At 42.1% G+C, this 111392-nt stretch overlaps 5 protein-coding genes and 2 long non-coding RNA genes across 16 annotated transcripts; 1 reads left to right on the top strand and 6 right to left on the bottom strand.

Annotated features, from left to right (window-relative positions):
- Positions 1-5723: 5723 nt before the first annotated feature.
- LOC115177433 (uncharacterized) lies at positions 5724-9339 on the bottom strand. The gene is made up of 2 exons (XR_003872401.1): positions 9015-9339; positions 5724-8499 (listed from the first exon to the last, which is right to left on the bottom strand). It is a non-coding gene; the product is annotated as an uncharacterized LOC115177433 (long non-coding RNA).
- Positions 9340-9623: 284 nt separating this feature from the next.
- LOC115177428 (B-cell receptor CD22) lies at positions 9624-20171 on the bottom strand. Its single transcript, XM_029738177.1, has 13 exons — positions 19948-20171; positions 19773-19836; positions 19163-19513; positions 18564-18821; positions 18018-18287; positions 17221-17490; positions 15650-15919; positions 15023-15104; positions 14835-14883; positions 14625-14711; positions 14200-14324; positions 10384-10494; positions 9624-10185 (listed from the first exon to the last, which is right to left on the bottom strand). The coding sequence occupies exons 2-12, from the start codon at positions 19819-19821 to the stop codon at positions 10392-10394; spliced, it is 1914 nt and encodes a 637-aa protein (XP_029594037.1). The 5' UTR covers positions 19822-19836; positions 19948-20171; the 3' UTR covers positions 9624-10185; positions 10384-10391.
- A 5158-nt stretch (positions 20172-25329) lies between these two features.
- Positions 25330-30303, bottom strand: LOC115177431 (TYRO protein tyrosine kinase-binding protein). Its single transcript, XM_029738181.1, has 5 exons — positions 30032-30303; positions 27372-27392; positions 27058-27204; positions 26518-26582; positions 25330-26373 (listed from the first exon to the last, which is right to left on the bottom strand). The coding sequence occupies exons 1-5, from the start codon at positions 30075-30077 to the stop codon at positions 26317-26319; spliced, it is 336 nt and encodes a 111-aa protein (XP_029594041.1). The 5' UTR covers positions 30078-30303; the 3' UTR covers positions 25330-26316.
- Positions 30304-35567: 5264 nt separating this feature from the next.
- On the bottom strand, positions 35568-39818 carry hcst (hematopoietic cell signal transducer). The gene is made up of 5 exons (XM_029738182.1): positions 39731-39818; positions 38952-39026; positions 36491-36517; positions 36187-36318; positions 35568-35851 (listed from the first exon to the last, which is right to left on the bottom strand). The coding sequence occupies exons 2-5, from the start codon at positions 38998-39000 to the stop codon at positions 35808-35810; spliced, it is 252 nt and encodes an 83-aa protein (XP_029594042.1). The 5' UTR covers positions 39001-39026; positions 39731-39818; the 3' UTR covers positions 35568-35807.
- Positions 39819-45196: 5378 nt separating this feature from the next.
- LOC115177429 (NF-kappa-B inhibitor delta-like) lies at positions 45197-52246 on the top strand. 3 transcript variants are annotated; one of them, XM_029738179.1, is made up of 11 exons: positions 45197-45437; positions 48511-48672; positions 48808-49043; positions 49172-49389; positions 49573-49678; positions 49826-49972; positions 50085-50136; positions 50265-50431; positions 50728-50844; positions 51083-51247; positions 51433-52246. In XM_029738179.1, the coding sequence occupies exons 1-11, from the start codon at positions 45422-45424 to the stop codon at positions 51502-51504; spliced, it is 1458 nt and encodes a 485-aa protein (XP_029594039.1). In that variant the 5' UTR covers positions 45197-45421; the 3' UTR covers positions 51505-52246. The 3 variants fall into 3 exon arrangements, with proteins under 3 accessions (XP_029594039.1, XP_029594038.1, XP_029594040.1); XM_029738178.1 differs by having other exon boundaries at positions 48802-49043; XM_029738180.1 differs by lacking the exon at positions 45197-45437 and having other exon boundaries at positions 48633-48672; positions 48777-49043.
- Positions 52247-53598: 1352 nt separating this feature from the next.
- LOC115177427 (uncharacterized) lies at positions 53599-55770 on the bottom strand. Its single transcript, XR_003872399.1, has 2 exons — positions 54926-55770; positions 53599-54843 (listed from the first exon to the last, which is right to left on the bottom strand). It is a non-coding gene; the product is annotated as an uncharacterized LOC115177427 (long non-coding RNA).
- Positions 55771-60699: 4929 nt separating this feature from the next.
- LOC115176749 (FXYD domain-containing ion transport regulator 6) lies at positions 60700-98720 on the bottom strand. Of its 8 annotated transcripts, XM_029736999.1 has the most exons (11): positions 98576-98718; positions 98200-98474; positions 73081-73137; positions 72878-72904; positions 72020-72046; positions 70269-70289; positions 69749-69772; positions 69101-69175; positions 62722-62758; positions 61140-61180; positions 60700-61018 (listed from the first exon to the last, which is right to left on the bottom strand). In XM_029736999.1, exons 3-11 carry the CDS (start codon positions 73130-73132, stop codon positions 61008-61010), a joined length of 315 nt encoding a protein of 104 aa, XP_029592859.1. In that variant the 5' UTR covers positions 73133-73137; positions 98200-98474; positions 98576-98718; the 3' UTR covers positions 60700-61007. The 8 variants fall into 8 exon arrangements, with proteins under 8 accessions (XP_029592859.1, XP_029592860.1, XP_029592858.1 ...); XM_029737000.1 differs by lacking the exon at positions 98200-98474 and having other exon boundaries at positions 98576-98719; XM_029736998.1 differs by lacking the exon at positions 98576-98718 and having other exon boundaries at positions 98200-98504.
- Positions 98721-111392: the final 12672 nt, after the last annotated feature.

Below are 111392 nucleotides of genomic sequence, written 5' to 3'. Positions count from 1 at the left end.
ATGGAATGAAAGTCTGCACATGGTATTCCTCTCCCAAGTGCTTCAATTCGATCTGCACCTGCTTCAATGTGCTCTGAACATTAAGCACTTTCTTTCTCTTTTTTGTTTATTGTTGGCAGCAGGATGTGCCTAAAGCTCACACAGGCATCTTGTATTGGTATATGACGCATGATTCAATCCCTGCTGACTAACGTGTATTGGTCTTGTAAGTGCCTGTATACCCTTCAATACATTACACTAAAGGTGTATGTTCCCAAGACTTATATATAAAAGTCTTGAACTTGACTCAAATATATCTGTTCTGACACAAACCTGTCTTCTCTTATTGGAGTGTCTGTGCAGAATATGCACAGTGTTGCATCCTAATGAGTGATGAGGGGACAAAGAAACGGGACAGGAAGCCAAGTAACACAAACGCATACAACACTTTGCCCTTGAACTGAAGGTAATATGTTTAAAGATTTCCAAATGATTTTTCAATTGATTTGGTTGGTGATATTAGTTTGTCACACTCCTGTTTTTACTTTCATTTCCTCTGCAAATAAGTCCTTAAGTTTCTATTCCTTTAGTTACATTTTCAGTCAGAACGTTAAACCGAACCATGTGACAAGCCCTACTTTTGAATTGATAAACCCTGACCAACTTTCATTTCCTCCATTGTGTGGTCTATAACCCACATGTTTTTAAGATTCTGTTTCTCTCATTTATGTTTAGTATCATGAGCCTGTTTCACAACTTCTTGCAAAAAAATAGCAGGCTTTGTCTGTGTTGCTCCTATTTGTTATTGTTTGAATCAGGGAAAACGATCTGGATTCCAGTCAGAGGAACACCTGAGAAGAATGTTCCAAGTGTCAGAACATGTCACTATGTGTGTTATCCTAACAAACTCTGTAAAGGTCAGGTGAAATAAGATGGTAGTGCAGGTCTTTGTGGTTGAATCTGTGTTTGAAATTCACTGCTCGACTGAGAATTATCTGTAAGGTCCCTATGTCTGGGGTAAAGAGATGAGGTAGTCAATCAAAAGTCATGTTAAACACTTTTTAGACACAGTGAGTCCATGCAACTTATATAGTACCACAGTATGAGTCATAATACCCATAAAACGTAGTGGTCAAACAGGAAAATGGTTACAATCGTTTTTCCATAATACATTTTTCCCATAGGGGATTTTAGAAACACTTAAAATAAGGGCTGTGTTTCATGACGTTTTGATAACCATGTAAATCTCTATAGGACAAGGTGACTTTTATAAATATATTCGCCTGTGTTTACACCCCCCATATGAAATGCTAAATAGCGGCTATCATACAGAACTGCAAATGCCATGATTGTCACGGCTGTTTGAAGAAGCGGACCAAAATGCACCGTGTTCGTCGTTCCACATATTTATTAAACGTGAAACTGAATGCAATACACTTAAATACTTGAATATACAAAAACAACAAACCGTGACGCAGCGAGAAAACCACACTACTCAAAAGATAATAACCCACTAACAGGAAGAGAAAAACCCCTACTTAAATATGATCTCAAATCAGAGGCAATGAGGATCAGCTGCCTCCAATTAGAGATCAACCCCAAACAATCCCAACATAGAATTAGAAAAACTAGAACTTAAACATAGAAATAGAAAACATAGAACAACCCAAAACACCCCCTGTCACGCCCTGCCCTACTCTACTGTAGAAAATGACATCTTACTAGGGTCAGGACATGACAATGATGATCTAGGCTAGACTACAGAATCGAGGCAAATTAGCATTTTCAAATCTGAGAGTAAATAGAGCCAAATATATTGATAAAAGTCACCTTGTCCTGGAGAGTTTTACATGGTTATCAAAACATCATGTAAGCATACACGAAACAAAGCCCTTATTTTAACTGTTTCTAAAATCCCCTTTGGGAAAAATGTATGGTGGAAAGACAATTGGAACCATTTCCCTGTTTGACTGCTTGGTTTTATGGGTATTATGACACCTCCACAGTGGGGCTCTGTTATGTGACTTGTTAAGCAAATCTTTACTACTAAACTTATTTAGGCTTGCCATAACAAAGGGGTTGAATACTTATTTCAGCTATTCACTTAATTAAAAAAATGTCTAAAAACATTATTCCACTTTGACATGGGGTATTGTGTGTGACAAAAAAATCTACATTTAATCAATTGTCAGGTAAGGTAGAGGTGATATGATCCTTGACTAGTGTCAGAACAGAATTTACAAGATTATGTTAGACTGTTATTGCATCAAATGGTTGTTTTATGCAACAGAATAGTTTTTTTTAGAACACTCTCACCTGAGATTTAACACTGACAGTGTATTTACGATGGATTGGTGATAAGACAACATTCCATTCCATGATTAGTGTCTGTGTGCCTGTCTGTCGGTAACAGGGAGAACCAATCTCCAGTTTCTTTAAAGAAAGAATTTAGTATTCTAGGTTGCATTGGTTACCATGTAAACCTTGATGTCTGTTGCATGAGAGCAAAATAAAACTTTTGTATACATTTTCTCATCTGTGATTTGTCATGAACATCCAGGAGGATGGACTTTGCTATAAAATTCTGCGGCGTAGTCCTGTTGGTTGGGCTGTCAACAAATCACCTACGGGGGGGGGGGGTTGCTCGTTGTAATTAAATAATAAAGTTTACTTGTTTTGAGGAAATGTAAGTCTCTCCTTTTGATTACAATAATTACATGACACTAGTCTTTCAAAGCACTTCATGATGACGGAAGCGATATTCAGCTACCTTTGCTTTCTTGGGTACAGGAACAATGGTGGCCATCTTGAAGCATGTGGGGACAGCAGACTGGGATAGGGAGATAGAATATGTCCGTAAACACTCCAGCCAGTTGGTCTGTGCATGCTCTGAGGATGCAGCTAGGGATGTTGTCTGGGCCTGCCTTGCGAGGGTTAACACGTTAAAATGTCTTACTCATGTCGGCCACAGAGAAGGACACAGTCCTTGGTACCCGGCCATGTCAGTGGCACTGTGTTATCCTCAAAGCGGGCGAAAAATGTGTTTAGCTCATACAAATATTTATATATTCTTAATTCCATTCCTTTACTTCAGATTTGTGTGTATTGTGGTGAAATTATTAGATATTACCTGTTTAGATATTACTGCACTGTTGGAGCTAGAAACACAAACATTTCGCTACACCTGCAATAACATCTGCTAAACGTGTATGTGACCAATTAAAATTTGATTTGAATCTTACTGCCCCTCCTAATTCTAGTCTGTCTAATTAAAGCATTGAAGAAGTTAAGGTGGAATTCCCCAAAAAATATTATCGTTAGGCCCTTATCATTAATCAATATTTAGGATTTAAACCATTTGCATTTCTAAATCATTTATTGTGTGAGAAACACAGTTTTGGTGTTTTATTGCTGCTTTTTACATGCACTGAAACCCTCAATGTGTTTTCACAACACTTTTAAAAAACACCAGTATTATGTTTGAAAGGGGAAAGGGGGATACCTAGTCAGTTGTACAACTGAATGCATTCAACTGAAATGTGTCTCAATCAGAGAGGTGCGGGGGGCTGCCTCGATGTCATCGGCGCCCGGGGTACAGTGAAGAACCACTTTTTTTTTTTGGAGTACTTAATTTCTGTTTTAAAACACATTCCGTGCATTAAATCATTTACATTGGGTTTAAATCAAACACCCTCCAAACACCAGATCTCAGCTTAGGTGCATTACTTTGTGATTTCATTACACAATCATGGTGTTTTGAGACTTTCTATTTTTAGTGTAGCTGCTGCAGTGGTACATGTTTATAGCTCAACGAAAAGTAGCATATCATTAACTGAGGACCACACTGGAAAGAAGTGTTTTTCATCCTCTGGATTTTCTTGTTCTTAAGTAGTGTTTTTTTTAAACTGTACAATGTTTTTTTTTACCCAAAACAAAATCCATCAATTAGCTACGTACTGCTCTTTTTCTTCACTCTTGTCCAAATGCTCTATACATCATGGGTACTCCCACAACGACTCTCAGCATCAGCCCATATGTATCAGTGGAGAACGGAGGCACAAGATCAAAGTTTCCCACACACCTGGTGGAGCAGTGAATGGTTTGATGGCTGAATGACAGGGAACATCCGAACATCACACCTGCAGGACAGGTACAGGATGGCAACAACAACTGCCCGAGTTACACCAGGAACGCACAATCCCTCCATCAGTGCTCAGACTGTCCACAATAATCAAATTAAATCAAATGTATTTATAAGCCCTTCTTACATCAGCTGATATATCAAAGTGCTGTACAGAAACCCAGCCTAAAACCCCAAACAGCAAGCAATGCAGGTGTAGAAGCACGGTGGCTAGGAAAAACTCCCTAGAAAGGCCAAAACCTAGGAAGAAACCTGGAGAGGAACCAGGCTATGAGGGGTGGCCAGTCCTCTTCTGGCTGTGCCGGGTGGAGATTATAACAGAACATGGCCAAGATGTTCAAATGTTCATAAATGACCAGCATGGTCAAATAATAGTAATCACAGTGAACAGGTCAGGGTTCCATAGCAGCAGGCAGAACAGTTGAAACTGGAGCAGCAGCACGGCCAGGTGGACTGGGGACAACAAGGAGTCATCATGCCAGGTAGTCCTGAGGCATGGTCCTAGGGCTCAGGTCCTCCGAGAGAGAGAGAGAAAGAAAGAATTAGAAAGAGCATACCTAAATTCACACAGGACACCGGATAAGACAGGAGAAATACTCCAGATATAACAGACTGACCCTAGCCCCCCGACACATAAACTACTGCAGCATAAATACTGGAGGCTGAGACAGGAGGGGTCAGGAGACACTGTGGCCCCATCCGATGATACCCCCGGGCAATAGGCTGAGAGAGGCTGGACTGAGGGCTTGTAGGCCTGTTGTAAGGCAGGTCCTAACCAGACATCACCGGCAACAACATCGCCAATAGGCACAAACCCACTGTCGCTGGACCAGACAGGACTGGCAAAAAGTGCTCTTCACTGACAAGTCATGGTTTTGTCTCACCAGGGGTGATAGTCGGATTCGCGTTTATCGTCAAAGGAATGATCGTTACACCGAGGCCTGTACTCTGGGGCGGGATCGATTTGGAGGTGGAGGGTCCATCATGGTCTGGGGTGGTGTGTCACAGCATCTTTGGACTGAGCTTGATGTCATTGCAGGCAATCTTAACACTGTGTGTTACAGGGAAGACATCCTCTTCCCTCATGTGGTACCCTTCCTGCAGGCTCATCCTGACATGACCCTCAAGCATGACAAAGCCACCAGCCATACTGCTCGTTCTGTGCATGATTTTCTGCAAGACAGAAATGTTAGTGTTCTGCCATTGCCAGCGAAGAGCCCAGATCTCAATCCCATTGAGCACGTCTGGGACCTGTTGGATCGGCGGGTGAGGGCTAGGGCCATTCCCTCCAGAAATGTCTGGGAATTTGCAGGTGCCTTGGTGGAAGAGTGGGGTAAAATCTCACAGCAAGAACTGGCAAATTTGGTGCAGTCCATGAGGAGGATATGCACAGCAGTACTTAATGTAGCTGGTGACCACACCAGATACTGTTACTTTTTTGACCCCCCCCTTTGTTCAGGGACACATTATTACATTTCTGTTAGTAACATGTCTGTGGAACTTGTTCAGTTTATATCTCAGTTATTGAATCTTGTTATGTTCATACAAATATTTACACATGTTAAGTTTGCTGAAAATAAACGTAGTTGACAGTGAGAGGACATTTCTTTTTTTGCTGAGTTTAGTTAAAATGACAGGGAAAGGGCTTTGTTATCATTATGCAAATAGATGGGTCGGGGAAAAGGTGGAGATAAAGAATTGTATGTTTCTCTCTCTCTCTATTTATTTCTTCTATAGGGTGGAGCTACATAATCTATGTTTGATTGAAGACTTTTCATCTATTCCACAACCAGTGAAGGCCATCCATTCTGCAGAGATGTTTAATTTCCCCCTGCTTTGACAATGGCAAAAGTAATGTTCTGACAGCCTGAGTGACAGTTTAGCAGTTGAATTTTAAACACATTTCTCAATAGAAAATCCCAGACAGGCTAGGACTGCATCCCAAATGGCACCCTATTCCCTATATAGTGCACTACTTTAGACCAGCAATTGGGAATTGCAAAATGTTGATTTTGATGTGTGCTTGGGGTTATTGCCTTGCTGGAAGTTCCACTTGCGGCCAAGTTTCAGCTTCCTGATGTGACAGAAGGGGTACAAACCCTGAGTTTACCGCAGAAGAAACGTCTTACCATTAAACCAAGAGGAAATCCCCTCTTGGGCTGAGGCCAGACATTGACTTTGAAGTTGCAGGGGGGCTACTCCTTCATGTGACCATGAGCAACCATTCTTCGGCTCATGTCCGCTATACTGGCAGAGGCAAACACGTTTTTGGCTAAATACTGTACATTAGAAATGTGTTATAAACATTATGCTGACCATGCTATCATGAGACAGACTTCTTCTTCGAAGTAATTTGATATATTGTCTTGGTGTTTGAGTAAGAGGAAGGACTCTAATGATTCCTTATTTCTGCATGTTAGAAAGACATGTTTGACCTATGGTACGGCATAATTCTATATCAAATCAAACTTTATTCATAGAGCACAAGTTAATGCATTTGGAAGTTCTTAAAACCAAAAGTAAAATAATAAATACATATATAAAAATGACAAAGATATGATAGATGACCTAGACAAATTAAAATGGCAAAATTAAACTGAATAGGGCAAGAAAACAACAGTGAAACCAGAGAGACTGATGGAAGTAAAATAAATAAGGCAAATAAAATGCTACCAGGAAGATAAATTAGCACAATAAAATCACCCTAAGTAAAAGCACTACTGTCTCTGAGGAACTCAGAAAATCCTGGTCTCATAGACTAGACATAACATAGTAAACGTCAATCAAGTATACCAAATTAGTATGATATGTTACATTTTGTATGGTTACATAAGACAGAGATGGTTATGTCTTGGAAATTCTTTCACAGGGACACTCAAAGTCAATCTTAAATTAATCATTGTTTATTTGTCAGCGTGCTGGAGAGGTTCCAACCAACTCAAAACATCATAGTACACATGTCAATCAGGAGCTCTGCCTGGGCAGTCCCAGCAGTTGTCTTATATACGGCTATACGCAGACAAGTTATATTTGCATGATGTAGCATAATTAATCATTACTGTTTTGTGACAGACCAATACTGGTTCATAACACGTGACAGACAAATACCTCATGAGGCTTCATCTCTCTAAGCTGAGACCTTGAAACTGAGATATCTTTCAAAACAAGGTCTGGGCGTACTGCCAAATTTCAGCTACTGATAGGGAGGATTTGTACAGTCAACCACTTGCATGAACACATAAATTGGTTTATATAACAGCACATGAATTGAACACAGAAATTAGTTATAAGGAAAGCACAAACATTAAATGTCCATTACATTCCATCCTCATCACTTGTGTGACAATAATCATTACATTTTAATGTAAGCATTTAGATGTTAGCTTCTATATCAAAATATTCTTTACTCCTATTAAAGTAATGGAAATCAACACAGAAAAAAAACAGACACTTCATAATTTCAAACCCTTCATTCTAGGTTGTGCAATCCAATTAGTATGGTAATACTATAATGATAATAAAGGTTAGACTTCTATTAATGGGAGTGAGTATCAAAAATACACACACATACCAAGAGATCTGTAGATTCAGAGATGAATATATCTCTCAATGTTAACCACTGTTTCCATATTTCTTACCACAATAGGGTTGGATTGACCTATGTTTTTCACTAACTGTCCCTGGACATCAACCTAGTCAAAATATAAAACTCAGTTGTTTAACCTTCAAAAGGTTGGTGCTTGCTCATCAGCTCAGTGTTCCACATAATGTAAACAGGTTAAGGGTTTAGATGACCTTACCCTCAACTTGTTAAGGCACATGGAGCTATGGTGTTGTATCATTGAATGTCATTTTCCAATTACTCCCTCAAAAAACAGTTATCACACTTATCTACAACACTCATACGTACAGTACCGATTTGCCCTTTTTAAAGGTAGGAAAATGTAATATAGCATTCCTACGTGTGGCCTACCTTCAGATCAGTCACTTCTGTATTTTTGTTGATGTAAAGAGTGAGTTAATCTGTAATCTTAGATAATAATATATTATTATTATAATAATATATTATCTAAGATTACAGATTAATATACCTTTCCCTTGAGGTTAGTCATTTGATAAATATTTATTTCACCATCAAGGTAACAACAATAGCATTAGACCAGTATCAAATATCCCCTCTGATCAGTTCCTTGCTCATCTCTAATGAGCCATGTACAATATACAGTTTATATAATTAATTTATTCACAACTGAATACTGGCATCCACAGAATGATAGAGTATCAAACAAAAAATATATAATCTACTCACCTGGCAACTTGAGAGTAATCACACTGGTTGTTTCAAAGAGCCACATCGCATCAAACAGCAACACCAACAACTGCAACACCACAGGTTGAGGGAATTATACAGCATTAGACAGTAGCAAAGCCAATCATCAAACAGACTGGAGGAACCTTGCACCATCTCTACAGTGAAGCATGGTGGTGGCAGCATTAACATTGTTTTAATTTAAAGAAGGTGTAACTGTCTCTGTCAATCAGGGTTGGGGTCAATTCCATTTCAATTCAAGAATTACACTGAAATTCCAATTTCAATTATCTTCAAGGCTTTTCAATTAGGAACATTTGGAATTGGAATTGGTGTACTTTCTGAATATAGTGGAATTAAAATGGAATTGACCCCAACCCTGCTGTCAATAAGACAGCACAACTAGGATACACATTTACATAATCTAGTCATTCTGTTTTTTATCCTCACCAAACATAAAATAAACTTAACTATGCTTAAATTTCTTAATAGAAATCTCATTCTACATTAACATTGGTCAACATAAAAATCAACTGCATGAAAGGAAACACATGAAACTTTCTAGAAATAAACAGGATCACTCACCTATCTGCAGAACATGTCCACAGAATGAGACTGGTCAGCAAATGACCATGCAAATACCATGGACTGATGTGATAATAACAATTTCACAAGCAGAATGCAGAAGTTGAGACTGAAGGTTGACAGGGAAGGTCATCTAACTTTTCTATGTAAGCAGGGAATAGATTTGGCGATTTAGAGACATTCAATATGTTGACGAGATGATGATAATATTTCACACACGTACAAGTGTGTATTATCCATGTGTGAATTGAAATGTGTTTTTTGTATATCCCATCTCCCTCTGAGACACCATGGGTAAAACTGTACATGTTCTGGTGTAGACTCAGATGACCATATCATGGCCTCTTCTGTATTATTCATTAGATGAGTGAGTTACTCTGTAATTTCAGATGAGATACAGTCCTATCCTTTGAGGTTCATCATTTCAGAAACAATTTCACCATCAGGGTAACACAGCAATGACATTAGAACAATATAAAATATCCCCTCTGACCTCTGCAGTATTTCCGTGTTCATCTGTTATGAAAAGTAGTACATAGTTCATATCTCAATAATTAATCAATAACTCAGTACTGACATCCACACCATGATAGATCAGAATAAACCGGGTAAGTGTCTACCTGATAAATGTCTTTAATACATCTAGCAATTCTTTCTTCATTTAAAAATGTTTATTTGACAACAAGCTATTTCAACAAGCAATTTGGGACATACCAACCATACCCTAAACATAAGATATGATTAGTAACACATTTACACACATCCTCCATAAAACTAGCATGAGGGATGACGCATACCAAACTTCATTTTTAAAGTATGTTACATTTTAATGATATTTTATGGAGGAGATAGAGAGAACCCAGAGAGAAAATGGCCAAAATGACTTCCTTCTGAGGGTGAAAAAGATACATTTTTAGGATGATTCTGATATCGGAATATATCATTATCTGGCCACTACTAGAAAAACGTTAAATGCTAATAAATTAGTTATAATGCCACTTATAATGCCAAATGAATTACAATAACTACTTTAACTATTCCTAGTAAATTAGACTTTGTAGCGAATTAGATAAAATTGGCTTAGAATGAGCAGTCCAGCTCAGAAGCAGTTCAGGGGTAGATGGTAGAGATCCTTCTGGCGATGTCACTCATTTGGAGCTACAGTTCTCATCTGGGAGATATGCGAGAAAAAACAACAACAACGTTAATGGAGGTGTGTCACTGAATTCACATTTAGAATATGTTTGTCTCTATGGTCAAACTTGAACTTGTTGCAAAGTATTTCATTAGATTGTGAGGTGTATATAACTCTTGATGTTCATATATTAGCAGAGATAAATTAGTGACATCAAAAGATGTCCTACTATACCTGTACAACTACTGGTGTGGTCTGGCCAGGACAGTGTAAACAACATTGGCAGCATCCTTTGGCTCTTTATCGCCATCCAGTGGTACATTTGGAACTTGAATCTGGTCCAGACTGGGAAAGAAAAGAGGAAGGGACATACATTTGAAGTCGGAAGTTTACATACACTTATGTTGGAGTCATTAAAACTCATTTTTCAACCACTCCACAAATTTTTTGTTAACAAACTATAGTTTTGGCAAGTCAGTTAGGACATCTACTTTGTGCATGACACAAGTAATTTATCCATTAATTGTTTAGAGACAGATTATTTCACTTATAATTCACTGTATCACAATTTCAGTGGGTCAGAAGTTTACATAAACTAAGTTGACTGTGCCTTTAAACAGCTTTGAAAATTCCAGAAAATTATGTCTTGGCTTTATTTTTTTATTTTACCTTTATTTAACTAGGCAAGTCAGTTAAGAACAAATTCTTATTTTCAATGACGGCCTAGGAACAGTGGGTTAACTGCCTGGTTCAAGGGGAGAACGACAGATTTGTACCTTGTCAGCTTGGGGATTTGAACTTACAACCTTTCGTTTGCTAGCCCAACGCTCTAACATCTAGGCTATGCTGCCATGCAGAAGCTTCTGATAGGCTAATTGACATAATTAGAGTTATTTGGAGATGTACCTGTGGATGTATTTCAAGGCCTACCTTTAAACTCAGTGCCTCTTTGCTTGACATCATGGGAAAATCAAAAGAAATTAGCCAAGACCTCAGAAAACAAATTGTAGACCTCCACAAGTCTGGTTCCACGTTCATCTGTACAAACAATAATACGCAAGTATAAACACCATGGGACCACACAGCCGTCATACCGCTAAGGAAGGAGACACGTTCTGTCTCCTAGAGATGAAGGTACTTTGGTGCGAAAAGTGCAAATCAATCCCAGAACAACATCAAAGGACCTTGTGAAGATGCTGGAGGAAACAGGTACCAAAGTATCTATATCCACAGTAAAACGAGTCCTATATCGACATAACCTGAAAGGCCACTCAGCAAGGAAGAACCCACTGCTCCAAAACCGCCATTAAAAAAGACAGACTACGGATTGCAACTGCACATGGGGAAAAAGATCTTACTTTTTGGAGAAATGTCCTCTGGTCTGATGAAACAAAAATATAACTGTTTGGCCATAATGACCATCGTTATGTTTGGAGGAAAAAGGGGGAGGCTTTCAAGCTGAAGAACACCATCTAAACCGTGAAGCATGGGGGTGGTAGCATCATGTTGTGGAGGTGCTTTGCTGCAGGAGGGACTGGTGCCCTTCACAAAATTGATGGCATCATGAGGTAGGAAAAGTATATGGATATATTGAAGCAACATCTCAAGACATCAGTCAGGAAGTTAAAGCTTGGTTGCAAATGGGTCTTCCAAATGGACAATGACCCCAAGCATACTTCCAAAGTTGTGGCAAAATGGCTTAAGGACAACAAAGTCAATGTATTGGAGTGGCCATCACAAAGCCCTGACCTCAATCCTATAGGACATTTGTGGGCAGAACTGAAAAAGCTTGTGCGAGCAAGGATGCCTAAAAACCTGACTCAGTTACACCAGCTCTGTCAGGAGGAATGGGCCAAAATTCACCCAACTTATTGTGGGACGCTTGTGGAAGGCTACCCAAAACGTTTGACCCAAGTTAAACAATTTAAAGGCAATGCTACCAAATACTAATTGAGTGTATGTAAACTTCTGACCCACTGGGAATGTGATGAAAGAAATAAAACCTGAAATAAATCATTCTCTCTACTATTATTCTGACATTTCACATTCTGAAAATAAAGTGGTCATCCTTACTGACCTAAGACAGGGAATTTATACTCTGATTAAATGCCAGGAATTGTGAAAAACTGAGTTGAAATGTATTTGGCTTAGGTGTATGTAAACTTCTGACTTCAACTGTAGGTAATGCAATGTGCCGCTGGTCTGTACAGTGAGGGAAAAAACGATTTGATCCCCTGCTGATTTTGTACGTTTGCCCACTGACAAAGAAATGATCATTCTATAATTTTAATGGTAGGTTTATTTGAACAGTGAGAGACAGAATAACAAACAAAAAAATCCAGAAAAACGCATGTCAAAAATGTTATAAATTGATTTGCATTTTAATGAGGGAAATAAGTATTTGACCCCCTCTCAATCAGAAAGATTTCTGGCTCCCAGGTGTCTTTTATACAGGTAACGAGCTGAGATTAGGAGCACACTCTTAAAGGGAGTGCTCCTAATCTCAGTTTGTTACCTGTATAAAAGATACCTGTCCACAGAAGCAATCAATCAATCAGATTCCAAACTCTCCACCATAGCCAAGACCAAAGAGCTCTCCAAGGATGTCAAGGACAAGATTGTTGACCTACACAAGGCTGGAATGGGCTACAAGACATTCGCCAAGCAGCTTGGTGAGAAGGAGACAACAGTTGGTGCGATTATTCGCAAATGGAAGAAACACAAAAGAACTGTCAATCTCCCTCGGCCTGGGGCTCCATGCAAGATCTCACCTCGTAGAGTTGCAATGATCATGAGAACGGTGAGGAATCAGCCCAGAACTACACGGGAGGATCTTGTCAATGATCTCAAGGCAGCTGGGACCATAGTCACCACGAAAACAATTGGTAACACACTACGCCGTGAAGGACTGAAATCCTGCAGCGCCCGCAAGGTCCCCCTGCTCAAGAAAGCACATATACATGCCCGTCTGAAGTTTGCCAATGAACATCTGAATGATTCAGAGGACAACTGGGTGAAAGTGTTGTGTTCAGATGAGACCAATATGGAGCTATTTGGCATCAACTCAACTCGCCGTGTTTGGAGGAGGAGGAATGCTGCCTATGACCCCAAGAACACCATTACCACCGCCAAGCATGGAGGTGGAAACATTATGCTTTGGGGGTGTTTTTCTGCTAAGGGGACAGGACAACTTCACCGCATCAAAGGGATGATGGACGGGGCCATGTACAGTCAAATCTTGGGTGAGAATCTCCTTCCCTCAGCCAGGGCATTGAAAATGGGTCATGGATGGGTATTCCAGCATGACAATGACCCAAAACACACGGCCAAGGCAACAAAGGAGTGGCTGAAGAAGAAGCACATTAAGGTCCTGGAGTGGCCTAGCCAGTCTCCAGACCTTAATCCCATAGAAAATCTGTGGAGGGAGCAGAAGGTTTGAGTTGCCAAACGTCAGCCTCGAAACCTTAATAACTTGGAGAAGATCTGCAAAGAGGAGTTGGACAAAATCCCTCCTGAGATGTGTGCAAACCTGGTGGCCAACTACAAGAAACGTCTGACCTCTGTGATTGCCAACAAGGGTTTTGCCACCAAGTACTAAGTCATGTTTTGCAGAGCGGTCAAATACTTATTTCCCCCATTAAAATGCAAATCAATTTATAACATTTTTGACATTTTTTGTTGTTATTCTGTCTCTCACTGTTCAAATAAACCTACCATTAAAATTAGAGACTGATCATTTCTTTGTCAGTGGGCAAACGTACAAAATCAGCAGGGGATCAAATACTTTTTTCCCTCACTTAATGTCAGAAAGAGGAAGAAAGAAGGATAAGACAGAGAGGAGATGCATGAGGAGGAAGGGAGAGGGTAGGAGGAGAAAGAGGGAGGAGAGAGTATATAAGGGAGAGGAGAGAATGAGAAAGGTGAGTAGAAAGGGGAGAGAGGGGGAAGAAGAGAAAAGAGGAAGATCAAGGGGAGAGGGTGGGAGGAGAAAGAGGATGAGGACGATAAGGAAGGGGAGGAGGAAGTGAGAGATGGAGGATGGCTGGTCACCTGGGGATCCTGGAGTAATGCACAGTGATATAGTTGAGGATGCTGTCTGCCTCTGTGCAGGGTGGAGCATCCTTCAGGGGTACGATGGAGGGATGGGCACTCTCATACACCTCCTCTGGCTCCTCCTATCAAACACAGAGAAAATAGGGGGATTACCATGAGAGGATTGAAGAAGGGTTGATGTCACTTCAATAGAGAGAACCCAAACCTGGGTTTAAAATGTGGCCGAATTATGGGGTTGTAACTACCCCTGATGTATGTACATGGTAGGTTATTAAAGTGTAGGTACATATTGTTACCTTTGATCTTTCAAAAGAAGATGGGGATCTAATCATGAGGAACTCTAATGGCATGACCTGATTATTACAAGTGGACCATGGTGTCTCCATCTAGTGGTACAGATTGGGAGTTGTTGTTTAACCTACCGGGATGTCGGACATCTTGCCAGTCCTCAGCTGAAGGGTCTGCTGGACTGACTCGTAGAACAGGCTGTCAGCTGTCACCGATGGCCTCTGTTATTCCATATAAATACAACCAACGACAATTCTTTGTTCATTATTTTTCTATATATTATTTCATCACATAATGGCTAGGCTATATTGATCTCAATGCTTGGAGGAGGAAGAGTCAAGTACCTTCTTGTTTTCCTCTGGATATTCCATGTCTACTCTGTGCATGTTTTTGCTGTGAAGAAGGCAGATAGATACAACATATTAATTTCCACAATCAAATGAAGTGTCTAGTAACATTGATTCGGGCCAATGTTCCTGAGGTCCCCTGCCTTCCATAGACCATCATAGTGTCGAAAGGTGTAGTGCGTCACCTGATCATGATGGCCACAGTGAGAGTGATGAGACCAGCAGACACGCCCACAGCTGAGGCCAGGGCGATAACCTTCAGTCTGCCTGCCAATCAGAGAGCAACAACTGGTTCAGTCTGAGTAAATCTGACAGTAGTCACCATCATAGAGGGGAGAATGGGGATGTTTGGGTTAATGCCAGTGAGAGTGAAGGAGAGGAAAGAGATGGCCAAGAAGGATGAGAAGAAAATAGGGACAGAAAGATTGACAGACATAGACAGGAAGACAGACAGAGCAAAATATCCAGCTTTTGTCAGCTCCATTAATCAATTATCAAATCTCTAGACTTCTGTTATCTGATATCAAAGTTCAGCTCTTCTTCCCCTTTTAGAGTTAGTGAAAGTCATCCATATATGACTCACAGGTCAGAGAACTGAAAGCAGAAAGACTCTGGGATAGTGAGTGGGCAGACTGAGGGGCATACAGTGACAGATTTAGATAGGGTGTCTTGCCAAACATGTCTGTGAGACAGACATTACATTTACAGTAGTGATTAAATAAGAAACACACAGACAGAAGCCATCTGGGTCACTGAGTTCAGACTCCCCACCTCCTACTCTAACCTCCCTCCATCCTGCCCAGTCCACTGACCTCTGACCCTGACAGTGAGGACAGGCGAGCTGTGGACGCCGATACGGTTGCGTGCCTCGCAGTAGTACTGGCCGCTCTCCCCGGGGCTGACCTCAGCGAAGGTGTAGCTGGGGCCCGATCGCGTTACCCAGGCGTCAGCCGCATTGATCCTGAACCACGTGTAGTTGTCCACCGCCGGGTTGGCCTGGCTGCTGCAGGTCAGAGTCAGAGGACGGCCCGCGTCGATCACACTGGAGGGCTGCGCAAACACAGATGTGTTCTTAGGGGCATCTGGGGGAGAGGGGAGAAGAGGAGAGGTGTGTGTGTGTGTGGGGGGGGGGGGCATGCAGAGAGAGAGAGGGATTGGGGAGGGGATAAAAAAGATGCTGGCATGGAGGGGGCACAGACGGGGAGTGAAAGAGAGAAAGGATAATAGGATAGACAGACAGGCAGCCAAGGGCAGAGAGAGGGGTGAGAGAGAGAGGAGAAGAAGGGAACGGGGGAGTAGACCGACAGGCAGCCAAGGGCAAAGAGAGGAGAGAGAGAGAGAGAAGAGAAGGGGAAAAGGGGGGGGGAGTAGACCAACAGGGAGTCAAGGTGATGGAGGAGAGAAAGAGAGGGAGAGAAACAAGGAAAGTTAAACAAATATTTAGAGAGACATAGATTTTTGAGAAATGACAAAACAGAGGGGGCGAGAGGGATCGAGAGAGAGAGAAAGAGAGAGAGACACTGACAGAGACAGGTAGATTGATTGGTTCCTCCACAGGGCAGAAAGGAGTTTAGGTGTCATTTTGCAGACAGAGGAACCTGAGCAGCACACTGGATCCACACACACTCCTGCTCACCTTAACACACTCCTGAGGTTGGACATACACTGAGTGGACAAAACATGACATAGACTGACCAGGTGAATCCTATGATCCCTTATTGATGTCACCTGTTAAATCCACTTCAATCAGTGTAGATGAAGCAGTGGAGGCAGGTTAAAGAAGGATTTTTAAGGCTTGAGACAATTGATACATGGATTGTGTATGTGTGCCACTCAGAGGGTGAATGGTCAAGACAAAATATTTAAGTGCCTTTGAACAGGGTACGGTAGAAGGTGCCAGGCACCCAGTTTGGGTGTGTCAAGAACTGCAGCGCTGCTGGGTTATTCACGCTCAACAATTTCCCGTGTGTATCAAGCATGGTCCACCACCCAAAGGACATCCAGCCAACTTGACACAACAGTGGGAAGCACTGAAGTCAACATAGGCCAGCATCCCTATGGAATGGTTTTGACACCTTGTAGAGTCCATGGCCCGACAAATTGAGTCTGTTCTGAAGAAAGGTGTTCCTAATGTTTTGTACACTCAGTGTACACCATATCTCTCTCTTGGAATAGAAGAGCTTGCAAAATGACCACAGTATTTTCATCAATTTACAGTGTGTGGTCAGGAACCATTATCAGATTTCCTCTGACAGTTTCATAACATTATCAGCAACAGTGTTATATCTGCACAATCCAGACAACAATTCAGAACAGTGGACAGCCAGCCATTATTTGAACATTACTTGTACAGAAGACTATTGTACATTGTTGTTCTACTTACAGAGAATGGCGAGAGTGAAAACAGAGGAGCTCCCCTGTCCGTGTTGGTTCCAGGCCGTGCAGTAGTACTGTCCTCCGTTCTGTGAGCGGACGCTGGAGAAGGAGAGGTTCTGTGTTGACCCTTTGGCCCAGGTCTGACCCCCCATGATCTTGAACCAGGCATAGCGATCCACTGGGGGGTGGGCCTTGCTGCTGCAGGTCAAGTTGACAGAGTAGCCTTCCTTGATGTCTCCTGTTGGACTAACCAACACCTTGGTGCTCTTTGGAGAGTCTGGACAACAAAACAATACATTATTGTTACGATGTATTCACTTGGCAGAGTAGTAACATAAATTGCAGGTACGAAAAGTAGAGTTATGCAGTGACAATTTAAGAAGTCAAAATGCCCTTCTGGACATTGTGGAAAGTGTACTGTAACTTCCTGTTGTAGGCCTTGTGACAAATGATGTCCCCATAGTTGCCAAAATAAACATATTACCCAATCATGATTGACCCAGACTACCCTCACAGACAGTGTCATGAACTACTGGCAGTTTGGCACTTGGTCATGTGAAATGAATAGATGTTAAATCTTTACAAAAGTAATATACTTTTTCCCCTATAGAAGGCAATAACTTAATATGACTATATCAGACTCACTAGTTATACACTAATTGTTGTATTGACCATAGAACTAGAATTCCAATTCCATGGTATCAACTTCTTCCAAAACCGTACCGCAAGCAATGCGTGTCAAATACACCAAATACACACTGATAATCTATAGACATGTATAGATACCAACAGCCAGGCCCTTACATGTGACGTTGAGCAGGACAGGTTTGGACCTCTCTGTACCAAGTGGGTTGCGTGCCACACAGAAGTACTCTCCCCGGTCGGTGTGGGACACCCTCTTTAGGTGGAGCTGGGGTCTGAAGCTGTCTGGAATGCTGCCACTCTCCCTGTCCTTAAACCAGGCATAGCTCTCCACCGCCGGAGCCCCACTGCTGCTGCAGGTCATAGTCACAGACACCCCTTCCACTACCACACCCATGAGACTCACCTCAATCACTGTGGAACGAGGAGCATCTAGGGGATGTTGGGGAGAGCGAAGGAGAGAGAATTACTACACTGTTGGAGCTAGAAACACTAGCATTTTGCTATTCCCGCAATAACATCTGCTAAACATGTGTATCTGACCAATAAAATGGGATTTGATTTGAGAGGTGAAGATAATGGAAAGAAGAAAATGAAATAGGAAGATGGAGAGGGGAGAGAGAGAGACGGGGGATAGAAAGTAAATACTAACTGAAACCTATAAGGTCATGAAAATTCAAATGTCAATCACACATAAACACTACTCACGTCCCAGAGCCAAGGCCAGCGATGGAGACTGGACATTCTGTGGGGGGATTGGGCGACAGGTGTAGGTACCAGCGTGCTGGCTGTCAAAGTTGTAGATGGTCAGCCACTTCTCAGGTGATCCCAGGTTGATGCCGTTCCTGTAGAGAGCAAGACTCCTCCCTTCTGCAGCACAGCCTCTGGCCATACAGCCCAGGTACACTGTCTCTCCTGACCCAAACATGTTGTCTGTCCTCGCAGGATGGACCTGAACCTGAAGCTCTGGGAGCAACACAAACAGAGAGAATTCTGGAACAAAATGCAACGAATATAACTCTGCTTTATTTACCTAACATTATATTCCTCTGTGCTATGACATAAGGCGTTGATATAGCCTGAACAGCTGTGTGTATTAGAGACAGTTACTGTATGTGTATGTCCTGGAATAATTGTAGCTCGGAGAAGCATGTATCACAGTGAACATGGTAAATGTCAATGGAAATGCTCCACAACATGCTACAATGAATACATTTCAAGCACAGATTAACATGGGACTTATAGAGATGTAATCAAATGAACCAAAATTACAAAAGTTGTTTTGATATGCAGGATAGATGACTGACCTGTGACAAAGAGCGAGACGGTGTCCGGGGAGGTCCATCGTCCCTGTGGGTGGTCTGTCTCAAACCTAAAGTGGTACTGTCCAGCATCGCCAAGCTTCACGTTGGTGATCTGGATCCCACAGCTTTTATGGCTGCCTGTATACTTTGTCCTTCCTCTGTAAGACATGCTAACCAAGCTGGAGTCAGAGTGGTGGGCAAACTCCCTCCGGCCAGAGACCCTGAACCACATCACCCTCCTGACAGTGTGTCCTGATGGGTAGTCATACCAACAAGGGAGAGTGACAGTGGTCCCAGCCCAGACACAGATCTCTCTCCGGGTGAAGGACACAGTCCACTTGCTACCCCCAGAGCCTGGAAGAAACCACAAACAATACTGATGAAGCCAATAATGTGTGCAGGGTGTCCGTCCTCATGTGCTGCCTGCTGCTGACGGTCTGTCTCACAGATCAATACCATATAAATAACCTGTGCGCAATGCAAGGACACCTGGGTAACTTTAGAAGTATAAGCACAGAACAGAATGATTTTAGAACATAGGCTATAGGCTACCGAAGTGGCATTTAATAAAATACCGGTAACGAAGTTGTAATAAGTTGTGTTATGCAGTTACCTGGTAAAGCGGTGAGGATAGCGCTCAATGCAAACGCAGCTGTTAACATGTCTCCGCACAAGCCCTACAAAGTCAAATTCAACCAGAGAGTGAAAATTGATATGAGTGATCAGAAGGAATGAAAGCAACGACCAGCATTAACATCATCATGACCAAAAGATCACCGAAGACCCACCTCGCCAGGTGTCCTTGTCCTCTTTTCTCACAGAGTAGCCAGGAAAGTCAGTCGGCGCGCCGGGCAATCGGTGTCTTTTATTATGAGGACGCAGTTCGCGGAATTTGTTTGTGAGGCTGACCTAGAATAAGATAGAAGCGGAGGCGGGGACGGGTCAGTCTTGAGTCTCTAGCCATCACCTCTAACCATGTCGAATCATGCTCCTGCCGAGCTCTCCTCCACAACCCGCTTTAGCTCCGATTATGCAACCTGGACTCATGGGTAGACGTAACAAAGTAAACGAAAATCCGAGACACTCAAATTAGTAAATTACGTTTGGTATGGTATGTATTAATTTGTAGTTATCCATCATCTATTTCGTATGATATGTTATGAATTCCAATTTGTTGTGGCCAAAGTTAAACTCTAACATTAGCTAGGTGGCTAACATAAGCTAGGCTAGGGGTTAGGGTTAACTTGTTATGGATAGGGGGCAGTATTTTCACGGCCGGATAAAAAACATACCCGATTTAATCTGGTTATTACTCCTGCCCAGAAACTAGAATATGCATATAATTAGTAGCTTTGGATAGAAAACACTCCAAAGTTTCTAAAACTGTTTGAATGGTGTCTGTGAGTATAACAGAACTCAAATGGCAGGCCAAAACCTGAGAAGATTCTGTACAGGAAGTACCCTGTCTGACCATTTCTTGGCCTTCTTTGTCATCTCTATCCAAAACAAAGGATCTCTGCTGTAACGTGACATTTTCTAAGGCTCCCATAGGCTCTCAGAAGGTGCCAGAACGTTGAATGATGACTTTGCAGCCCATGACTGAAAAACAGTAGCGCATTTGGTAAGTGGTCGATCTGAGAACAATGAGACGGGCGCGCGTGCACGTGAAGAGTCCATTTTAGATTATCAGTCTTTGAACGAAAACAACGACTCCCGGTCGGAATATTATCGCTATTTTACGAGAAAAATCGCTTAAAAATGGATTTTAAACAGCATTTGACATGCATCGAAGTACGGTAATGGAATATTTTGAATTTTTTTGTCACGATACGCGTCCGCGCGTCACCCTTCGCTACCCTTCGGACAGTGTCTTGAACGCACGAACAAAACGCCGCTATTTGGATATAACTATGGATTATTTGGAACCAAACCAACATTTGTTGTTGAAGTAGAAGTCCTGGGAGTGCATTCTGACGAAGAACAGCAAAGGTAATCAAATTTTTTTTATAGTAAATCTGAGTTTGGTGAGTACCAAACTTGGTGGGTGTCAAAATAGCTAGCCCGTGATGGCGAGCTATCTACTCAGAATATTGCAAAATGTGCTTTCACCGAAAAGCTATTTTAAAATGGGACACCGCGATTGCATAAAGGAGTTCTGTATCTATAATTCTTAAAATAATTGTTATGTTTTTTGTGAACGTTTATCGTGAGTAATTTAGTAAATTCACCGGAAGTGTTCGGTGGGAATGCTAGTTCTGAACGTCACATGCTAATGTAAAAAGCTGGTTTTTGATATAAATATGAACTTGATTGAACAAAACATGCATGTATTGTATAACATAATGTCCTAGGAGTGTCATCTGATGAAGATCATCAAAGATTAGTGCTGCATTTAGCTGTGGTTTTGTTTTTTGTGACATTATATGCTAGCTTGAAAAATGGGTGTCTGATTATTTCTGGCTGGGTACTCTCCTGACATAATCTAATGTTTTGTTTTCGTTGTAAAGCCTTTTTGAAATCGGACAGTGTGGTTAGATAAAGGAGAGTCTTGTCTTTAAAATGCTGTAAAATAGTCATATGTTTGAAAAATTGAAGTTTTCGGATTTTCGAGGAGTTTGTATTTCGCGCCACGCCCATCATTGGATATTGGAGCAGGTGTTCTGCTAGTGGATTGTCTAGATGTAAGAGGTTTTAAGGTTAGGGGTGTAGTGCTGCCGGAGTGCAGAGGAGAGGTGCTCCCTCACTTTTTGCAATTTGAGAATACATGGACCTGGTAAAATTATTTATGGAAAATGTATTCTGATAAATTCTAAATACATTTGATTGAATTCCTAGTACAATTCCATGATAAACCAAATAGATATGTACAGTACCAGTCAAAAGTTTGGACACACCTATTCATTCAAGGGTTTTTCTTTATTTTTACTATTTTCAACATTATAGAATAATAGTGAAGAAATCAAAAATATGAAATAACACATATGGAATCATGTAGTAACTAAAAAAGAGTTAAACAAATCAAATATTTTTTTTATTTGAGATTCTTCAAAGTAGTCACCTTGCCTTGATGGCATTCTTGGCATTCTCTCAACCAGCTTCATGAGGTAGTCACCTGGAATGCATTTCAATTAATAACAGGTGTGCCTTGTGAAAAGTTTATTTGTGGAATTTCTTTCCTTCTTAATGTGTTTGATCCAATCAGTTGTGTTGTGACAAAGTAGGGGTGGTAAACAGAAGATAGCCCTATTTGGTAAAAGACCACGTCCATATTATGGCAAGAACAGCGCAAATAAGCAACGAGAAAGACAGTTCATCATTACTTTAAGACATGAAGGTCTGTCAATATGGAACATTTCAAAAACTTTGAAAGTTTCTTCAAGTGCAGTTGCAAGAACCATCAAGGGCTATGATGAAACTGGCTGTCACGAGGACCACCACAGGAAAGGAAGACCCCAAGTTACCTCTGCTGCAGTGGACAAGTTCATTAGAGTTACCAGCCTCAGATTGCAGCCCAAATAAATGCTTCACAGAGTTCAAGTAACAGACACATCTCAACATCAACTGTTCAGAGACAGTGTGAATCAGGCCTTCATGGTCGAATTGCTGCAAAGAACCACTACTAAAGGACACCAGTAAGAAGAAGAGACTTGCTTGGGCCAAAAAACACGAGCAATGGACATTAGACCGGTGGAAATCTGTCCTTAGGTGTGATGAGTCCAATTTTGAGATTTTTGGTTTCAACCACCAAGTCTTTGTGAGATACAGAGTAGGTGAACAGATGATCTCCGCATGTGTGGTTCCCATCGTGAAGCGTGGAGGAGGAGGTGTGATGGTGTGGGGGTGCTTTGCTGGTGACACTAGCAGTGATTTATTTAGAATTCAAGACACACTTAACCAGCATGGCGACCACAGCATTCTGCAGCAATACGGCATCCCATCTGGTATGCGCTTAGTGGGACTATACATTTTTTTTCAACAGGACAATGACTCAAAACACACCTCCAGGCTGTGTAAGGTCTATTTTACCAAGGAGAGGGATGGAGTTCTGCATCAGATGATTTGGCCTCCGCAACCACCCGACCTCAACCCAATTGAGATGGTTTGGGATGAGATGGACCATAGAGTGAAGGAAAAGCAGCCAACAAGTGCTCAGAATATGTGGGAACTCCTTCGAGACTGTTGGAAAAGGATTCCCCATAAAGCTGGTTGAGAGAATGCCAAGAGTGTTCAAAGCTGTCATCAAGGCAAAAGGTGGCTACTTTGAAGAATCTAAAATATAACATATATTTGATTTGTTTAACACTTTTTTGGTTACTACATGATTCCATATGTGTTAATTCATAGTGTTAATGTCTTCACTATTATTCTACAATGTAGAAAATAGTAAAAAAAGAACAACAGCATTTGAATAAGTACTGTAGGTGTGTCCAGACTTTTGACGGGTACTGTTTGACAGCATAGAGGTAGGTAAATGGTGGTTTCTTCCCTGTCTTCTCTCAGGTGTTGTCGATAATGATGACGAACAATAGTCTACGCGTACACACACGTGTGTCTGCCTCGATATTCAGAAAACTCCAAGGACCCCCTCTCGAACAGTGGAACCCAGAACAATATGTGACCACTGCTGTATGCATTTGTATTTGCATTAGGCTATAGCCTACAAATAACTATACCACATACAGTAGTCACAGGCCTATTAGGCTACAGGCCTACTGAATGATTATTGTTGTTTGTTCCTGAACTGGCCAAATGGCTGAGCTATCCTTCAGCTATCCTCCAGCACCACAAGTTGGTTAAACTTTATTAACATAATTGTGCGATCCTGGCGCTGTCCTTTCAACACCACGAAGGGTGCTACACTTGCTTAAATTCACATCTCATCAAAATCTGTTGCCTACGCCTAATGGTCATTTTCATCACTTATTATTCTTATTATTATTACAAATAGAAGATTATTACTTCTCAAGATGGTGCTTGTTTAGTAGTTAGATCAATGCTGAATCAATGTCTAGATCACATAATTATGAATTTGCATTTTACATAACAGAACAGAATATAATACTATAGCATAGTAGGCCTATATCGTTACTGTTACATCAAAAACACCACCTCATCTCTAATGAGATATTAGGATGGTTAGCTGAAGCTGAATAGTCCCCCAAAAATGATAATGTGTCAAAACTCAACAGAGTTCATCACTAGGTAGGATATATACTTTGAAACAAAATACAAGAAAGGCTAATAATTTGTTAGCACCATCTGCTCTAATTCACTTAGAAACAGTAATTCAAGAAGATATAAATGCATACTCCCATGAAACTGATTATGATCAATCAAATGATTGGCATGCAGAAGCAGTTTGGACGTTTCACCGGTAAAACATCATTCACGATTGAGGGTGATGATGGCCTATTTTGAAATTAGGTAGCCTAAGCCTGTTTGATGGTATTAAAAATATAACATGTTCTTTAAACAAAATGTGTGGGCATAGCCAGATGTTGCAATTGGAGGATGCATTTTATGCATATTCTAAAATGATAGGCTATTCCATTGGCTACATCTGTCAGTACAAACTTTGATTGATGAAAACATGTTATTTTTGTGCTCCCTCACCTAACAAAATAGCACTACACCACTGGTTAAGATTAGGGTTATTATTTAGGTTAAAGGGTTAAGATTAGGGTTAGGGGAAGGGTTAGCTAACATGTTAAATAGTTGAAAAGTAGCTAAAAGGTAGTAAGTAGTTGCAAAGTTTCTAATTAGCTAAAATGCTAAAGTTGCTAGACATTTGCGTTATACTTTTCTAGCCATACCAAACTTAACATACTAATTTCAGTGTCCCAGATTTTTGTTTACTATGTGGTGTCTAGTCTATGAGACCAGCCTGGTCTATTAATCTATTAAGTGAAACTTTACTCCCGTTCCAGTGACTGCTCAGTCAAATGTGGTAGCGAAATCAATTTCCCGCTGCTGACACGCGATCCATTGTTTACAACTCACCAACCCCACAGCAAGGGCAAAAAACTGTGGTGTCTTTGTTTTGATTAGATATGCTACTTGATTATACAACCTACCTCAATATGTCAGTGTTAGAAAGATGCAATTCATTCAAGATGTAAACACATCTGAAGTAGGTCTAAAAATGTGGGGAAAGGATTTTCATTCATCAAAACGTTTTGTTAATGTTTATTTTAGATATGGAGACATATTTTAGTTGTGAATAAAAACAATGAACAATGTATTTGATATGTAACCACCTAACCAATACAATAAACAGCACTGAGCTTCTAAATCTTAAAAAATATATATATTTTACATTTTTTGAGAAACACATCCTATTATGGTTGACACCTAACACCTAAGTCCACACTTCTTATGATTTTCAAAGAGGATGTAGAGACTTTTTCCCCCCACATTATTATGAATTGACCACAACCCTGGTGTTTATAGTGTGCAAGGGACTCCAGCTTATGACTAACAGGGAGCAGACAGAAAATCAACTTAAAATATCTCTGGGAAGTTTTTCATCCCAGTTGACTAATAGTTTTTCAGATCATATGACTAATATTAATAATAGGCAATATCAGTGGAGGCTGCTGAGGGGAGGACGGCTCATAATGATGGCTGGAAAGGAGCGAATGGAATGTCATCAAACCCATAGAAACCATGTGTTTGATACCATTCCACCTACCCGGCTTCAGCCTTTACCATGAGCCAGTCCTCCCCAATTAAGGTGCCACCAACATCCTGTGGGCAATATTAATGGGGCTTCCATGAACTGTTTCTGGCAATAGACAAATGATGAGCTTATGAAACATAGAATAAAATAACCCCATTAATATACAGAAATTACTTAATTAAGTCAAATAAAACAGATATATAATGAAATAAAATTGCATGTAAACATAGAAAACAACACTATAAAAGGTAGCCTATTAAACAAACATGAACAGGTCTATTTATGTGAAATATATACAATATATCTTGAATGTGTCTAATGCTATTCTATTAATTGTACAATTAGACAGACACACAAAAGTTGAAAGATAACAGTAAGGAGATGAGTATAAATATAAATCCAAGATGTGCAAAGTTCAGTCCTTGTCAGATTTAAGCACCAGGCAGCAAGATACATGCAGTCATCCAAAAAAGAAGTCTCATTTCTGAAACTGTCGGAGATCACTGTACACGTCTGACTGAATTCCATGCAGCTCCTACAACAGTAAAGGCAAAAATAAAACAATTCAACAGGGAATGAATCATAAATGGATCACATCAGACATAAACAGTTACTCCATACGAATGTATATTCTGTATGCTTTGAGGACTGTGCTCTACTATGGTTAGTGCCTCAGTACCTGGTAGGGAGACTCTGTGATTTCTACTGTCGTCCTTTTTGATGCTGTGAGTGTTTTCCCTTTACCTGAGGAGAGGTGGCAAACAGGAGGGATTAGGGATGGGTGGAGGACGCAAGCACACACACACAAACACAGTCACACTGTCACGACTTCCGCCGAAGTTGGTCCCTCTCCTTGTTCGGGTGGCGTTCGGCGGTCGAAGTCACCAACCTTCTAGCCATCGCTGATCCTCTTTTTATTTTCCTTTGGTTTTGTCTTGTCTTGTATCACACCTGGTTCCAATCCCATTCATTAGATGTGGTGTATTTAACCCTCTGTTACCCCTCATTGTCCTTGTCGGTGATTGTTTGTTTGTAAGCTATGTGCAAGATATGTTCTGGTGTGCGACGGGTTTTGTACCCACTTGTATTATTTTGTATATTTTGGTTTTCTGAGTTTTTGAGCACTTATTAAACTGCTCCGTTTTATACCAAGTTCGATCTCCTGCGCCTGACTTCCCTGCCACCAGCAAGCACCCTTACACACACACACACCCCTCACCCTCCAGTCTGGATTCCTGTTGACTCCTCTTCTTCCGGAAGGTAGCAAAACAGAACACGGCGAGAGCGATGAGGAGGGTCAGGATGATGTCACAGGCAATGATGCCCACCACGGCCCCCATATCTATCTGATAGCAGTGGCCACAGTCTGGAGAGAGAGAGCGTTCTGCTTATTGACCATAATCAAAACATGGTTTGTGGCACAAGAGTTTTGGGATATAGGAGGAGTTGAAATAGTAAAAAGAGTGGTTAAAGTTAAGCACCTGCTCTCAATTATTACAAAAATCGATAGTGGTATCAACAGCAGCCAAATACCTTGTTCTCCTTCGGCAGGACCTGAAAGAAAAGAGGGATCAAGAAAGAAAATAGCAATATAAGTGAAGGGAATGGTAATTCCCTTACAAAAGTGAACAGAACATGTACTGTATAATATCTATATAATATCTCTTGAATGACTCCAATGCAGGTGAAAACAAACTGTAATAAGGACATTTCTTCTTTTTGGGGACATTTCTTGTAAATTCACTCCCAAATTCACTCCCAATTCCCCCCAACTCGCACAAACAAACACTTAGACTCTTTTTCAACCATTTTTATTTGTTTAGTAAAATGAATTCTAACACTAGATATGTGTCCTTTAGAAAAGTTCTCCTATGTGTCCTTTAGAAAATATTTACTACTGACTTATTTACTTAACCTTTATTTTATCAGAGAGTCATACTTAAACCAAATGAGCCATGAATTACAGATTAGCCATGAATTACATAAATGACAGAAAATACACACATCAAAATATAAACACAAAACACAAGCAGAAAGAAAAACACAGTTATAAAAAACAAACACAATCAGTAATAAGGTCCTTAATCAACTTTCTGAATTGCCCTAGAGGCACCAGAACATCACATTTTAGTTTTAGTAATTATGTTTGGTACAGTGGGACTTTTTGTCAAAGAGCTTTATAAATGAAACCATAGCAATGTTTCAACCTACGTGACATCAAGAGGGCCAACCAGTAGAGAATGCCGTGATTTGTACAAAAATTGTTGCCAGTAATAAAGAGCAGTACACTATGATAAACTGCATCTAATGGCTTTAATGAAGTGGCAGCTGTGTTCGAAAAGTCGCCATAGTCTCGGACCGATAGCAACGTCAACTGAATAATCTGCTTTCTACTATTTAGCGAGAGGCAGGACATATTTCTATAGAAGAAGCCAATTTTTATTCTCAGCTTGTTAACTATACTGAACAAAAATGTATATGCAACATGTAAAGTGTTGGTCCCATGTTTCATGAGATGAAATAGAAGATCCCAAAAATGTTCCATAGGCACAGAAAAGCTTATTTTTCTCAAATTTGGTGCAGAAATTTGTTTACATCCCCGTGAGTGAGCATTTCTCCGATCCAAGATAATTGATCCACCTGACACGTGTGGCATATCAAGAAGCTGGTTAACAATATGATCATTACACAGGTACACCTTGTGCTGGAGATAATAAAAGGCCACTCTAAAGTGTACGGTTTTGTCACAGATGTCTAAAGTTTTGAGGGAGAATGCAATAAGCATGCTGACTGCAGGAATGTCCACCAGAGCTGTTTCCAGCTAATTGTATGTTAATTTCTCTACCATAAGCTGCCTCCAACATCATTTTATAGAATTGGCAGTACGTCCAACCGGCCTCAAAACAGAAGACCACGTGTAACCACACCAGCCCAGGACCTGCACATTTGGCTTCTTCACCAACGGGATCGTCTGAAACCAGACACCCGGACAGCTGATGAAACTGAGGAGTATTTTGGTCTGTAATAAAGCCCTTTTGTGGGGAAAACTAATTCTGATTGGCTGGGCCTGGCTCCCCAGTGGATGGACCCGGCTCAGAAGTGGGTGGGCTTATGCCCTCCCAGGCCCACCCATGGCTGAGTCCCTACCCAGGCAAGTGAAATCCATAGATTAGAGCCTAATGAATTTATTTCAGTTGACTGATTTCCTTATATGAACTAACTCAGTAAAATTGTCGAAATTGTTGCATGTTGCTTTTATATATTTGTTCAGTATAACTCATCAATATGCTTTTTAAAAGACTGGTTTTCATCTATCAGATGCCCAGCTATTTGTAAGCACGGACACGATCAATATGGAAACCATCTAAAGTACATTATGCTTAAATCATCAGACTTACTTTTATGCACTCCAGAGAACAACATATACTTAGTTTTACCTGCATTCGGTACTAATTTCAGGTCAATAAAGTTTTTATGTTATACAATGAAGGTAGACTCTAGTTCAGATAGAGTCTGGTCAACCATGGGGGCAGTAGCATACACAACAGTATCATCGGCATACAAGTGCAGGTTACAAGTTTTTTACAGACAAGTAGATATTGTTAACTGTAAAAAGTACAGGACCTGGAATCGACCCTTACGGGACACCTTTCATAATATCCAGGAAGCCTGATTTAACACCATCAGTAGATATACATTGAGTTCTGTCTGTCAAGTAATTGTTAAACTAGTTACATGCAGCCTGATCTAGGCCTCTGAATTAGCAGTGAGTGATCAACAATATCGAAAGCCTTTGACAGGTCAATGAAGAGGACAGCACAATGTTGACTTTTATCTATACACTTAACCACATCATTTACAACTAGGGATGCCTCTTTAAAGCCTCTGACTTCACAACCACAGTCCTGTTATTCCTATGATGCACATTATGTTGTGTAGAGAAACTCTATTATCAGTATGATCACAATTTAAAAACAGGTCAACTCAGTTACTTGAGAACATAACGGTTAAGGGTAACACTTGATCAGTAACATGTCAGGTAACTATTTACTAACCTTAAGCCTTATCCTAACCTTAAACATACCCCTTACCCTAACCCTTATTCTTAACCTAACCCTAACCGTAACCTTAGCATGCAGTTACTTATCAACAGATAGTTTGTTGATAATATGACCACATGTAGAGCCACTTACCAAACATTCCTTTCAGGGGAGCCACGATACAGAGGGCCTTGCCCATTTTCAGCCTGGTCCTAATAAGGAGACTAGAGGAGAGGAGAGGTCTAAGGTTCCGGGTCCTTGGTACTTTGTCCAAGGTAATCTGTCCCCAATGACTCTGTGGTAGAGCTAGCAAAACAGACAAGGTAATATGTAAACCGTAGGAGTGCTAGAGACAGTGGTCTGTGTGTCCTGTAACTGTGTGTCCGTGTGTGAGAGAGCGAAGGGGGTGCAGACTGACAAGGAAGCCAGTGAGTAAGTTTCTGTTTCTGCCCCTGTGATGTCATGTCCACATGAGTGTTGAACTCTACACACGTCAGCTCACACAGATTGATAACATGCATGTCGTTTTGAGAACACAAGACATTGTCAGTGGCTCAAATATTAAAAACCTTCCTCCCCCAATACAACTTTTTCACCCTCTTGACATAATTCTATTAATTTAGATTCATACTTAAAGCCGCAATCAGCAGTTGAAACATTAACAACGTGTGCTCCCTGCCCCTGTTTCAGGGAAACGCTGAGGGAGGTGGCTGGAGAAATGTAACCATTCTCAAATTCATAGACATTGCTATGGATGCAAGGACTGACCAGCCATGATATCAACATTATAGTTTTGACCATGTTGAGGCTATACAGTGTTCTATTAGTAGCCGCTACTGTTACTGTATTGTAATGTGTACCAATATTGTCTTCATACAAGGCTGGTATAGTTTGCCATTTCTGGGGGCCAGTGAGGCAGGCGTGTGTCTAAACCCATTTCTTAAAAATACAAACAGAACCTCACTTCCCTGAATGGTAGGTCAGGCCAATACCAGAGAAGTCAGGGAGTGTTTTTACTTCTGCCTTTTAGTGGTTAGACTCACACCAGCTCAGGAAATGACCTAGCCTATCAACATGAGGAGCCTCGACACACTATACAGTGAGGGAAAAAAGTATTTGATCCCCTGCTGATTTTGTACGTTTGCCCACTGATAAAGAAATGATCAGTCTATAATTTTAATGGTAGGTTTATTTGAACAGTGAGAGACAGAATAACAAGAAACAAATCCAGAAAAACACATGTCAAAAATGTTATAAAATGATTTGCATTTTAATGAGGGAAATAAGTATTTGACCCTTCTGCAAAACATGACTTAGTACTTGGTGGCAAAACCCTTATTGGCAATCACAGAGGCCAGACGTTTCTTGTAGTTGGCCACCAGGTTTGCACACATCTCAGGAGGGATTTTGTCCCACTCCTCTTTGCAGATCTTCTCCAAGTCATTAAGGTTTCGAGGCTGACGTTTGGCAACTCAAACCTTCAGCTCCCTCCAGAGATTTTCTATGGGATTAAGGTCTGGAGACTGGCTAGGCCACTCCAGGACCTTAATGTGCTTCTTGTTGAGCCACTCCTTTGTTGCCTTGGCCGTGTGTTTTGGGTCATTGTCATGCTGGAATACCCATCCAAGACCCATTTTCAATGCCCTGGCTGAGGGAAGGAGGTTCTCACCCAAGATTTGATTTGACGGTACATGGCCCCGTCCATCGTCCCTTTGATGCAGTGAAGTTGTCCTGTCCCCTTAGCAGAAAAACACCCCCCAAAGCATAATGTTTCCACCTCCATGTTTGACGGTGGGGATGGTATTCTTGGGGTCATAGGCAGCATTCCTCCTCCTCCAAACACGGCGAGTTGAGTTGATGCCAAAGAGCTCCATTTTGGTCTCATCTGACCACAACACTTTCACCCAGTTGTCCTCTGAATCATTCAGATGTTCATTGGCAAACTTCAGACGGGCATGTATATGTGCTTTCTTGAGTAGGGGGACCTTGCGGGCGCTGCAGGATTTCAGTCCTTCACGGCGTAGTGTGTTACCAATTGTTTTCTTGGTGACTATCGTCCCAGCTGCCTTGAGATCATTGACAATATCCTCCTGTGTAGTTCTGGGCTGATTCCTCACCGTTTTCATGATCATTGCAACTCCACGAGGTGAGATCTTGCATGGAGCCCCAGGCCGAGGGAGATTGACAGTTATTTTGTGTTTCTTCTATTTGCGAATAATCGCACCAACTGTTGTCACCTTCTCACCAAGCTGCTTGGCGATGGTCTTGTAGCCCATTCTAGCCTTGTGTAGGTCTATAATCTTGTCCCTGACATCCTTGGAGAGCTCTTTGGTCTTGGCTATGGTGGAGAGTTTGGAATCTGATTGATTGATTGCTTCTGTGGACAGGTGTCTTTTATACAGGTAACAAACTGAGATTAGGAGCACTCCCTTTAAGAGTGTGCTCCTAATCTCAGCTCGTTGCCTGTATAAAAGACACCTGGGAGCCAGAAATCTTTCTGATTGAGAGGGGGGTCAAATACTTATTTCCCTCATTAAAATGCAAATCAATTTATAACATTTTTGACATGCATTTTTCTGGATTTTTTGTTGTTCTTCTGTCTCTCACTGTTCAAATAAACCTACCATTAAAATTATAGACTGATCATTTCTTTGTCAGTGGGAAAACGTACAAAATCAGCAGGGGATCAAATACTTTTTTCCCTCACTGCACACCTCATACACTACTGTGATGGGTCAACTGAACACTGTGTGACCTTCACGTTTCGGATTTTATCAGTGAATCAATAACAGTTCAATTCAAAATGTAAAAAACAGAGACACATTTTAGACAAATATTGACATGCTTCATGGACATTTATTTGTCACCTTACAGTGTTATCTGACAGATCAAGAACACAGATCTCATCAGACAGTGTTGTCCTCTTCTGCTAATTGTGGATGAGGGATGTCAACTCTGCTATTTGTTTCTGACAAAGGCCTTGGTTGTTACCATGGCGCCCACACTAGACCTTTTCCGCTCAGCGTCCTGCAGATTGGCAGTTTTTTTCTTCTTTCTAACAGGACCTGTGGTTTTCTGTAGGCTGTGGTTACCAACACCTGAGAGCAGCTCTAGCCAAGCCTGATTCTCTCAACCACGAGTTCATCTGAAATGATAGTTTACCCTGTCGGCACAATAAACACCTCCCTACATTAGGGACATAAGGTAGCATATCTATAAAATATACATTGGTTGGAAATCAACAGTCAACTCAGAGTTCACATATCAGAGTGTACCACAGAGACAAACATCATACAATGTCATACCAGGGGTAGAGGGTTGACCATGGCACTTCACGTTCAAAGTGCTTTCATCTCAGAGTTGAGTAGGTAAACTAATATAGGCCTACACACTGGACATTCGTAAAAACAATTTTTATGGCACTGGTCGAAAAGGTTCTCAGGCAACAACATTGCTATTTTAGGGTGAGGGATGTAGGGAAATTCCATGTACACTCATTCACATACAGTGCCTTCGGAGAGTATTCAGACCCCTTTACTTTTTCCACATTTTGTTACGTTCCTTATTCTAAAATGGATTAAAAAAAAAAAATCTCAGCAATCTACACACACTAGTGCATAATGTCAAAGCGAAAACAGGTTTTTAATTTTTTTTTACCTTAATTTAATTTGGCAAGTCAGTTAAGAACAAATTCTTATTTACAATGACAGCTTACCCCGGCCAAACCCTAACCTGGACGACGCTGGGCCAATTGTACGCTACCCTATGGGACTCCCAATCACGGTCGGTTGTGATACAGCCTGGAATCGAACCAGGGTCTGTGGTGATGCCTCTAACTCTGAGATGCAGTGCCTTAGACCGCTGTAACACTCGGGAGCACCATTGATCATCCTTGACATGTTTCTACAACTTGATTGGAGTCAATCTGGGGTAAATTCAATTCATGATTCATGATTTGGAAAGGCACACACCTGTCAATATAAGGTCCCACAGTTGACAGTGCATGTCAGAGCAAAAACCAAGTCATAAGGTCAAAGGAATTGTCCGTAGAGCGCCGAGACAGATCTAGGGAAGGGTACCAAAACATGTCTGCAGCATTGAAGGTCCCCAAGAAGACAGTGGCCTCCATCATTCTTAAATGGAAGAAGTTTGGAATCACCAAGACTCTTCCTAGAGATGACAGCCTGGCCAAACTGAGCAATCAGGGGAGAAGGGCCTTGGTCAGGGAGGTTACCAAGAACCCCATGCTCACTAACAGAGCTCTAGAGTTCCTCTGTGGAGATGGGAGAACCTTCCAGAAGGACAACCATCTCTGAAGCACTCCACCAATCAGGCCTTTATGGTAGAGTGGCCAGACTGAAGCCACTCCTCAGTTAAAGGGACATGACAGCCCCCTTGGAGTTTGCCAAAAGGCACCTAAAGACTCTCAGAGAAAGAAGATTATCTGGTCTGATGAAACCAAGATTGAACTCTTTGGCCTGAATGCCAATAATCACGTATTGAGGAAACCTGGCACCATCCCTACGGTGAAGAATGGTGCTGGTAGCATCATGCTGTGAGGTTGTTTTTCAGTGGCAGGGACTGGAAGACTAGTCAGGATTGATGCAAAAAGGAACGGCGCAAAGTACAGAGAGAACCTTGATGAAAACCAGAGCGCTTAGGGTTCATCTTCCAACAGGACAACGACCCTAAGCACAAGTCTCTGAATGTCTTTGAGTGGCCCAGCCAGAGCCCAGATCTGAACCCGATCGAACATCTCTGGAGAGACCTGAGAATAGCTGTGCAGCAATGCTCTCCATCCAACCTGACAGAGCTTGAGAGGCTCTGCAGAGAGGAATGAGAGAAACTCCACAAATACAGGTGTGCCAAGCTTGTAGCGTCATACCCAAGAAGACTCGAGGCTGTAATCGCTGCCAAAGGTGCTTCATCAAAGTACTGAGTAAAGGGTCTGAATTCTTTTTTTTATGACAGCCCCCTTGGAGTTTGCAAACATTTCAAAAAATCTGTTTTTGCTTTGTCATTATGGGGTATTGTGTGTAAATTGATGAGTGTAAAAAACGATTTAATCAATTTTAGAATAAGGCTGTAACGTAACAAAATGTGGAAAAAGTCAAGGGATCTGAATACTTTCCGAATGCACTATATAACATGTTGCTTCTTCTCAAATCTATATTTATGATTAAAGTACAAAATCCCAGGTGCCTACTGCTGTTTCTACATGCTTAAGGTTTTTGAGTATATTGTTATAGAACTAAGCATTACATTTTGTGTTTGTTTATTTGATCACTTAATAACAAGCTACATATACAAAATGATTCACTTGATTAAGAATAATCAAGGACATTGTGTGAGAGAGAGAGAAAAAGTGTGTGTGTGTTTGTGTGTGTGTGTGTGTGTGTGTGTATGTGTGTGTGTGTGTGAGAGAGAGAGAGAGAGAGAGAGAGAGAGAGAGAGAGAAAGAGAGAGAGAGAGAGAGAGACACACATCAATAGACAGGACGCTGATCAGACAGATGGTTCAGAGATACAAAGTGTCTGAGAACCAAGCGTAGTGTGTGGGCCTCTTTGAAAGACATGGACATGGACAGGACAGATAGCCATCAAAAACCACACAGACATAATACTCTACACAGGCTTATCGTGGCTAGGAGCCTCCTGTACATCTCTGTACTAACTGGGTCAACACAAAGTTGTGCATGTGTTTCACCTTTTTATTTGAGTAAATCTTGAAATAAATCAAACTTTCAGTGTGATTTTTTACGTCTGAAGGTGTAGATTTGAGTTTTCACCAAGAGGTGGCAGTGAAAAAGCAGTTCATTGAGACACTTCAAATCAAATCACAAGAATGTATTGACAGATATGATGTAAAACAAGATTGTACAGTATATACAAATATGTCTAATTTGTATTCTGGTGCTGGCTGAGGATTCTCATGTTTTGCAGTTTGCCCTGACATTCATGTAGACTTTATCAGCTATAGAGAGAGAGAGAGAGAGAGAGCGAGACCATTAGAGCTCTCAAAAATGTTCTTACATACAAAAGTGATATTTAGTGATTTACAGTTTACAAGCACTAAATAAACAGTACATGTGTTACAGAGTCTATTGGGTTAACTTGAATAATATAGAGCTGTTCCTTGTTCCTTCTAATTCTAGAATGAGGATAAAAGGGAAGCAAGACAAGAAAAGGGGGAAGCTAAACTTTCATAAATATAATATTGCTCATAGTGGGCGGAGGGCAGTGGCCCTTGATCCAGTGGAAGCAGTTGGGAAAATTATGTTCATGAAAAAACCCTGCATGGCACTTTACCCCTCTCTTTTCGACGTCTGCGTCGGCTGGCACAGTGGTACGTGACAATGACAATGGCAATGGTCAGGATCATGTCTGCAACAATGATGCCAGCCATGGTGCCAGGCTCGATCCTGTAGCAGGATGGGTTATCTGGTAGAGGAGGGTGAATCATAGAGAAGATAAATGAGAGGGGACGGAGGACAAGAGTGGGATCTCAAAATAAGATTATTATTTTGGTCCCCATTGTGTGAAAAATCTGGAATTGGTGTCTCTCAGTTCTGATGTTATGTTTATTATGACATGTGTTTATCATGATACATACTTGTACCTGGGTCAGCCACAACTTTTTCTTGAGGAGAAAAATGAAAAAGATATCATTGTCAGTGTAATTCTATTATACACTTAGTGTACAAAACATTAAGAACACCTGCTCTTTACATGACAGACTGACCAGGTGAAACCTATGATCCCTTATTGATGTCACCAGGTAAATACATTTTAATCAGCGTAGATGAAGGGGAGGGCCTCCCACTCCTCTTTCTATTCTGGTTAGAGCCAGTTTGCGCTGTTCTGTGAAGGGAGTAGTTAGTACACAGCGTTGTACGAGATCTTCAGTTTCTTGGCAATTTCTCGCATGGAATAGCCTTAATTTCTCAGAACAAGAATAGACTGAAGAGTTCAGAAAAAAGTTATTTGTTTCTGGCCATTTTGAGCCTGTAATTGAACCCACAAATGCTGATTCTCCAGATACTCAACTAGTCTAAAGAAGGCCAGTTGTATTGATTCTTTAATCAGCACGACAGTTTTCAGCTGTGCTAAAATAATTCCAAAATGATTTTCTAATGATCAATTAGCCTTTTAAAATGATAAACTAGGATTAGCTAACATAACGTGCCATTGGAACACAGGAGTGATGGTTGCTGATAATGGGCCTCTGTACGCCGATGTAGATATTCCATAAAAAATGGACAGAAGAACTCTGCCATTAACAATGTCTACACTGTATTTCTGATCAATTTGATGTTATTTTAATGAACAAAAAATGTGCTTTTCTTTAAAAAATAAGGAATTTTCTAAGTGACCCCAAACTTATGAACGGTAGTGTATATATATCCTGATCCTGAACATTTCATTCAAAAATCATGGGCATTAATATGGAGTTGGTCCCCCCTCTGCTACTATAACAGCCTCCACTCTTCTGGTAAGGCTTTCCACTAGATGTTGGAACATTGTTGAGGGGACTTGCTTCCACTCAGCAACAAGAGCATTAGTGAGGTCGGGCACTTGCAGTCGGCATTCCAATTCATCCCAAAGGTGTTCAATGGAGTTGAGGTTAGGGCTCTGTGCAGGCCAGTCAAGTTCTTCCACACCGATCTCGACAAACCATTTTTGTATGGACCTCGCTTTGTGCATGCGGGCATTTTCATGCTAAAACAGGAAAGGACCGTCCCCCAAACTGTTGCCACAAAGTTGGAAAGTTGGAAGCACATCTAGAATGTCATTGCATGCTGTAGCATTAAGATATCCCTTCACTGGAACTAAGGGGCCAAGCCCAAACCATGAAAAACAGCCCCGGACCATTATTCCTCCTCCACCAAACTTTACAGTTGCCACTATATATTCGGGCAGGTAGTGCTTTCCTGGCATCTGCCAAACCTAGATTCATCCGTCGGACTGACAGATGGTGAATGCGTGATTTCTCACTCCAGAGAATGCACTTCCACTGCTCCAGAGTCCAATGGCGGCGAGCTTTACAACACTCCAGCTGACGCTTGGCATTGCCATGGTGATATTAGGCTTGTGTGTGACTGCTCAGCCATGGAAACCCATTTCATGAAGCTCTCGACGAACAGTTATTGTGCTGACGTTGCTTCCAGAGGCAGTTTGGAACTCGGTAGTTAGTGTTGCAACCAATGACAGACAATTTGTACGCACTACGCGCTTCAGCACTCCGGGGTCCCATTCTGTGAGCTTGTGTGGCCTACTACTTTGCGGCTGAGCCGTTGTTGCTCCTAGATGTTTCCACATCACAATAACTTGCAGTTGACACGGGCAGCTCTAGCAGGCCAGAAATTTCCCAAACTGAGTTTTTGGAAAGGTGGCATCCTATGACGGTGTCATGTTGAAAGTCACTGAGCTCTTCAGTACGAGCCATTCTACTGCTAATGTTTGTCTATGGAGATTGTATCCTGTGGACTTGATTTTATACACCTGTCAGCAAGTGTGGCTGAAATAGCTGAATCCACTAATTTGAAGGGCTGTCCACATACTATTGGCCATGTAATGTATCTCTCAGATATAGGACAGACACTCCAGACCAACTTCCTTTAGATTTTTTGGTGGGACTATCTCTTGTCCCCATCCCTGTGGAACTCTATTCGACACCTTGTTGAGTCCATGCCCCGACGAATTGAGAATGTTCTGAGGGCAACTGGGGGCAGTGCAACTCAATATTGGGAAGGTGTTCCTAATGTTTGAGTTACTCAGTGTATACTGTACAGATATAGCTTTAGTAAAAACAATGTTACCTATTTCACTAGAATGTCTGAGGGTGAGAAGCCTACATGTAGAACACCAATAGAGGCTGCAGTTTAGTTTCTGTTTACCCAAACTGCTTTGTGGTCTTTCTTTCCTGTGTGGGACCACCTTGTATGTGTGCAAGGGTGCAGTCAGAAGCGTGTGCACACACACACACACACACACACACACACACACACACACACACTAACATCAATTCAGATAGGGGTGTGAGTATAGGTGTGAAAGTTTATCACATCACTTACCACAGAGGCAAAAGAAGAGAACCATCAGCAATGCTGCGTTGTCTGACATTTTCTGTAATTACCACTGTACAATATCTACTTGAACAGAACAAAACGGTATTAACATCATTTGTGTCTGCATTTACGAACACAATACAATATCCCTATGGAGAAATTTAAAGTCACCACACAAGAAGACATCTGGTTTATTGAAGCATCAATGTTTACACCAACATTATATGAGATACATGGGTTTCACATGGGAACACAAACTACTCTGAATCGCTGGTTGTTGCATTGGTTCCCTTGCGTCCAACTTGTCTATAAACAGAAGGTATACGGTGCATACTATCTGCATTGACACTGTACACATCTGATTGCCATTTCAGTGGAACAGAAGTAGAACACTTTGACTCTAAACTTTTTTCCACAGAAAATGTACTTCGAAAAGGTCACCTACATAAGAATGAGTCACATATGGTTGTGGGCGTATTTGCAATTGTGAAGATAGGACTGGCTAATAAAAAGTTGAATATATAAAAATAAATAAGAGTCGGATATGCTACACAAACGCCAAATTATTTTTTTATAATGTATTTGAACAAAAGAATAAACATTCAATTCAAAAATCTGAATTTACAGATTTAAAATGTAACACATATTAATCAAATTATCTGATTTGAGACAAACATTTCAACATATGTTTTTTAGTGGAGTGCTATGGAAACAACACTCCAAGTAAAATAAAAAAAGTTAACCAGAATAAACAAAATAATACATTGTAAACATAATGATCTTACCTTAATGTAAACTTATCTACAGAACCTTCTACGATGATCAGTTACTGTCTTTTACTAGGGCTTGCTAGGAGTTTTCACTTTTCAATAAATGTTTCTCTGCTCCTCCTACTCCTACTCCTCCTCCCCTGTTTCCATTATATGTCTGATACATTACATTGCCTGTTTGTAGGCCTTTACAATTCTGAAAGTTATATTGTAGTTTTGTCAGCCTGCACATTTTGAAGTTGGTTTGATGTAAATAGTTTCAAAGCAAACAATAAGCATGCAAGAACACAGTATAATTCATGGTGAACCAAGCACACTAATTATAGGTATTCAGAGAAGAGTATAACTGCAGAAATCTATGACCCTTGTACTGCTATTTTTTTATAGCTCCACCCCTGCCTCACCTGAGCAAGAGAGATCCAAGTAAAATGTATTAAAGTACAGAACAGAATAGCACTGTGACAATCAGCTATTCACCATTCAACTAACTTACATTGTATGACTTATTCATGGACTTTGAAAATAATCAAGATTCCAAACAACAATTGAAGACGGGACAACACGGTCAATACTTTGATATGGTGAAATTGAATGTCTTTGATAATTCAATGTTTACACCCAACTTCTATGTTTTTTCATTTCAGGAGGAGGTTAAGCTTGCACTGAAGCCCTTACAGGAGAAGCAGAATGTCTTCAATGACATTAAACTGACCTGTGATCAAACAGCAGAGCACATTAAGGTAAGAATGCAGAGTGATCGCAGCCACATTTCCACCCTGTGGAATTATGGATGATAGACTGGTGACTGATGTTACTATCAGATACATTCTTGTTTGCTCTCTCCAGAGCCAGGCTCAGCACACAGAGAGGCAAATCAAGGAGGAGTTTGAGAAGCTTCCTATGTACCTACAAGAGGAAGAGGAGGTCAGGATAGTTGCACTAAGGGAGGAAGAGAAGCAGAAGAGTCAGAAGATGAAAGAGAAGATTGAGGAGATAAGCAGAGAGATATCATCACTGTCAGACACAAACAGAACCGTAGAAGAGGAGCTGGGGCCTAAAAGCATAACATTCCTACAGGTAAGGACCACTGTACTTTATAGAGAGCATTCTTCCCCAGGCATTTGTTTTAAGTAAGAAAGTGTTCTCAAAATACCTGGTATAATAACAGATTGATAAAAATGTATTTTGTTTCTCTGCAGCACTACAGTGCCACCTTGGAAAGGTAAGTGATCTGCCTCCAGTCTCTCTCTTCTCAGTGGTTCAGTATCCAACCCCACTGACTCCTGTCTGTTCTTCCAGAACCCAGTGCACACTGCCGGACCGTGAGAGGGTTTCAGGATGACTGATTGATGTGGCAAAGCACATGGGTAACCTGCAGTACAGAGTCTGGGAGAAGATGCAGGCAAGAATTCAATACAGTGAGTATTAGATACAATTGGGATAAAACGTTAACGCCACTAAAATGTTCCAACACAGAAAACAAGAAATATGCTTAGTGAATTAAATTTATGCTGAATAATGAGATTATGTCCCTACCTCAATTTTATTTCATTGTGGTATGTTTGTGTTGTCTCTGTTCAGTTCCAGTGACTAGACCCCAGCACTGCAAACTCACATCCAATCTTGTCTGATGATATACTGCAACTTCCTGACAACCCAGAGAGATTTGATGACTATACAATGGTCCTGGCCTCTGAGGGCTTTATCTCAGGAACACACGATGAGGTTAGGGACAGTACAGGACGGATCGTGGGTGTGATCACAGACTCTTGCTGGAGGAAGGGAGACTTCGGCATGTGTAGAGGATCCTGGGTTTGAAAGGATAGGTATGTAACGCGCCAATGGTGCCACGTGTTCACAGACTTGATTGCCTAACCGTGAGACAGAAACCCAAGAGGGTCAGAGTGCAGCTGGACTGGTACAGAGGAAAGCTGTCATTCTCTGACCCAGATAAACACACACACACTTTCACTGAGAGAGTCTTTCCATACATCAGGAACCACTGTATTCTCCCTCTTCTGAAGGTGTTACCAGTGAAGGTCTCTGTTACAGTGGATATGCTAATCCCTGATTCAGATTAGCATGTTGAATGAGTCAGTAACACTTACTGAGGCCCTTCACCTGCTGTAACACTCTCCAGTCAAACAATGATAACTCATCATTGTGTCCACCTTGTCTACAAACAGCAGGTATACATATCTGACTGACATTACAGTAGTGCAGAAATGGAGCAGCTTGATTGGAAACTTTTCCATTCAGACTATTTAGTGAAAAAGGTCACCTATAAAATAATCATTCACAGGAGGTTGTGGGTGTTCATTTAAAAAAAAAGTGTATTTCCATTGTGAACATAGGTAACTTTGTAACGATCGTCGAAAGGATTAGACCAAGGTGCAGTGTGGTGAGTGTTCATCTTTATTTTAAATCGGAACACAAACAAAATAATAAACAAATACAAACGACCGTCACGTCTTGCAGGCTAAATACGAGCAGTACAAAATCAAGATCCCACAAACACAGGTGGAAAAAGGCTGCCTAAGTATGGCTTCCAATCAGAGACAATGATAGACACCTGCTTCTGATTGGAAACCATGCCCGGGCAAAACATAGAAAATAACACATAGAATAACAACCCCACACCCTGACCTAACCACATAGAGAAACAAACCCTCTCTCTCAGGTCAGGGCATGACAAACTTGCTGATAGAAAGTTGTATATTCTTTAAAAAGTCTGAGTTGGGATAGGCTACACAGATGCCACCTTATTTCCAAACCATACAGTTCAAACCATCCAATGATACTTATCATGTGTCTTAATTAAGACTTCAATTCAATTCATGAAGTTAAAAAGACTCCATGGGCTGTCCTTGTCAAGACTGCTCCTCAGCCCTCCTAACACAGAGGAAAGTGGTTGTTGAGCTTGCATTACACTAGATGGGGGGAGTGTATCAAGTGTATCAAGTGTATCAAACAGACACTAGAGGGCATCCTAGCCTTTCCATGAGGACAAAGAAACACAATCAGCTGTATAAAAAATTATTAAATCCTATGTTGGAGGCTTTGTCCTGTCCTGAAAAGCTAACAAGAGCTGCTACGCTAAAGGGTCTGGGTTGAATTACCCTTTGATTTTGTCAGTCTAAGATAAATTGCCATTGAATTAAAGAATATATGCAGATTGTTCAAATAAATGACTGACTTAATTATTTTCCCCAATAAACTGAGTTCAAATGGACTTGATCTCAACCATGAATGAGAAATGTTAAACATGTCAATATAAACACATGAATCTGGCTTGTCTTATTTTAGCACTATGTCAATATAAACACATGAATCTGGCTTGTCTTATTTTAGCACTATGTCAATATAAACACATAGTGCTAAAATAAGACAAGCCAGATTCATGTCTTTCCTAGCATGCATGTAGACGCTTATCAGTTTGATAAGGAATAGTGGGTGTATGCTTTGATGCTGGATTCCCCTCCTCTCATTGGAGCAGCCAATGAGACTGTTCAGTTAGATTTCCTCCGCATGCAGATACCAACCGCTGCAGTGGAGAGGAGGAGGAACTAAAGGTTTCTAAATAATACAGTAGTCCGTGATGATGGCATATAGGAAGATTCCTACTACATCAAGGAAATCTCTTTCTTATTCTCCCTCTTCCCCCCCACCCACACACACACACACACTAGTTGCGACCCGTCATTCGGGGCAGGTGAGAGCCCCACCTGTTTTGAGCCCCACATTTTTAGCAAAACAATTACAAATTGAACAGTCTCATTGGCTGCTTTGGTCTCAAACCAATGAGAGTGCTTGCCTGTTTTGCATGTTATTTTGGCATTAACACGTCACATATCAGTTTGCAAACAATGTAGAGTATATATATATATATATATATATATATATATATATATATATATTTATATATATAGTTATCATTGAGTTAAGATAGCTGCATTCAAACATGATCTCTTTTTGGTTTTCTTGAGTAAGGCAGCTCCAAAATGCAGGTGTTTCAGCCTAGCTCAGTGCTTTCTGTGGTGGGGAAAGCCAGCAGAAAATACAGAGCGTTGCGCCAAGATTTGCTCAGTGTTCTGTCACTCACGGAGACACCACGTCACTGCCAAGTCTACGGGTAGTGCTAGAAAATTCTAGCCCAGCCAAGAAGCCTCAAGGTCATTGGCCACAGTCAAAATGACGTCAAATGACATTATACAGTATGTACAGTAGCTTTGATTGGACTGATCATGTCAACTCCTGAGTGGTGCAGTGGTCTAAGGCACTGTATCTCAGTGCTAGAGGTGTCATTACAGACACCCTGGTTCGAATCCAGACTGTATCACAATTGGCTGTGATAAGGAGAGCCCAATGGGAGGTGCACAATTGGCCCAGCGTCGTCCGGGTTTGGCTGGTGTAGGCTGTTGCTGTAATTAAGAATATATTTTAACTGACTTGTCTGGTTGGCCACGCAGTTGTGGGTGAACAGGGAATACAGGAGGGGACTGAGGGGCCCCAGTGTTAAGGATCAGTGTGGCAGACGTGTTGTTGCCTACTCTTACCACCTGGGGGCGGCCCGTCAGGAAGTCCAGGGTCCAGTTGCAGAGTGAGGTGTTATGTCCTAGAGTACTTTGCTTAGTGATGAGCTTCGTGGGTACTATGGTGTTGAATGCTGAGCTGTAGTCAATGAACAGCATTCTCACGTAGGTGTTCCTTTTGTCCAGGTGAGAAAGGGCGGTGTGGAGTTCGATTGAGATTGTGTCATCTGTGGATCTGTTGGGGCGGTATACAAATTGGAGTGGGTCTAGGGTGTCAGGGAGGATGCTGTTGATGTGAGCCATGACCAGCCTTTCAAAGCACTTCATGGCTTCCGACGCTTGTTGTCCCCTTATGTCATAGTTTGTACATCTCAATTGTCATTAGAAACCTAATTTTTAAGGTTTCAGCAAGTCAGACATATCAGCTATGTTTTTTTAAGGCAGTAAATGAGGCTGAATGAACTGTTTCGCTGCAAGACACCGCTGACACCGCTGACACTGCTGATAGCCAGGTGTAACAGTGGTTAGATGTTGGGACTGCTGTTGGGACAGCTTTATGTAGGCCGTTTGTGATCACAGTTTGTCACCGTTATACTGCAATTCATGTATTGTTTAGTGTTGTGTTATGTAGCGGCTTTACTGGCATGCATACCACTTTTTGCCCCACCAAGATTTACATGCTAAAATCACCACTGACACACACAAAACACATACAAACAAATTAGAAGGTAACCTGGTAGCCAAAATCATCCCCACACTTTGAATCAGAACATACATTGTTAATTCAGAAAATATTCTGGGAAGTTAGTTGTCTAACATAACAAATAGTATCTCTGTCTACACCCCCCCCCCCCCCCCCCCCCCCCCCACCTCTGAGCAAGTGGAGCGTTGCGCTGCGCTTTGATGTGGTGCTCTTGCGCACCCAATGTTCACAGACTATAGTGGGCGTGGTGTTGGAAATGGAGATGGCGTCACCGGCAACGTGTTATGTGTGTACATAGTAGCAAGATTACAACGAGCCTGTGACAGAAGAGACACACGAGTCAGATCATACAAGTCTGACACTTACAGCAGGACCAGGAACCGCTGCGAATTCAAACCCTGAAGAAGAGACATCAAATATTTTTGACCAAGAGGAGCTGACAAGGTGCTGCAAAGAAAAAGGGATTCTGACATGCACTGGCAGAAATGTGAGTGTTTATTATTTTGATGATGATTATGACATTGACTCGCAGGCTACTAATAAGCCTAGATACGAATATTGTGATCATATAGCGGATGTTGTGACATTGATAATCAAAAGCTATTTTTTTACATTCTCTTGTTGCTCAGTTTTGAACATCCATTCCTAATATCTAAGTTACATCATTATTTTGATTAGTAAGTGGCAAGTAGCCTACAGTCAGGACTAACATTCAATAAATGAGGGTTGTTATAAAGTGGGTAGGCCTATATCATATCATACAACTGAGTGCATCAAACTAATGTGAGATTATTAAAAACGTTAATATTAAGACGTTAAGTCAACATTTACAGGCAATGATGAAAACCATAGCCTACTTTTGCGTATTGAAAACAGACAGCGGGGAAACCCTCTCAACCCTCGCCCATGTTCGCTACATCTCAGTTCACCTTTTAATGGTGGGTGTGACGGGGGAATCCGGATAGGCTATTTCACACACGCAATAATGAACCTGATTTTGCGCAGAGTGCCACTGCCGGCGACGGGCATAGTGTAGCGTACTAGTCAATTCAATGCAACATATTAGTCTACACAGTGCCACAGTCATTGAGGACGTTCAATTCGTTTTCTCTGCTCGGCACCGTATCATATTGAGCCAGAAAACAGAAAGGTCGTCGGAATCCCCGCCGCCCACGCGCATGACTAAATGGCCAGGGGTTTCCGCGATTGAAATATTACATCGCAACAGCGTTCAGACAGGGTATCACAGGCAGCCCTGTCTCCTTGTCATGGATCGTTTAACTAACGTCCCAACTTTGACAACTGTAAAAATCAATATTTGAAGATGTTTAGTGCAATAGGCTGATGTAAAGAACTTTCTGCACTGATATAATTATGTGTCTGCCAAATGATGTACTGTAACTCGGTTCAAATGGACTTGTAGAGTACTACGTGCATTATAGAGCACTACATCACTATGTAGGTGATATTACAGACTACAGCTAGGACCTTTGTTGCCTGCTTGGTGACAAATAACATCTATTGAGGACAGTTCTCCCTCTCTGTGGGTGTTTTAAAAGAAAGACTGATTTTGGACATGGACAGTGGACTGCATTTAAGGGTTTATACCCGACTGTAGCCTATCCTGTATCTGTAGGGGGGTTATTCTATCCCCCAAGATGCACTACTAGTCAAATATTTGCATGAGATTATTTTTGGGGAGGCACACCTGCTGTCTACAGTATGCACCAGTGGCCAGAGCTGTCCTTCCGTGTGTAGATGCCCTTTCTTTCTCACCCCTGTGAGGCGTCCCCTCTATCAGTATGCATCCCTCCTACACTGTGGTGAAGGTTGAGAAATGACGTAGGGGGATTCACTGACGTAGGGGGATCCACTTTACAGTATCTGATAATGTATTGTATGAAGATGAACTCATAAAGTCTTGAGATGGTCACAACCCATTTTCAGTTTCATTTTACCAATATGTCATAGTTTGGCAAATTGATTCTTATTTGGCCTATGACAGTAGTAGCAATACATTTTTAATAATAATATAATACAAAAGGAGTCTCTTACAGTAATGTTTATAATCATTGTTATAAGGTATGAAAATTGCACATGTAATTGATGTAATGTGTAATTTTAGTTTAGCTACAATTCCTTGGCATCTCCCATCTTATTTTTAGTTAAGCAAGTGCCAGTAGTCTGTTTTTTATTCCTTACTCAGCAAGACAGTAAACTGAGGAAAGAGAAAATAAATGAGGGAACAAATTGAGAGAAAAGTAAAACTCAAGTCCAAGAGAAGAGAGAGACTAGGAACAGAATGTTAATAACTTCTGGAGTTTCCACAACTGCAGAACAGAAAGGCAGTTCCTCCTTTGTATCCATTTGAGTGGCTTCAAGTGATACCAAACGTTCCTTGTTGTGAGAGGGATACGAAAAGTGAAAATGCAACACACCCCTCACCCAGACATTCACTACACTCTCGCTCTCAAGTCAGCGATTTTGACGTTCCACTGAAACTGTGTTGATGGCACTACAAAAGTGTGTTTTTATCACTCCTTCCTATGTTCACCAAACCCCCTTGGGGAATAGATGAGACTCCTGTAGCATTCAAATATGTTATTGCAACTAGACCAAAAACTCAGGCTCACCCCCCAAAAAGCCCCCTTTCTATGGCTTGATTGTCTTCCAAGAAAAGGACATGTGATGTGAGATATCTGCGAGAAACAATCTACTCCATGACCACATTTATGAATCATCATGATAATAGTCAGACACTATGTTTATGGGTACCAGCCCAGTCACACAGCAGAGCAGACATGGCCCACGTTTATATGTTCACTCTTCACTTCTGGGTTGTAACGTGCTCTCGGCACACACAGCAGCGACAGGAAGATGCTGTGGTTTACCACAGACAGCGTAACGGAGCTAGACAGGAAAGAGTCACAGAAAATGTGTAGTGGCAAGCCTCCACATGGTAGTGGTTCTATTGAATCTATCTGTTAGTTCTGACCTCACAGCCTGTTTTCCTAATGGAATAGGTTCCTCAGAGCTCTCTCTCTACCTGTTTATGCTCCTCAGTGGAAATGTCGCTTTGTCTTTCACGTGCGGGGTGATGACTTGGAGGAAAAACTACCCTGTTTTGCTGCACACAAGCAATATCAAGCTGGAAACCTCAGATACCTATATTTTTCACCACTATCTCTCTTTCCTCTGGCTGCTGAATTGAACAGAAAGTGATGGGGAAAAAGAGTAAACATATCATAGATGAATCATGGGAAATCACAGAGCTGGAGGAGAATGGCCTCTTTTTGCCAATCCTTTCAATCCAAAAACTAAAGAATGAAGCGTTATCCAAAATTACCACATTACTTCATAACACTATACCAAGAGCCTTAGCTGTGTCGCTCTGTAGTAATACATGTACAGTATGTGTAGCACATACAGTATGTGCTACATGTCTGATAAGAATAGTAGACCATTGTAGAAATGCACCCCAATAGAGAACAAATGTCATGGTCGACTTCATGACTATCCACCAAAGATCTTTCATTGCAACATCACCTTTGTCTCCACAGCACCGAAGGAGAAGCCGTGTTACACTCTTCCCACAGTGAAGAAACTCCTGGAGCAGAAGAGGAAGAGGGAGACCTCCTCGACGGCAACAACCAGTACCGGTGTCCCCACTGCCACTGTCCTCTCCCAACAGGTGTCAACACCAGAGAAGCCTACCTCAACAGGTGAGTACTGCTTGAAGCACCCATGTAAGCCCTTTGCAACCCAACCAGACCTGGGTCAAATACATTGTCAAATTATTCAAATACTTTTCCATTGACATTGACAGATGGGTTAACTTGTGACCCTCCCAGGTGTAGCCAGCAGCTACTCAGACATGGCAGTGGGGTATGAGAGATGGGGTCCTATGGATGAGCACCAACCCCTCTCGGCCATACAGGAAGGTCCATTCTCCCCTATGGGGAACAATTACTTCTCCAGCCCATCCTCCTCAATGGACTACAGCCATACTCCAGCCTACAGCCCTCAGATGGCCTCCAGCTACAACACACAGCAGATTCAGGACTACCCAGACACCAGGATGCCTCAGCATTATGTAAGGAGGACTGGTTTCTCCAACAAAAGCAATTTGACATTACATCATCATTTTGACTACTTGTTTTTCATGTGCTATTTAGTATGTGATATAGCATTTATGATGATACCAATATTCTTCCTTTACAGACGGAGTGTCCAGTGACCGAGGCTGTGTCTAGTTTGGTTCCTTCTGGGCCCCTGCAGACCGCTGTCTTCTCCTGGTCGTCGGGGGCCCTGGGCCCCACAGAACCTGTCCAGCAGGTGTTTAGTGGCCAGATGGATGTCACTAAGCTGGAGGAAGCCAGGATGTTCCTCAGAGGGATGGACTACAGCAGAACCACCTGGCAGGATGACGACGGAGACACGTAAGTGTGTGTGATCAGCTTGTGACCTGATGTTGAGAAAGTAGACATGACTAAGTTTGAGAAAATGTTAAGAGAAACTTGGCAAACACAATTTAAAGTGTCTTATGGCTCATGAGACTTTACAACATTTTCGACTGTAGGTGTCACCTGAAACCAATTTGTCACGTTGTCTTGTCTTGTCAGGATTCTGCATATCTATACAGCCAAGGGCCTGAGGGAGTATGCATTCGCTGCAGCAGAGAGGCTTGCTGAGCTGGGCAGGCTAGACTCCAAGGAACACAAGGGGAAGGTATGCACCAAGAAGACACTTCTTTAGAGAACACAGGATTGAGTTCAACCCAAATGAGATGCTTCCTCTAAAATAAATGTGTGGATGCCATACATAGTGAGCCTTAGTTTAATAGCATTAACCCCCCCCCCCCCTCCTGTATCCCAGACTGCTTTGCTGGTGGCGGTGACTGCTAACCATCCGGAAATCGTCCAGGATCTGTTGTCTTTAGGGGCGGATATAAATGCCTGTGATGTCAAAGGTCAAACAGCACTTCATCTTGCTGCCACTTATGGCTTCCCCAGGGTTATGCAGGTAAACCAGCAGCACTGCCTTCAACCAAAGTTCTCATCTGTTAGGGCTCAATCTAGATAAATAACAGAATGATGTGAATAACCATTTTCAATCTTTGGATCTGTATTTGTAGGTTATTCTCTCCATTGGGCCTGGAGTGAACCTGGAGGCTCGCAATTTTGAAGGTAACATCCAACTTATGTCAAATGAGAAGAACACAACCATTACTCAAAAGACATCTGACAAATGATATAGTAAGACAACAGAATAAGTAACAACAATAGAATAAACTATTTCCCCACTCCTGTCTCAGGTCTGACTCCTCTGCACTGTGCAGCCATCTCCCACAGTGGCACCCTGAAGACTCTCTCCTTCCTCTCCTCCACGGGGCTGGGTGATGCCAGCCTCCATGCCCTGGCAGAGGAGAAGCTTTCCTGGCTGCAGATGCTACTCAACACCGGAGCCTCCCTGACCAGTCAGGTACTGAATGCACTACTTAAATGTAACCTACCAGAGTTAGTATTTTAGAGACAGTGTTCTACAAGAGGTGCCAGTACTCAATAAGTAGAAAACACCATCTATACCTCCGTCCTCCCAAGGGAATGGTATGGTTTGTTTTGGTAGAAAAATAATCAAATCTGGAGCTATTAGTCAGCTTTTTGTCTACCCAACCTCACACCTGCAAAAATCTATGATGGGTTTTGAATATTTTCCTCACTTTCGGCGCATTGCGGTTTCCTTTGGAGGCTTCATACAGTGTTTTCCTCTGTTTCCAGGAAATCAAAAGTAACAAGACTGTTCTTCACCTGGCTGTGAAGGAGGGGAACATCCAGCTGGTACGCCATCTGCTGAAGACCCCCCTGGACAACATGAGGGACTTTGTCAACATGAAGGTCAGTGCTGCTGTGAGATTGTCTGCTCTTGAAAGGTGTAGAGAAACTGACCTGTGTCCTGAGAGACTCCATGAAAAGAGAAAGGAGAGGCATAACATCTTCAGCAGTGTGTGAAAAGGTGAAAGGAAAAGAGTGAAAAGAAAGGGAGACTCATCGACAGTGTGTGCATATCTAATTATTGCCTTAGTGTTGGTCAATACTCACAGCTTCATGATTCCCTTTAACTCCTCACCGGCAGGCCCATGGTCATACCGCACTGCACATGGCTGCTGGTCTCCATGGCAACCCACACCAGGAGGAGATGCTGAGGCTGCTGCTGAGCAGAGGGGCTGACCCCAGCATCCGCAACCTGGAGAACGACCAGCCTGCACACCTGCTGCAGAGTGGACCCCACGGGGAACAGGTGAGCAGTCAGACAGACAGACAGACAGACAGACAGACAGACAGACAGACAGACAGACAGACAGACAGACAGACAGACAGACAGACAGACAGACAGACAGACAGACAGACAGACAGACTGCAAATGGCCATTTTGTTTCATTCATATAATCTCAGCTCACCTATTCCTGTCCCGTCTGTTTTCAGCTCAAGCTCATCCTGAAGAAGCGAAGTGCTTCCTCTCGTCGACGTGTAATGTCCTTACAGGACCAAGAGTGACCCGGACTACTTTTTATGTCCCTGTGTATCCCTCCACCTCTTTTCAGAGGAAGTACTGAAGGTCTGTACTGTAGGTTGAATCCAGACATCTGTACTTCCAACAGGGAGGGATTCTAGCGTATCTTCATGTGAGGATTTTCAAACACTGCGAATCTCTAATATATACTAGAGCATTCACTTTGAAACTATATGTTTGATTGACATGATTTTGGTCCCTATCTGAATTCAGTTAGCAATGGCGTTTATGTATTTTTCTAGCTTAATGGGCAGCTATTGTTTTTGTTTAATGATAGCTAGCAATGAGCAGTGGTAACAGGTGGTATTCCAGTCCCCCCTGACATTACTGTCACTCAGTACAACCTTGATTTCTATGAAATCGTTTACGTTATATTCAAAGCTGCCCAGACTCATTGTGTGAGTACCCCCCCAGCCGGGAAGCCCTCCTTAGAGGTATATCTGAGAAGGGTTTCTGGGCCACCGCCCCCACTCATTCTCTTGTCAAAACTTCCCACCATGGTCAGAAATCATATTGGTTTGTTGAAAGGTGGTTGTTGTTTCACTAAGCATGTGACACAGTGTACCATTGTGCTCATGCTTTCAATGTCTTTTATAACTTAACTAGGTCTTTTCTTTTTATATTTGATATACTCACAGCACTCATTGAATAGCTAATATATTGTCATTGGTGGAAAAAGTACTCAAAAGTCATACTTGAGTAAAAGTAAAGATACCTTAATAGAAAATGACTCAACTAAAAGTGAAAGTCACCCAGTAAAATATGACTTTAGTAAAAGTGTAAAAGTATTTGGTTTTAAATATACTTAAGTACCAAAAGTAAATGGAATTCTGAAATGTACTTAAGTATCAAAAGTGAAAGTATTAATAATTTCAAATCCTTATATTATGCAAACCAGACAGCACAATATTTTTTATCTTTTTTAATTTACAGATAGCCAGGGGCACACTACAACACTCATTTGTGTTAAGTGAGTCGGCCAGATCAGAGGCAGTAGGGATGACCAGGGATGTTCTTTTGATAAGTGCGTGAATTGGACCATTTCCCTGTCAAAATGTAACAAGTATGTTTGGTTGTCAGAGATAATGTATGGAGTAAAAAGTACATTATTTTCTTTAGGAATGTAGTGAAGTAAAAGTAGTCAAAAATATGAGTAGTAAAGTAAAGTACAGATACCCCCAAAAAACGTAGTACTTTAAAGTATTTTTACTTTAAGTACTTTACACCACTGTATATTGTCTCATTCATACTATGACTTATGGAAAGAACATTTTACATTTACTGTGTAAAGGGAATATGTTGATATTGACCACACATGCTATATAATATTATATAACATATCAACAGTGTATACAATGTAGTACCAGTAGTATTTATTTCTTAAAGGGCATAATAGGAGGAGTATTTCAGTTATGACTCGTTTCACCTTAAAGTTATCAGGTATTTTCAAACATGACTCATGATTGAAAATACCACAACATGTTTTGTGGTGACAAGAAAACATCCATCACTTACTCATCTACCTTTTATGACTGTTTTTTTTTTATTTTTAATCTCCAATGAGGTAGCATGCATGTGCCCTTTAAAATATTGTTGTAGTGAATATGCCACTTCATCATTGTAAGTGGCATAGAAAATACAATAAAATAAAACATCTCATTGGAGATATGACACAACATTTCCCCAGACTTGAATGGGATTTCCCCTAGTTTTGGAACCTGGGCAGTCTTACAGAGATGTCTTTATGTGTTCCTAGGTCTAAATCATAGGTGAGTTAACATGATGGAGAATAACTAATGTTATCGTTTAAAAATGGCACTAGAGAATCTGGTGATTTTGGCTGCTTGGGTCTACTTTGACAGTTTGTAACAGTGTAGTACTAATGTTACTTTTCTCTGAATGTATCCTTCTGATTAACTGAATTGCCTAAACGTAACGCTGGAATTAAATCTGTTCTTCAAATATCTCTATTTGTCATCTATTTTATACTCTATTTTAATCCACATGTATGTATTGATCAAGGTTCAGATTAAAAGATATGGGAAATAACTGTAAACAATAAATCAATAAGACCATTGTATACAGGGTGATTTTTATTGCAGCAGCTGTCTTATTGATTAGCTCTGGTGAGAATCATGCCACTGGCTCAGTAGCAGGCATTACTAGTGCTGCATACCGGTAAATAAAAATAGCTGAAGAAAACAGACATTGTACTTGCAGCAAGTTAGAAACAGCTCTAAATAATGATAATACAGACATTTTATTTGCAGGTAGTTACTGTGCCTTCTTATCTTAATTTTCATTAAGCTTAAACTCATACACTTTTAAAATGCCCACTCCTTCAACCCAAGGTTATACCTTTTTAGTGCTTTGAATGATTCTACTCGTACAATATAACTTAAAATGCATTAGGAGAAAAAAAAGGCTGTTGACATACAATACTATACTTGTGGCACCCTCTTACAGAACCCAGAGAATGATAGGAGACTTCATTCCTGCTTCTGTTTCAAATTGCTGTAAAATGAACATCTGACATGGGGTTGACATCCTTCTCATTGTTACCTAGAACACAACCACCCACGGCAATCCACTTAATGCCATCACAAAAGACAGCAGATAGATCCTGAGCCAACCGTCAGTAAAACACAGTGGGATAATGGGGTTGGTTTGATATCTTAATTCATGCTTGAGGTTATTAATACAGGTCCAACGTGAAATCCTAAATGTAAAAGACCTCTCTCACGACTGGATAATAACATTGTAGATTTCTAAAGTGCATTGAGAGTACTATACTGTAAAACGAGACATGCAATCAACTTTCTTGGGTGTGCATGAAGTCAAAAGCAAGGAACAGAGAGAGCACAGCATTCAGTTCTGTTTCAACACTACCCACATCATGATATATATTTACAGTGCACCTGAAAGCTGATCTTGGGCCAGGTATGTTTTTTTGCTTTTAGGTGCTTTTGGTGCAGATTGGGGTAAGGATAAACCCCAAATCAGCACTGAAGGCTACTTTACATTCTCTCCTGGGCAAGATAGATTGATAGCACCTAATACATAAGTCACAAAGACGGTTAAGAGTAACATCTTCATCTTGGCTTGATATACATTTTATTTAAATCAAGAATGACAATTCAGTCATTCTTCTGGTCAGCTTGGGCTGGGTGTGCACCATACTTGATGTTCCAATGGGCGCTCGTGTGTGTCAGCCATAAATGTGAGAGTGTGTGTTATTATGTATGTTGGCCTCTCTGCAGCACCTCCCATGATGACTCTCCCTCGCCTCCATGCACACTTCATCTATACTGTTTGAGGAGGCACTGCAACACAAGATAGAGGACAGAGTGTGTTATTTCTCTCTCTCTCTCCCTCCCTACCTACCTCCCTCCCATGGTGACTTACCCTCTGTCTTTGGTATTTGGGTGCCTGCTGGATTAGAGCTGAAGACGAGAAGACAAGAGAAGACAGTTATTCACTCTGACACAAGGAGAGAAAGGGAATTAAAGGAAGCAATCCTGGATAGTTTAGACAGTTCAGTTCACCTCAAAGCTTTGTGGAAACAACCACAACGTAACCAAGATCATGTGTGTTCTGACCAAAGAGAAGGTATTTTAGACGGATTAGGTCAACTGTATCCATGCACAGAATGGGCTGTGGCCACAAAGCTTTGACAATCACAGAATTCAATTTGGGGCAAAATGCAGAGATTTGTCAGGATCTTCCCAATCGGTGTCCTCTCTCAAAGGGTAGGGGAGAGGGAGAGACTGGGTCGGCATGCCATTGGCTGTAAACATACACTCTTTGAGGCCATCCACCCACACTGCCAACCCATGCAACAACGGCCCCCATTCTCAACCAGGGGTCCTAATGCAGGACATTTCCTTAATATTGTTTGGTTGACAAGAACACTTGATTTTCAAAAATGTCAAAGATGGCACAGAGTTAGACTACTAGACTATCTTGAGACATTTGACTGTAATATGATGCTCTGTATAAGGGCGACTGCTTAATTAGTTGAATGGCTGGGCAGTGTTGTTGGATTTAGGGAGGGAGGGCGGGACTGTAATATCTTAACCAATAGGCAGCATTCAGACATGGGCTCCACTGTGGGAGGGGAGAGAGGAGGAAACAACAGACATGGTAACAGTAAAATAGTATTAGTAAAGCCATCCTGTATTTGGTGGGGACTCCTCTTCCAAAGTCTGATGCATTCCACATGCACAGGCGGAGCAACTGCCAAGCCATGTACAAACTCTTACTTGGAAGACGATTTTGAGCATGTGAGTTTTTTACCTGTTGAAGAGATGAAAAGTTACAGCAACCTTCAGAGAGTTACGGGTGAGCATGTGACAGACTAGGCGGAGTGTGTGGAAGTATACTTACTAAGAGCTATTAGGATACCAGACACAAACAAGATCACACCAATGATGACCCCTGTAGTTCGAAGTGTCTCATAATCTGAAACCACAAAAAAAATCTATAATCATGACCATTAGTAGTAGTTACATGGTACAACTCACATGCCATTTATGGTGTGACTCAAATAACAAATGAATCCATTCGGATGAATTCACTCACCATATTCAAAGTCACTTTGATCATGAAACATCAATTCTGTACAGAAAACACAAATTATTAATCAGAATCATCCACATTAGGCCTAATAACAAGGTTCTAACATGATGTAATGTAAGTTATAAAAGACGGCAGAATCTTGCAGTGCTGGAGAAGTGAACAGCCAATAGCCCGAGTCCAAGCTCATGGGAACGCCCTTTTTGGATGGGAGTCGGTACAGCACCATGGACAGCAGAACTAGACCGGTTTTGTGAAAACGTCGAAATATGAGTAGCCTAATGTGGACAGATTTTGCTCTCGTATTAATCAGTCATTCTAAGTTGGCATACTAATGATAGCGTTGAAAGCAAGTTGCATGTATCGATTATCCATATCGGATGTGTTCAAAAATAGAACAATCCTAATAATTGTTAGTACAATATTTTATTTTTTACACTAAAGTGCTGTCCACACCCCTGGTGCTGAACTGTTCTTCAATATCTTCAGATGAGAGCTCCCAGCCATAGTTCAAGTAAATATGCTATCTCTTGACTTTAACGAGCAGTAGGCTATAAGATCATCTTGGCAGCACTTATTAAACAGAGCGTCGACAGTGCGGATTTATGTTGCTGAACCCCCACTTTATGTAATGGCTAAGTTGGCGCTTTCAACTTCTCCCCAGCACACTACCCCACCCCTCTTGCACCCTGATAGGCAAGCCAACACAACCATTCACAAATGATAAGAAAACTATTCATTTACAAAAAAGACGGTTAGTATTACGTAATTAGAAAAATAATAAGCAATATGTTCATATATTAAATGGAAATGGATCAAAACATGGGGAAAGTAGCCTAGCCTGTAATTGCGTTCTAGCAGCAATGCACCAATTGTTCATCAATTCCCTGAATTAGAAATTGATGGGATGAGTAGGAGCAAGCTTTGCCTAAATAATTGATGTGCAAGAACAGCCTGAGCAAAAAACCTGTACATAAAACACTGAACTGAAGAACAACAAAAACATTATGAAACTCACTATGTAGTTTCAATTGTTTTGGTCTTTTTACATTTAAAGACGCTCTAGCATAGGCTACATTCAGAAGACAAACCTCCTTCAGTTGCCATGACTGCAGTGTGGATATACTGGGTCTTTGTCTGCTGAGTCTCTCTTGCGCCCCGATGCAGGTTTTCAGGTCAGCGGACAGAAAATGGGAAGACGCGCACTTTTGAGGTGTGTGGAGTAGGATGGGGAGAAAATAAAGAAAACTGCGGCTCAATAAAGTAAATTGCACCAACACTTGGAAGGCATGGGGGGGGGGTCCTCTGGTGGTGATGCACAGGCACTGCATTCGGTTATAGGCTATTCAATACTGCAGCCTCAGTCTACTGAGGTATCCCCCAAAGACCGTGTGAAGAAAAAAAATGTGCCTGCCAATGCGGATGGTTTTCTACTGCACTCGAGTAGCCTACTCTCATTATGTCCCGAGGAGGCGTGGGAAACTGCGAGGGGAGGAATGCGCTAACAGGTCTCTCCCATTGGCGCGTCTCTCCTGTAATGCGGCACGAGGAGAGAAGATACTCCTAGCAACAGAGCAACAAGGGAGAGGCTGTGCACAAAGGAATTCCCGTCTTCCCATCTATATAAAAATACACAGAATAAATGTATAGTAAAGAAAAAAAAATCTACAAGTCCCTGGTGGTGGTATAGGCAGAAATGCATGTGATCTTTTATGCAATAATTTTACTCCAGTTTAATAAGCTACATTATTTCACAAGGAACGCCTTAGTTAGCCTATATTTGAGTGACCAAGCGCATTTAGAGAATACTTATAATTTCAAATGGGAATTGTTATGATTTCAAGTATTTTCCTAATGGGATGATACAAAGGTTTATCTTATGCAGTCAACCCCCCTCTTCTTTCAATTGTGGCCACTTTCCTAGATGGAGGAAATAAATATGTCACTATTCAAAATCAAATCAAATTTATTTTTCACATACACATGGTTAGCAGGTGTTAATGCAAGTGTAGCGAAATGCTTGTGCTTCTAGTTCCGACCATACAGTAATATCTAACAAGTAATATTTACATTTGACATTTTAGTCATTTAGCAGACACTCTTATCCAGAGCGACTTAGAGTAGTGAATGCATACATTTCATACATTTAAAAAAATGTATTTTCTCTGTACTGGCCCCCCGTGGGAAACGAACCCACAACCCTGGCGTTGCAAACACCATGCTCTACCAACTGAGCCATATAACCTAACAATTCACAACAACTGCTTTATACACACACAAGTGTAAAGGAATGAATACGAATATGTACATAAAAATATATAAATGAGTGATGGCCGAACAGCAGGCAAGATGCAGTAGATGGTATAGGGTACAGTATATACATATGAGATGAGTAATGTAGGGTATGAAAATATACAAAGCGGCATTGTTTAAAGTGGCTAGTGATACATTACATCAAGATGGCAAGATGCAGTAGATGGTATAGAGTACAGTATATACATATGAGTAATATAGGGTATGAAAACATTATATGAAGTGGCATTGTTTAAAGTGCTAGTGATACATTACATCAAGATGGCAAGATGCAGTAGATGGGATAGAGTACAGTATATACATATGAGATGAGTAATGTGGGGTAGGAAAACATTATATAAAGTGGCATTGTTTAAAGTGGCTAGTGATACATTTAATTACATCAAGATGGCAAGATGCAGTAGATGGTATTAGCGTACAGTATATACATATGAGATGAGTAATGTAGGGTAATAAAGTGGCTAGTGATAAATTGATTACATAATTTAATCCATTATTAAAGTGGCTAGAGATGAGTCAGTATGTTGGTAACAACCACTCAATGTTAGTGATGGCTGTTTAACAGTCTGATGGCCTTGAGATAGAAGCTGTTTTTCAGTCTCTCGGTCCCTGCTTTGACGCACCTGTACTGACCTCGCCTTCTGGATGATAGCGGGGTGAACAGGCAGTGGCTCGGTGGTTGTTGTCCATGATGATCTTTTTGGCCTTCCTGTGACATCGGGTGGTGTAGGTGTCCTGGTACTAAAACATTTAAACGTGTTAACCCTCGCAAGGCTGCAGGTCCAGACGGCATTCCCGGCCGAGTCCTCAGAGCATGCGCAGACCAGCTGTCTGGTGTGTTTACAGACATATTCAATCAACCCTTATCCCAGTCTGCTGTCCCCACATGCTTCAAGAGGGCCACCATTGTTCCTGTTTCCAAGAAAGCTAAGGTAACTGAGCTAAATGACTATCGCCCCGTAGCACTCACTTCCATCATCATTAAGTGCTTTGAGAGACTAGTCAAGGACCATATCACCTCCACCCTACCTGACACCCTAGACCCACTCCAATAGGTCCACAGACGACGCAATCGCCATCACACTGCACACTACCTAACCCATCTGGATGAGAGGAATACCTATGTAAGAATGCTGTTCATCGATTACAGCTCAGCATTTAACACCATAGTACCCTCCAAACTCGCCATTAAGCTCGAGACCCTGGGTCTCGACCCAGCCCTGTGCAACTGGGTCCTGGACTTCCTGACGGGCCGCCCCCAGGTGGTGAAGGTAGGTAACAACATCTCCACCCCGCTGATCCTCAACACTGGGTCCCCACAAGGGTGCGTTCTCAGTCCTCTCCTGTACTCCCTGTTCACCCATGACTGCGTGGCCATGCACACCTCCAACTCAATCATCAAATTTGCAGACAACACTACAGTGTTAGGCTTGATTACCAACAACGATGAGACGGCCTACAGGGAGGTGGTGAGGGTCGTCGGAGTGTGGTGTCAGGAAAATAACCTCACTCAATGTCAACATAACAAAGGAGATGATCGCGGACTTCAGGAAACAGCAGAGGGAGCAGCCCCCTATCTACATTGACGGGACAGTAGTGGAGAGGGTGGAGTGTTTTAAGTTCCTCTGCGTACACATCACGGACAAACTGAAATGGTCCACCCACACAGACAGCGTGGTGAAGAAGGCACAGCAGCGCCTCTTCAACCTCAGGAGGCTGAAGAAATTCAGCTTGTCACCAAAAACACTCACTAACTTTTACAGATGCACAATCGAGAGCATCATGTCAGGCTGTATCACCGCCTCGTACGGCAGCTGCTCCGCCCATAACCGGAAGGCACTCCAGAGGGTAGTGAGGTCTGCACAACGCATCACCGGGTGCAAACTATCTGCCGTCCTGGTATTGAAAAGCTGTCTTTGACAGGTCCTCATCCTCATCCGTCCTGCAGCTAGACCCTCTTTGGCCAAGAATATACCAATAACCATAAGGGAGTTATTTTCATGATAATCTGATAGTTTTTTTTGCTTAACAAAAGTGGCCTATCAGATTATCATGCAACAATGGTTTTAAACAATAGGCTGGAGCATGTTTGATGTTGCTGCACTTGTCAAGAGGTTGAATGAATTTGTCTACTATTGCCTGCAGAAAGGTGCAACATCAGCAAAAGGGGTGTGCTGAATATCCATTAGAAATGCGCTACTGGGGAAAGACTGTGGCAGTAGCAGTGACTGACAGGGAGACCGTCTATGCCAGTGACTGATAGTGGGGAAAAGTTGGAACAAAACACACAATTACCCATCTAAATCACTTTATTTAACAGTGTGGAAATATTACAATTTAAAATAGTCATAAATAGTCAAGTTCTAACTTACAAAATCGCTTGTTCATGTGTATCTATCACATATGACAGAAGGTTTTATAGCCTACCCTACCGCATCAACCAATTATGCCCTCAGAATACTGTCGCTGTAGATTCATTCATATGGGAAAAAAGAGAAAAGAAAAAAACATGTCAAGAGAACATATCAGCAGGATGGAATAAAAAAAAAAGGAGCCTTGTGCTCTGTCCAATGCTGCCGCCTGGTGGCAAGACTTCACATCACTGGGGACCTGAGAGCAGAATGGTAAACATGATGAGATGTATTGGTTTCATAAATAAAATTATACATACAAATCAGAAGTTTGATAAAGACTAATATGCCAATGAAGACAAAGATATAGATGATTTTACCTGTCACAGCCCCTGTCTCTGCCTCAGGTACCCCAGCAGGCCTAAGAGAGGAAAATTGTAAACAAACAGTTCACTTTAATGAACTCAGTCAAGGGTTGCGGTCCATACACTTCAGCCCTCACATTTAGTGGACACTTCTGATGAGGTATCATGACGTCTGACGAGTATACACTTGCAGGGCAAGGGAGGAAGGAATGATTTTTAAATGGACCATCCTTGGCCGGAAATTCATCACTCGTTCATCCTGTGATGATTGTGTTTTCAGCCACCGGTAGCTTGGGGTTGCTTTATATGCGCTACGGTCAATCATGAGTGCATGCCTACAGATATTAAATATATCATTATTAATATACGCCTACTGTAAGATAGATAGCAAATTAATTAGCTAACTAACGTTAGCCTGCCTAACTGGAACTTCTGAAGAAGGAAAATGATTTATTTCTACAATTGCCAAAAGATAACCAAACAAAAACATTTACTTTTTACGAGACGTGTTTGTGCAGTCATGTGCATTAGTAGCACAATTTCTAACTTATTTGCATTCGCTTTTACTTACACTTGTACGTTGACTTCTCCATTGATGTTGTTTTTAAGTTTTCACTGACTTTTCTTAGCGGATGTGCAATCGTCGCAAATTTAATTACTGGGAGTTTCAGGCCCCGGAGTGAACATAATTATACACTCGCAAAGCCGAATAAAAACGAGGACTGATGAGCTTACGTTGCAAACTTCCCTTGAATGGCAAATCATTTGGACCACCCTCCAAGATGGCGACGGAGATTCCCCCATGGGCATTGTTACTTTCCCAAGTTTCTGTGTTGTGATTTTGTTTGTATGTGTGTGTTTCAGGAAATGGCATCCTGAAATTTCCCCCAAGCAGCTGATTGGTCCGCCACATCGATGATTGGAGATCTGACCCCGCCCATTACAGACTCCTTCTCCAGCTATATAAACCAGTGTTCTGTTGCTCAGAAGAAGAGATGATTAGTGTGTCCTGTGTTGGTTGTTGTTAAGAGAGTTCAGGGTGATAGAGCTGATGGTTATGTTCTGTGTTAGTTGTTTCTCAGTTTATTTTTTGTGTAGTAGTTTGTATTATTCTGTTTTATTTGTTCCCAGGGGGGAGGCACCTAGGGAGTGCTTAGGCAAGAGGCCTGCGGGCATACACAACCCGTAGTATTTACTGTCTATGCACACTAAGTAAGACCTGGGCGGACCACTCCCTGTATTTTGGTTAGCGCACCAGGTGGTGCTAAGATAGGTAAGTAGTGGGTAGGCAGGTAAGGTAGGAGAGGGTGGCTTTGACATTTACTTTCTTTGGTTCCGTTCACCCACTTTTCACCAAATTTACCGTGTGAAGGAATAAATTCCCAGTAAATGGTAAATTCTCTGCCTTTGTCATCCTTACTCACACCTACAATCCCATACCTCTTTCACTCCACGGGGAGTTGAGTTGTAGCAGCGTGTTGCGTTCCCTCTTCCTAGAGGCGTACGTAACAGGACGAGGGTGTGTCTTAAGGGTTTGGACAACACAAAGTTCTTTCTATGCCATGTTTTATCAACACTATCTCTTTGTCCAACTTACCGTGACTTCGGACTTGATTTGCATGGGCATTTCTGGCCTGCAGAGAGAGAGAGAAATTGGTGTGAAAAAGCGCTACTATGATGGAAAGAAAATATACTCTGAGGATAGTCTGAGTTGACAGGCCTCTCTCCTTCCTAGGTGTCAGACACATGCCTGGTAAACTAGCACTAGAATGAAGAGGCTGCCTGGTAAACTAACACTAGAATGAAGAGACTGCCTGGTAAACTAGCACTAGAATGAAGAGGCTGCCTGGAAAACTAACACTAGAATGAAGAGGCTGCCTGGTACACTAGCACTAGAATGAAGATACTGCCTGGTAAACTAACACCAGAATGAAGAGGCTGCCCGGTAAATTAACACTAGAATGAAGAGGCTGACTGGTAAACTAGCACTAGAATGAAGAGACTGCCCGGTAAATTAACACTAGAATGAAGAGGCTGCCTGGTAAACTAGCACTAGAATGAAGAGGCTGCCTGGTAAACTAACACTAGAATGAAGAGGCTGCCTGGTAAACTAGCACTAGAATGAAGAGGCTGCCTGGTTAACTAGCACCAGAATGAAGAGGCTACCCAGTAAATTAACACTAGAATGAAGAGGCTGCCCGGTAAACTAGCACTAGAATGAAGAGGCTGCCTGGTAAACTAGCACTAGAATGAAGAGGCTGCCCGGTAAATTAACACTAGAATGAAGAGGCTGCCCGGTAAACTAACACTAGAATGAAGAGGCTGCCCGGTAAACTAGCACTAGAATGAAGAGGCTGCCTGGTAAACTAGCACTAGAATGAAGAGGCTGCCTGGTAAACTAACACTAGAATGAAGAGGCTGCCTGGTAAACTAGCACTAGAATGAAGAGGCTGCCTGGTAAACTAACACTAGAATGAAGAGGCTGCCTGGTAAACTAGCACCAGAATGAAGATACTGCCCGGTAAACTAACACTAGAATGAAGAGGCTGCCTGGTAAACTAGCACCAGAATGAAGATACTGCCTGGTAAACTAGCACTAGAATGAAGATACTGCCTGGTAAACTAGCACTAGAATGAAGAGGCTGCCTGGTAAATTATAAATTAACACTAGAATGAAGAGGCTGCCCGGTAAACTAGCACTAGAATGAAGAGGCTGCCTGGTAAACTAGAACTAGAATGAAGAGGCTGCCTGGTAAACTAACACTAGAATGAAGATACTGCCTGGTAAACTAGCACTAGAATGAAGATACTGCCTGGTAAACTAGCACTAGAATGAAGAGGCTAACTGGTAAACTAACACTAGAATGAAGAGGCTGCCTGGTAAACTAGCACTAGAATGAAGAGGCTGCCTGGTAAACTAACACTAGAATGAAGAGGCTGCCTGGTAAACTAGCACCAGAATGATGATACTGCCCGGTAAACTAACACTAGAATGGAGAGGATGCCTGGTAAACTCGCACCAGAATGAAGATACTGCCTGGTAAACTAGCACTAGAATGAAGATACTGCCTGGTAAACTAGCACTAGAATGAAGAGGCTGCCTGGTAAACTAAGACTAGAATGAAGAGGCTGCCTGGTAAACTAACACTAGAATGAAGATACTGCCCGGTAAACTAGCACTAGAATGAAGAGGCTGCCTGGTAAACTAGCACTAAAATGAAGAGGCTGCCTGGTAAACTAGCACTAGAATGAAGATGCTGCCCGGTAAACTAACACTAGAATGAAGAGGCTGCCTGGTAAACTAGCACTAGAATGAAGATACTGCCTGGTAAACTAACACTAGAATGAAGATGCTGCCCGGTAAACTAACACTAGAATGAAGAGGCTGCCTGGTAAACTAACACTAGAATGAAGATACTGCCCAGTAAACTAGCACTAGAATGAAGAGGCTGCCTGGTAACTAGCACTAAAATGAAGAGGCTGCCTGGTAAACTAGCACTAGAATGAAGATGCTGCCCGGTAAACTAGCACTAGAATGAAGAGGCTGCATGGTAAACTAGCACCAGAATGAAGATGCTGCCTGGTAAACTAACACTAGAATGAAGAGGCTGCCTGGTAAACTAGCACTAGAATGAAGATACTGCCTGGTAAACTAACACTAGAATGAAGATGCTGCCCGGTAAACTAACACTAGAATGAAGAGGCTGCCTGGTAAACTAACACTAGAATGAAGAGGCTGCCCGGTAAACTAACACTAGAATGAAGATACTGCCCAGTAAACTAGCACTAGAATGAAGAGGCTGCCTGGTAAACTAGCACTAAAATGAAGAGGCTGCCTGGTAAACTAGCACTAGAATGAAGATGCTGCCCGGTAAACTAGCACTAGAATGAAGAGGCTGCATGGTAAACTAGCACCAGAATGAAGATACTGCCTGGTAAACTAACACTAGAAAGAAGAGGATGCCTGGTAAACTAACACTAGAATGAAGAGACTGCCTGGTAAACTAGCACCAGAATGAAGATACTGCCTGGTAAACTAACACTAGAATGAAGAGGCTGCCTGGTAAACTAGCACCAGAATGAAGATACTGCCTGGTAAACTAACACTAGAATGAAGACGCTGCCTGGTAAACTAACACTAGAATGAAGAGGCTGCCTGGTAAACTAGCACTAGAATGAAGAGGCTGCCTGGTAAACTAACACTAGAATGAAGATACTGCCTGGTAAACTAGCACTAGAATGAAGATACTGCCCGGTAAACTAAGACTAGAATGAAGAGGCTGCCCGGTAAACTAAGACTAGAATGAAGAGGCTGCCCGGTAAACTAACACTAGAATGAAGATACTGCCCAGTAAACTAGCACTAGAATGAAGAGGCTGCCTGGTAAACTAGCACTAAAATGAAGAGGCTGCCTGGTAAACTAGCACTAGAATGAAGATGCTGCCCGGTAAACTAACACTAGAATGAAGAGGCTGCCTGGTAAACTAGCACTAGAATGAAGATACTGCCTGGTAAACTAGCACTAGAATGAAGATACTGTCTGGTAAACTAGCACTAGAATGAAGAGGCTGCCTGGTAAACTAGCACTAGAATGAAGAGGCTGCCTGGTAAACTAACACTAGAATGAAGAGGCTGCCTGGTAAACTAGCACCAGAATGAAGATACTGCCCGGTAAACTAACACTAGAATGAAGAGGCTGCCTGTTAAACTAGCACCAGAATGAAGATACTGCCTGGTAAACTAGCACTAGAATGAAGATACTGCCTGGTAAACTAGCACTAGAATGAAGAGGCTGCCTGGTAAACTAACACTAGAATGAAGAGGCTGCCTGGTAAACTAACACTAGAATGAAGATACTGCCCAGTAAACTAGCACTAGAATGAAGAGGCTGCCCGGTAAACTAGCACTAGAATGAAGAGGCTGCCTGGTAAACTAGCACTAGAATGAAGAGGCTGCCCGGTAAATTAACACTAGAATGAAGAGGCTGCCCGGTAAACTAGCACTAGAATGAAGAGGCTGCCTGGTAAACTAGCACTAGAATGAAGAGGCTGCCTGGTAAACTAACACTAGAATGAAGAGGCTGCCTGGTAAACTAACACTAGAATGAAGAGGCTGCTTGGTAAACTAGCACCAGAATGAAGATACTGCCCGGTAAACTAACACTAGAATGAAGAGGCTGCCTGGTAAACTAGCACCAGAATGAAGATACTGCCTGGTAAACTAGCACTAGAATGAAGATACTGCCTGGTAAACTAGCACTAGAATGAAGAGGCTGCCTGGTAAACTAACACTAGAATGAAGAGGCTGCCTGGTAAACTAGCACCAGAATGAAGATACTGCCTGGTAAACTAGCACTAGAATGAAGATAATGCCTGGTAAACTAGCACTAGAATGAAGAGGCTGCCTGGTAAACTAACACTAGAATGAAGAGGCTGCCTGGTAAACTAACACTAGAATGAAGATGCTGCCCGGTAAACTAACACTAGAATGAAGAGGCTGCCTGGTAAACTAGCACTAGAATGAAGATACTGCCTGGTAAACTAGCACTAGAATGAAGAGGCTGCCTGGTAAACTAACACTAGAATGAAGAGGCTGCCCGGTAAACTAACACTAGAATGAAGATACTGCCCAGTAAACTAGCACTAGAATGAAGAGGCTGCCTGGTAAACTAGCACTAAAATGAAGAGGCTGCCTGGTAAACTAGCACTAGAATGAAGATGCTGCCCGGTAAACTAGCACTAGAATGAAGAGGCTGCATGGTAAACTAGCACCAGAATGAAGATACTGCCTGGTAAACTAACACTAGAATGAAGAGGCTGCCTGGTAAACTAGCACTAGAATGAAGAGGCTGCCCGGTAAATTATAAATTAACACTAGAATGAAGAGGCTGCCCGGTAAACTAGCACTAGAATGAAGAGGCTGCCTGGTAAACTAGCACTAGAATGAAGAGGCTGCCTGGTAAACTAACACTAGAATGAAGATACTGCCTGGTAAACTAGCACTAGAATGAAGATACTGCCTGGTAAACTAGCACTAGAATGAAGAGGCTGCCTGGTAAACTAACACTAGAATGAAGAGGCTGCCTGGTAAACTAGCACTAGAATGAAGAGGCTGCCTGGTAAACTAACACTAGAATGAAGAGGCTGCCTGGTAAACTAGCACCAGAATGAAGATACTGCCCGGTAAACTAACACTAGAATGGAGAGGATGCCTGGTAAACTCGCACCAGAATGAAGATACTGCCTGGTAAACTAGCACTAGAATGAAGATACTGCCTGGTAAACTAGCACTAGAATGAAGAGGCTGCCTGGTACACTAAGACTAGAATGAAGAGGCTGCCTGGTAAACTAACACTAGAATGAAGATACTGCCCAGTAAACTAGCACTAGAATGAAGAGGCTGCCTGGTAAACTAGCACTAAAATGAAGAGGCTGCCTGGTAAACTAGCACTAGAATGAAGATGCTGCCCGGTAAACTAACACTAGAATGAAGAGGCTGCCTGGTAACTAGCACTAGAATGAAGATACTGCCTGGTAAACTAACAATAGAATGAAGATGCTGCCCGGTAAACTAACACTAGAATGAAGAGGCTGCCTGGTAAACTAACACTAGAATGAAGATACTGCCCAGTAAACTAGCACTAGAATGAAGAGGCTGCCTGGTAACTAGCACTAAAATGAAGAGGCTGCCTGGTAAACTAGCACTAGAATGAAGTTACTGCCCGGTAAACTAGCACTAGAATGAAGAGGCTGCATGGTAAACTAGCACCAGAATGAAGACACTGCCTGGTAAACTAGCACTAGAATGAAGATACTGCCTGGTAAACTAGCACTAGAATGAAGAGGCTGCCTGGTAAACTAACACTAGAATGAAGAGGCTGCCTGGTAAACTAGCACTAGAATGAAGAGCCTGCCTGGTAAACTAGCACTAGAATGAAGAGGCTGCCTGGTAAACTAGCACTAGAATGAAGATGCTGCCCGGTAAACTAACACTAGAATGAAGAGGCTGCCTGGTAAACTAGCACTAGAATGAAGAGGCTGCCCGGTAAACTAGCACTAGAATGAAGATACTGCCTGGTAAACTAGCACTAGAATGAAAATACTGCCTGGTAAACTAGCACTAGAATGAAGAGGCTGCCTGGTAAACTAGCACTAGAATGAAGATGCTGCCCAGTAAACTAGCACTAGAATGAAGAGGCTGCCTGGTAAACTAACACTAGAATGAAGATACTGCCTGGTAAACTAGCACTAGAATGAAGATACTGCCCGGTAAACTAGCACTAGAATGAAGAGGCTGCCTGGTAAACTAACACTAGAATGAAGATACTTCTGCAACTGATCTGTTTCGAAGTTGGAATATTACATATTTTACAAGACCCTATCCACAAAAAAATACCCAAACTAAGTGCTTGAATGATTATGATTATTTATACAGCTGGGACAGAACACTAAAGACCCAAAGCCTTCTCTTTGCACATGTACAGTAGCAGGAGAGGGGGCACTCCCTCTGCCCCCAATGATATCTATGACTAATGTAATGGATGCCTGGAGTAAGAGTTAGGGTGGGTGGTGGGCTGCAGCTATGCCTTGGGTGGGGTGGATGAGTGCAAGAACATGAGATGAGGAGGGAGGGGAAAAGGCTGCATAGTGTCCAGGTCAGTTTTAGTCAGTGCCCTAGATGTGCAGATGTCTACATGGTAGAGAGGTGTTGGGGGGTCTGGGCGTTGTGCAAGGCATGTTGGCCTGCGTCCCAACCCCCAGCAAGTAACTGATCCCAGGCTTGTTTATAAGACTGGACTGGTAAAGAAGGGCTGTCCAATGGATCAGCATGTTGAACAGCGCAGAAATACAACAATTATGGAATGAGATTGGTACAGTAGAAATAAACTTATGGGACTAATCACATTTTATTTCAATATAAGTGTAATACTTCAAATGGTATTTTAAGTATAACCATAGTTGGGCCGGCAGACTTACTGACGATGAGGACAATGCCCATGACAAACAGTACCACAGCGAAGATCAGTCCACCGATCCTCAGAGATCCATAGTCTGAAACAGAAATACATTTTTATCCCTGCACAGTAAGGCCCAGTACTATGGAACATGTGCAAGGCACAGTGTAACTTAAAACATCTTATTCAGTACATACGTATGCACTGTAACCTCTTTGGGTGTATACAGCATAGCAAAGCTATGCAATTATGACACCTTCAATCACATTCCTATGAGACAATTCAAACGCTCCTACTGTATATGCCATGATTGATAAATCCATCAGGTTCACATCTATAGATACCTATATTCTGATTGATATTACTGCCTCAAACATGGAAGGATATTCACTGTAAGAGCTGAATATATCCTATAATGTGTCTTTGAATGCATAGACCTACTGAAGACAGGATAGAGCAATGTGTTAAGAAATGAGACTACTACAGCAGAGTGGGAGGGACTGTTTGCCAGTTGAACTCTGGAAGCGTGGCCCGATGGGTCAATGTTTTCTGACGCTCCTGGTAAAATGGAGGGAAAACGCGAGCCCGTCTTGACCTCCCAGATATTTCCTGAGAAGTGTCAGGTTTACCCCCAGTGGAGTTAGTCCATGTTGATCCATCCCCCACTCACCGTAGTGAAATGCAGAGTCATAGTCTGGGAGGGGAGAAGGAGAGGGAATACATGAAAACCAGATACATTTAGTGTGTGGCTGCATTTTGTAGAATGGTATTATTCACAGTTATTACATCTACATTGAAATTGCAGCTATTGTATTAAAAAGGGCACATTAGACCACTTGTCCCTTCCGCCACTTGTACCCTCGCCAGCCAAAGCAAATAGACGACAGAGCTGCGCATGACGCCAGATGGAATGCATTGTAAAGGAACCGCTGGGAGACTTATAAAAATGTTGTGGCCCTGCTGGAAATTAAATTTCCTTTAAATCACACACATACATAGTGGTCCCTTTCAATAGAAACTGAAACACCATGTTTGGAGCTGAACTAATTCAAACATCAACTGAGTTTTGAGTGCAACTGGTGTGAAAAAGATAGTGAGTGACCAAAAAGTATGTGATTTGCCAACATGCTCTTTAAAATGAAATACAATCAGTACAGTAATGTTAATTTGAAACAACAAGAAACCTTTACCCTTTTCATCCATTGTTGATGCTGGAAAACAAAAGACAGAAAGCATTAGTGATTGACAGAGATTAGCTCTGACTGTGTGCTTGGTGTGAACTACGAACCTTTCATAAACTGGTTTTACTCTGTTTACTTTCAGAACTGTAGTCAAATGTTCCAGAGGTTTACATTGAATGTAAATAGTGACTACTGTACACATGATAGTAAGACTGGTTGTAGTGTTCTGTGCTTTTTAAAAATATGGTCCACTTGTACTGAAGGTTTAGGAATGGTGCGTGCACTTACACAGATTACACCACTGGGTGATGTGATACACAGTGCATACTTTTAAATACAATCTGGCAACACTCAGGTGGCTCTCTCCTCAGAAGAGTTGCAAAATGCGGTGGAAAAAAATGTAGTGGAAATGCTAATGCTACAATGATGCAAGACACCACACAGAGTTGCAAGTCCTGATGCATTTATAACCATACCCACTCTGCAGTCATTTCCTAAGGCCAGTGACCCATGTTAGCTCAGGTAGGTGCTGTAATAAAGCAGACTTCACTGTGTGTGTGTGTGTGTGTGTGTACCCGCACGTTGGCTTGTGCAGTGCGAGTAACCATTTGAGAATCAACCAAATGTCACATCTTCCCTCACAATACCATTTAGATTAAGAATCTAAATCACATGGATGTCATGTTATCTGATCACCAAACAACAAATACATGACTCCTGCTTCGTTTAGTACAGAGGTAATAGAACCACTTCTTGAAGAATCCAAGGTGTAGTACAATAATCACTGCTCAGCTCTAACAACGAAATGCTCCTCTGATTGGCTCATCTCGTATCTGCTGACATTTTCATTTTGTTTTCTTCTAAAGGATGTCAGAGAATGACAACCCGAGCAAGCAGGGCTTTTTATGGTGCAGCAGAAAAGCCTAATGTCCGACAAACACTTTCGTTTGGTGTCATTCCTCTCCATTACCAGCGGAACTCATATCCTGCCCAAATCACCCTGTTGACTGAGGAGAAAAACTAATGTAGGTCAATCTGCTCAGGAACAAGTCAGCACAACACAACCCAAAGTGCAGTGTAGGACTGCCCAGCGCCACATGCTACTACAATATGAGAGGCTTAGCTGCACTTCAAATGACTGATTACTAAAATCCCTCACATGAGAAAAAGGCTAATCCTGGCCAGGAAAGCAAAGGCTCTTTCTTACACCAGTCTAGATGAGCCCATTTCAAATGAACTGGATTTAATCATAACTTGAAATCCTTACACAATAGTACTTAATATAGTTGCACAATATGCAAGTACAGACAAAGCAAAGCTAGTTACTCTACAGAGAGCCATACACTAGGGCAGGGGTATCAAACTCATTCTATGGAGGGCCTAGTGTCTGCTGGTCTTTGCTTTTTCCTTTCAATTAAGACCTAGACAACCAGGTGAGGGAAGTTCTTTACTAATTAGGGCGGAGCAAAAACCCACAGACACTCATTTCACGGAGGGCTGAGTTCAACACGTGCTCTATGGCAGAGTTTCCCAAACTCGGTCCTGCCACCCCGACGAGGAGTTATTTCAATCAGCTGTGTAGTGCTAGGGGAAAAACCAAAATGGGGACCCCAGGACTGAGTTTGATGAAACCCTGCTATAGGGCAACTGACCAGCCAATAACAAATATGGCTGTGCATTCTCAGTGCCCATTCCAAAACAGACAGCATGTTTCTCATTCCTTTATGACAAGCCCGAGGCATCCAATAAAACAAACTTACCTGGCATGTCCCTGCCTATAGATGACCCTGTTAGTATAGACAGACAGACAGACCAGAGACCAGCTCATTCTTTAATCACTGGCACTCTTAAGACACTACACAGTTCGCTAAAATATGACACTACACACTTTCCTTTATCACATTGCAGTGTCTCCCCTTCATGCATTGGCCGACACTGAAAAATAAATATATATTTATTATGTTGATGTCTGCCCCAGGAAGACCCCATTCATCGCAACCCCCAACCTCCCCCCGCTAACTCTGCCACCACTGCTGAAAAACATCCTGGGGGGAAACAATGCACTGTGAATGACCTTTCCAGTTTCTCTACAGACAGCCATACTCTAGGACAGGGTTTCCCAACCCTCTCCTCTGCCCCTATCCCTCAGACATTTCACACCTTTCTTTTAACCCTAAACGGGCACACCTGGTTCAATTAGTCAACTATTCATCAAGCTTTTGACTAATTGAATCAGGTGTGCCAGTTTAAGGTTAAAACAAAAATATGAAAAGTCTGGGGGGACCAGGCAGTGTTTCCCAACTCCTTTTCCCCCCCTCACCAGCACACATTTTTGTTGTAGCCCAGGACAAAAAAACCCCGCCAAATTCAACTCATCAGGATTCAACAATTAGTTGACAAGTTGAATCAGGTTTGTTTGTCCAGGGCTACAATAAAAATGTGTACTGTAAAAAAAGGGGGGGGGGGGGTATTTGAGGACTGGAGTTGGGAAACACTGCTCTTGGGCAAATGATAAGCCAACAAAGATGGCCATGCATTCTGTGTCCATTCCAAGGCAGACAGACTGCATTTCTCATTCCTTTGACACAACTGAGGCATCCAATGCACTGAAAACGTACCTGGCATCTCCCTGCCAAATCCTGACCCTGTTAGTACAGACAGACCAGAGACCAGCTCATTCTTTAAATCACTAGCACTCTAAATAAAACATTACAGTTCCCTCAACCACACTGTGAATGCTCCTCAGTCACCATTCATGTGCTGGAGTCAAGTATTTTGAGAGAGAAGCTCAAACAAATTAAAGTGAAAGGAAAAATCTCACCCAAGGCAGGAGGAACACAGGAGCATAATACCACCAACAGAGAGAGATCCATGTCACCTGGAGACAAAGGGAAACAACCACCAGAAACATGAAGGACCTCCCAAAGACAACAGACTGGAAGTGTAGGAGAAAAATGGCAAAACAGAAAGCAAATACTTTATTTGAGAACCAAGTTCAATCCCCTGGGGGGACTCAATTGTCATGATACATGACAATTACTTATTTCAAGCATAATGTAATGGAAAGACTGCTATGCTCATAATGAAGAGACATAACAGGCTTACACAGCTGTCCTGACCAGAGGAGTGTTGAAGTTCTGCCACCACCAGTGTCTGACAGGTCTGGTTGTGGGGGGAATAGGTGCATAACGTCAGCCTCGGTGATGAACACATACAGCTTTGTATCTCAGGGGACCAGCAGAGCTAGTCACAACACCCTGCAACTTTAACACTTCACTATCAAAGAAAGGACTGTGCTTGAAATCATACCAATCTCTCTCAGGGAATAGGTACATCTACAGAATTAGCACTTATTCTTGACTTGTTTGTGCCCCTGACCAGCGGGAAGGAATTAAACATTGAGGTGATGCATTCGAATAACCATAACATCTTGTGATCTTATAGCTCACCTGTTATGAAGGCTAGGTTCTGTTGCTGCTAGACTTAAAGAGATCATGGGGGAACTGTTTATGTTATTAGCTCCTGACTCGGGGTAAGGGTAGAGGGGGCTATTTCAGTGTCTGCACCGTAGAACACAGGAATCCTGTCCTGGCAGTATCGAGATGCAGGGAGGAGAAACCCGGGTTGAGTTGCACTTGATATTTGGTCAGGGGGTTAAAGACATACAGTGCCTTCAGAAAGTATTCACAGCCCTTTACTTTTTCTACATTTTGTTGAGTTACAAAGTGGGGTTAAAATGGATTTAATTGTAATTTGTTGTCAACAATCTACACAAATTACCATGTAATGTCAAAGTGGAAGAAAAATTATAACATTCGTAAAATATATACACTGCTCAAAAAAATAAAGGGAACACTTAAACAACACAATGTAACTCCAAGTCAATCACACTTCTGTGAAATCAAACTGTCCACTTTGGAAGCAACACTGATTGACAATAAATTTCACATGCTGTTGTGCAAATGGAATAGACAACAGGTGGAAATTATAGGCAATTAGCAAGACACCCCCAATAAAGGAGTGGTTCTGCAGGTGGGGACCACAGACCACTTCTCAGTTCCTATGCTTCCTGGCTGATGTTTTGGTCACTTTTGAATGCTGGCGGTGCTTTCACTCTAGCGGTAGCATGAGACGGAGTCTACAACCCACACAAGTGACTCAGGTAGTGCAGCTCATCCAGGATGGCACATCAATGCGAGCTGTGGCAAGAAGGTTTGCTGTGTCTGTCAGCGTAGTGTCCAGAGCATGGAGGCGCTACCAGGAGACAGGCCAGTACATCAGGAGACGTGGAGGAGGCCGTAGGAGGGCAACAACCCAGCAGCAGGACCGCTACCTCTGCCTTTGTGCAAGGAGGAGCAGGAGAAGCACTGCCAGACCCCTGCAAAATGACCTCCAGCAGGCCACAAATGTGCATGTGTCTGCTCAAACGGTCAGAAACAGACTCCATGAGGGTGGTATGAGGGCCCGACGTCCACAGGTGGGGGTTGTGCTTACAGCCCAACACCGTGCAGGACGTTTGGCATTTGCCAGAGAACACCAAGATTGGCAAATTCGCCACTGGCGCCCTGTGCACTTCACAGATGAAGCAGGTTCACACTGAGCACGTGACAGACGTGACAGAGTCTAGAGACGCCGTGGAGAACGTTCTGCTGCCTGCAACATCCTCCAGCATGACCGGTTTGGCGGTGGGTCAGTCATGGTGTGGGGTGGCATTTCTTTGGGGGGCCGCACAGCCCTCCATGTGCTCGCCAGAGGTAGCCTGACTGCCATTAGGTACCGAGATGAGATCCTCAGACCCCTTGTGAGACCATATGCTGGTGCGGTTGGCCCTGGGTTCCTCCTAATGCAAGACAATGCTAGACCTCATGTGGCTGGAGTGTGTCAGCAGTTCCTGCAAGAGGAAGGCATTGATGCTATGGACTGGCCCGCCCGTTCCCCAGACCTGAATCCAATTGAGCACATCTGGGACATCATGTCTCGCTCCATCCACCAACGTCACGTTGCACCACAGACTGTCCATGAGTTGGCGGATGCTTTAGTCCAGGTCTGGGAGGAGATCCCTCAGGAGACCATCCGCCACCTCATCAGGAGGCCACACACACTACTGAGCCTCATTTTGACTTGTTTTAAGGACATTACATCAAAGTTGGATCAGCCTGTAGTGTGGTTTTCCACTTTAATTTTGAGTGTGACTCCAAATCCAGACCTCCATGGGTTGATAAATTGGATTTCCATTGATTATTTTTGTGTGATGTTGTTGTCAGCACATTCAACTATGTAAAGAAAAAAGTATTTAATAAGATTATTTCTTTCATTCAGATCTAGGATGTGTTGTTTAAGTGTTCCCTTTATTTTTTTGAGCAGTATATATATATTATATATAGTGAAATAAATTACTAATATATCTTGATTAGGTCAGTATTCAATCCCCTAAGTCAATAAATGTTAGAATCACCTTCGAAGCAATTACAGCCGAGTGTCTTTCTGGGTAAGTTTCTAAGAGCTTTCCACACCTGGATTGTACAACAATTGCCCATTATTCTTTTCAAAATTCTTCAAGCTCTGTCCAATTAGTTGTTGATCATGGCTAGACAACCATTTTCAGGTCTTACCATAGATTTTCAAGTAGATTTAAGTCAACACTGTAACTTGGCCACTCAGGAACATTCACTTTTTTCTTGGTAAGCAACTCCAGAGTAGATTTGGCTTGTGTTTTAGGTTACTCTCTTGCTGAAAGCTGAATTCATCTCCCAGTGTCTGGTGTATAGCAGACAACCAGGTTTTCCTCTAGAATTTTGCCGGTGCTTAGCTCCATTCCATTTATTTTTTTTCCTGAAAAGCTCCCTAGTCCTAAACGATTACAAGCATACCCATAACATGATGCAGCCACCACTATGCTTGAAAATATGGAGAGCGGTACTCAGTAATGTGCTGTATTGGATTTGCCCCAAACAAAACACTTTGTATTCATGACAAAAAGTGAATTGCTTCACCACATTCTTTGCAGTATTACTTTAGTGCCTTGTTGCAAACAGGATTATTTTTTGGAATATGTTTATTCTGTACAGGCTTCCTTCTTTTCACTGTTAATTAGGTTAATATTGTGAAATAACTACAATAACTACAATCCCCAGTTCTCTCCTATAACAGCCATTAAGCTCAGTAACTGTTAAAATCACCACTGGCCTCATGGTGAAATCTCTGAGTGGTTTCCTTCCTTTCCGGCAACTGAGTTAGGAACGACGCCTATATCTTGTAGTGACTGGGTGTATTGATACACCATCCAAAGTGTAATAAATAACTTCACCATGCTTAAAGGGATATTCAATGTGTGCTTTAAAAAAAAGTATACATTCTTTGACCCATCTACCAGTATGGGTCACCCTTCTTTGCGAGGCATTGGAAAACTTCCCTGGTCTTTGTGTTTGAAATTCATTCTTCGACTGAGGGACCTTACAGATAATTGTATGTGTGGGGTACAGATAAGGTTGTCATTCAAAAAAATTATGTTAAACACTTTTATTGCACACAGAGTGAGTCCATGCAACGTGTTAAGGGACTGGCTAAACACATTTTTTACTCCTGAACTTATTTAGGCTTGCCATAACAAAGGAGTTGAATAATTATTGACTCAAGAAATTTCCACTTTTCATTTTTAATTAATTTGTAAAAAAAGAAATAGAAAACATAATTCCACTTTCACATTATGGGGTATTGTGTGTAAGCCAGTGACAAACAAATCTAAGTTTCATCCATTTGAAATTCAGTATGTAACAAAAAAACTTGGAAAAAGTTCTAGTGGTGTGAATACTTTTGAAGGCACTGTAACTTAGCTTTTTTTCTCAGCTGGAATGTGCAGTCACTGCTCATGACGGCATGCCGCATACCGCTACAGTCTGTTGTTCACACATAGACCATTCTTTCTACAGATGTTCGTCCAAGCCCTTCTTCTAGATTTTCCCATCATGTGTTTACCGGTCGTGGCTCTTAAACCAAAACTCCCACACTCGAGTGTTGTTTGTGGAGGCATTGGCACCCTAGGCAGAAAGTGTCCTGAGTTTTGTTACAGATAGCAGATACAGTTCAAGTCGGAAGTGTACATACACCTTAGCCAAATACATTTAAACTCGGTTTTTCACAATTCCTGACATTTAATCCTAGTAATAATTCCCTGTTTTAGGTCAGCTAGGATCACCACTTTATTTTAAGAATGTGAAATGTCAAAATAATTGCAGAGAGAATGATTTATGTCAGCTTTTATTTCTTTCATCACATTCCCAGTGGGCCAGAAGTTTACATACACTCAATTAGTATTTGGTAGCATTGCCTTTAAATTGTTTAACTTGGGTCAAACGTTTTGGGTAGCCTTCCACAAGCTTCCCACAATAAGTTGGGTGAATTTTGGCCCATTCCTCCTGACAGAGCTGGTGTAACTGAGTCAGGTTTGTAAGCCTCCTTGCTCGCACACACTTTTTCAGTTCTTCCCACAAATGTCCTATAGGATTGAGGTCAGGGCTTTGTGATGGCCACTCCAATACCTTGACTTTGTTGTCCTTAAGCCATTTTGCCACAACTTTGGAAGTATGCTTGGGGTCATTGTCCATTTGGAGACGCATCTACGACCAAGCTTTAACTTCCTGACTGATGTCTTGAGATGTTGCTTCAATATATCCACATAATTTCCCTCTTCCCTCATGATGCCATCTATTTTGTGAAGTGCACCAGTCTCTCCTGCAGCAAAGCACCCCCACAACATGCTGCCACCCCTGTGTTTCACGGCTGGGATGGTGTTCTTCGGCTTGCAAGCCTCCCCCTTTTTCCTCCAAACATAACGATGGTCATTATGGCCAAACAGTTCCATTTCTGTTTCATCTGACCAAAGGACATTTCCCCAAAAAGTACAAACTTTGTCCACATGTGCAGTTGCAAACCGTAGTCTGGCTTTTTATGGCGGTTTTGGAGCAGTGGCTTCTTCCTTGCTGAGCGGCCTTTCAGGTTATGTAAATATAGGTACTTTTGTAGCTGTTTCCTCCAACATCTTCACAAGGTCCTTTTTGCTGTTGTTGTGGGATTGATTTGCACTTTTCGCACCAAAGTACGTTTATCTCTAGGAGACAGAATGCGTCTCCTTCCTGAGCAGTATGACGGCTGTGTGGTCCCATGGTGTTTATACTTGCATACTATTGTTTGTGCAGATGAACGTGGTACCTTCAGGCATTTGGAAATTGCTGAAAGGATGAACCAGACTTGTGGAGGTCTACAAGGTCTTGGCTGATTTCTTTTGATTTCCCCATGAATGTCAAGCAAAGTGGAACTGAGTTTGAAGGTAGGACTTGAAATACATCCACAGGTACACCTCCAATTGACTCAAATTATGTCAATTAGCCTATCAGAAGCTTCTAAAGCCATGACATCATTTTCTGGAATTTCCAAAGCTGTTTAATAACCTGTTTGGGCTAGGGGGCAGTATTGAGAATTTTGGAAAAAAATATGTGCCCATTTTTAACTGCCTCCTACACCAACTCAGAAGCTAGAATATGCATATTATTGTTCAGGTTTGGATAGAAAACACTCTGAATTTTCTAAAACAGTTTGAATGGTGTCTGTAAGTATAACAAAACTCATATTGCAGGCAAAAACCTGTGAAAAATAGATTTAAAAAAAATGTGAATTTTGTGACTGAACTATTTAGTGTCATTGTTTTTCTCACCATAGTGAGAAAGGATTCAGTTCGCAACTCCTACGGCTTCCACTAGATGTCAACGATCTTTATAAAGTTGTTTGAAGCATCTGTGATGAACAGGGAGCAAATTAGAATGCAAGGAAGTTGACACGTCATCACTTCATTTTTTGCGCCTGCGCATAAATCTGAGAAGAGTGTCTTTGTCATAATCGTTTATTCTAGACACTTGATAGGTTGTGTGAAAATATTACTGATGTTTACTGATGTTTCACGTTAAAAATGGACCAAAAGATTAATGCTAAACAACGTTTGACATGTTTGAACAAACGTAAATAGATTATTTACTAGGTTTTTTTTAGCTTTTCGGCGTGACTTTACACCTACCAACTCGTTTTGTGGGAGCCTACTGAACGCTAACTATTTGGTGTTATTTGGATATAAATTATGAACTTTGTCAAAAGAAACCACATTTGTTCTGGACCTGGGATCCCTGGCACTGCCTTCTGATGGAGATAATCAAAGGTAAGGGGATATTTACAATGTTATTTATCGATATTAGATGATGCTAACTGTATAGCTTAGCTTATAGCTTAGCTTATTGTTCTTAGCATAGTACCCAGTTTATTGCAAAATGTGATTTCCCAGTAAAGTTATTTTGAGATCTGGCCATTCGGTAGCAATTACGAGATGATAATATATTATTCTTTGAATGACAATATTATAATTTACCAATGTTTTCGAATAGTAATTCCGTGATTTGTAATGCTGGATTCACTGGGAGCATTCGAGCCGAAAAAAATTCTGAATTTCACCGCGACTGTAAATGCTGTTTTTGATGGAACTAAAAATGCATGTATTGTATAACATAATGTCCTATGAGTGTCATCTGATGCAGATTGTCAAAGGTAAGTGCATAATTCTAGCTAGTTTTCTGTCGATGCCCTTCTTTGAATTTGCTAAACATTACACACAGCTATTGTCAATGTACTCTCCTAACATAACCTAACTTTATGCATTCTCCGAAAAGCCTCTTGGAAAATCGGACAGCGTGGTTAGATTTAGGAGATGTGTATCTTTCAAATGGAGGAAAATAGTTGATTATTTGAGTATTTGAAATGATTACTCTTGCAGTTTTGAATTCCCCGCCATGGTCACATGACAATGAATCCCAATACCGGGATAAGATCCTGCCCCCTGGCCTCAACAGGTTTTAAACAAAATCTTGTTTGTTGGAGTGCTGCAGAAAAAGTTACTCAACTGACACTAATCTCTAGGGAACTGTGAGCATATTTGATTCATGTGCAGAACATGAATGTGGGATTTTGGGAGAATTGAACGGTGAACATACAAATTAGCCATATTATACAGTGGGGGAAAAAAGTATTTGATCCCCTGCTGATTTTGTACGTTTGCCCACTGACAAAGAAAGGATCAGTCTATAATTTTAATGGTAGGTTGATTTGAACAGCGAGAGACAGAATAACAACAAAAATATCCAGAAAAACACATGTCAAAAATGTTATAAATTGATTTGCATTTTAAGGAGGGTCGTGGATTATGTATTCTTTGCATCACCTGTCATATGAAGTCACTGTCCAACTTCTGTACAACTGAAATATGATAATTAAGAACTACTCTGGCAGCAGATGAGGTGGCAGAAGTCATACTATACATTATGTGGACTTCCATATGAAGGAATACCATACTGTGATGGGCATCAGATGGCCGTCACTGTAGTTAATATAATAATATGACAGTGATTAAAACGATTAGCCCCATTGACTCTGATCAGAGCCCATCTTTTGGCACAGACCCTCTGTTCCACCCCTAGCCCAAGGCATAGAGAAGCTGTTCCATACGGCGACTATAACTACTCATACTTACGGTTTCTGAATTGGAGCAGTGTGGAATGGTTAAGAGAGAAACAGGGATTTAAACACTCAAACCAGGGTTTAAGAACGGGATTAACAACAAAGGACTGCCAATCAATATCTTAATCTACCAAATTCTGCAAGAGTTATAACAAAGGCCAATAATCGTGTTTGTTACAGCATTCTACTTTAAAGAAGACTAGGCTCACCCTCAAGTAAACAAAGTTTAAACTAAGTTATTCTTAGAAAATACTTTTAACCTCAGTCATGGTTTTCATCTAGCCCATTAGGCTATAGATAGCTACTCTCATGCCTAGAGAGTTGTGAGGTTATTGCATTTTGCCTGAACTGAAAAGGACAAATAAAAAGTAAGAAAAGTAGACTAGCCTACTACAAGCACCGAAACTGTTAACCCAGTCAGTTTTGAACATTTATGGTACAGCAGGCCTATGCCAACTGGTAGATTGTGGCCCGAATTTGGCTCCCGGGCGATTTAATTTGGCCACCTAAGTATTCTGAGCAACAAGAAAAGTTTTACAAAATGACTTTTGTTGGACATAAAATACTGTAAAAACTAAAGCAAATCGGCTCTAAGTGATTTTAATTTTGTAAATCTGTTATAAAGTATTCCCACGCATAATAGAGAGATATGTGACCATATACAAATTTAAGCAAGGTTTGAAATTATTATGTTTTACTCAAATATTATACACCACATGACCAAAGGTATGTGGACACCTGCTGGTCCCCCCTTCGCTGCTACAACAGCCTACACTCTTCTGGGAAGGCTTTCCACTACATGTTGGAACATTGCAGCAGGGTCTTGCTTCCATTCAGCCACAAAAGCATTAGTGAAGTCGGGCACTGATGTTGGGCAATTAGGCCTGGCTCGCAGTCTGCGTTTCAATTCATCTCAAATGTGTTTGATGGGGTTGAGGTCAGGGCTCTGTGCAGGCCAGTCAAGTCTTCCACACCGATCTCGACAGACAATTTCTGTATGGACTTCGCTTTGTGCATGGGGGGATTGTCATGCTAAAACAGGAAAGGGCCTTCCCCAAACTGGTGCCACAAAGGGAGGACAGAATCGTCTAGAATGTCAGTGTTAAGATCCCCCTTCACTGGAACTACGGGGCCTAGCCCAAACCATGAAAAACAGCCCCAGACCGTTATTTCTCCTCCACCAAATGTTATAATTGGCACTGTGCATTCGGGCAGGTGGTGTTCTCCTGGCATCTCCCAAACCCAAGTTAGTCCATTGGACTGCCAGATGGTGATTCGTGAATTTTCACTCCAGAGAACTGCCAACTAGCAAGTGTATTCACTGACATTGTCAACCTCTCACTGACAGAGTCTGTAATGCCTACATGTTTGCTCTTTATTTAACCATCTTACATATAAAACCTTATTTGTTCATGGAAAATTGTGAATAACTCGCCACAGGTTAATGAGAAGGGTTTGCTTGAAAGGATGCACATAACTCTGCAATGTTGGGTTGTACTGGAGAGAGTCTCGGTCTTAAATCATTTTTCACAGACAGTCTGTGCCTGTATTTAGCGTTCATGCTAGTGAGGGCCGAGAATCCACTCTCACATAGGTACGTGTTTTCACATACAGTGAGGGAAAAAAAAGTATTTGATCCCCTGCTGATTTTGTACGTTTGCCCACTGACAAAGAAATGATCAGTCTATAATTTTAATGGTAGGTTTATTTGAACAGTGAGAGACAGAATAACAACAAAAAAATCCAGAAAAACACATGTCAAAAATGTTATAAAATGATTTGCATTTTAATGAGGGAAATAAGTATTTGACCCCTCTACAAAACATGACTTAGTACTTGGTGGCAAAACCCTTATTGGCAATCACAGAGGTCAGACGTTTCTTGTAGTTGGCCACCAGGTTTGCACACATCTCAGGAGGGATTTTGTCCCACTCCTCTTTGCAGATCTTCTCCAAGTCATTAAGGTTTCGAGGCTGACGTTTGGCAACTCGAACCTCCAGCTCCCTCCACAGATTTTCTATGGGATTAAGGTCTGGAGACTGGCTAGGCCACTCCAGGACCTTAATGTGCTTCTTCTTGAGCAACTCCTTTGTTGCCTTGGCTGTGTGTTTTGGGTCATTGTCTTGCTGGAATAACCATCCACGACCCATTTTCAATGCCCTGGCTGAGGGAAGGAGGTTCTCACCCAAGATTTGATTTGACGGTACATGGCCCCGTCCATCGTCCTTTGATGCAGTAAAGTTGTCCTGTCCCCTTAGCAGAAAAACACCCCCAAAGCATAATGTTTCCACCTCCATGTTTGACAGTGGGGATGGTGTTCTTGGGGTCATAGGCAGCATTCCTCCTCCTCCAAACACGGCGAGTTGAGTTGCTGCCAAAGAGCTCCATTTTGGTCTCATCTGACCACAACACTTTCACCCAGTTGTCCTTTGAATCATTCAGATGTTCATTGGCAAACTTCAGAGGGGCATGTATATGTGCTTTCTTGAGCAGGGAGACCTTGCGGGCGCTGCAGGATTTCAGTCCTTCACGGCGTAGTGTGTTACCAATTGTTTTCTTGGTGACTATGGTCCCAGCTGCCTTGAGATCATTGACAAGATCCTCCCGTGTAGTTCTGGGCTGATTCCTCACCATTCTCATGATCATTGCAACTCCACGAGGTGAGATCTTGCATGGAGCCCCAGGCCGAGGGAGATTGACCGTTCTTTTGTGTTTCTTCCATTTGCGAATAATTGCACCAACTGTTGTCACCTTCTCACCAAGCTGCTTGGCGATGGTCTTGTAGCCCATTCCAGCCTTGTGTAGGTCTACAATCTTGTCCCTGACATCCTTGGAGAGCTCTTTGGTCTTGGCCATGGTGGAGAGTTTGGAATCTGATTGATTGCTTCTGTGGACAGGTGTCTTTTATACAGGTAACAAGCTGAGATTAGGAGCACTCCCTTTAAGAGTGTGCTCCTAATCTCAGCTCGTTGCCTGTGTAAAAAGACATCTGGGAGCCAGAAATCTTTCTGATTGAGAGGGGGTCAAATACTTATTTCCCTCATTAAAATGCAAATCAATTTATAACATTTTTGACATGCGTTTTTCTGGATTTTTTTGTTGTTCTGTGTCTCACTGTTCAAATAAACCTACCATTAAAATTATAGACTGATCATTTCTTTGTCAGTGGGCAAATGTACAAAATCAGCAGGGGATCAAATACCTTTTACCCTCACTGTAGGTATGTGTTTGCAAAGGGCATCAGTGTCCAAAAATCCAAAAATCTGGTAGTGGCTTCTGATTAAATTCAATTTTCACAGAACCGCTTGTTGCAATTTTGATGAGGTTCTCTTATTCAGACATCGGTAAGTGGACTGAGGGCAGGGCATGAAAGAGATAACGAATCCAGTTGTTTGTGTCATCCGTACCTGCGTAATTGTGCACCCAACTCACTCAGGTGCTTCGCAATATCACATTTGACATTGTCCGTAAGCTTGAGTTCATTTGCACACACAAAAATCATACAATGATGGAAAGACCTGTGTGTTGTTCTTGTTAATAATGCAGACAGAGAAGCACTCCAACGTCTGTTGCTTTTATATGTCTTACTAATCTAAAGTCATCTTAATTCACGCTTTAAAAAACTCCTGTGGCTTATTTTTCAAATTGGCAAGTTTTGCTTCTAAATGTCTGCGCCAGAGTGAAGGTTCCCGCAAGAGAGTAACGGTTAATGTGATTGGATGTTAATTATTTGACTAGGCTAGCTGTATTTGACATTGCGTTGTTATTTCGCTGAACACTAGATGGTTTAATTTTATTTTTGGCAGTGAAGCGAGGCTACTCAGTCGAAAATACAACCTCACCCAAATGTATAGCCATGTTGGAAAATATAAACGGACTGTTTAAAAATGTGAAGAATTATATATATATTTTTTTATTCGCATACCACCCCAACAGATCACACAATCTCAATCGCACTCCACACTGCCCTTTCCCACCTGGACAAAAGGAACACCTATGTGAGAATGCTTTTCATTGACTACAGCTCAGCATTCAACACCATAGTGCCAACAAAGCTCATCACTAATCTAAGGACCCTGGGACTAAACACCTCCCTGCAACTGGATCCTGGACTTCCCCTTCTGTACTTCCTGTTCAAACACGACTCCAACACCATCATTAACCTGTCTGGGCTAGGGGGCAGTATTTTCACGGCCGGATAAAAAACATACCCGATTTAAACTGGTTACTACTCTTGCCCAGAAACGAGAATGTGCATATTATTAGTAGATTTGGATAGAAAGCACTGAAGTTTCTAAAACTGTTTGAATGGTGTCTGTGAGTATAACAGAACTCATATGGCAGGCAAAAACCAGAGAAAATTACAAGCAGGAAGTGGCCTGTCTGCGATTTTGTAGTTCTCCCTTTGCTTCTCTATTGAAACTACAGTGCCCACTTTCTAAGGCTTCCATTGGCTCTCTAAAGCGTTCAGAAAGCGGATTGACGTGTCTCCTGTCTCCGGGCAGATAACAGGAGCACAGTTTGTCAGTGGTCTGCCTGGTGGCTAAGAGATGGGAAATGCGCATTCACGAGACTTCGCCATTTTTTCTCTTCCTTTTTGAATGTCCGGTTGGAATTGTCCGGTTGGAATATTATCGATAACTGGAATTGTCCGGTTGGAAGCATTGTCCGGTTGGAATATTATCGCTATTTTACGAGAAAAAATACCATAAAAATTGATTTTTAACAGCGTTTGACATGCTTCTAAGTACGGTAAAGGAACATTTTGAACAAACAAAACGGGGATATTTGCACATAACTATGGATTATTTGGAACAAAAACAACATTTGTTGTGGAAGTAGCAGTCCTGGGAGTGCATTCTTACAAAGAACAGCAAAGGTAATCCAATTTTTCTAATAGTAATTCTGAGTTTAGGTTGCCCCAAACTTGGCGGGTGTCAAATTAGCTAGCCGTGATGGCTGAGCTATGTACTCAGAATATTGCAAAATGTGCTTTCGCCGAAAAGCTATTTTAAAATCTGACATCGCGATTGCATAAAGGAGTTCTTTGTCTATAATTCTTTAAATAATTGTTATGTATTTTGTCAACGTTTATCATGAGTAATTTAGTAAATTCACTGGAAGTTTAATAAGATAATTGGCCCTCTTTTTGGGACTCACCCACAAACAGGACCAAGCCTGGCCTGTTGAGGAGTGACGGACTCCATCCTAGCTGGAGGGGTGCTCTCATCTTATCTACGAACGTAGACAGGGCTCTAACTCCTCTAGCTCCACAATGAAATAGGGTGCAGGCCAGGCAGCAGGCTGTTAGCCAGCCTGCCAGCTTAGTGGAGTCTGCCACTAGCACAGTCAGTGTAGTCAGCTCAGCTATCCCCATTGAGACCGTGTCTGTGCCTCGAACTAGGTTGGGCAAAATTAAAGATGGCGGTGTTCGCCTTAGCAATCTCACTAGTATAAAGACCTCCTCCATCCCTGCCATTATTGAAAGAGATTGTGATACTTCACATCTCAAAATTGGGTTACTTAATGTTAGATCCCTCACTTCAAAGGCAGTTATAGTCAATGAACTAATCACTGATCATAATCTTGATGAGATTGGCCTGACTGAAACATGGCTTAAACCTGATGAATTTACTGTGTTAAATGAGGCCTCATCCCCTGGTTACACTAGTGACCATATCCCCCGTGCATCCGGCAAAGGCGGAGGTGTTGCTAACATTTACGATAGCAAATTTCAATTTACAAAAAAAAAACAACGACGCTTGTCTTTTGAGCTTCTAGTCATGAAATCTATGCAGCCTACTCAATCACTTTTTATAGCTACTGTTTACAGGCCTCCTGGGCCATATGCAGTGTTCCTTACTGAGTTCCCTGAATTCCTATCGGATCTTGTAGTCATAGCAGATAATATTCAAATTTTTGGTGACTTTAACATTCACATGGAAAAGTCCACAGACCCACTCCAAAAGGCTTTCGGAGCCATCATCGACTCAGTGGGTTTTGTCCAACATGTCTCTGGACCTTCTCACTGCCACAGTCATACTCTGGACCTAGTTTTGTCCTATGGAATAAATGTTGTGGATCTTAATGTTTTTCCTCATAATCCTGGACTATCGGACCACCATTTTATTGCGTTTACAATTGCAACAAATAATCTGCTCAGACCCCAACCAAGGAAGATTAAAAGTCGTGCTATAAATTCTCAGACAACCCAAAGATTCCTTGATGCCCTTCCAGACTCCCTCTGCCTACCCAAGGACGTCAGAGGACAAGAATCAGTTAACCACCTAACCGAGGAACTCAATTCAACCTTGCGCAATACCCTAGATGCAGTTGCACCCCTAAAAACTAAAAACATTTGTCATAAGAAACTAGCTCCCTGGTATACAGAAAATACACGAGCTCTGAAGCAAGCTTCCAGAAAATTGGAACGGAAATGGCGCCACACCAAACTGGAAGTCTTCCGACTAGCTTGGAAAGACAGTACAGTGCAGTATCGAAGAGCCCTCACTGCTGCTCAATCATCCTATTTTTCAAACTTAATTGAGGAAAATAAGAACAATCCGAAATGTATTTTTGATACTGTCGCAAAGCTAACTAAAAAGCAGCATTCCCCAAGAGAGGATGGCTCTCACTTCAGCAGTAATGAATTCATGAACTTCTTTGAGGAAAAGATCATGATCATTAGAAAGAAAATTACGGACTCCTCTTTAAATATGCGTATTCCTCCAAAGCTCCATTGTCCTGAGTCTGCACAACTCTGCCAGGACCTAGGATCAAGGGAGACACTAAAGTGTTTTAGTACTATATCTCTTGACACAATGATGAAAATAATCATGGCCTCTAAACCTTCAAGCTGCATAATGGACCCTATTCCAACTAAACTACTGAAAGAGCTGCTTCCTGTGCTTGGCCCTCCTATGTTGAACATAATAAACGGCTCTCTATCCACCGGATGTGTACCAAACTCACTAAAAGTGGCAGTAATAAAGCCTCTCTTGAAAAAGCCAAATCTTGACCCAGAAATTATAAAAAACTATCGGCCTATATCGAATCCTCCATTCCTTTGAAAAATGTTGAAAAAGCTGTTGCGCAGCAACTCACTGCCTTCCTGAAGACAAACAATGTATACGAAACGCTTCAGTCTGGTTTTAGACCCCATAATAGCACTGAGACTGCACTTGTGAAGGTGGTAAATTACCTTTTAATGACGTCAGACCGAGGCTCTGCATCGGTCCTCGTGCTCCTAGATCTTAGTGCTGCTTTTCGATCACCACATTCTTTTGGAGAGATTGGAAACCCAAATTGGTCTACATGGAGAAGTTCTGGCCTGGTTTAGATCTTATCTGTCGGAAAGATATCAGTTTGTCTCTGTGAATGGTTTGTCCTCTGACAAATCAACTGTACATTTCGGTGTTCCTCAAGGTTCCGTTTTAGGACCACTATTGTTTTCACTATATATTTTACCTCTTGGGGATGTCATTCGAAAACATAATGTTAAATTTCACTGCTATGCGGATGACACACAGCTGTACATTTCAATGAAACATGGTGAAGCCCCAAAATCGCCCTCGCTAGAAGCCTGTGTCTCAGACATAAGGAAGTGAATGGCTGCAAACGTTCTACTTTTAAACTCGGACAAAACAGAGATGCTTGTTCTAGGTTCCAAGAAATAAAAGAGATCTTCTGTTGAATCTGACAATTAAATCTGGATGGTTGTACAGTCGTCTCAAATAAAACTGTGAAGGACCTCGGCGTTACTCTGGACACCGATCTCTCTTTTGAAGAACATATCAAGACTGTTTCAAGGACAGCTTTTTTCCATCTATGTAACATTGCAAAAATCAGAAACTTTCTGTCCAAAAATGACGCAGAAAAATTAATCCATGCTTTTGTTACTTCTAGGCTCGACTACTGCAATGCTCTACTTTCCGGCTACCCGGATAAAGCACTAAACAAACTTCAGTTAGTGCTAAATACGGCTGCTAGAATCCTGACTAGAACCAAAAAATTTGATCATATTACTCCAGTGCTAGCTTCCCTACACTGGCTTCCTGTTAAGGCAAGGGCTGATTTCAAGGTTTTACTGCTAACCTACAAAGCATTACATGGGCTTGCTCCTACCCATCTTTCCGATTTGGTCCTGCCGTACATACCTACACGTACGCTACGGTCACAAGACGCGGGCCTCCTTATTGTTCCTAGAATTTCTAAGCAAACAGCTGGAGGCAGGGCTTTCTCCTATAGAGCTCAATTTTTATGGAATAGTCTGCCTACCCATGTGAGAGACACAGACTCGGGCTCAACCTTTAAGTCTTTACTGAAGACATATCTCTTCAGTAGGTCCTATGATTAAGTGTAGTCTGGCCCAGGGGTGTGAAGGTGAACGGAAACGTTGGAGCAACGAACCACCCTTGCTGTCTCTGCCTGGCCGGTTTCCCCTCTCTCCACTGGGATTCTCTGCCTCTACCCCTATTACAGGGGCTGAGTCACTGGCTTGCTGGTGTTCTTCCATGCCGTCCCTGGGAGGGGTGCGTCACTTGAGTGGGTTGAGTCACTGATGTGGTCTTCCTGTCTGGGTTGGCGCCCCCCCTTGGGTTGTGCCGTGGCGGAGATCTTTGTGGGCTATACTCGGCCTCGTCTCAGGATGGTAAGTTGGTGGTTGGAGATATTCCTCCAGTGATGTGGGGGCTGTGCTTTGGCAAAGTGGATGGGGTTATATCCTACCTGTTTGGCCCTGTCCAGGGGTTTCATCGGATGGGGCCACAGTGTCTCCTGACCCCTCCTATCTCAACCTCCAGTGTTTATGGTGCAGTAGTTTATGTGTCGGGGGGCTAGGGTCAGTCTGTCACATCTGGAGTATTTCTCTTGTCTTTTCCGGTGTCCTGTGTGAATTCAAATATGCTCTCTCTAATTCTTTGCTGAACTGGGGACTCCTTGCTGTCCCCAGTTCACCTGGCCGTGCTGCTGCTCCAGTTCCAACTGTTCTGCCTGCAGCTATGGAACCCTGACCTGTTCACCGGACGTGCTACCTGCCCCAGACCTGCTGTCCCAGACCTGCTGGAACCCTGACCTGTTCACTGGACGTGCTACCTGTCCCAGACCTGCTGTTTTCAACTCTCTAGAGACAGCAGGAGCGGTAGAGATACTCTCAAAGATCGGCTATGAAAAAGCCAACTGACACTTACTCTTGTGTTACTGACTTGTTTCACCCTTGACAACTACTATGATTATTATTATTTGACCATGCTGGTCATTTATGAACATTTGAACATCTTGGCCAAGTGCTGTTATAATCTCCACCTGGCACAGCCCGAAGAGGACTGGCCACCCCTCATAGCCTGGTTCCTCTCTAGGTTTCGTCCTAGGTTTTGGCATTTCTAGGGAGTTTTTCCTAGCCACCGTGCTTCTACACCTGCATTGCTTGCTGTTTGGGGTTTTAGGCTGGGTTTCTGTACAGCACTTTGAGATATCAGCCGATGTAAGAAGGGCTATATAAATAAATTTGACTTGATTTGATAGTTATGTCCAAATACCTCCGTTTTGTTCGTGCGTTCAGGTCACTATCCAAAAGGTAACGTGCGAGCGCATTTCGAGACAAAAAATTCAAACTGTTCCATTACCGTACTTAGAAGCATGTCAAACGCTGTTTAACCTCTTGACGGTTGCCTAGGATAGGGGGCGCTACAGCGATTTTTGAAAAAAATACGTGCCCATTTTAAACGGCCTCCTACTCAAACTCAGAAGCTAGGATATGCATATAATTAATAGATGTGGATAGAAAACACCATAAAGTTTCTAAAACTGTTTGAATGGTGTCTGTGAGTATAACAGAACTCATATGGCAGTCAAAACTCCGAGACAATTTCTAACAGGATATGGAAATCTGATTTGCGGACTCAACTTCAGCACTTTGCCTATAAATCACACCGTGAGCTATGGTTCATTGAGCACTTCCTATGGCTTCCACTAGATGTCCCCAGTCTTTACAAAGTGGTTTGAGTTTTCTACTATGAAAACTGACTGAAAGAGACGCTGTTCATCTTGGTCACATGGGGAGGGCCATCACCATTATGATGCGGGCGCCCCTGGCTACCCTCCCCTTTCGAAACGTTTTGAAAGACAATGCAACCGTCCCCATGGAATATTATTGAAGCTCTGGTTGAAAAAGGCCCTAAAGATTTATGTTATACAACGTTTGACATGTTTGAACGAACCTGGAAGTGCCTTCTGATGAAGATAATCAAAGGTAAGGGATTATTTACAATAATATACAAGAGTAGATTTGATATTCGATTGTTCCAAGATGGCACAGACCTGTATTGCTAGCATATTTTTCTGAGCATAGCACCTCGTTTATTGCCAAGTGTGATTTCCCAGTAAAGTTATTTTTAAATCTGGCAATGCGGGTGCTTTCACGAGATGTTCATCTATAATTCTTTCATGACAATATTACATTTTAAAAATGTTTTCGAATAGTAATTTAGTAAATTGTAGCGCTGATTCACCGGACGCATTTGAGGGAAAATAGTTTCTCAATGTCACACGCCGATGTAAAATGCTGTTTTATATATAAATATGAACTTTATCGAAGAAAAGAATGCATGCATTGTGTAACATGATGTCCTAGGAGTGTCATCTGATGAAGATTGTCAAAGGTTAGTGCTGCATTTAGCTGTTTTTTTGGTTATTTGTGATGCATGTTGTTGGTCGGAAAATGGCTGTGTGAATACTTTGACGATATACTCCTCTAACATTATCTAATGTTTTGCTTTTGCTGTAAAGCCTTTTGAAATCGGACAACGTGGTTCGATTCAGGAGAGGTGTATCTATAAAACGATATAAAATAGTCCTATATTTGAAAAAAAAAGACATTTTTCTATTGTTCGGTTATGAATATGGCGAAATGATTTTACGCTGGATGTTGATCCCGCATATGCGACGGAGAACATCAAGAGTTAAAATCAATTTTTATGGTATTTTTCTCATAAAATAGCGATAATATTCCAACCGGACAATAGTGTATTCATTCAAAGAGGAAAATAAAAAACAGCGTGAAGCACATATCCAATTCCTTTGTCCCCAGGCAGACCACTGAGAAACTGAGCTACTATACTCTGCCCAGAGACAGGAGATGGATCAATCCGCTTTCTGAAGGCTTTAGACAGCCAATGGAAGGAAGCCTTAGAAAGTGCAACGTAACCCCACAGTTACTGTAGTTTCGATAGAGAATCAAAAGAAGAACTACAAATTCTCAGACAGGCCACTTCCTGCTTGGAATCTTCTCAGGTTTTTGCCTGCCATATGAGTTCTGTTATACTCACAGACACCATTCAAACAGTTTTAGAAACTTCAGAGTGTGTTTTATCCAAATCTACTAATATGCATATTCCCATTTCTGGGCAAGAGTGGTAACCAGTTAAAATCGGGTACATTTTTTCATCCGGTTGTGAAAATACTGCCCCCTATCCTAAACAAGTTTTAAGGGCTTGTAAGTAAGCATTTCACAGTCAGGTCTACACCTGTTGTATTCGGCACATGTGACAAATAAAGTTTGATTTGAACGTGTTTCCACTTCTTTAAAGTCCAATGGCAGCAAACTTTACACCAATCTAGCTGACGCTTGGCATTGCGTATGGTGATCTTAGTCTTGTGAAGCTCCTGACGAACAGTTATTGTGCTGACGTTGCTTCCAGAGGCTGTTTGTAACTCAGTAGTGTGTTGCAACCGAGGACAGATGATTGTTACGCGCTTTAGCACTCGGCGGTCCCACTCTGTGAGCTTATGTAGCCTACCACTTTGCAGCTGAGCCGTTGTTGCTCCTAGACGTTTCCACTTCACAATAACAGCACTTACAGTTGGCTGGGAAGCTCTAGCAGGGCAGAAATCTGACAAACTGAATTGTTGGAAAGGTGGCATCCTATGATGATGCTACGTTGAAAGTCACTGAGCTCTTCAGTAAGGCCATTCAACTGACAATGTTTGTCTATGGAGACTGTGTGCTCGATTTTATACACCTGTGTCATGACGTTGCCCTCTTTGGGTTTTCTATGCACCATCCCCTTACCTGGGTGTCTCCCACACCCAGGCTGCTATGATCAGAAGAGGTTGTAAATTCCTATGAGAATATCCTGCCTCATGGCCCCAGTATAGAGAGAGAGTGAGTTTTCAAAGACCAAACAAAGGAATTCTTCTACCTCACAGAACTTGACAACCAAACAATATTCAGGTTCTGGAGAAGGTATAAAAGATCTGTGAAGAATCCAGCTACGAACTGGTCCGTTTGGTACAATTTTGTGAAACTCATGAGAGACAATATGGCCATATTACCATTGTGCTGTTTATATAATAGCCTCAGTTATGAGACTTACATCTAAATGGTTGTATAAAATGAATGAATAAGGATGGAACTGTTTGTGAAATTGTGTAATGTGATTTTGGACTGTTTAATGAAGGAAACTCCAATTCCCTTTGGAGTCTTAACTAAATCAGAGGCACGCCCCCAGGGACACAGATAGAAAAAGGCTGTCTCATGACGCCAGGTCCTATGTCCCGAATAAAACCCCCACCTTGGTTTTCTATCACCAGACCGAGCTTACCTCAATTACGAGATGGCAAAAAGTTGGAGACCAGCATTCCTCTTACTGAACTTTAACCATACCACGTGGTTAAACTCTTAGACTATCAATACCGACAGAATAAGAACAAGTCTTTGATATTAATTACTAGTCTAGAGCTAGGAATTCGGTATCATTGAACGTGAAGACCGACAACCACCGAAAACAACTATTCTATAACAACATGAATGAATGTTACTCTGAACTATCCATTCTAATCACGACACACACAGACACACAGAGAGACAGAGAGAGGACAGACTCTCCAACAGAAACAAACTTTTCAACAGAGATCCTGACGACACACTGAGCGTAAATATAAATATTGATTGCAGTTGTTCCCGAATGAGTGAGTGTTCATGTGCAAAGGATTAGCATTTCAATTGTTATAATTATCAACTCTGTAGTGCCTTCTCATTTGACCACCCTTTTGTCTAACAAACCGCCATACCGGTTTAGCCCACTAGGGCACATTCTCCTATCATTTCTTTGTAATGATATCTACTGTTTGTTATGCATTTCTGTGAATTACTTAGTAAATAAATGATTTTAAGACAACTGATGTATGGATGACTCATAGTGAAGACTGGGTTTGTGCAGATAACCAACAATTTACGACGTTTGGAATGAGACTGACGTGAGGTAAATAAGTCATTAATTCGAAGACTAATTGATCAGATGTTAAAATATCTGAAAGTTATTAGGAAAATTATAACTTTGTAATCTGAATATTTTCCTTGGTGCCCCGACTTCCTAGTTAATTACAGTTGCATGATTAATCAGGTTAATCGCGTAATAATAATTACAGAGAGTTATTTTATAAATATGTCTTCAGTTTTAATGATGCCAAAGACACGACACCTGTCAGCAACAGGTGTGGCTGAAATAGCCAAATCCACTAATTTGAAGGGATGTCCACATACACTATAAGGTCGTATGAAAAAGTTTGGGTACCCCTGACAATTTCCACGATTTCCATTTATAAATAATTGGGTAGCAAGTGTTTTTCTTGGAACACTGTTCTTTTGCCGCCATGCATAACGTCCCTTGTTATGACCAAATAACTCAATCTTTGTTTCATCAGTCCACAGCACCTTATTCCAAAATGAAGCTGGCTTGTCCAAATGTGCGTTTGCATACCTCAAGCGTCTCTGTTTGTGGTGCGTGTGCAGAAAAGGCTTCTTCTACATCACTCTCCCATACAGCTTCTCCTTGTGCAAAGTGTGCTGAATTGTTGAACAATGCAGTGACACCATCTGCAGCAAGATGATGTTGTAGGTCTTTGGAGGTGGTCTGTGGGCTGTTTTTGACCATTCTCACCATCCTTCGCCTTTGCCTCTCCGATATTTTATTTTGCCTGCCACTTCTGGCCTTAACAAGAACTGTGCCTGTGGTCTTCCATTTCCTCACTATGTTCTTCACAGTGGACACTGACAGCTTACATCTCTGCGATAGCTTTTTGTATCCTTCCTCTAAACCATAATGTTGAACAATCTTTGTTTTCAGGTCATTTGAGACTTGTTTTGAGGCCCCCATGTTGCCACTCTTCAGAGGAGAGTCAAAGAGAACAACAACTTGCAATTGGCCACCTTAAATACCTTTTTTCATGATTGGATGCACTTGTCTATGAAGTTCAAGGCTTAATGAGCTCACCAAACCAATTGTGTGTTCCAATTAATCAGTGCTAATTAGTTACAGGTATTCAAATCAACAGAATGACAAGGGTGCCCAAATTTTTGCATAGCCTATTTTTCACATCTGATTTAATTTCATACAACTTAATATTTCTACACTAAAAATCTTTGTCTGGACAATACCCCAGTACTCAGCTTTTATTAGAAAATGAATGGCATGCCACTGTGATAATTTTCTGTGACGACAGAGTAAATTATTATGCATCCTCAGAGGGGTGCCCAAACTTTTTCATACGACTGTATATAAAAAAGCATCTGTTTGGGCTTCTTGCGGTCTACAAATTATTTGTAATTATTTATCCAGCCCACTGACCATACGCTCAAGTAAAAATCGTCCCGCAGCTGAATCTAGTTGATGATCGCTGCCATACAAATCATTGGCTTATGTCATGTATGCTATTTCTAAACTGTCTTGCCTAGCTAAAATATTTGAACCCTTGATTAATTCTCAGCTAAGATCTTTCTTACCTTTTTAAATGTATTCTAAATGTACATCAATCAGGTTTTAGACCATGTCATAGCATTACCTTTGCTGAATCCCTAGTTATGTGGTTTACTGTATGGATAAAAGACAACATTGTGCTGCCCTCTTCATTGACCTGCCAAAGGCTTTTGATACTGTTGATCACTCACTGCTAATTCAGAGTCTTTCTTCAATTGGCCCGAGACCAGGCTGCATGTAACTGCTTTAAAAATCACTTGACCGATATAACTCAATGTGTATCTACTGATGGTGTTAAATATTACGAGAGGTGTCCCGCAGGGGTCGATTCTGGGTCCTGTACTTTTTACATTAACAATATTGTCTGTAAAACATGCACTTCTATGCCAATGATACTGTTGTGTATGCTACTGCCTTCACGGTTGACCAGGCTCTATCTGAACTACAGTCTGCCTTCAATGTATAACAGAAAAACCTTATTGACCTGAAATTAGTATTGAATGCAGGTAAAACTAAGCATATGTTGTTCTCTAGAGCGCATAAATATAGTTGATGATATGTACTTTGGATGGTGTCCATATTGATCTGTGTCCCTGTAGGGGGCAGGATGAAAAAACGTACCCAAATTAAACTGGTTACTACTCTTTCCCAGAAACTAGAATATGTATATTATTAGTAGATTTGGATAGAAAACACTGAAGTTTCTAAAACGGTTTGAATGGTGTCTATGAGTATAACAGAACTCATATGGCAGGCAAAACCTGATAAAAATTCAAGCAGGAAGTGGAGGATCTGAGAATTGTAGTTCTTTCTAGTCCCTTTCGAAACTACAGTATCTGTGGGGTCACGTTGCACTTCCTAAGGCTTCCATTGGCTGTCAAAAGCCTTCAGAGGGTTGTTGGAGCATTCTCCTGTCACTGGGCAGAGTATAGGAGCTCATTCACTGAGTGGACTGCCTGGGAACAAAGGGATTGGATATGTGCGGTCCCGCGAGCGCACTGTTCCTTTTTCTCTTTGAATGAATACGCTATTGTCCGGTTGGAATATTATCGCAATTTTACATTAAAAATAACATAAAGATTGATTTTAACAACGTTTGACATGCTTCTAAGTACGGTAATGGAACATTTTTACTTTTTATGTCTCGAATTACGCTCGCGCATTATGCTTTTGGATAGTGACCTGAACGCACGAACAAAACGGAGGTATTTGGACATAGATATGGATTATTTTGAACAAAAACAACATTTCTTGTGGAAGTAGCAGTCCTGGGAGTGCATTCTGACGAAGATCAGTAAAGGTAGCATATTTATAATACTAATTCTGAGTTTAGGTGACACCGAACTTGGCGGGTGTCTGTATAGCTTGCTGTGATGATGAGCTATGTACTCAGAATATTGAAAAATGTGATTTTTCCGTAAAGCTATTTTAAAATCTGACACAGCGGTTGCATAAAGGAGTACTGTATCTATAATTCTTAAAATAATTGTTATGTATTTTGTCAACGTTTATGATGAGTATTTTTGTAAATCCACCGGATGCTTTTGGTGGGAATACATTTTCTGAACATCACGCGCCAATGTAAAATGCTGTTTTTGGATATAAATATGAATTTTATCGAACAAAACATACACGCATTGTGTAACATAATGTCCTAGGAGTGTCATCTGATGAAGATCGTCAAAGGTTAGTGCTTCATTTAGCTGTGTTTTGGGTTTTTGTGACATATATCCTTGCTTAGAAAATGGCTGTGTGGTTATTTTGGTCTATGTACTCTCCAAACATAATCTAATGTTTTGCTTTCGCTGTAAAGCCTTTTGAAATTGGACAATGTGGTTGGATTAAGGAGAAGTGTATCTTTAAAATGGTGTAAAATAGTATGTTTGAGAAATTGAAATTATTTGATTTTTGAGGTTTTGTATTTCGCGCCATGCTGTTCCATTGGATATTGGCTAGGCTAGTCTGTCCTCAACTTAACAAATATCTGGGCTTTTGAATAGATGAAAAGCTGTCTTTTAAAAAGCATTTTGATGAGTTAACTAAAAGTTGATTTACTTTTCTTGCACCTTATTTGTGGAACAAGCTTAAATGTTCTTAAACTAGATGTTTTGGTGTCTCTTGGGCAATCCTGAAAGATGATTGAGGACCTTATTGCTGATGAATGTGTGTTTTTATGATCATGTTTTTCTTTATGTGCATTTTGCATTTAGATTTTGATGCGTGTATTTTCTATAATTTATGTAATTCAGGACTCATCTGTAAAATATACCTTGGTCTGAGTAGAACTCCCTGATAAAATAAAGGTGAAATAAATAAATACAAAATGTATGGTCACGTGCTCTCAAAGATATTTACAAATCGTTGTACATGTAATGATATGGGGAACATTCTGTAGACTAAATGTTCTTAAAACCAACAGAAAAATTGGCTTACTTGCAAGGCTATTTAAATAAGTTGAGCAATTTATACAAACTTTAAAGCTGTGCGCACAGGTCAATAACAGGCTGTTATACATGTACTTTGAGGAAGAAAGCTGTCAGAACAGTCACGTTGTTGTAGCCTAGTTGTTCACATGTTTTGACGGGGAAAATTAGCTTTTGGTAGAAGATTTATGGCAAATGAAAACAAATTACCTGTCAGAAGTCCAATTAATGGAAAAGACGTGACTGTGGAGATTAGATTAATAACAAAAGGCTTGGGTCGCTGCCTCCGCCCAGTGCGCTCCTTCAGAAACAATGTTTCTAGTGTTCTAATTTACCGACACAAAAAGTCCCCTTTGCAAAACTGATAAAACACAGTTTAATGTACTTAATGTACATACATTTACTAAAAATAATGAAAATCTGGTCCTGAAATGTTTCTCCTGAAACATCCAGCAAAGTTTTTGTAGTCTAGTATATCTCAGCGTCTGGCGATGGAAAGAGGGGGGAAGGGGTTAGGGGTTGGTCTGAGAAGAAATGCAATCTGCCCTCCAAAATTACCCAGCTACTGAGAGGTAAACAACCTTACCGCCAACTCTATTTTGATGTTTGTTTTCCCCAAACAAACGTAGATTCAGTCACCGAATTGCTGTAGTGTTGGAAAACGTGTGTAACGTTTTAAACGCATGATCTGTGTGCGGACTGAGGGAGCACACCCCTGAATCCATCCTAGGCAGCCGATAGTGCATATCTAGTGCATATCTAGCGCCACTATCGTCTAGGTTTGATGTGCACTGCCGGTAATACACTCGTGTCCCCTGTGGACTGGCTCGTAAATAGAGCATCCTCCATTCAGACTGCAAAGGCATAATCAACCTCATTAACCATCTTTAATGTCGAGCCACTTAAAAACGGGAAAAATGTGTGTACTAATAAAACACAATGTTTCACCACCATTTTCATATTTTCGGACAATTCGTTGTACTCTGCGTTCAGTCAAGGGTGTGCACCATCATAAAATGAAAATAAATGATAGAACGCTTGCTTGTTCTGCCCACTATGATTAATTTGCTCCCATTGGAAACGACAGCCTGTGGTCTTTTTTGGGTTAGTTAAACAAATCTTTGGTGATGCCTTTGCAGCTGAATGGAGGTTGCTTTATATACACAACTACGAGCCGGTCCATAGAGGACACGAGTGTATTACCGGGAAGGCATATCAATCCTAGACAGTAGTGCAGATATAGCGCCAACTATCGGCTGCTTAGGCTACCCTGAAATCGGTTTTAGGCTGTTTAATAACACAACAATTGTGTGCAGTTATTTGGCATTTTGAGACTTTTTCCATATAATTATTTCACAGTTCAAAAGAAGTTTAGTACTGTATGTTAGGTCTGAGTGAGGTAATGTTCGGTGTGAGTAAAATTATTTCCTAAGCATGCCAGAAAGTGGGGTATAGCCTATTCTATCTCTAAGATTGGCCCAGCAGCTGTAAGGTTGGCACAGCAGTTTCGAACAGAGGCAACAGAAGAGAGTCAGTTCCAGGTTAGAACAAAACAAGAAAATTACAAACCTTGGGGAAAAAAACAAAAGGCTACGCTTGGTTATAGGTTACGCCAACTTGGCTTGGGCCCTAAAAAGTTAGCTACATGCTATCCCACACATCAAGACTTTCCCATGTAGGCCTACTACTGTGAGAAGCCTGCCTAGCCCTCAAGTCATTGAGTAATAGTCTCAAGTGGATGTTGAACTAGATGTGGAAGTTCCTTATCCAGTTCAACATCCACTCGAGGGCTCCCCCTGGTGGGCTGTCCAGGTGCGCTATACAGTCCATTTTGGAGCCCTCGAGTGGATATTGAGTGGGATTCAAGGATGTCTCCGTCAGGGAGAGCCACTGCTCAACTGGATGTGGAAGTGTAACCAGATACAGATTCTGTTGTGGTTTGCATTTTGCCTGTACATTACATAATATAATTTTTGTCTAACAGGTTTATATGTTGTTTTGGACTGTTAAGACATTCATTAAGATTAAACTTGACTGTTATTGTTGCATGTAGCAGTCGAGCTAGCTAGCATGCTAGCTATCAATCATAATGGTTTGGTTAGCTTGCTAACTAGGGTCGTCAACCAGATTAGCATCTGAATTCAAATGATTTTGAGTGTAATGCAGTTTGGTGACACTAACCACATTTTCATCCAGTTATGTGAGTAAAGTCATACCTTATTAAAGTAAATCATGACAGCTGTCATGGAAACAGTTAGTTTTGGTACAATTTTACAAATGCCAACACATTTGTTGGTTTGACATGGTGGGATCTGTTTGTGTCAATACAATTAATTATGCGAGAAATTACGGTGGAAACACCTTTATGCGCAAATATTGAAAGAGTAATCAAAGTAAATTTGGAGTCACGCGATGACATGGTGTGTGGTCCTCCCACTACGACTCTGGAAAGCATGTCGTTTACAGATTAAATAAATTATGAACTTCACAGGTTGGTGAAAGTACACGGTATGAACTTTATGCTCCTTTCCAAAAAATGTCGAGGAGTCTTATTCTGGTGACATGGTCGATGCTTGACTGCCGTTTGACAAATAAAAATATCAATAAATGGTTAGCAGATGATAATGCAAGTGTAGTGAAATGCTTGAGCTTCTAGTTCCGGCAGTGCAGTAATATCTAACAAGTAATCTAACAAATTCACAATGACTACCTTATACACACAAATGTAAAGAGATGAATAAGAATATGTACATATAAATATATGGATGAGCGATGGCCATGCGGCATAGGCAAGATGCAGATGGTATAGAATACAGTATATACATATGAGATGAGTAATGTAGGATATGTAGACATTAAAGTGGCATTATTTAAAAAAGTGACAAGTGATACCTTTATTAAATCCATTTATTACATTTATTAACCTCTTGACGGTCGCCTAGGATAGGGGGCGCTACAGCGTTTTTTGAAAAAAATTCGTGCCCATTTTAAACGGCCTCCTACTCAAACTCAGAAGCTAGGATATGCATATAATTAATACTTGTGGATAGAAAACACCCCAAAGTTTCTAAAACTGTTTGAATGGTGTCTGTGAGTATAACAGAACTCATATGGCAGTCAAAACCCCGAGGCCGATCGTAACAGGATGTGGAATTCTGAATTGCGGACTCAACTTCATCACTTTGCCTATAACTCACACCGTGAGCAATGGTTCATTGAGCACTTCCTATGGCTTCCACTAGATGTCCCCAGTCTTTACAAAGTGGTTTGAGTCTCCTACTGTGAAAACTGACAGAATGAGAGGCTGTGGAAAGTGGTCACATGAGGAGGGCCATCACCATTATGACGCCGGCGCCCCTGGCTACCCTCCCCTTTCGAAACGTTTAGAAAGACAATGCAATCGCCCCCCTTGAATCTTATTGGAGCTCTGGTTGAAAAAGGCCCTAAAGATTTATTTTATACAACGTTTGACATGTTTGAACGAACCTAAATAAAAAAAAAATGCATTTTATTGAAAGAGGAGTCCCGCGGCCGACGGAACTTTTGGAGCAGCCTTCAGAACGCGCTAACAAGAACAAGCTATTGGGACGTAAAGGATGAACTTTTTTGAACGAAAATACATTTGTTGTGGACCTGGGATTCCTGGAAGTGCTTTCTGATGAAGATAATCAAAGGTAAGGGATTATTGACAATAGTATACAAGAGTAGATTCGATATGCGATTGTTCCAAGATGGCGCTGACCTGTAACGGTAGCCTATTTTTCTGAGTATCGCATCCCCTTTTATCGCAAAGTGTGATTACCCAGTAAAGTTATTTTTAAATCTGGCATTACAGGTGCTTTCAAGAGATATTCATCTATAAATCTTAGAATGACAATATTACATTTTAAAAATGTTTTCAAATAGTAATTTAGTAAATTGTAGCGCTGTTTCACCGGATGCATTTGAGGGAAAATAGTTAGTCAACGTCACGCGCCGATGTAAAATGCTGTTTTTATATATAAATATGAACTTTATCGAACAAAAGAATGCATGTATTGTGTAACATGATGTCCTAGGAGTGTCATCTGATGAAGATTGTCAAAGGTTAGTGCTGCATTTAGCTGTTTTTTGGTTATTTGTGATGCATGTGGTTGGTCGGAAAATGGCTACTTTTACGATATACTCCTCTAACATAATCTAATGTTTTGCTTTTGCTGTAAAGCCTTTTTGAAATCGGACAACGTGGTTCGATTCAGGAGAGGTGTATCTATAAAACGATATAACATAGTCCTATATTTGAAAAAATAAATAAATAATTGTTATGCTAATGGCGATAGGATTTTTCGCTGGATGTCCGTCCCGGAGGTTAAAGTGGCAAGAGATGTGAGTCTCTCTTATCCATAATAATCTAATGTAAACTGACCTACCCGCACTGTATCTGCCAGCTGTTGGCTAGAGTGCACATGCAAAGAGTAAGCACATTTGCTATTCAATGCAACCGTTTGTGACAAAACTATTGGTAGAGTTGAAAATGCAATGGAAACAAATTGAACATTCAATTTTTTTTGGTACATGAAAACCAAAAAGCGTGCGCACCATGTCATCATGCACTGACTTTTATCCTCAACATGTCAGTTTGGTGGAAACACCACTGGTGGGAAAATGTGCACATTTTCTTTGAGGATTTTAGAATATTCCCATGAAAATCTGTCGCCAGATTTTAGATGGAAACCTAGCTAGTGTCCAACTGTCGGCTGTCACAGATGCACCTCCCCGACTTTAATCTACAGTTGGCTTCGTTAGGCTTACCAATGGAACACACCCCTTTTCTATCTATTCCTTCCATAGAGATAGATAGGGAACTTATTTTTGTATCTTTGCAATTATAGCATATACAAAAGCCTGGGCAGCGCCATTGAGCAGTCAATTGTCTTCACGTTCGGCTGATCCCTCCTGATGACCCAGTTGGACATAATTATGGCGCCAAAGGAGATGGCCGCCGTTTTATGATCCTGTAGCCAATTGTGCATGTTTCTTCACGTTATTTGTAACTTACTTTGTACATTTTTCTGCCACCGTGTCTTATGACCGGAAAGAGCTTCTTGATATCAGGGCAGCGATTACTCACCCCATACTGGAGGAATTCTTCTTCTTCGAGTCTGACGGGAAGGATTTACTCCAGACACCCGACAAGGCCCTCATCAACATCATTCGCAGGAGGAAAAGATGGAGGTATCGTGAACGACGGTCCGGGTGCCTTGTAAGGATCCGTCACCGAGAGGGTAATCTACCTTTACCATCGGTCCTATTAGCCAACATACAATCAATCAATAATACAATAGACGAACTACGAGCACGTATATCCTACCAACGGGACATTAAAAACTGTAATATCTTGTGTTTTCACCGAGTCGTGGCTAAACAACGACATGATTAACATACAGATGGCGGGTTTTAAGCTTTTTCGGTAGGATAGAACAGCGGCCTCTGGTAAGCAAGGGGCGGCGGCCTATGCATATTTGTAAACAACAGCTGGTGCACGAAATCTAAGGAAGTCTCGAGGTTTTGCTCGCCTAAGGTAGAGTCTCTCATAAGCTGTACACCACACTATTTACCAAGAGCGTTTACAACTATATTTTTCGTGGCTGTCTATATACCACCGCAGACCGATGCTGGCACTAAGACTGCCCTCGATTTGGCAAATCTAACCACAATTCTATTCTCCTGATTCCTGCTTACAAGCAAAAACTAAAGCAGGAAGCACCAGTGACTCGGTCAATAAGAAAGTGGTCAGATGAAGCAGATGCTTAGCTACAGGACTAATTTGCTACCACAGACTGGAATATGTTCCGGGATTCTTCCGATGGCATTGAGGAGTACACCACATCAGTCACTGGCTTCATCAATAAGTGCATCGATGACGTCGTCCCCACGGTGACCGTACGTACATACCCCAACCAGAAGCCATGGATTACAGGCATCATCCGCACTGAGCTAAAGGGTAGAGCTGCTTATAATAAATCTCGTTATGCCCTCCGACAAACCATCAAACAGGCAAAGCGTCAATACAGGACCAAGATTGAATCGTACTACACCGGCTCCGATGCTCGTCGGATGTGGCAGGACTTGCAAACTATTACACATTACAAAGGGAAGCACAGCCACGAGCTGCCCAGTGACACAAACCTACCAGATGAGCTAAATTACTTCTATGCTCACGTCGAGGCAAGTAACACTGAAACATTCATGAGAGCACCAGTTGTTCTGGACAACTGTGTGATCACGCTCTCCGTAGCGGATGTGAGTAAGACCTTTTAAACAGGTCAACATTCACAAGGCCGCAGGGTAAGCTGGATTACCATGTGTACTCCGAGCATGCGCTGACCAACTAACAAGTGTCTTCACTGACATTTCAACCTGTCCCTGACTGAGTCTGTAATACCAACATGTTTCAAGCAGACCACCATAGTGTTCTTGGGCACAGGGCTAAAGTAACCTGCCTAAATGACTACTGACCTGTAGCAGTCACGTCTGTAGCCATGAAGTGCTTTGAAAGGCTGGTCATGGCTCAACACCGCCATTATCGCAGAAACCCTAGACCCACTCCAATTTGCATACCACCCCAACAGATCCACATATGATGCATTCTCTATTGCACTCAACACTGCCCTTTCCCACCTGGACAAAAGGAACACCTATGTGAGAATACTATTAATTGACTACAGCTCAGCGTTCAACACCATAGTGCCCTCAAAGCTCATCACTAAGCTAAGGAACCTGGGACTAAACACCTCCCTCTGCAACTGGATCCTGGACTTCCTGACGGGCTGCCCCGGTCTGCCCCGGTCCGGTCCGGAGCGAGCAGTCGCACTTCGCTTCGCTCCACAGGTAATATTACATTTCTTTACATTACAACGGTTTGGTTTGTTTGATCTGAGCAATTTTTCTTAGCTATCAAAGATAATTGTGTAGTTTAGAGTAATTAGAGTAATTACCGAGGCTAGCTATTTTTTCGTCCTCCTAACGTAGTCAACACTGCTAGCTGCTAGCTGCTAGCTAGTCAACACTGCTAGCTAGCCAACCGTTACCGACTAGCAGCGCTGTAGATACTAATACATTACAACAGAACGATTTGACTAGTGCAGTGTTAGCTAGCTAGCTACATAGCTGTCTTTGTCATAGCTTGATAATTGTGTAGTTTAGTAATTATCGAGGTTAGCTAGGTTAGCTAGCCAGCTATTTCCGTCCCCCGCGACGCCATTGTTCCATACCTAGCCAACTATTACCGACGAGCAGCATTGTAGAAACTAAATACATTACAAAGGAACGTCTTGATTAGTGTTATGTTATGTTAGCTAGCTACAAAGTTGCTTTTGTATAATAGCCAACCTCTACCGACTAGCAGCACTGTAGAAACTATTACATTACAACGGAACGACTTGATTAGTGTAGTGTTGTGTTAGTTAGCTAGCATTTTCGTCATTTTAGTCAATAAGATTTTCGCAACGTAAGCTTAACTTTCTGAACATTCGAGACGTGTAGTCCACTTGTCATTCCAATCTCCTTTGCATTAGCGTAGCCTCTTCTGTAGCTTGTCAACTATGTGTCTGTCTATCCCTGTTCTCTCCCCTCTGCACAGGCCATACAAACGCTTCACACCGCGTGGCCGCTGCCACTCTAACCTGGTGGTCCCAGCGCGCACGACCCACGTGGAGTTCCAGGTCTCCGGCAGCCTCTGGAACTGCCGGTCTGCGGCCAACAAGGCTGAGTTCATCTCAGCCTATGCTACCCTCCAGTCCCTAGACTTCCTGGCGCTGACGGAAACATGGATTACCACAGATAACACTGCTACTCCTACTGCTCTCTCCTCGTCTGCCTACGTGTTCTCGCATACCCCTAGAGCATCGAGCCAGTGGGGTGGTGGCACTGGAATCCTCATCTCTCCCAAGTGGACATTCTCTCTTTCTCCCCTGACCCATCTGTCTATCTCCTCATTTGAATTCCATGCTGTCACAGTTACCAGCCCTTTCAAGCTTAACATCCTTATCATTTATCGCCCTCCAGGTTCCCTTGGAGAGTTCATCAATGAGCTTGATGCCTTGATAAGTTCCTTCCCTGAGGATGGCTCACCTCTCACAGTTCTGGGTGACTTTAACCTCCCCACGTCTACCTTTGACTCATTCCTCTCTGCCTCCTTCTTTCCACTCCTCTCCTCTTTTGACCTCACCCTCTCACCTTCCCCCCCTACTCTCAAGGCAGGCAATACGCTTGACCTCATCTTTACTAGATGCTGTTCTTCCACTAATCTCATTGCAACTCCCCTCCAAGTCTCCGACCACTACCTTGTATCCTTTTCCCTCTCGCTCTCATCCAACACTTCTCACTCTGCCCCTACTCGGATGGTATTGCGCCGTCGCAACCTTCGCTCTTTCTCTCCCGCTACTCTCTCCTCTTCCATCCTATCATCTCTTCCCTCTGCTCAAACCTTCTCCATCCTATCTCCTGATTCTGCCTCAACCCTCCTCTCCTCCCTTTCTGCATCCTTTGATTTTCTCTGTCCCCTACCCTCCAGGCCGGCTTGGTCCTCCACTCCTGCGCTGTGGCTCGACGACTCACTGCGAGCTCACAGAACAGGGCTCCGGGCAGCCGAGCGGAAATGGAGGAAAACTCGCCTCCCTGCGGACCTGGCATCCTTTCACGCCCTCCTCTCTACATTTTCCTCTTCTGTCTCTGCTGCTAAAGCCACTTTCTACCACTCTAAATTCCAAGCATCTGCCTCTAACCCTAGGAAGCTCTTTGCTACCTTCTCCTCCCTCCTGAATCCTCCTCCCCCTCCCCCCCCCTCCTCTCTCTCTGCGGATGACTTCGTCAACCATTTTGAAAAGAAGGCTGATGACATCCGATCCTCGTTTGCTAAGCCAAACGACACCGCTGGTTCTGCTCACACTGCCCTACCCTGTGCTTTGACCTCTTTCTCCCCTCTCTCTCCAGATGAAATCTCGCGTCTCGTGACGGCCGGCCGCCCAACAACCTGCCCACTCGACCCTATCCCCTCCTCTCTTCTCCAGACCATTTCCGGAGACCTTCTCCCCTACTTCACCTCGCTCATCAACTCATCCTTGACCGCTGGCTACGTCCCTTCCGTCTTCAAGAGAGCGAGAGTTGCACCCCTTCTGAAAAAACCTACACTCGATCCCTCCGATATCAACAACTACAGACCAGTATCCCTTCTTTCTTTTCTCTCCAAAACTCTTGAACGTGCCGTCCTTGGCCAGCTCTCCTGCTATCTCTCTCAGAATGACCTTCTTGATCCTAATCAGTCAGGTTTCAAGACTGGGCATTCAACTGAGACTGTTCTTCTCTGTGTCACGGAGGCTCTCCGCACTGCTAAAGCTAACTCTCTCTCCTCTGCTCTCATCCTTCTAGACCTATCTGCTGCCTTTGATACTGTGAACCATCAGATCCTCCTCTCCACCCTCTCCGAGCTGGGCATCTCCGGCGCGGCCCACGCTTGGATTGCGTCCTACCTGACAGGTCGCTCCTACCAGGTGGCGTGGCGAGAATCTGTCTCCGCACCACGTGCTCTCACCACTGGTGTCCCCCAGGGCTCTGTTCTAGGCCCTCTCCTATTCTCACTATACACCAAGTCACTTGGCTCGGTCATATCCTCACATGGTCTCTCCTATCATTGCTACGCAGACGACACACAATTAATCTTCTCCTTTCCCCCTTCTGATAACCAGGTGGCGAATCGCATCTCTGCATGTCTGGCAGACATATCAGTGTGGATGACGGCTCACCACCTCAAGCTGAAACTCGGCAAGACGGAGCTGATCTTCCTCCCGGGGAAGGACTGCCCGTTCCATGATCTCACCATCACGGTTGACAACTCCCTTGTGTCCTCCTCCCAGAGTGCTAAGAACCTTGGCGTGACACTGGACAACACCCTGTCGTTCTCCACTAACATCAAGGCGGTGACCCGATCCTGTAGGTTCATTCTCTACAACATTCGCAGAGTACGACCCTGCCTCACACAGGAAGCGGCGCAGGTCCTAGTCCAGGCACTTGTCATCTCCCGTCTGGATTACTGCAACTCGCTGTTGGCTGGGCTCCCTGCCTGTGCCATTAAACCCCTACAACTCATCCAGAACGCCGCAGCCCGTCTGGTGTTCAACCTTCCCAAGTTCTCTCACGTCACCCCGCTCCTCCGCTCTCTCCACTGGCTTCCAGTTGAAGCTCGCATCCGCTACAAGTCCATGGTGCTTGCCTACGGAGCTGTGAGGGGAACGGCACCTCCGTACCTTCAGGCTCTGATCAGGCCCTACACCCAAACAAGGGCACTGCGTTCATCCACCTCTGGCCTGCTCGCCTCCCTACCTCTGAGGAAGCATAGTTCCTGCTCAGCCCAGTCAAAACTGTTCGCTGCTCTGGCACCCCAATGGTGGAACAAGCTCCCTCACAACGCCAGGACAGCGGAGTCAATCACCACCTTCCGGAGACACCTGAAACCCCACCTCTTTAAGGAATACCTGGGATAGGATAAAGTAATCCTTCTAACCCCCCCCCCCAAAAGATTTAGATGCACTATTGTAAAGTGGTTGTTCCACTGGATATCATAAGGTGAATGCACCAATTTGTAAGTCGCTCTGGATAAGAGCGTCTGCTAAATGACTTAAATGTAAATGTAAATGGTAAGGGTAGGGAACAACACATCTGCCACGCTGATCCTCAACAAGGGGGCCCCTCAGGGGTGCGTGCTCAGTCCCCTCCTGTACTCCCTGTTCACTCATGACTGCATGGCCAGGCATGACTCCAACACCATCATCAAGTTTGCCGATGACACAACAGTGGTAGGCCTGATCACCGACAACGAAGAGACAGCCTATAGGGAGGAGATCAGACATCAGGTCGTGTGGTGCCACGACAACCTCTCCCTCAACGTGATCAAGACAAAGGAGATGATTGTGGACTTCAGGAAAAGGAGGGCCGAGCACACCCCCATTCTCATCGACGGGGCTGTAGTGGAACAGGTTGAGAGCTTCAAGTTCCTTGGTGTCCCATCACCAACAAACTATCATGGTCCAAACACACTAAGACAGTGGTGAAGAGGGCATGACAAAGCCTATTCCCCCTCAGAAGAATGAAAAGATTTGGCATGGGTCCTCAGATCCTCAAAAGGTTCTACAGCTGCACCATAGAGATTCCTGACTGGTTGCATCCCTGCCTCTTATGGCAACTGCTCAACCTCTGACCACAAGGCACTACACAGACGGTAGTGCGGACAGCCCAGGACATCACTGTTCTCTCTGCTACCGCACAGCAAGCGGTACCGGAGCGCCAAGTCGAGGTCCAAAATGCTTCTTAACAGCTTCTATCCCCAAGCCATAAGACTACTGAACAGCTAATCAAAGGGCTACCCAGACCCCTCTTTTACGTGTCGTGGAAATATTCAGTCAAAAATATTTCTCAAATACCAGAGCCTGTGAGTTCAATTAGACTTTATTACAAAGTAATATAAGCCGAGCTGGTTCATGAAGCAACTCCCTTTCCAGCCTTAGCACACACATTTTATACATGTTTCATCCTTACGTAACACACAGTAACTCCTCTTTATGTTAATGATTCATCCCCTCTGGCATTTAGTGCAAGACAAAAAGATAACAGCGGCTAATTTTAGTTTAGTTTCACATTAGGGCATAGAAACATTATGCCATAGCAATGATACAAAAATAAACAGACATGCCCACTCTCACGACAGGTGCATGTCTAATGGTGCCTAATGACCTAGACACATATAGATTGCACGTATCCTGCTGACTACTACGAAATATACAGGCACATATGTACTGTAAAATTTCCAAAATATCCCTCCTCTGGGCCTTAATAAGCCCCAAACCTTAAAGTTTGTTCCAGTACAAGTGAGAAGGAAAGCACCTTCCATGTTGCTAAGGAGACAATCTGCCTCACTTCAACCTTAGCTTCACTTTCTCATTCATACTGGGGAGGCAGAACAGAATATATCCCTTCATATATAGCTAGAAGGAAGTAAAAGATCCCTCCTCAAGCCAACTGTCCTTTAACATACAGTGTAAAAGCATGTGCATGTATTTCTTAGCCTTAGCCGAGGTTCTCAGTTATGTAAAATAAACTCAGCAAAAAAAGAAATGTCCTCTCACTGTCAACTGCATTTATTTTCAGCAAACTTAACATGTGTAAATATTTCTATGAACATAAGATTCAACCACAGACATTAACTGAACAAGTTCCACAGACATGTGACTAACAGAAATGGAATAATGGGTCCGTGAACAAATGGGGGGGGGGGGTCAAAATCAAAAGACAGTATCTGGTGTGGCCACCAGCTGCATTAAGTACTGCAGTGCATATCCTCCTCATGGACTGCACCAGATTTGCAAGTTCTTGCTTTGAGATGTTACCCCACTCTTCCAACAAGGCACCTGCAAGTTCCCGGACATTTCTGGGGGGAAATGGCCCGAGCCCTCACCCTCCGATCCAACAGGTTCCAGACATGCTCAATGGGATTGAGATCCAGGCTCTTCGCTGGCCATAGCAGAACACTGACATTCCTGTCTTGCAGGAAATCACGCACCGAACGAGCAGTATGGCTGGTGGCATTGTCATGCTGGAGGGTCATGTCAGGATGAGGCTGCAGGAAGGGTACCACATGAGGGAAGAGGATGTCTTCCCTGTAACGCACAGTGTTGAGATTGCCTGCAATGACAAGATCAGTCCGATGCTGTGACACACCGCCACTGACCATGACAAAGCCTCCACCTCGATCCCGTACCAGAGTACAGGCCTCGGTGTAACGTTCATTCCGTCGATGATAAACGCGAATGAGACAAAACTGCAACTCGTCAAAGAGCACTTTTTGCCAGTTCTGTCTGGTCCAGCGATGGTGAGTTTGTGCCCATAGGTGACGTTGTTGCCGGTGATGTCTGGTGAGGACCTGCCTTACAACAGGCCTACAAGCCCTCAGTCCAGCCTCTCAGTCTGAGCACTGATGGAGGGATTGTGCATTCCTGGTGTAACTCGGGCAGTTGTTGCCATCCTGTACCTGTTCCGCAGGTGTGATGTTTGGATGCACCGATGCTGTGCAGGTATTGTTACACGTGGTCTGCCACTGCGAGGAAGATCAGCTGTTTGTCCTGTAGCACGGTCTTAGGTGTCTCACAGTACGGACATTGCAATTTATTGCCCTGGCCACATCTGCAGTCTGTATGGAGGAGTGGGCCAAAATCCCTGTTGGAGTGTGTGCAAACCTGGTCAAGAACTACAGGAAACGTATAATCTCTGTAATTGCAAACAAAGGTTTCTGTACCAAATATTAAGTTCTGCTTTTCTGATGTATCAAGTACTTATGTCATGCAATAAAATGCAAATGAATTACTTAAAAATCA

The sequence above is a fragment of the Salmo trutta genome, chromosome 37, assembly GCF_901001165.1.
Source record: "Salmo trutta chromosome 37, fSalTru1.1, whole genome shotgun sequence".
Lineage (NCBI taxonomy): Eukaryota > Metazoa > Chordata > Actinopteri > Salmoniformes > Salmonidae > Salmo > Salmo trutta.
This window is presented reverse-complemented; position numbering and strand designations above follow the sequence as displayed.

Excerpts from the sequence above, each read along its gene's own strand:
- LOC115177428 (XM_029738177.1), bottom strand. The coding sequence starts at position 19,821 with ATGTTAACAGCTGCGTTTGCATTGAGCGCTATCCTCACCGCTTTACCA. Across the intron at positions 18,822-19,162 it reads CGTCTCGCTCTTTGTCACAG|AGCTTCAGGTTCAGGTCCAT; the intron begins GTCAGTCATCTA and ends TGTTGCTCCCAG. Across the intron at positions 10,495-14,199 it reads CATTACTCCAGGATCCCCAG|TCTGGACCAGATTCAAGTTC; the intron begins GTGACCAGCCAT and ends TTTCTTTCCCAG.
- LOC115177431 (XM_029738181.1), bottom strand. The coding sequence starts at position 30,077 with ATGGGCAAGGCCCTCTGTATCGTGGCTCCCCTGAAAGGAATGTTTG. Across the intron at positions 26,583-27,057 it reads ACAGGAATCCAGACTGGAGG|GTAAAGGGAAAACACTCACA; the intron begins GTGAGGGGTGTG and ends ACCTCTCCTCAG. Across the intron at positions 26,374-26,517 it reads TCACAGAGTCTCCCTACCAG|GAGCTGCATGGAATTCAGTC; the intron begins GTACTGAGGCAC and ends TTACTGTTGTAG.
- hcst (XM_029738182.1), bottom strand. The coding sequence starts at position 39,000 with ATGTCAGACAACGCAGCATTGCTGATGGTTCTCTTCTTTTGCCTCTGT. Across the intron at positions 36,319-36,490 it reads TGTGGCTGACCCAGGTACAA|ATAACCCATCCTGCTACAGG; the intron begins GTATGTATCATG and ends CTCCTCTACCAG. Across the intron at positions 35,852-36,186 it reads CAGACGTCGAAAAGAGAGGG|CTGATAAAGTCTACATGAAT; the intron begins GTAAAGTGCCAT and ends CTCTCTCTATAG.
- LOC115177429 (XM_029738178.1), top strand. Across the intron at positions 49,679-49,825 it reads CCAAGGAACACAAGGGGAAG|ACTGCTTTGCTGGTGGCGGT; the intron begins GTATGCACCAAG and ends CCTGTATCCCAG. Across the intron at positions 50,845-51,082 it reads GGGACTTTGTCAACATGAAG|GCCCATGGTCATACCGCACT; the intron begins GTCAGTGCTGCT and ends CCTCACCGGCAG.
- LOC115176749 (XM_029737000.1), bottom strand. The coding sequence starts at position 73,132 with ATGGATCTCTCTCTGTTGGTGGTATTATGCTCCTGTGTTCCTCCTGCC. Across the intron at positions 69,176-69,748 it reads TGACTCTGCATTTCACTACG|ACTATGGATCTCTGAGGATC; the intron begins GTGAGTGGGGGA and ends TTTCTGTTTCAG. Across the intron at positions 62,759-69,100 it reads GGGCATTGTCCTCATCGTCA|GCCAGAAATGCCCATGCAAA; the intron begins GTAAGTCTGCCG and ends CTCTCTCTGCAG.